This window comes from Cnephaeus nilssonii (assembly GCF_951640355.1).
Source record: "Cnephaeus nilssonii genome assembly, chromosome: 16".
In the NCBI taxonomy this organism is placed as follows: domain Eukaryota; kingdom Metazoa; phylum Chordata; class Mammalia; order Chiroptera; family Vespertilionidae; genus Cnephaeus; species Cnephaeus nilssonii.
Genome location: NC_137087.1, coordinates 44,091,186 through 44,233,844, shown reverse-complemented (window position 1 = coordinate 44,233,844; position 142,659 = coordinate 44,091,186). Strand labels below are relative to the sequence as shown.

Sequence of the window (142,659 nt, the reverse complement as noted above, 5' to 3'; positions counted from 1 at the left end):
GAGGAGAAACCATCAGGAAGGCAGAATGAACAGGACTGGAGACTGAATTGGTGTCAGGATAGGGGTGGCAGAGAGGGAAGGGCCAAGAATGAAGCCCACGACTTTGCCTTGGTCACTAGTGTGGCTGGTGGTATCATTCACCAGATGAGAAACTCAGAAGAGGAACAGGATTGGGGAGGGTGTGGGGAAAGGGCTGAGTTTGCGTTTGGACATGTTGAGTGTGAGACAAAAACATCCAAGCAGAAATGTTCAGTTGACAGTGGAATGTAAGTGGAATATAAGCGTGGGGCTGTAAATTTAGAAGTAATTGTTCATTTCTATATATTAGCCAACACATATTTATTGATTGGGCTAAGATGTAGTGGTGAGTGAGATAGCCTGTGCCCCGCCCTGTGGGGCTCACAGCCATCAATGGAGAGGTGGATTTGAAGCCCTGAGAGTGGATTACCTTCCCAGAGGGAGAAGAGAGGAAGGTGCTAGAGTGACAGCATTGCAGGGTTGGAAAAAGGCCAGCCACACAACTGGGGCTTCTTGTCTTTCTCAAACCATGGCAGGCCATCCAGTACTTTTGCTCCGTTACCTTCTTAGATATGCTTTGACTGGATGTCTCTGTAGTCCTCATTTTCCAGGTCTGCTCCCTGCCAGTGTGACCACAGACACTCACATGTGGGAGGCAGTCAGGTTCACTGTGTCTGCCCATATAGGGTAGTGGAAGACAAGTCCAACAGATTTTGGTTCTATCCGACATGTACCTTCTTCACCTTCTGACATTGTTTGGAAGAAATGGAGACTCCTTGCTATGGTCTTCAAAGCCCTTCATGATGGTCCCTGTCCATTTACCCAACTTCATCTCCAGATGCCCAGGGTCTATCTTTCCTAACTCCTGATCCCTGATCAGTCCATGTTCTCCCCATCCCCAAGCCTTACACATTCTCTTTCTTCTGTCACCATCTCCCTCTCCCATCTAGCCAGCCTAGCTCAAGTGTCTCCCTCTGTCATGGGCTTCTCTTTGGGAAGGTCTTAGCTCATATGATGACTGTCTTTTTGCTTGTCTGTTTGTACCTCTAGATAAGGATATACTTTAGGGTAGAGCATGTTTTTTTTGTTTTTGTTTTTTGTTGTTGTTGTTCACCTCTATAGCCCCCTTGCTGAGCATAGTTCTGGGCACATATTAGGTACTTAAAATAATGGTCTGTGCATTGGAAGCAGGCTGGTGTTGAGATAGTACTGGAGCTGGAGGTGGGGCTGGGTGTTGGAGTAGGGCTGGTAGGGAGGTAGTGTACAGTTGGGTGTAGGGGTAGAACTGGTTTTGGGGTAGGACTGAATATTGGAAGTGAGGCTGTTGTTGGGGTAGGTCTGATTTGTAGGTAAGTCTAGGTGTTGAGGTAGAGCTGAGTGAAAAAGGTGAAATGGGTGAGTTCTGGAGAAGTGGTTATTCAAGTAGGTTGGGTGTTTGTGGTAGGGCTGGTATTAGAGGTGGGGTTAGGTGTTGGAGGTTGGGATGGTGTTAGCATGGTGCTGAGTGCTTGGGGAAGGGTGGATGTTAGAAACGCAATGTTGAGAGGTAAGCAGGTAACTGGGTACAGGAGAAAGGGGTCTAGGTGTTGAGGGTGGACAGGTGAATGGGGAAGGGATAAGGAAGGGAGTGGCATTTGGGAGCATAGGAAGGAGCCCCCTGGGACATCTCCCGAGTTCTGACTTTTAATGCTGCTGATCCAGCTCTTCTTCAGTCACCAGCTTCTCCCCAGAAGGAGAGAAGGAGAGGAGACCCGGGGAGAAGAGCCTAAAAGGGTGAAGAAGGATTTTCATTATGAAGTTAATTAGCTTCAGAGCCGCTGCACCTTTCAGGACGAGGAATTAGAGGGATTTAATTGCTTTATCAGCCTTCCCTTTGATTTTCAGCAATCAGGCCGATTCCATTTAATTTAACTGCCACAGACGAGGAGAAAATTGATGCGCTCACCTGCCTCCGAGCAGAAAGAGAGAGAGTGGGGAAGAGGGAGAGGGAAGCCAGAGAGATTGGCAAACACAGAGTCTGCAGATTAATGAAAACCAACAGCATTTTCTCACAATTGGAGATGAAGTATGCCCTCGAGGTGTTTGGAGCTGTGTGTGTGTGTGTGTCTGTGTGAATCTGCGTGCACGACCGTGTGGGAGTGTTTGTGACTATGCATGTTTGTGTGAGTGAGACTGTGAGCGACTTGGCTGATGGAGAGGTAGGTATGTAGGAATGTTGGTATTTGGCTGTAGGTAAGTAATGGCAGAGGTGTGTGATTGACTTTTGAAGACTCCTGTACGTAGGAACAACAGCGTGAATGAGGATGACCGTGTCTGCCTGTGTAACCATGAATGCATTGACTATTGTGTGTCATCATGTAGGTAAGAATTTGGCTATCTGGGGAACTGAGCGTCTATTAGTTCATTAGTTCAGCAAATACCGAATGAACTCCTGCTAAGATCCAGACATGGTGCTTTGGGGCAAAGGTGACGAAGATGGGGTCCCTGCCCTCAAGGATTCATAGTTTAACAGAGGAAACAGATTGGTAAATAAATGTAATAGGATGATGTTGCATGGATTGCTCTGGAAGCATTGTTCTGGAAGGTCTCCCAGAAGAGGTAGCTTAAAAGAAAGTTTCCAAGTAGAAAAGGGATCGATGGAGTTATGGCATAGAAAGGGCACTACAGCCAGAGGGAACAGTATATGGAGCATAAGGGAAGCTGGGCTGCCCAGAAAGGCAGACCCAGAGCAGGAAGGACTTTAGGTCACGCTAAGAAATGTGACTTTTCCTCCTGGGTACCGAGTGGAAAGTAATCCTACTAGATTTGTGTGTTAGGAAGGCCTCTCTGACTTCTGTGTGGAGGATGGATTGGCGAAGGCAAGACCACAGGCAAGGAAACCAGTTAAAATCATTGCAAAACCCAGGGAAGAGATTGTGAAGGTCTGAGGGAAGAGGAAAGAGAACAGATTAGGTAGAATGGACAGACTTTGGGGAGGAGAATAGGGAGGAAATATTGCAAATTTATGAACATCTAGGTAGTAAGCAGTTCTATAAAGGGAGATATTGGAGAAAGAGCAAGTTGGGGAATAAGGGCCTTGAACATGTACTAGTAGTTTAAGTTGTGATAGGACCTCTAGGTTGAGGTATCTAGCAGGCAGTTGGGTGAGTCTGGAGCTCAACAGAGAGGTCTGGACTGGAGAAAAAAAAAAGAAAAGAAAAGTTACAGGAAGTAACTAATGCCACAGTAATGAATGACATTATCCAGGGAAAGTGTTGAGATCCAGAAAAGAAGAGGATCAAGGGAAAAAGCCTGGAGATCACTCATGTATATGAGATAGGAGGGAGAAAAAGAATCCAGGAAAGATGATGAAGAATCAGACAAAACAGAGGAAAACCGAGAGAAAGTTGGGAAGGAGAAGAGAACATTGGTAAGAAGTTGAGTTCAACTTTGGACATGTTAAATTTCAGGTTTACTATGGGACATTATACAGTGGTGTCCCAGGGCCAGGATTTAGAGCTCAGAGCTCTCAGCATGAGTGAAGGCTTGGAGATGTGAAAGTTTGTGGTGGAATCTGGTACAGGATGAATGGATGGATGTACCAGAAGACAATGAGGGAGTCGGGGTATATAGGGCTTTAAATACTAACCTACTAGTTAGTACTTTCATTTGAAGGCAGGAGTTATTGACTATCTTTAATGAGGAAGATGGCTTGATAAGATTTTCATTTTAGAGATAACACTTTATGTCTTAGTTTGATTTCCTCCAAATCAGAGCTTGAGACAAGGACTTGAGTGAAGGCACTTTATTTGGGAGGTGACCCCAGGATGCAGTAGTGAAGGAGTGAGAAAAGTGAAACAGAAAAGAGATATTGCCAATGTGGGCAACTAGTGCTCAATCCTTGGGTACCCTCTCAGGAATAATGTAGAATGTACTTCAGAATTGTCCCTTTAAAGCAGTGGTTCTCAAGCTTCCAAATGCCACGACCCTTTAATACAGTTCCTCATGTTGTGGTGACCCCCAACCATAAAATTATTTTCGTTGCTACTTCATAACTGTAATTTTGCTACTGTTATGAATCATAATGTAAATATCTGTGTTTTCCAATGGTCAGAAGTGAGCTATGGACAATAAAGGCATCTGCTACATTCTGGCAGCCACTTGGGAGATGGATTAGAGAGGGAGAGAGGTTGGAGGTAGAGTTAGAAGATGATTACAACATCCAAACAATCCAAGATGAAGAATGCAGGGACTGACAGAAGGAAGGGTCATTCTGGAGGCATAGAATTAATAGGACTTGAAGATCAATAGGGCATGTGGGATTTATAGCGGGCAGAATAATGTCTCTTCAATCCATATCCTAATCTTAAGAACCTGTGGATATGTTATGTTACATGAGGAAATTAAGGTTGCAGATGAAATTAAGGTTACTAAAAAGGTCCAGGAGATTATCCTGGATTATCTGGGTGAGCCCAATGTACTCACAAGGGCCTTTATAGTGAAAGAGGAGGCAGGAGGATCTCTAGGCCCTTGGTTTCTCAGGAGGTAGGCTGCAGGGACACTCTGTACTATTGTTCATGCTGTACATTGCACAGCTCTAAGGGCTTCATTCACATGGACAACAATCTGAATACTCTCCTAGAGTTGTCAGGGTCCAAGCTTGCCAACAGACCACGATGGCCTGTTTAGAGAGACAAGAAAAGACTCTCCCTTGGCCCTAACTACATATCCAGAGCCTTAGCCCTGGGTTAAATCCAGGATGCAAAAGAGGTCTCAGGAGCTAGGCCCAGACACAGTGGTGACCGGACTAGGAAGGGACGGGGCTGTCAGGCATCCAGGCCTGGACCCTGCTCTCAACCCCCATTCCTTGGGAGGAAAACTCTTCCCACTCCCCCTGACACCCCAACCCTGTTGACTGCCTTTTGATTAGAATGTGGACTCTCACTTGGAATTAACCTGATTAATGTAATGAAGGCAGGGCCGGCTCAGCACCGCCCGGTGATGAGGGGAGATGGATTGGGAGCGAAGGCGCTTGGACGGAGGCGCGGCCGTAATTGCTGTGTTTACTGCTACCAGCCTCGCTGACCCTGCTGTTTAGCCCATTAATGATGATGCACAAGCCTCACTTTCTAGAGATAATGACAGAAAATCTTGGGGGAGGGTACAGGAGGAGAGAAAGGGAACTGGGGTTCTGGGGTCCAAGGGACATGGGACTGAGGATGGGACCCTGGTGAGGGTGAAAGGATTAGGGGCCAAGGGCACAGAAGCATATGGAAAGACAGAAGGTGCAAAGGTACAAGACAAGGTATTTCTCTAGGCTAATGCCCCCTTAGGATAATTTAGGATAATTGCCTGAGTAGGGGCTGCTGCAGCTGGCAGGGCTCTTTGATTGGGTGGGAAGCCGGCACCACGGCCTCCCCAATTCTGGAGGTCTGCCTGGTGGAGGGACCTTGGAAAGAACAAAGAAAACTCAGGGAGTTGGGTAAGGGAAAACCAGGGGAATTGGACAAGCATTAGCCTGGGGTAAGGGAGGTTGCAGCAGAACCTTTGGGGACATGGTGTGGTGTGGGTATCCATATATGTACTCATGTACTCAGCACAAAGAATCAGGCATAAATCAATGGGAAAACATCACTTTGATTGATTCCTCTTTGATGCCTCAAAGAAGATGAAATGGATGTTCTTAATCTCATCTGCTGCCCCTCCATGTATTTTAGCCTCATCCATGTACATCATTCATTCACAATAGTCAAGAGTAGTCCTACTAGGCAGAAACCTCTTCTCTGGGCCTGAGTGGGCTACTCTGTGAATGAGGGGGATGGAGAAGGTGGTCAGCCCTGATGTGTGATGGAGGGTGCAACAGTGCATGTGTTCTTATTGACCCCTGCTGTCTACTCCAGAGGCTGGGTGGGTGGAGGACCCTCTCAGAACAGCCATGAGGACAGTTGGACTGTCTTCACAGCCTCAGCTGGACTTCATCAGGGTTGCCCACACCAATGTCCTGGCTTCTTAGCAGTTGGTTGGTTTTGTGGACCTGCATTAAACTCATGGGCAACAAAAACTCCCTGCTTTTTTTCACACGAGTCACTGATGAACATGGACCATCTTCCAGTGCACTGGGACAATTGATTTGCAATAGTAACACAAATTCAAGACTTCCCAGTTTATTCCTTAAATTACATTATGTTAATTTTGACCCATTATTCTAAGCTGTCTAATTTAGTCCTCTGCCATTTAATAAGTGTTATATCTTCTGATAATCTGATGAGCTTGGAGGTCATTAACAAAAAGAGTGAATTAGAAGGGCCGAGGATGGAGTCATGGGACCAAGCTCTAGAAATTTCCTTTTAGGTTTACACCCGTCTACTTTTTCCTTTAATTTCTCCATTTTGACTATGGTTCTTGGTGGAGCTATATTGGTTTGCAAAATATTCTGTATTTAGCACCCATGCACTTTAATAGCCTATTTTTTTTTTTTTTTAGCTAGAATATACATTCCACGAGGGCAAGAACCACATATCCTGTTCATCACTGAATTTCCAGTGCCCGGCTCTCTGTCTAAGTGTAGAGGGCTCAGCATAGAGTCCGTGAGAGAGTGAATTATTCCTCTGACAGCAGTGAGGATGGTAGTTGTGTTGAGTGGGGTGATTAGTACATCTAGAGAGAATGTGGGTGTGAGTGTGTGACCTTTGGAGTCATGCAAACTTGGCTCTGGATTTTGATTCAGTAATTTATTAGCTGCCTGACGGAAGGTGATTGCTTGTCATTTCAGAGCTTCAGTTTCTCATCAGTAAAATGGGCCTGATAGCTTCCCCACTCAGTTTTCGTGAGGATTAAATGCAGTGATGGTGACAAAGCCTCCTAGCCAAGGCTTGGCACTGTGCCTACGAATAGTAGCTCCTCTTCCTCCCTCCCCCTCCCTTCCTTATAGTAGAGACAGAACTCAGGGAGAAAGAGAGAAGCATGTGATGAATGCTATTTGCGCTGTAAGATAGTTCTGCACAATTACCAGAGTCAGGGATGTCAGCCCAGACTTTTTAAAAAACACCCTTTTTTCTCATTACATAACCTATGAATGTTAATTGGAGAAAAACAGGAAAATTTAGATGTGCAAAATAAAACATCACCTGTCACCCTATCACCCAGATTACCACTGCTCACATTTGGGTGTATATCCTTCCGGAATTTATTTTTATGTGCATAATCAATGTTCTTTTTACAAAAACTGTATTATATAATTCACGTTGTTTTGAAAACCTTTTTTCACTTAACAATTGTGGGGGATTTTTCATGGCAATAAATACAGCTCTATAATCTATACCAACATTGTTAATGGTTGCATAGTAGTCTCCTGTAAGGATAACTTTATTGAATAATCTCTTACTGATGGACACTTGGAATGCTTTCTGCTTTTAAAAACAATAATGCAAGGAATATCTCTGAGCATGTATCTCTACATCCCAAAGAGGCAGGAGAGAACACCAGTGCGACCTGGGAAAGTCTCTAATGAGGCCAGATTGACAAGGCCTTGCACAGACCACGGAGGGACGAAGAGTGGCCAGGGAGAGGGACACCAGATTGGCAACACACTGTGAAAAGCATCTGAAAGGTTAGAGCTTGAAAAGCGTGAAGGCCGTGAACTGCCTGACAGGGCAATGGCCCAACAACCCCATGTACTTCTATCCTATAGAGCAGCGATTTTCAACCAGTGTGCCTCAGGAATGTCTAAAACATGCAATACCTGACTATTTAGTCAGGGGCACTGACCTCTTTTCTCTTAGGCTGTCAAATTAAAAAATGACAACAGCTAACAACAATAGCCATCCGGTGTGAATGAATAAAAATTATACCAATTTTTTTTTCCAGATCGTCAAAAGGTATATTTTTTGGTGTGGTGCAGAATTGTAGAATTAGTTTATGTGTGTCATGAGATGAAAAAGGTTAAAAATCGCTGCTCTAGAGGACTCATCAACAATCACAGAGTGGGGGACTGCCGGGTACCAACACAGGAGGCTCTCAATGTATATTGTTGAGTGAGAAAAGCAAGTTACAGAAGAAAACCTTTGTCACTTGTGGATATGTGTGTTTTTTTAACTGATTTCAGAGAGAGAAAGGGAGAGGGAGGGAGGGATAGAAACATCAATGATGAAAGATCATCATTGATCGGCTGCCTCCTACCCTCTATTGGTGATTGAGTCTGCAACCTGGGCATGTGACCTGACCTGGAATGGAACCTTGACCTCCTGGTTCATGAGGCGACACAATCACTGAGCCACACTGTCCAGGCAAAACCTTTTATTTTTATTGTGGTAAAAAAAATATATATATGTATGTAACATAAATTTTGCCATTTTAGCCATGTTAATGTGGACAATTCAGTGGCATTAATTATATTCACAATGTTGTGCAGCTATCACCACTATTTCTAAAATTTTCTCATCATCCAAAACAGGCATTTTATATCCATTAAGCAATAACTTTCCATTCCCTGCTACCATAAGCTCCCAGTAAGCAATAATATATTTTGTGTCTCTATGAATTTGCCTATAAGATATTTCATACATGGAATCATATAATATTTGTATTTTTTGTGTCTGGCTTCTTTCATTTAGCATAATGTTTTCAAAATTCATCCATGTTGTAGCATGTATCCAAACTTTATTCCTTATTATAGCTGAATAATATTCCATCATATGTATATGCTACATTTTTTAATCCCTTCATCTGACAGGCATTTTAATCCTTAATGTCAGAAATCTGTTCCTTCAAATCAAACATTCTGTGTGAAAACACTAACTGGGAGCCTGTCTTTCATTATTTTTTAATTTCACAAATGGTAACAGATTGTGTCAACTCAAATCCCTCCACAAATTTCCTAAAATGTAACTAAATCCCAGTAAAATGCCAATATATGTCACAAATTATGTTAGGATGTAAAATGCTCAAAAATTGCTTCCTGGTTACCAAATAAGGAATATGGTTATAAAAAAAGTTGCTTTGTTAGCAATAAGGCCTCTGAGCATCAGCCATACTCCAGACTCATCCCCTTTGGTGACATGTTCCCAAATATCTACACATGAGTCTAACACCCTACTAATTCTATTTGAACTATACATTTGGATGTTTCCTGTACATCATTATGTTTAGAATGGCACATTGACTTTGGGCGGTGCAAATATGTATATATTTTCCTTATATAAACAACAACCAAAAAACATTATTGTGAGATACATGTGTCCCATCAAGTTTGGGTACTAAACACCTAGAGATGTTCTGCCAGGAAATTGTTAATGGGGAAAATGTTCTAAAGGATATGCCAACATAGTTAAACAAAAAGGCAAAGCATATGATTTTTTTTATGTACATATAGGTATATAAATGCACAGAAGAATATACACCAAACTAATCACAATAAAGAATGGACTAGAATTAGAAGGACTGGTCAATGAGAGCTTTAGCTTTATCCATAATATCTGCATTTTAATGAGTTTGTATTGCTTGTGTGATTAAACATAAATGAATGAATATGTAAATAAATGAAATGTTTTTAATATCCAGGACAAACTATGAGATAGAAGGTCATGTTGTGTTATTAACCAAAGATAGAGAGAAGATCTGCTACCTTTCTTTTCGTTTCTTTCCAGAGTATTGAGGAGAATGACTTAAAATCAGAAACAGGAAGAAAATATGATAAAATGGTCCAGGTCCAGATAGATGTCAAGATCATATATGATGAGATATCTGCTTGCAGTGATGTGTGGGGAATTGTGGAGGATTGGAGGAGTGCTATGAGATGGAAATGGGCAAGGACTGCATATACTTAGCGAGGAGTAGACAATGGATTTGGAAATTAAAGATTGTCAAGATTGATGTTGATTTCTGGCAAAATTCTAGAAATGATTATTACATATGGGGTCTGGCAATGCTTAGCAAGGAGAATGTGTCTGCCTTTGGTGGAAGCCATCATAAGCTCTTTAAGAATACATACCAAAAGGTAAAATATCATGCTTCTTTTGTTGATAAGGCGAGGGGAATGCTGAAGATACTATTTTTGCTTTCAACGGGGCATTAAGCAGTTTGTCAGATTACGCTTGTGGATACAATGAAGGAATATAGGCTGTATGATGGCCCTGCTTGGAGGATTCATAACTGGTGAATCATTGTACCCAAAGGGGTGTGATGATGATAGGGTTTATGTCTTGCCAGTGGGAGGTCTTTGAGCCTGTGACTCAGCCCTGGTCACGTGATGTTTTTATAAGTGGCTCAGATGAAGATGTAGGTGTCCATCTCATCACACTTCCAAATGATGCAAAGAACAGGATCACTAATAGGTTAGATGACAATTAAGATTTGAAATAATCTTGACAGGCTGGAACGATGATCATACATGAACAAATGACATTTGGAGGGAGGTGGGTGCAGAGTCCTTTAGGCAAGTTACAAAAGATCCAGAGGTGCAAACAGGGGGCTAGAGCCCTGGTTTAAGAATGAATAATTTAAAAAAGATCTAGTTTACTTGACAACCAATTCATTGTGAATCAGTTGTGTGGCACTGTCAGCAGTATGATGACTTCCTCTGCTCCCAAGCTGCTTTAGTAGATGCAGAAAGCTTGGAATAAGAAAGGTCTTCTGTCCCACTAATCTCCATATTTTGCTAGGTTCAGAGCTGAGGACCCTTTTTTAAGAGTGATGTCATTAGAAAAAGGAACACCTGCTCATTGAAAAATTTCAAATGATAGCCAACTCTCTTCTGTAAAATGGATAAGCTATTAGTATCTACCTCAAATTGTTGAGGGTTAAATGAGTATAAAGTGTTTAGAATAATACATTAAAATTTGTAAGATAAAAATAAAACTGTTTAAAAGAAAAAGTAGTTCTTTCTTTCCTAACTCCCTCCCATCCCTATATCAATCATGTGCCTCAGAGGTAGTCATATTATTAGTTGTATTTATTTCTAAATTTTTTAAGAAATATTTTAAATATATATTTTTATTGACTTCAGAGAGGAAGGGAGAGGGATAGAGAGATAGAAACATCAATGATGAGAGAGAATCATTGATTGGCTGCCTCCTGTGCGCCCCCTACTGGGGATGGAGCCAGCAACTCAGGCATGTGCTCTTGATCAGAATCAAACCCAGGATCCTTCAGTCCGTAGCCGATGCTCTATCCACTAAGCCAAACTGCTAGGGCTCTAAATATTTGAATTAAAAAATTAAAGTAATATGTTTATATGAAGCCAGTGTAGCAAAATCTTGATAATGGCTAACTCTAAGTGATTAGACTATGGAAGTTCAGTGTACTATTTTCTCTATTTTTAGGTATCTTTGAATTTTTCATTAAAAATAGTTATTTACATAGCTCAAACAGCAAACTAACAAAAGTTTATAGCTATCAGCTATTAACTCCCTATAGGCTATATTTTAAAATTATTTAGGCCCTAGCTGATTTGGCTGAGTGGATAGAGCGTCGGCCTGTGGACCAAAGGGTTCGATTCTGGTCAAGGGCACGTACCTTGGTTGCAGACTCCTCCCTGGCCGCTTGTGCAGGAGGCAACCAATAGATGTGTTTCTCTCGCATCGATATTTCCCTCTGTCTTTTCCTCTCTCTTTAAAAATCAATGGGTAGGTGGCTATAGGGGGGTAAGGACACATATGTAATACCCTAATCAATAAAAAAAAATCAATGGGAAAATATCCTCGGGTGAGGGTTAAAAAAATAAATAAATAAAACAAAATTGTTTAGCTATATCTTCTGATACTTACCTTCCTATTTCTATTGAAATATTACATTTATATTACTATATTTGGCTTTTCATATTTTAAAATTATCTATTGACTATTATGGAAAATGAAGATGGGGCTCTTTTTTTTCCTTTTACCAACACCTATATTTACTTTCTTTTTCTTAATTCTCTCAGTATACTTATATCACAAATTGTAATAAAATCAATGTTTTGTGTTTATGTAAACAAAAGTGTAATTTTAAAAAATGCTAACATTTTAATATAGTTCAGATCAGTGTGTTTAGTTCATTTCAGCTCCTTCACTGGAGGCAGGGACTCCTTCAGTTTCTCTGCCTTCTCTTCATTTTTGATGACCAAAGTCTAAAGTTGTCTGCTGCATCAGACTTTAAGCTTAACATTATCCTTATTTTTCTTGATCTGGACATATTTGACAACCTTTCTCCTGGCAGTAAACAGGAAGTCCTTGATTTCCTCAAGTTTTCAAGGCATGGCTAGCTAGGAGTGGGAAGCACGTGGCTGGCACGGCAAGCAGCAAGAAGCAAGGAAAACAAAAAAAGAACAAAAGTGTAATTTTTTTACAGCTGAGTCATGTTGTGCCTTTCATCACATTTTATTTCTTGTATAACTTTGTTGTTTTTCCTGGGGTTAATAAGTGCCTCAGTTTTATTCTACTTGCTAAGTTTTTTAGTTCATTATTACTAATTCATGTCCAAATTACCAACAGAAATATGAAACTCATTTTATTTTTGTCAAGCATATTTTGTCATCTATTGTTACTGGTGGCATCCTTTGAAGACCTGCAATGTTTTTCATTTAGACCATCACTAATACAAATGGCCCTTTGAGTAAAGTTTTTAACAAAGGCATACCCTCTGGTTAGATGGATTATGAAAAGGAACTTCCTGGACTGACAAATTACAGAATAGTGCTCTCTTTGGGAAGACCATAGTAAGTGTTTTCTTTCTGTAGGTTTAATGCAGCCATTCATCAGGATTGTGTCATGGCAAGCAGAGGGCAAGATAGATTTCGGCTCTAATATATGGCCACCAAGCTCGACACCTTTGGTCAGAAAACAACCTACACTATTGTATATAATGTACCTGTTCCTGTTCCTACTGTACTGGTTACACTGCGGATATGTTGCATGATTGTCATTATGGAATTTTTCTTCTCTATCATGTTGGAAATTCCTCTCACCCCTCTCCTGTATTAGAGCTTTTGATTACTAGGTCCCAAGTACACCTCTTTCTTGGTTTATTCATTTATTTTTTTATTCATTCATTTTGTATGTGGAACATTATTCAATAATTTTTAAAGAAAGGATGCATGAGAATTTGGGGGAATTTGGAAGCATGAAAAAGACTATTTTAGTCTCAGACTTGATATTTTAGCTGGCTATAGAATTCTAGACTTGAAGTGATTTTCCTAAGAATTTTGAAGGCATTATTCTATTATTTACTAGTTTCCATTGTTGCTATTGAGAACTTTGCTGCCCGTCTTATTTCTAAACTATTGTACTTAACCCTTATTTTCCCCCTTTCTCTCATTCTGAAAGCTTCTCTTTATCCCTTGATGTTCTATAATTTTATGATTATATGCTTTGGTGTAAGAATTTGTAAATCCATTGTGGTGGATATTTGGCAGGCCCTTTCAATATAGAAATTCATGTCCTTCATTTTGGGTACATTTATGGAATACTTTTAAAAATAATTTTCTCACCTCAATTTTCTTTTTTTCTTTTTCTGAGACTCCTATTAGTTAGATATTTATACTTTCTGTATTTATCCTTTAGAATTTAGATACTATTTTTTTCTTTCCTAGTTTCATCTCTGTAGTCATTCATTGTACTTTTTAGGTATTTTCTCAACTTTACCTTGAAAGCCTACTATTGAATATTTTTAATTATGATATTATATATATGCACATACACATATACATATATGCACATATAAATATATATTAATTTCCAGGGGTTTAAAATTATTATTATTCTCTAAATGTACCCTAAAGTACACCCTGTTTTTATTTCATGAGTATGTTTCTTTTACCTCTTTGAGGCTATTAAATTATAGGCAGTTTTAATTTTGTTTTGCTTTTCTTTTCTTCCCTGAATTGTCTTTGATTTTTTTTCAAGTCCTTTTTCTTGTGGTAGTTAATTCTGGTCTCTATCTCCCATGTTAGAGTCTTATTTTAAACCATTAACATCCTTTCTTGTCCATCAACACACAAAAAGGCAGTAAAAGACTGCTTGGAAACTTTGTGTGCATGTTTGGGCCCTGTTGATTGGTAGACATCACTGAAGAGTAATAAGATGGAGACCAAGATGTTTTGTGGGAGACCCTGGTTGCCAGAATCTGGAGGTATATATTTTTTAGGTTAGTCAGTTTCTTCAGTATCTCCAGCTTAGACAGCTGACCAATTAAAGACAGTTGTCAGCTTTCTGCAAGTCAAGATGGGGGATATGGCTATCCCCAAATTAAACTGGTTTGATTTAATAAAACAATGGTTTAAAACTTGTTATTATTGAAAAATTCAAACATAGAGAGGATAAAAATAGAGAGGATAAAAATAGAGAGGATAGTATGATAAACCCAGCTCCAAGAATTATCAATTTAAAGCCAGTCTTGTTTCAATAACTCTGCCCCCATATTATTTTATAGAAAATTCCAGACATTATATTATTTAATTTGTAAATATTTAAATTAAATAATTATAAGATAAAAGGACTTTAAATGATCATAATATAATTAGCCCATCTAAAAATGTTATAATGTGCAATTAGTGCAGTGTTTACATGTCACTGGTTACTTCATAACTTCTCCTCCTGCTCTTCCTCCTCTTTCTCTTCCTGCTCCTCCTCTTTTTTTTTTTTAACTACTTGCAAGATTCAAATATATTGCAATTAGTTGGTATATCTCTTAAGTTTCCTTTAGTCTATCCATTTTCCAACTGCTATTTCTTTTTTTGGTTAATCCTCACTTGAGGATATTTTTTTCCATTGAGTTTTAGAGAGAGTGGAAGGGAGAGGGAGAGACAGAGAGAAACATCGATGTGAGACACATTGATTGGTTGCCTCCTTCATGCACCCCGAGCAGGGCCAGGGAACCTGCAACCAAGGTACACGCCCTTGACTAGAATCAAACCCAGGACCCTTTAGTACGAGGGCCAACACTATCTACTGAGCCACACCAGCTAGGGCCCAGCTTGCTATTTTTTAAATTGAAGAAGCCAGATTATTTGCCCTCTCATTCTGGGGAAACTACACAATCAAGAGCCTAAATCAGATTTCATCTTTGTGGTTCCTCTGTTCATAGTATTGTCTGTAAAATGTTATTACATTTAGTGGCTTGATCAGATTCAGGTTGGATATTTTGGGAATATTAGCTAATAGGGTTTTTGTTTTTTGTTTTGTTTTGTATGTGTGTGTTTTGTATTTTCATCAAGAGGCACATAATGGTCTGTTGTCTCTCTTTTTTGTGAAATTAACAGCCATTGATGATCATTGCCTAGATCTATTATTCCATTAGGGGTAGCAAAATGGTGATATTTTAATTCTATCTATTTCTTCTTCATTTATTAGCTGTACGACATTTATAAAGAGAAACTTCCCTTCACTCACTGTTTGGTTTTCCTGTGATGCAGTTCTTATAAGAAAAGCAGTAGAAATGTTTGATTTTTTTTTCTCTTTATTTACCAATTTCTCAAATAATGAGTTGGTTTCTTAGCATCCTACAAATAAAATAATAAAATATTTCTCTTAAGTATAATTATGTATTCATGGATTTAAATATATTTGATGAGTTTCAATCAATTGTAGTTATTATTCTCACTGATGCTCAATTATCTCATTTTTGAGCAATAACAGCCTCTAATTGGCACCTAAGTCCTTTTGACCTGACTTTAGTAGGAGTGTTTAATAGCTTCCTTGCTTTCTCTTATGACAAGATTTCCAGACACATCTTCCATTTTCCCAAAGAGTCCTGGTTCCTTTTAGTGCAATGTGGTATTTAAAGACCACAATCCGGGGACCAGGGGTGCTTATTGTTACTGAGTTGATTAGCTTCTTGTCTTTTTCAGTGGGTAAAGCTAGAAAATAGTTTTCAAAAGATAAAATGCATTGGCTTATTACTAAGGCATCCAATTGAAATTTAGGACTACAGGGATTTTACTTATTTTCATTGATCTTCCATTTGGTTTTGTTTGTTTGTTTGCTTCTCCCACACCAAAAACTCTAAGAACATCAATGTCATTACTTATTTGCTTTATCAGTGTATGACCCACTAGGGAATGTACAAATAGTAAATTACTAGGTTTTATACTACTTGAAATAGTTTCTCTCTATGTGGTTATGATTCCAACACAATAAATATTTAGGTTCACTTATTTCATTTTGTGTCTGCCTTTTGGGGGGATTACTAACTTATTACTTAATTTTGTTGGCTTAGTATATAAAATATGTACATGGTTCTAACGTCAAATGTACAAAATAAGATATAGTCAGTGAGGTAGCTTTTATTTTGTCCTCTCCATTTTGTTTCTCCCTTCTTCAATAGATGAACATTAAAAAAAACATTTTGGTTATCTTTCCATTTTGCAGCATGTAAGCAAATAAGTATATGTATTTATATTTCCCTTTCCCTTTTTAGATAAATGGTTGCTTATTATACAAATTTTTATTCACCTTAACATTGGTCTTTTAATAACATTTATGTTTAGAAATGTTACTGGTTTATGTTGTGGCTCAACCTGCTCTCTGGTTTGCCTCTTATTATTGTGTGACATCATCGCCACACTCTGCCATTATGTGATGACATTCTTATGTCATCATTACCAAGTTAACACGATTACACTGTCAGGTTGTCCTTTGGTTGCTGGATTGCGTGCCTTGTTACAGTGTCACTGATTTACATGGTTATTTCATTACCACAATACAGCCCCACATTATTAATTAGTGCATTGACCCATCATTTCCTGGTTCATATTAGTAAATTGTCATATGGTTATCCTGTTTCTGAATTACATCATTACACTATCATTACAAGCCCTACACTATCACTTGTACCTCATGACACACTTTACTGCATTATACTATTTAGGATCATTTGTTTCAGTATTATACTATCACTCTATCACACAATTACATTGGCCCATTCTAACTAAATGCAAACTTGGAGGATAGGAGGGTGGGGGCAGGAAGGTATCTTCCAATTCTACATCCTAAGACCAATTTACTATGACTCCCAAGCTACTGCTCTGTAATTCTCTCTATTGGCCATCATGCCCAGGCATGGCAAACCCAGGCATGTGTACTCAGTATATAAAGTCATGCTCATTGTTTCTAGTCTCAAGTCAGCCTCTCTCCTTACCTCTGATAGCCCCACCAGCCACCCAGCCTCTTGGAACACAAACCTTGGAGGCAGCCATATTCACCCTATCTCTCTACCTCACCTTCAGATCCAATTGGCAGCCAAGTCCAGGTATATCACCTCAGTGAAGTTGCCAATAGTCTTTTTAGGCATTTTTGAGGTGGAGCTCACTCAGCATACCTCATTCTCCTCTGCCCCTCATGGAAGACTTCCCAAATCTTTCTGAAGGTCTCTCTCTCTCTCTCTCTCTCTCTCTCTCTCTCTCTCTCTCTCTCTCTCTCATCCTCCCTCCCTCCCTCCCTCCCTCCCTTCCTCCCTCCCTTCCTCCCTTTCTCATAACTGCACCAGTTTTCTAATGGTCTCCCTGCCTCAACCTTCCCTTCAGACACCCTGTCTGGCAGCCAGAATTAACTCGGCAAATAAAACTTTGCATCTGGCCATCGTTAGAAGCAGTCAATGAACATCCCTGCCATCAAGGGGAGGAAAAATGGCAAACTTAGCCTGGCATTCATTGCCTTGTAAAATTGGTCTCCATCTCCCTCATCCCTTTCATCCAATCAGTATCCAAGTCCTGTCAGTTCAACTTCTGGTACATATATCAAAATCCATTTTGGAAAGTGCCCTTTCTAGGTGTTTATTCCCATCCTGCCCTGATCAGCCTATGCTTCAGACAACCCTCGTATCTGCCCAGAGCATGCTTCTTCCAGACCCTTGGCTATGCTCTTCTAGGAAGCTCTCCCAGAAATCCTCCCTAGCATTCTAACCCCCAGCTCTCAGTAGCCTCTCCCTTATCTGAACTCACTTAGCTCAGCTGTTTTGGGTCCATCTGATGGGGTCACAAGTTTACTGTTTTCTGACAATTTCTTATCCCTCCAGCCACCCCGCCAGGCTCTAAGAATAAATACATGGACTCCATTCGTGTGGAACTTACCATTTTGGTGGAAGTACAGACAATGCACAGCTAGGGTGAAATGTTGATGAATGAAAAAGTTTGGGAGTTGTGAAAGCTCATTAAGGGGTTGAGGAAGGCTTCCTGGAGGGAGTGACATTTAAGATTTCAAGGATGGGTAGGAGTTAGTCAAGTGAATGGTAGGAGTTGGAAGGTAGAAAGAGTTTTTCAGGCTGAGAGAGAAACAGCGTGTGTAGAACCAAAAGAGAAGGTCAATGGGGCTGGAACTGGGAGAAGGGGAAGCATACTGGAAGTGAGGCTGGGCTGCTGGCAGAGGCTGGTGCTTTGTGCCTTCTCAATTAAGTTAAAAGTTTGGACTCTATCCCCTCAGGTCCATGGTGGTCCACCAAAGAGTGTTAAACTGAATTTTGTGGTAGGGGGGGAGGGGATACAGCAGGGTATTATTTATATTTTTAGAGATAACTTCATCTGCAAGTAAGGACCTAAATTAGGAGAGCAGGCAGAGCCACTGGCGGCCCAACCTTGGGTGATAGGGGGAAGCTGGAAGCAAGTGGCCCAGATATGTTTACAGGAGGTTGAGCCGACAGGATTTGGATTCTGATTGGTTGAGAGGGATGAAGGAGAGGGAGAGAAGTCAAGGACAACTGGCAGGATTCTGGCTTGAGCATTTGAGTGGAAGATGGTGCCGTTATCTCAGGTTAGAATCAATGGGTGGCGCCATCATGTTTTGGACTCCACACAAAGAGTCACACAAGATGGTTGAGGTTAATGATAGTGAAGGACAGGGAGTTATAGCTTCTAACCCTATCAAAGGGTCAAAGAAGGCTTCCTGGTTGGGGTAGCTAATGGCAAGGCCATGACTAAATGTGGTGTATGGTACAAGATAAGAAGTTGGGCCTAAGATTGGGATCTGGTGGGGCCTGGAAGCTGAGGGAGCAGGAGGCCTGACACTTGGAAGTGGATTCAGGGTGGCCCGCGTCCTGGGTGACTCTAGCCTTGGTTGGTGACAGACGGCTTGGTTGGGCTGGGCTGCCCTCTCCTCCTCTGATAATTAATCCCGCACGGGGGCCTCGGGCGATGACAGGGCTGTCTAGCGTGCACTTAAGCATTAAATGACCAATTTCTGTCAGACTAACTTCCCCAGCCTCTCTGTCCCCTCCTCTGCCGCCCAGCCCCCGTCTGCACCCCCTCCTTCCGCTCCCTGCACTCTGAGTTTTTCAGCAACTGATGGCTCCTGGTTCATTTCTGTGGAATTAATTGGTCCCTGAATGAATTCTGTTGACAGGGCAATTTATCATGTGTTTGGGCTGACAGTGCGGGTGTCGGGGGGTAAGGGGGGTGGGGAGATGAATGGGGGCCCTGAGACGAAGGGGGGAGGGGTCTGGGTTGGGGTGAATATTGACCATAGATGGGGGCCTGAGAGACACCAGCCCTAGGACTTAGGGGGCCATAGAGTACCCCCAATCATGGCTTCATTCTTTGCTATAGATCATTGATTCCTTAAGTTTGAGAGAAAACCCCAAATTGGAGAGGACCCACCAAACTTTGGCCTCTCCCCAACTCTTCAATCATCTCAAATGAGGGTGTCTTCACTGGGAAATTCAACATCACCCTACATTAACTCTCTGAAGGCTGGAATGGGGCCTGAAGCTCTGGGAAAGAATAAGCCTCAGTGTGTGTGTGTGTGTGTGTGTGTGTGTACACTCATGCACTCAAGGAGCGAAGGACTGATTAGTCTGGGGGGTAAGGGGGCTGGTCCCTAGGGAGTTGGGCGCTCAGCCGGCCTTGCTAACAGGGGCCTAAGGGACTAGCTAATTAGGATATTGGGATGGTTGGGCAGGTGGGGGTGTTGGGGGAGGCAGGAAATATAGTTGGCCCCAAATAGCTGCTTCCTTTGTCTTCTTCCCCTGATCCCCTAAATGCACCCTCAATGGTCCCCACTATTCTTCTCAATGCTCAAAGCCCCTACCTCTAGAAACATCTGGGCAGACACTGGGAAGAGAGATAGAAAAGACAGTACTAACTCCCTCACTCCCAAGATGGGAGAGATGACAACAAACAAATAAATCTATGCCTACTCCTTCTCTAGCTTAAAAAGCTCCCCATCCTTTTTACCATCTGATTGTACCCACCCCACCTCTATGAAACTTTCTTGAACTTCTCCTGATCACAGAGATGACTTGAGAACCTACAGAAGAATAGAATGTCAAATGGGAAGAAGCCCTAGAGGCCATCTGGTTGTGCACACGAGGAAACTGGGCACAGAGAGAGAAGGGGGCTTGTTGAAGCTTACACAGTGACCTTGAGAGCCAACTTCTGGGTTCTTCTGCTATTGGTTTGGAGATGCCTCCACACATACATGCTTTCTGTTCCACCTCTAGGTTGCATATGGGTTCTGGGAGTTCCTTGGGAGGCTGGGTCTTCTACAGGCCTCTCCTACAAAGTATTTGAGGCCATGCCTGGACACTTGGGGATGCACAGTCACAAAGGTCATACCATGAGAATGGGCCCAAGGTGCTGCTGGGGTTCATCAAGTAGGGTGGCCACATGGAGAGGGATGTAGATGAGGTGAGGGAAGGGAGAGCAGTGTAGTCTTGGAGGGCCAGAATGCTACATCCTAAGAGATGGAGCCAGCCAGGGCAAGGGGAGTTAAGGATCTTCTACTCATGTGACTTATGTGTGCGCTCCCTCCTGCTGCCTGGCAATGAGCTCCTACTTCTCTCAAAGACTTCTTTTTGAATTTCCAAGAAAAATGCTTCCAAAACTCTCTATCCTTCTTAAGGCTAGATCCAGCTCTGTTCCCCACACACTCAGCAGACAACAATTTGTCTCCTGTAATTTCTCTGAACAACCCTAGCAGTCCCCTTTTTCTCATGACCTTCTTCTCCCCAGAATAATTCTCTGGTTCCTCCCCACCAATCACCCCTATGCCTCCACCATATTATTTCAGGCCCCCTTTCATGAGTCCCTCATGTCCATCTCTGAATAGCCTCCCTTCACCCTGGCTGCCTCCCATCCTCTGCCTCAGTCAGCAGGCTTGTCCATAGACCTTAGCCTGAAAGAATCTTCCCTTGAGCTCACTAACAACATATTCTGGCCCTCCTCATGTTCCCCTCTCTCCCAAGCCTTTCAAAAGAATTATTTACACACTTCATCCTTCTATATTCTCAGGTCTTAGTCACCCCATCCTTTCAACTCCCAGCAGCCCTTCCTCCACCCTCAGAAAGAACTAGCTCTCAGGTAACCAGGTATCCTCTACTCACCAAATCCAATGGCCATTCCTTCAGTCCTACAACAAAAAGCAAAATTTGGGTTATTCTTTAAATAATTATGCTTTATGTGTCATGGACCTGGCTGTCTCTTGTCTCTTTACTTTTTTAAATTTTATTTTTCAACAAACTCAAAATTACATCAAAAGCTATACTCACGGAAATCTCATTCTTACCCAGTCCCAATCCACACTCCTCCCTCCTCAGAGGCAGCCATTTGCATTAGATTGTTGGTTATGTTTTCAATGTTTATGTATATATAAGCAAATGTAATAACATTCTTATTTTCCTTCTTTCTTGCACAATGTGTCCACTGTTCTTCAGCAAACAGAACAAAAAAATCTGTCATCATGGAGTTAACATCCTAATGGGAGAGGACAAGACCTTAAAGCAATAAAACATAACCTGTCAGGAGGTAGTGAAGAATGTGAAGAAGCAAGGGAAGGGAACAGAGAGCAATGGTGGGTGTACACTATTTTACGTAAGTTAATGAGGGAAGGACTTGTTGGAAAGGTAACACTGGAGCAGTAAGGAAGTGGGGGGCCGGTCTATCTGGATCACATAAAGTGCAAATGCCTTGGGAAGGCTTGTGCCTGGTGTAAAGCACAGAGGCCAGTGGGCTCAGAGCACAGTGAGTTGAGGAGGTAATGGGAGGTGAGTTGGGAGTGGTGGTGGGGGTCAGGGAGGACGGGAGTGGGAGGGCAGACAGCCAAAACTAGTAGGGCTTTGTAGATCAGATTTAGGATTCTGACTTTGAGGGAGAAGAGGAGCCACTGGAGGCCTCTGAGCAGAGGAGAGCCATGATCTGCTTTACAAGTTGGCAGAAGCACTCTGCTGCTGGGGGAGAACAGACTGGAATGGTGGGGTAAAGATGGAAACAGGAAGACCAATTAGGACTTCTTTTGCAAATCCAGGTGAAGGATCATAGTGGCTTGGACTGGCATGGTATAGTGCAGATTGTTAGAAGTGGTTAAATTCTGAACCTATTTTAAAGGCACAGCTGTCTGGTTTTGCTGGTGGATCAGATATGGGATGGGAAAGACAGAAGCAGTCAATGAAGCGGTCCTTGATGGAGATGAGGAAGACTGGGGAATCCCCTTAGGGTTTCCATTGGGCTTTGCTGCTAATGGTTAATGGCCTTATTCTCTCTGTACTTCCTAGTGCTGTGTCCTGAGAGAGAGGGAATCATTGAATCAGCTTGGAGTCTGTCATTGGCACAGATACGGCAGGAGGGGGTTGAGTGGGACAGCTTCCTTTCTAGCATGGTGTCCTGGCTCTCAACTATTTTAAAGCTTCATCTCCTGCCACCTGATGCTCCAGCCACATTCTATCTGGTATATTTCCATGCTTCCATGTCAATGTTCCTGCGGTTGCCTCAACCCAGGACACCTTTCATAATCTGTTTAGAACTGTCATACTTGGTGTAGCTCAACTCTGGGGGTGGGCTGGGGATAGGTCTAGCAGAATTGGGTCAGTTATGGAGAACAGGCCCTATTTGTGTTTGGGACATGTATATGGGGCTGACGTTAGAACAGGCAACTGCTCAAGGACTATAGTTTCGGGGATCCTCAGGCTGATTCCAAGCAGAAACCAACACTCCAGGAGAAACAGCATGAAAGCTCTGTACAGAGGTGGTCACTCTCAACAGTGGGACTCTCACTGTCAGATTTGGTATGACATAGAACAGAAGGTAAAGAGTTCTGGTGGGAACCGGGTAAGAGGCCCTGACTCCCAATTTGATGTGTTAGGCCAGTGGTCGGCAAACTCATTAGTCAACAGAGCCAAATATCAACAGTACAACGATTGAAATTTCTTTTGAGAGCCGAAAACCGACTTCTGCGCATGGGCCACGAAGTTTCAATCGCACTGTAGGTGTGCACCCATACGTGGTATTTTGTGGAAGAGCCACACTCAAGGGGCCAAAGAGCCGCATGTGGCTCGTGAGCCGCAGTTTGCCGACCATTGTGTTAGGCAAAGCAGACTGGGAGCACCTGGAAGCAAAGCCAGGGGCTGGGGGCCAGGCAGCCTGCTATATATGATGAGGGCAGCATTGACTGGGCCAAACCAGTGCCTTGACAGCTTCCAGGAACTTACCTGCTAGACATCAGGCAGTAGTCAGGAGTTCTGCCATGCTGGGTTTTGATGGGTTCTGAGCAGGATCTCAAAAGTGGGGTGAACATCTCCCAGGGGGTACAAGATAATCCATTTATCATAGAGAACACTAGAGCAACAGTCACCAACTGGTGGTCCGTGGACCACTGGTGGTCCGTGAGGTCCAAAAGGTTGGCGACCAGTGCATTAGAGCTCCTATGTCTATGTATTCCAATCTCACCTTTTTACTATTGTATGTCTTATAAAATTCATAACATGTTAGTCCAGTTGTATATTTGTGGAATTTATAAATAAGTAAATATTTAAATAAATATATTATACTAGAGGCCCGGTGCATGACATTAGGGAACTGGGTGGGGGGACACCTCAGCCTGGCCTGTGCCCTCTCGCAGTCTGGGACCCCTTGGGGAATGTCCAACTGCCTCGGAGGCGGGATAGGCTCCTGCCACCACTCGCCAGCCATGAGCCCGGCTTCTGGCTGAGCGGCGCTCCCCCTGGGGGAGCACACTGACCACCAGGGGGCAGCTTCTGCATTGAGTGTCTGCCCCCTGGTGGTCAGTGTGCATCATAGTGACCGGTCATTCCGCCCTAAGTCGATTTGCATATTAGCCTTTTATTATATAGGATTGGAGGTACACATTAAGAATTCTTTTTACTGATAGGATGTATGATTTAAAATAACTTTGAAGATCACCTTTCCAGGAAAATGACAGTCAAGAGGGGCAGTACCAAGCAAGGTCAGAAGGTGGGATTGTCATTTGCTGAGGTGGGGAATTGGGAGGGGGCACAGGAAGGGAGGGAGGAAGAAGGGGATAGACTTAGGGGCTTGCTGATTTGTTGGGGATCCTGCATATCCTCCTGACGTGTCACAGGGGGTGAAGCTAGGCAAATAGGCTTGGGGAAAGAAAGGCCTCTGGGATCCTGGAGGGAAGGAGGTGTCTGGGACACACTGCTCTCAGCCAAGAGGATGCCTGGCAGCTCAGAGTATCAAGCGCCTTCCACGAGGGAGGAGGCCCAGCTAAGAGCTGAGTAGGGAAGGTATCCTGGGGGCAGAGGACGAAAAGTCTCCATGGGCGAGATCAGGTGAAGGTTGCAGCCTTTCTGGGAGGGCGGGAGTTGAGGGGTTGTTGAAAGGATCAAGACCCTTCCAAGTATCTCAGATGCTGCCCGGGCAATCCTGGACAATCACCCCATCCTTCCCCCACATGGGAACAGAGACACAGGGCAGGCACAGATCCTTCGCTGCTTCCCCACGTCCGCCCTGTCCAGTCCCCTCCCCCCTGCCCCTCCGCACAAGAGCAGTAAGAATGTCCGGAAAAAGCAAGCAGTTCTCCCGCTTCCCCGCACCAGGCCCACCTAGGAACATCTAGACCCACGCGGTTCAACAGGAATGGAAGCCCACGGACCCACAGGCTCCTCCGGGGACACAACCAGACCACACCAGTCCTAATTGCTGCTGGCAAGGCCCGGGACGCCGAAAGGCACAGGGGGCGCGCGAGGCCCGGCGAGCTGGCAGGTGCTACCCGCGTCTACGCGGAGCTCAGTGACGGCAGGAAACTTGTGACAAGCGGTCTCGGTGCAGACTTTCGGGATAAAACTGCGGCTGCGCGGAGGATTGGAGAAAGGAGGCAGGACCGCAAACAATCCCCACCCTCCGCCCACGGGGAGAGGGCCTCTAAACCCTAAATCTGGGTGCGGGTGGAGAGGCAGGGCGACCATCGGCCTGGTACAGAGGTGTAACCCGAAGTTACTAAGTTTTGGAAAGCTCCTTGTCCCAAGGGCGGGTGGCTACGGAAGGGCCCCCTGGTCTGGGCCTTCGCCTGCTTTCAGCTGCCTACGAGGGTCTTGGTAAAGGGGTGGCGTGGGGGGGTGTCTTTGGGAGGATCACTGGGGGGGTTATTGGGGGTCCACCAGGGTGAGGGGAGGCCTGTCCCAGAGACAGGGAGAGACAAACCTGGAGCCATGGGGAGTGACATACAAAATTTTATTATTATTTATTTACTTATTTATTTATTATTATTTATTATTTATTTCTCATGTGCACAATAAAAAAAGAAAGAAAAAGGAAAGAATCAAAACGAACCGACGCGCTTAAAGTGGCCAGGGAGACCAGAGCTATGGGGGGGGGGGGGCTCTCTCTCCAGGGTTCGGCTGGGTCTTGGCGCTGGTGGCCGCCCCCCCACCGCCCTGGCCAGACCGCCCCCCCCCCCCCAGGACTGGAATGGGTCGAGCCTCGGAGTTCGAACCTCGGTGCCCTTGCCGCCCCGCTCAGGCCACTGGAGCCTGGCTAGGCGCCGGTTGTTCCCTTAAACCATTCTCTTTTCTCATTTTCCTTTTTTAAATAAAAAGGCTCGAAGGGGAGAGAGATCTGGGCGAGGACTCCAAGCCTTTCGTATTTGTTTAAGAATTTTTATTTATTTATTTTCACTTTTATTGACTTTGTTTCTGTTATTTCGAGTCGTCGCGATCCACGGGTGAGGAGACATGCAGGGCGCATCGCCGCTACCGAGAGAGCAACTACGGGGCGGGGCGGCCCGGGGCGCACGGGGCACAGCCTCGAGGGGACGAGCCCGGGAGTGGAGCCGCCGCCTCGGAGTCAGCCTGCAAGGGCCAGGCGGCCGGGGCTGGGCTGAGGAGAGAGGCCCAGGGGGGGACAGAGACAGAGACAACGACGGAGAGAAACGGACAGAGGAGAAAGGGATGGCGAAAGGGGAGAGATGCGCAGGAGAAAGATGAGCGAATGAAAACGTGGAATTACAGAGAAACAGCCAACAAAACAGAGGCGAGAGGAGTCCACAGGACCATGTTCGTCGTTTTGCATAGAGATTTCTTTCGTAATTTTTTTTTGTAACATAAAAAATGCACCCCCCTCCCCCAGGACGTGCTGTGCTTTAGTGGGCGTGTAGCTGTGTCCCCCCTCCCCCCCCAACCCCCCCAACCCCCCCAGCGAGCGGCGACTCTCACAGCACAGAGAGCGGGGCGTATCTACAGGCAGGGCGGGCGGGCGGGCGGGCGGACGGGCGTCGGGGACTCTACCGGGCGGGGCGGGGCGACGGGGCGGGGTTATATACAGTGGGGTTCGCCTTCACACGACACACATCATCTTTCTACAGAGCAGCAGCCTGTTGGGTTTTTGTTTTGTTCCTTGTTGCAAAGATCATCGTATTAAATAAATGTAGACTTTTTTTGCGGGTCTGTTCAGTTCCTGCCGGAGGAGGAGCTGGGGGTGGAGTGGACAGCCCCCCCCTTCCACCCCGCCGCAGCGCAGACGTCAGCTCAGACCCTGCTCCTGCCCTCGGCAGATCCAGAGTCTGTGTCGGGGGAGGGACAGGGCCCAAGGCCTGTGGAAACTGGTCCTGCGGCGCCGGAGAGCCTCCGGTGGGGTGGTGAGACGGGGGGGAGACGGAGCAGCGGTGCCGAGCGCCGTGGGACAGGGAAGGACGGGCAGGAGGGACGGCAGGGAGGGCACAGACGCTGAGGTAGGGGCAAGGTGGGGCTGAGAGTCTCCTCACTAGCAGGAGGTGCCTGGGCCCTGGGGAGCGGGCTCTAGCGGAGCAGGGGGGAGCCCAGAGCCGGGCTCCGTGGGTGCGGGCTGCTGGGGCCTGCGCGCCTTGGGTCCCAACCTTGCAGAGACCTGACGACCCCCACCTTTTTCGCTAGAGCCCAGCCCCCACGCCACTCCACCTTTCGGGGCGGGGCACACTCGGAAGGTGGGGGCAGTCCGGCTGGCGCGGGTGTAAGGGCTTCCCCCCCCCCCCCAGGGTCAGGCGGGAGGCTCTCCCTCCTCCTGCAGAAAACCAGTTTGTTCTTCGCTTCCTTCGCCCAGTCCCTCCGGCGAGGCCTCCTGGCGCGTCGGGCTGCTCCGGGGCTGGGCGGCGCGGCGGTCCGCGCTGATTGTGTGTCACAGAACGTGTCCCCGCGCGCAGCGGCGGCCCGGCCCGGGGCCCGCGTGGTGGCCGCTGGTCGGCTCGGGTTCAGCTCGAGCGAGGCCGGGGCGAGGCCGGGGCGAGCCCTCCTCGATGCACTTCGCAGTCCAGGCAGGCGGAGAGGGGCGGGGTCGCTGGGCCCAGCCGGGCCCGAGGGTCTCGCCCGGGGCTCCCCTAGTCCCGTCCGGCCTCGGACCGGGCGGCGCGAAGGGCGGCGGGTGTCCTGGGTGGGGGAGGGGCTGGGGCGGCGGCCAGGAGGCTGCGAGGCGAGTAGGTCCTCCCTCCCTCCGGGGCGGGCGGTCAGACGGGGACGATGTGGAGGCCGAAGCTGTCGGCCTGGAGCTTGATGTGGTCCCCGCGGTAACTAGTGGCGGTCATAGGCAGCGGCAGCAGCGGCAGGGGCGGAACCCCGGGGGGCGGCACTATAATAATAAGGGGAACCTGGAAGTTAACACAGGAGAAGAATGGGCTGGGTGAGAGGACAAACAGGAGAACAAAAAGAGGAAAGCAAAGCAAAGACCTCCCGGGGCTCGGGGCTGGTGGGGTCTGGGCCGGAAGACCTTGGCTGGGCTGAGGGGCTAGGAGAGCTGCATTCCCTGGGGGGAGGGGAGAGGGGAGGGACCCCATCGGCGACCACGCCGCCCGACTGCGGACCTTCCGGGGAGGCTAACGGTGGGGCAGCCGGGCCCTTTCAGCGACTAGGGAGGGAGAGGAGGGGAAGGGAGGGCGGGGGTCCGCAAGGACGCCGGGCCTCCGCGCTGCACTACGGGGCTGCCCGCCGGCACCCGCAGGTCCGGGGCTGGGAGTCGGACGCGTCGAGGAGCAGCGGGCGGCGGGCGGCGGGCGGACGCGGGGCCGCCGGCCTGCCGGGTGGCGTACTCACTTAGTAAGGCGGGGTTGCTGAATCTCCAAGCCTCGTTGTAGGCCGTGTACTGGGGGTGGCTGTACGGGTTGCCGGAGAACTCGCTCCCTGCGGGAGGGTGGGGGAGTGGGGGTCAGACACGCGCGACCCCGCGGCGGACCCGATGGTGCAGGCTGCGGGGCAGGCGAAGGCGGAGCGATCCACTGAGTCCGCGTGGGGGAGCCCTCGGTGCGTGTGGACGGGGGGCGGGGGGATGCAGAAGCACCCACGACCCTCCTCGCACACGGGATGGAGAGACCTGCGGGCGGTGCTCTCCCACGACACCTCGCGGGGGCGTCTCTGGCCACCCGAGCAGGGTTTATTCCGGGGCCAGGCACGCCTACCCCGCTGCGCTGGAGGACCGGGTCTTTGTAGCGCAGACTCTGGTTCTGGGAGCCATCGCCCCACGGGGTGGAAGCGGGGGAGGGTGGCGAAGGCAGGCCCTGGGGACACGTTGTCCCAGAAAGTCCTAAAAATGGCATCTCAGCGCTGTGCCAAAGCAAGGGGCTTGGGTTCTGCTGGGACACCCCCCCCCCCCCACCTTTCCCTCCGAGAGACCGGACTTGTGGGGCACGCAGCGGGGGAAGGAGGTGGCGGGCAGCAGGCGGACGGCCTGCCCAGCCGTGAGCGGTGAGCGGAGCGCCCCGCGGGCTCCCAGCCCGTCGAAAGCCGCTTCACTCCCTCCACGGGAGAAAGGCCAGATCTCCGGGTGTCCCCCTCGCCCTTTCTCCTGTGTGGTGACCCCAGACTGTTTACAGTGATCCCTAACCGCGGGTTAAGTAGAGGAGAAGGGGCCCCTCTCGGAGAGGGAGCTGGGGTGGGGGTGGGGGATGCAGCCACTGGAAAGCCTGTTTATTGACGAGGAGGGAAAGCATGCGTGCAGCAGGATAATGAGCTTCTGAGCTCAACTGTGACCAAGAGGAACTGAGCTATCTCCTTCCCCATCGCTAATGAAACAAGTGTAATTTCCTCATCAGCACTAGATTCTGTTTAACGACTCCCCCCTTGCCACCGCGAGCTCTCTGCGCTCCCCTCATCCCCACCGCCTTACAGACTCCCCCCTCCCTCACCCCACCTCTCCAAGACCTTCTCCAGCCTCCGCCAGCTCACTGCTGGGACCTTCCAGGAAGAGTCTCCTTGCTCTCAACACGTCTACTCCCCCTACACCACATCTGGGTGCGGCTCTCCTCACCCACACCCCTCAGCTCACCCTGCCCAGCTCCTCTAAGTCTCTTCAGCCCCCCAATCTACCACACTCGGCAGCAATGCCCTCTTAGCCATGCCCCTCCCCCAACTCTGCTTATCCAGGCTGTCCCTGGATGGACAGCCCAGGAAGGGGGGCAGTCACCCTTTTCTGCCCACCCCCCTCCCATGAGAGTTGAGCTTCAGGGACGGGGCACACAAGAAGGCAACCAGGGGAGCGGGTGCAGGCCCAGGGAGTCTCCCTCTCATTAAACAGGAGTTTTCCGGTGTTTATGCAAATAGGCGCTTCAACTCTCTTTGGCTTCAAGTCTGGCTCCCAACCTGAGGTGAGGGGCTGGGAAGAGCACAATACCCAGAGCCTAAAAGCGACCTCTGCCTCTCTGATTCACTCAGTAACCCAGCTGCGCTCAGCCAGGGGATGTCTGCACTCCGAGGAGCAAAGAGCCTGGTTCCTCTGAGGACAAGTGGGGTGCTTTAGCTTATTTCTCTGGAGCTAGCCTCTCTGGTTCCTGCCATAGCCTGTCCCCCTGCTCCTCTTTCAATCGGGGTGGGGTAGGTTCCCTCTCCCCTCTAGGGTGGGGTAGGTTCTTAACACTGGTCTTCCCTGTGGGTTGGTGTGGACCAGGGTGGCTTTGTCTGAGTGACTGACATGTCTCTGGAAATGGTTCTTGGATCCAAGTTTCCATGGAAACCAGGGCAGGCTCTTCCAAGCAGTGTCAGCTGGCTGGGGGTGGGCTGGGGCACTGAGGGTGGAGCTGAGGCTGAGTGCTCCCTGGGCACAAGCTTGGGTGGGTGGGTGGGCCCTGTGAAGGGGCCATGACATACAGGGGTGCACTCAGGGGCCCTTCTGCAGGCCCCTTCCCTAGGTTGCTTATGAAGGAGGACGAGGGACCAACTGCAGCTCTAGGGAGAGGGAGGGGTAGAATAGCAGTGGTTTGCGGGGAGGGGATGTTGGATCTCTTCCCACCCCCAGCCTCAGACTAAAGACCACTCAGCAGCTCACCCACAATTTAGTTACCCCCACATAAATTAGGCAGCTGCAGCATTGTCACCTACCAGGCACCATTCCTGCCAGGGTGGAGGTGGGGTAGCTTCCCTGGCCAGTGGGGGGCACGTGAGGGGGGTAACCAGGCAGAGTGGTGCTCGCCATGTCACGACCTGGAAAAACACAAAGGGGAAGGCGTGAGGCCTGGCAGAGAGGGGCCTGCCTCTACTCACACCAGGGTACTCCGTGGGAAGAGAGCCCTTGGAGAAGAAAGAACTGTGTGTAGACACACAGAGATGCATGTGATGAGCAGATCCGGGTGTGCCTTTACAAGTGTATAAGCTCGTTACCTAAATGTCTGTCCTATGATCAGCTGTGTATGCACCTCCACTCTGTGTAGCTCTTTCTCTGTGTGTATGTGTTTGCCTTTGCTTGTGTCTCTTTGTAGCCCGAACCCAGATGGAGAAGGGAGGGAGGATGACCTGGCTTTACTCTTTCTTCCCAGCAAGGTCTTCAGCTGTGGTCTCTCCAGTAACCAAATGGACCTCTATGATCTTGCTCATCTCTCTCTTCCCTAACACCCTATCTTTCCTTCAGGTTTGGAAGATACCCACCACCACCCACATGGGATAATGGGTCTTTCTTTTCCTCTCCAAGAGATGCTGCAGGTGCTAGGCCTGGCAGGTGTGGAGAGCAGGGGGCCAGCCAGTGAGCTATTTTGCTGTTAGTGTTTATGGCATTTAAATGACAGAAAACCATCTCTGAAGTGAATCAGAAGCTTTGGAACCAACAGTGCAAGTGGATCAGATCAAGTTCCAAAATCTGCACCACAATCCCCCCCCCCCCCCCCCCCCGCAACAACTGCTGGACATCTGTCCTGAGAGTCCTCTATTAGCTAGGGCCTGGAGAGTGGGAGGCAGGGCTTTCCTTAATGGGAAGGCAAATCAAGTCAACATTAGAAAAATACCCATGGTCCACAGACATCTCCTCTTCAACATACCTGCACCTGAGTGAGTGGCCTCCCTCCCTGCCTGTCCCCTTTACCACCATGAAGAGGTCACCACCTCTTTTTGTATTTTAGTATCCTCCAATTGCTAGTCATAATAATTTACCCTCATGCCCAGGCCGGTTTGGCTCAGTGGTGAGAGTGTCAGCCCACGACTGAAGGGTCACTGAAGGGTCTTATTCTGGTCAAGGGCAAGTACCTTGGTTTCAGGCTCAATCTCTGGCCCCTGTCAGGGCGCGTGCAGGAAGCAACCAATTGATGTGTCTCTCTTGCGTCGATGTTTTTCTCTCTCTGTCTCTCACCCTTCCAACTCTCTCTAAAAACCAATGGAAAAAAATATCCTCAGGTGAGGATTAACAACAACAAAAATGGCCCTCTCTCTTCTCCCACACTTTCATGCCCTAGACACTACTTGATGCTCTCCTGGGTCCCACTCATCCTCTCCAAATTCCCTTTATCCTCCTTTTCATCCAGTGCCCTCTCCCACTCTAGTGCCTCTGTCCAACCCTGGGAAGGCAAGATGTGGCTGGAGGAAGTTGTGGAACTTATGCATATCTGGCCCAGTTCACTTTCACTGATCCTCAGCCTCCTAATGGCTATTCCAAAGTCTGTCTGTCTGTCTGTCTGTCTGTCTGTCTGTCTGTCTCTCTCTCTCTCTCCTTGCCACTCTCACCTTGAAACTGACCTCACCCCCTACTTTTCTGAGACCTGTGAGTTTCCTCATCCCCACCTTAACATATCTGAGTGATTCACCTTTCCTACCCTCAGACTACAGAGATACAGTTCAGATTTCTGTATTTCTAGCTTCCTGCTGAACATTTTCATTAGCTGTCCCACTGTCACCTCACACTTGTCAGGAATAAAAGCTGATTCACTGTCTCCACTATCAGTTCTACCAACAACATACTTGAAGACCATGAGACCAAAAATACTGGAGTCTTTCTTGACATGGCCTTTTCCCTCCCCCTCTATATGAAGTCAGTCACCAAGTGTGCTCAGCTCCTCTTAGCAATGTCTGTCACATCTGTCCCTTCTCCATTTCCTCCACCACCTCCATAGCTCAGCTCCTAAGACCTGCCCTTGGTTTGCCACAACATTTTTCTTGCTTATATTCCCCGCCTCTACATTCCCTCTCAGGTCTCTCCCAAGTGTGGATGCTTGGCTTGTCCTCGTAAAACACTGCTCTCATCACTTCCCTTGTAAACACCATCATTGATTCCGTGTAGACTACAGTTTGAATCTAAATTCTGCCAGGCTTCCACAGCCTCCCAGGTACTCCTCCCCAGCCAGCTTTCTCAGCTCGGATTTGCACCCCTCCTGGTTTAGTTTGACTGTTTTCACTGGCATGTTGCTGTGAAACCTCTGTGCTTTTGCCATATCGTTTTCATCTTCTTACTCATAGTTTCCTTCTCCTTCCAGCTCAAACCCCTACTATTCTACCCATCAGAATTTCTCTCTCCTAAACTTATGTAGTGTCTGTGCTCCATGGATGAGTATGTCATTATATTTCATACTACACTAGCCCTGTTGTTTCGTATCATGGCTTGCTTCTTCAAGCAGATCATAATCAAACTGAGGGTCCTGTCTTCTGCGCTTTCTCGCACAGTTGAGAAATGGTAGATGCTCAATAAATACTTGATTAATTCTCCATCATTCTATGCATTTATAGCCGACAAAAACAATAGAAGGGGCTATATTGTTTTTTAATTGTTTCATATTTGTTGGTCTCCTTTGAAGAGGTAAAGGCTTGGACAGATGTAAATGTTTGAATCTGCCTTTTCTCTAAAAATAGTTTGAACAGTGGATTATGAATGTTTACAGGTTGACGAAAGATTAACAGTAAGGGACTCATATATTGTGACTCAGCTTTCTCATGCAATAGAATAATTTTTCTCTAACCTATCTATTATAGCCAATATCTTACATTGTAAAACTCAAGAATAAACAACAGCGTGGAACTATTAAACAAGAGATTGCTTTAGACTCCCAGAGAGATAGCAGAAAGAATCTGTTTTCTTTGTTGTGGGTTTTCTTTCATTGACTTCTATTGTCAATAAATGGTTTACTCTTCTGACCACTTCTCAGAGAAGTGGACCTGAAGTGGACAATGACAGCCATATCTATAAATTCCTAGAGAGATTAATAATATGCTATTTATTGGTCAAAAAAAGACCAAGACAGCCCTAGCCAGTTTGGCTCAGTGGGTAGAGCGTCGGCCTATGGACTGAAAGGTACCAGGTTTGATTCTGGTCAAGGACATATGCCTGGGTCGTGGGCTCGATCCCCAGTAGGGGGTGTGCAGGAAGCAGCTGATCAATGATTCTCTCTCATCATTGATATTTCTATCTCTCCCTCTCCTTTCCTCTCTGAAATCAATAAAAACATATTAAAAAAGAAAGAGAAAAAAAAGGACCAAGACAGAGGAGAGTTAAAGAGAATGTAAAAGATACAGAAACCCAATTCCTCTTGGTCTTGTGATCTTAATGGATACAAAGCAGCTAGGAAAAGAAGTATGCTTCTTTCTTAATAAACAGGAATTTAAATGCATCTGAATTCTGATTTTCAGCTGCATGGTTTCCACAACCTGTCACACATGAATTCCTTGTAATATGTTTTTGTCACACAATCCCGTCCTTAGCTTCAGAGGCTGGATGACTGGAAAGGTGTTTCCAGCTAACCTGGAGGTACACCTCCAGGGTTTTTTGTTTAGTTCCACTGGGTTATTTTCTTGCCAACTTTTATTTCTACTGGCTTTTTCTTTTGCCAACTTTCAACATATGGAAACTTTGGCCTGCTGAAGGTCACCCACAGAATTGTTGACTGAAAGACACATTTCTGAATTCCACTTTAAACACGGAATCTGTAAAGTGCTATTCAGACTTTTTTTTTGTTATTGTTAATCCTCACCTGAGGATATTCTTCCATTGATTTTTAGGGAGAGTGGAAGAGAGAGGGAAAGACAGAGAGAAACATCAATGTGAGAGAAGCACATTGATTGGTTGCCTCCTGCACGAGCACCAAACAGGGCCCAGGCCGGGGAGGAGCCCTAGACCGAAATCAAACCCAGGACCCTTTGGTCCGCAGGCCGATGCTCTATCCACTGAGCTAAATCGGCTAGAGCCAGACTTTTTTTTAAAGTCAAGTTGTCACTCTATTTTTTTCTCAAAATGAACTTTAAAAATTTTAAGTAACATTGGTTTATAACATTATCTAAGTTTCAGGTGTACAATATTATCATTCAATATCTTTATCTGAAGAACACAGAAACACCTATTTAAAAAGATATATGCACTTCTATGTTCATTATAGCATTATTTATAAGATACGGAAACAACCCAAGTGTTCATTGACTGATGAAGGGATAAAGAAGATGTGGTATATATACAATGGAATACTACTCAGCCATACAAAAAGATGAAATATTTCCATTTGTGACAACATGACTGGACCTCGAGGGTATTATGCTACGTAAAATAAGTCAGGCAAAGAAAGGGCAAAAATTGTATGACTTCACTCATATGTAGAATATAAACAAAAGAAGAAACAAGTGAACAAACAAAACAAAAAACAACTCATAGATACAGATAGCTTGGTGGTTATCAGACATTTCAGAATGTGAGAGAAGAAACCCGTGATGAGGAAAAACACGCAAGCTTCCTGATGCTCATCACACAGCTGTGCTGCTGCTGCTGCTGCTCCAGATTCTGGAACATCAGTATCACCACAAAGAGGTGCCTGTTCAGGATGCCTAAGCCAACAAAGGTGCAAGCTACTGCATACAAAGCACTCTCAATGGCTTCATTAGTACACAGGTGACACCTGAAGAGCAGGAAAACATTGACCACACTCTTGCCAGAGCCATATATTCTCCCGGAACACCATTGTCAATAATGGAAAACGCATACTGCAGGAAGTTTTCAAATTACTAAGACTGTCATACCATTTGCCCAGCAGCATTCTTTGAGCAAGCCTCTTTTAGTGAGAGAATATGAATGGGTAATGGAATCAGTGCATGGAAGAATCGACAGAGCACTGGGTCTTGTGTTACTACAGACAGATGGACAAATGGGAGTGGAGACAAACTCTAAACTCTAAGACAGCACAGCCACCTCCTTAAACAAGCAAAAGCTTAGAAAGAGAGAGAGGGAAAAAAAACACCCAGCTACACAGCAAAATACATCAGTTATAAAATATGTGCCCTCCAACAGGAGATAGGAAGCAGTAAAGCATTTGCTTTGCTCACTGACAATGCCAGTAACATAAAAACAGTCCCAAGAATCACAAATGGATAAAATGCCACATATTACAAGAGGATGGACATTTCACGTTGGAGACTTGCTTCCTAAGATTATAGTTTTAAAGATGGAAGAGCCTTTGAGATGATCAGTCTAACTTGCTTGTTTTAAAGTTGAGAAAATGGAGGCACGCAGAGCCAGAATGACTTTCCTCTAGCCCCAGAGCTGGTAAAGGACAGAGCCAAAGTTTGAAGCTACGTCTGTACCACACCACCTTATAACGATACCATGAAGTCAGGTACTCCCAAAAGAGCCAGAGGAAAAGAAGTCACCCAACAAGCAAAATCTCACATTGCCACGGCCATCATGAAGACGAGGCAAGAAAAAAGAGGACACAAAGGATAAAATACTGACACTGAAAGTCTGTAGCAAAGCTCCATGGGGTGGAGGAGTATTAATCTCCTTTGAGAGTTTTCTAAAAAACAAAAGAGGATCTTCAAGAAACAGTAGTAGTTGAGAATCTTAAAGTACCCAGAAGTGTTAGAAGCACTGTACTTGATGAGGATGTCTTCTCAGTTCAACTGCAGAAGTCCCTGAAGATTCTAAAGCCAATTTCTACAGCAATCACTACATCTGAATCAGACAGTGCACTTTTGTCAGACATTCCCTACCAAATGGGCCAGATCGAATCAACTGTTTTGGAGAGAATCTAAGTGAAGTTGCTCTTACAAGTACAGAGAAAAGCAAAGTGGAAGACCATTAAGAAATTGGAAAATTTCAGTCACCAGATAACTTACGCTGTTTCGTCTAAGATTCAAGGGCAGACTTATGTTTCTACTTGTACCTAGGCTAGCTAGCATTCATTGAGCACCTACTGTACGCTAGGCACTGTCCTAAATATTTTATGTGTATTATCTCATTTAATGCTCATATCAACCCATGATGTTGATCTGTTTTTAATCACCATTTTATAGACGAGAAACTGAAACTCAGAGGCGCTAAGTATTATGTTCAAGATTTCACAGCTACTGTCGAAACCGGTTTGGCTCAGTGGATAGAGCGTTGGCCTGCGGACTCAAGGGTCCCAGGTTCAATTCCGGTCAAGGGCATGTACCTTGGTTGCGGGCACATCCCCAGTAGGGGGTGTGCAAGAGGCAGCTGATCGATGTTTCTAACTCTCTATCCCTCTCTCTTCCACTCTGTAAAAAATCAATAAAATATATTTTAAAAAAAGATTTCACAGCTAGTAAATGGCAGAACCTGGACTACAGAACAAGCAGTATACGTGGGTGATTCTAGAATGACAGTCTCAAATATTGTAGACCCAGGAAATACATAGCTATTTGGTCCAGGTAAGTAACGTGGGATTATGCTGAGCAAATTCTTCCTATAACAGAACATCTTATCACTTATTGTTTCTTGCATATTTCAAGTTCTTCCATTTTCCACAGCAAGGGTTCACTGATCCTGAGGGACTCCACTGATGTGCTTCAGGGAGTCCATATAAAGTCATACATTAAATGTTTATATATAAATAATACCTAGATGGCTTTTATCATAGTCTCAAAAGAATTCATGACCCAAAGATTAATAAGCAGTATTTACAAAAGACCAAAAGAACTTCTGTTCTTTGGTGTAGGGAAGGCACTGATTTGTTTGAAGCCACTTGAACGGTCCTGCTAAACAAGATCATACAAAGAACAGCAAAATAACATGTGAAGAAGCAAAGAGGCTTATCTCAAGTAAAAAAAAAAATGTCAGCATTCAGAAGAACGAGGAAATGACAAAAAGGAAGCTGCCAAAGCAGGGGGATGCTTTGGCTCAGTGATGGCTCAGACAGCAAGACTTATTAGACATAGATTTATACAGCAAAAGTTATATTTGATGCGTTTAGAGATGCTTTTCCTCAACATCTTTCTCTGAAAATGAGCACTTTTGCTACCCACTTGACACTATGGAGGACCCTAAGGCCAGAAAGCATAACTCTTGTTTTACTAACCTATCCTCAAGTTTGCTTGCTTCTCATAAGGTAATGAAAATGAAGGCATTAGATTGCTTCAAGGTTGGTAGTCTGTGGGTGCATTTGACACAAGCATTTATACTACTTCCAAGAATACACAGTTATTAGATTTGTAATTGCTGCCTAAATATACCATACACTTACATTTACTATACCAATTATGATCACATGACCAATCCAAATTACATAATGCACTAAAGGAACAAACTTTAAGTCTGTAAAAGATGCTTTAAAAGGAAAGGGAATGCCAGGCCGCTGTGGCTCAGTGGTTGAGTGTCAACTTATGAACCAAGAGGTCATGGTTTGATTCCTGGTTAGGGAATATGCCCTGGTTGGGGGCTCAATCCCTAGTAGGGGTGTGCAGGAGGCAGCCAATCAATGATTCTCTCTCATCCTTGATGTTGCTATCTCTCTCCCTTCCTCTCTGAAGTCAATAAAAATATATTTGAAAAATAAAAGGGGAGGGAAAGAGTTTTTTAAAAAATATTTCATTTTGTTTCTTATTTCCCAGGTTTTCAAGTCCTTCCACAGGTGTGAGGTCCCCCAGCCCTAGCTAGTCTTGGCCCCACAGCTCCTCATCCTGAGGCTCGTCTTCTCTGGGTTCCAGCAGAGGGGGCTGTGCCTGCAGCTCAGAGTGGCTGCTCTCCTAGCTGATCTTACTTCCCACAGATATTTCGACCTTAATTTAGTCCCTGGTGTATCCTAGGCAGGGATGCTGCCCAGATCTGCGTGGGCTCAGTGAGGTCTTCACCTTCACAGCCGATTGGCTGGACACAAACAGGCATGCTGTCCACACCCCTTCTCCTCACAGCACATGGCCTTCATCATGGTAGTCTGCTGGCCCAGGACCCCACAAGAGGAGGCTTCCTTCTAACTCAGCTGGACTATGGATGGATCTGCAGCCTCAGCATCCTAGTATAAGGCTAGGGAGTGGGAGAATCACATTTTCCGAGGGCCGATAGGGAACTTCGTTACCTCCTAGTCTAACTCCCTCATTTTACAGCTGAAGAAACTAAGGCTCAGAGATGGGAAGGCATCCTAGCCCTTTCCTCATTTCACTTCCCCACACTGCCTTCTCTGGCTCCATTAGCAAACGAAGATTGGAGTTGGGCAGGTGCTTGCTTTCTAGAAGGCTGGGGCCCAGGCTCACTGATGGGCTCAGAGCAAGAGGCACTCTCGTGCTGGGTGGGCAGAGGTTAAGCCTGTTTGCACAGTCTCCCGATACTCCAGCTCTGCCAGTTCCTCTCTGGCTTTATTTTGTTCCCTGAGAGCACTGAATTGTCAGCTCTAATCCTTCCGAAGGCGCAGCGTTTTTCAGGCGCTCTGTGTAAGTGAAACCCTAATCCCAAGGAAAACGGCCACTTAAGCTGCCGGAGCATTAGGCTGCTCTCTGAGCCTGCCCAGGATTTCCTCCCTCCCGCCTGCCAGCCCGGCCACCACCTGGGAGGAGAGGGGAGGATTCCAGTCTGAAGGCCGGCAAAGCCCTCTCAGAAGCAACAATAGTGGCAGGGCTTGCCTCCCAAAGCTCAGGTTGAAATGTGCTGGCGTGTTTGTCCTGAGGCTACAGCTAATGTGGGGGAAGGAAGGATTCTGATCACCCTGGGGAGACAGTGGTGGTGGTGGTGGTGGTGGTGGTGGTGGTGGTGGTGGGGTCTTCCTGTCACCTTGGGGGACAGCTGGCTCTTTGAGGGAAACAAGCTTTCAGGTCTTGCCTAGGTGGCTTTGAGGCCACCAGGACATTTCTAAGCCTTTGGTCCCCATGCATACCGGTAACATTCATTGGGAAACCGCTATTTAGGCTTTCTGGTCATTTAGAAAAGGTTGGGTTGATTGACTTTACTTTTACGTAGCCAACCTTTTCTTCGTAGGAAGTGCCAAATAATGGAGCAAACAAGCTTAGTGCTGGGAGATCCCCCCTTAGGAGAACTCTCCTTTGGGACACCCCAGCATCTCTAAACATCTGCAGCAGCCTAAACATTCCCTATAATCCAGCGAATCATGAAAGCAGTGCCGTGTTTTCTACTAGGTAATCCTTTGTTGGCCTGAGTTGGCTACTATATGCACTTGAAATAAAGATCAATGGTTTCTTGAAAATAGTTTGACTCAAATTTAAACTGGCCTCTCTCCCTGATCTCTAAATGAGTTGGTGAAACTATGCTATGGAGGACCAAGCACAGTCCATTTGGCATGTTCAGCCCTTGGGTCTCATGGATGGAGGGGAAAGATGAACCGAAGAGTCAAGAAGAGAGGCCCAATGTAATGGGCTAAATTTGAACTCAGCTTAGAACACCATAGAATTACATCTTTGCTGAGATGCCTGGGAGCCCTTCATACCTCCCTATGACTCTCCTCCCCCCTGCAGCTCCATTAGCAGCCCCTCGTGCTTCTGCCCAAGGCACCCTCCTGGGAAGGGCAGCTGAATGGGAAGGCCAGTGGGCACAGGCATTGGGCATGGGATTGGAGCTGGAGACGGGGGTGGTGCAGTTTTCATACTGCTCAAATTTGACCTGACTCTCCCATCCTAGAGTAGATTAATGCCTCTTATTTTCAATATTCTTTCCCTCTAGAGGTGCATGAGATAAAGGAGGAAGAAAAAGAGCCCTGATCCAATGACTCCCTAGGCTGCAGGCCCAGGGCACCTGCATTATCTGTCAATGTCTCATTGCTATGGAAATGCCCCCATAATTAAATCAGAGATGAGGTCTGGTGGCTGGAGGTCCTTGGGGATGTGGCTGGAGGCCTCAAAGATGTTTGGAGGAAGCTAGCTTCTTTCCATTGGGCCTTTTCAGTTTAAATGAAGGGTCTAGGGCCTACGGGTGCCGAGGAGAAACCCTCTGGCTTGGTTCGGCCTCCACAGTAAAGGGCTCTCTGATTTGCCACATGGTGATGTTGCCCTAGTCCTCTCCTTTCAAGGTTGGAGAGGAACTCTGATGTCTGTGCCCTAAATTCCTCTAGCTAATCGGGCTTTGAGCTGATAGACAAGACCAGGAGACTCCCAGCCTCCTCCAAAAACATTTCTCAGCCTTTATTGCCCTCTCCTCCCCCAGGGGCTGGCCAAGGGCTGAGCTGTTTGTTTTATGGAGGGAAATGCAGTCACATTGGAAGGGGGTTGTTAACTACAGGAAAGAGGCCGTTCCTGGACTCCCTGAGTAGGAGGAGGAAGGTTTCCCAGGGCCCACACTTCTCTCTGCTAAAAGGCCACTTTGCTGACCACCCCAGATGTGGGCAAGGAGTCTGAGCTTCTTAAGGGCTCGCAACCCTTTCTCAGAAGCTGAGCTCACACTGCTCTCCCGGGCTGCCAGGCCCTGGGGGCCAGCCCTTGCTTTTCTTTGAACTTAGCCTTACTGGGCTCCCCACCTCTGCTCAAACCAGCATCTCCCTCTCCCTGCTTTGGGCAGCAACCACATCTCCTCCTGGTTCTTAGCTATGGATTCCTTCAGAGCTGCAGTCTCTCTCTGGGCATCCAGAGAAGTCTCTTCCAAACTCTTGAATAAAACTACCTTCTTCCCACCAGCGTGGGGAAGCTAACAAGGCTCCCAGGCCACTGGGGAGGAACGCACTGCCTTTGTCATTATTTCCAATGTTCAGACATTTTCCCAAAGAAAACAGAAGATTCTCTGCTGAGACTTAGCTGTCTGGAAGCTTGGTTGCTAAGCAGGGGACAGACTTTACTTGAAAGGCTACTTGAGGTTCACCCCTTTCCATGGCTCCCGAATTCCAAAAGAATAAACTATAGGTGTGGTCTCCATTTTTTTTTTATCCTTTATTACCTCCATATCTCACAATTTGCTGAGCAGCGGTGGGGAAGGGGAAGTAGGATCCAAATCTGTGATAATCACAAAACTATATTTCTCTCATGTTTTTTAAGAATATTAAATATGCTTATTTTATAGTTGCTTTGCATTGATCTATGCTCTCCAGTGCTTGGGGGTATTAATTGTCCTAATTATTGCTTCTGTGAACTTTCCTCATGAGAGTTTGTGTTGATATGAGGTGTGTAATTTTTTATAGTGAGCTCATCTTTAGTGGTGGATTTTTTTTCCCCTGTGGGAGTCCCAGGTGCCCTGGATTGGGGAATGTTTCTGCAGAAAAAGTTTGCCCTTGTTCAACCCCAGCCTCCAATGTGATACCAACAGTCAGTCTCTCACATACTGCTCTGGTTTCCCTCTATTTCTGGTACCAGAGAGTGAGGTGTGGTCATGTATTAACAATTCTTGTTATATTTTACCCAGCTGTGTTTTGGTGACTTTCACCTTCTGCTTGTGGAACTCAGTCTCACTCCTCCATTACCTCTCTGGGACTAAAATGAAGGGGTGAGAACTACATTCGCATGAAGCTTTCCCAGTGCGTGACAGTGATGCACACTACAGGCCAGTGACGCCCGCTCAGTGCAATAGCTCCGGAGACCGGTGTATTCCTCAGCTTCTAGAATGAGCGCGGAGAGCCTCCGCACAGCCCTAACTCTCTCTAGCACCATCTCATTCCATTCAGGCTCCACCTCCAGGCCAAGGACTCTCTAAAAGCTGAGAAGCATCTCCAAGGCACTTTGAGAATCCTGAAACTAGTACTCATCTTCTCCCAGATCAACATTAATGCGTGTCCCCTCATGTTCCTCTGTGGCTGCAGACCTGACCCGGCACAGGAAGGGAGGGTTCAAGGTGAGGAGGGCATGGGAAGAGGGGCTCTTTCTACCAGTGATGAGAGACTTGAAGGAATGAAGGCACTAATTCACAGCTGGAGCCAGAGTCCTCACTGAAGAGGCCCTGATCCAGAGGTCCCTGGGACTACTGAGGGGTTGATGGCGGCTCCCTGGGGGGTCCTTTGGAAGAATAAGAAGTTAGAAAAAGGGACCAGCCACAGCCAGCCAACCTGAGGAAGCCCGGGGCCAGAGTGCCCCCAACCTACTCTCTCATCTAGCTGGTCCCTTTTTTCTTATCACTTAGGAGCGACTCGGCTCCGTTCCAGATCAGCAGCCTAGAGCAGTGGGCTGGAGAGAAGAGATGCCGCTGAGCTAGAGCAGCCCAGCGGCGGAAGGGAAAGTGGGTGATAAATTTAAATAACCAGCTTGACTTGGCAGCTTGCTGAGTTGTGATGCAGTGAAATTAAAATCTCGGCAGAACTTGCAAACACTACCCAGAAAAATCGGTCTCTCTCCTTGGTTCCATGATGGAAGGTGGGGAGGGGAGGCTATCGGGCCGAGCCCCAGCCTCTGGCAGCCACCCTTGCTTGCAATGTGATTAGCTGTGTCCTGGCCCACTGGGCCCCACTCTCCCCTCCACACAATAGTCCAAGCTCCTCTCTCCTCTCAGTCCTGACCTTGTGGAACAGCTGTATCAAGTGGCTGGTGAAGTTTGAAATCAGCTTCCAGTGCCAGGAGGTGGCAGGAATATCAATAAGGTCGGCTCCTCATGTCAGGATAGGGCATTCTGGGCTGGTTTCCTCAGGACTCATCCCCGGAGGTTGCAGCTTCAGCTGCCTGTCCCCAGGGAAGATAGGCTGGGTGCCTGAGACGTGGGGAATGAAGAGGGCTCCTTGAACTGGTGCACCTAAGCCAGGCTGTAGGCACAGGATGCCCCCCTGCCCGCTCACATTGAACACACACCTGGCAAGTCACCTACCCGAAAGGGCCTCCCTTTTCTTCCTCCACCAAAGCCCTTCATAGTCACCAACAAAGTCAGCTTTTCAAGAATCTTGGGAGGGAATTTCTACAAATACACCACAGCCTCTCCCAGATCCCAGCCATGCTTGGAGCCTGGTTCTCCCAGATGCCCACATCTTTCTAGAGAACTCTGTGTCTGCTCTCTTGGCATCACTGCTCACTGCTCCCCACAAAGTCCTGGCCTGAAGGCCAATCTGCTGGACCCACTCCTGAGATGGCCCATGAAATCTCTGGGCACTGCCCTGGTTCTCACCTTGACAGTACCTTCAGCAAATTCGGTTTGTCCCCATAATAAACACATCATGAATCATTCATCTTTAATAGATTATGCAAATTAGGAGGACATAAAATCAACGAAGATCAATAACTGCAGCCGTTTAATTGCCAGTAAAAACATTTTAAGAATGAGGAGCCCTTTCTCGGGTAATGGCACCATTCATCCAAACACTGGATCTTGGCCTAAGTGTAGAAAAATCATTCCCTGCCCCCATCCCCTTCTACGTCCCCTCCCCCACACCTCCCCACACTTCTCTCTTTTTGGTAATTTCCAGTTTCTGAGCGAGTTTCCCCGTCATTACCACTGGTGAACAGCTCCGAATGTTAATGGTTCTGCTTTTGTTACTCCTCGCTTGATTGAAATGTCGCATACAGATTGAGATGTTAGTGCTAACTTGCCACCTGGGAATGTCAAGCTGGGTCTGAAATGAACTTTTCTCACACTTGGATCCAGATGGATCAGCCGGAGATGTTCCCAGGCTGGGCTGGGACTGTTCCAGGGCCATGGGGGGGTGGGGGGGGGAATGCGGGCGGGGGAGGCTCAAGGTGGAGGGACTTTTCTGCATCAGCCCCAAGTTTTTCTGCAGCAGGAGCCCTGCCCCCAAGTTCCATCTCTCCAGCCCAGGAAGCACCTGCCTTCAGGACTGTGGCCCTGGGCTCAGGGGAGCACAGCTGGGATTAGAGAAACGTCTCCTGGGCTCTCTTTCACCAGTTACCTAGGGTGGCCCCAATGGGAAGTGACACCGTAACTCTCGGCAGATCAGGAGAAAGGTGGCCTGGCCTGGGCCACATCCCTGCCTAGGGTCACAATACCCAGGAGCTCAAGAGAGCTTCCACGTTGAGCTAAGGAGAGCTCATGCCAAGTGTCAGTTGATAATAGGCTGTGCCCTGACACAGCAAAGATTGTCACTCTCAAAAGCCCGATCCAACAGTTCTCTGACACTTCCGGAACCCAACCTCTGATTGTCTAGCCACAGAGCTCAACACTGTCCAGGCCGGAAACATCGTACCAGGACACCGCTGGAGGGAAAGCTAACAACAGGGCTCTCCCAGCCTCCCAGGTGGTGGCTGGGTGGACACCTGCTGCCCATCTCAGGCCTGAGCCATACCCAGATCAGCTCCAAGTCAGAACCAGGGCCCTGTCTTACAGCGAGCGGGGCTAGGCCTGCTCCTGGTCTTGCCACGGGCTGTGATGCTGGACGCTTGCCACCCTGCTGCCAGGTCCCCAGGCCGCCTCCGCTTGCCTCGCTCGGCAGGTAACGCCTCAGTGTCTCCCAATCCCCACCGAGACCCTTCTCAATCATTCTGTCTCCCAAGGAACAAACGGCACATTGCCTTTAGTGGCTCCAGAATAATTAGGTGAATTTTAATAACACCTCAATGTGTGTCTCTCCCACTTGGGCACTTTCTGGCCTGGAAACCCTTCTGCAGTGCCAGGCGCCTTCCACAGCCGACAGCTCTGAGGCCTAGCGTTCATGGGCTGGCCCTCCACTGCGCCACATCCCGGCCTTCTTTCGCTCCAGCTGCCTCTGCTGATCCTAGCCCATGGGAGCACCCGGATTATGTGACCCTGCATTGACTGTGGCCTTGGATCAAGCCTTGGTCTCTGTGATTTCTCTGGGAAGCCGGGAAAGGGCTGAGATCATTGTGCTTTTCTATAACCCAAGAGCTGGGTGCCATGTCCCGAAGCCCTAAGCCACAGCCACCAGGCTGCCCAGTGGGAGAGGAACGCAGGTTCCCAACAACCCTGGGGACCTAAGAGCATGGAGGCTGGACCCTGGGCACTCATGCTCCCTTCTGGCCAGCCTGGCCTAGTTACTCTCTGCCTCCTCCTGCACGAGTCCCAGGAAGAGGCTTACAATGCTGGGCACCTTGATGGAGGCAAGAAAAAAGGCAAAGAGAGAGGCAAGAGGACTGGCAGAAAGAGCCAGCAGTGACTCCCTTTCCAGGCTGAAGGACGCCGAGACCCTGACCACCATTGCTTATCCGCACATCTGCACACATCCGCTAGGGAAGCACCCTGGGTTTGGGAGCCGCACTCTCTCTGCGGATATGGCAGGAGGCCCGCTTGTCCCCCGGGGCCCCAGACGCATGAGCTGAGGAGCTCCCACTGGAAGCCACACTCCCACCCTCCTGGTGGCCCTCTTACCGGTCACAACGGGGTATGTCTGCGTGCCTGACACGTTGCTGCCCAGCTCGGGGTTGGTGGATGCAGATAGACTCGACTTGACTTCATCAAGCCCAGGGGTCAGGGCTGGGAGGGAGTACTCGTTCCCCTGGGAGGAGAGAGAAAAGCGACAGCTCTCTATTGATGCACACACTCGGAGAAAGAGCTCGGTGTGCAGATGGGGAGGAGGACCAGGGAGCCCTCCCAGATGGGGTGGAAGGAGATGGCCAGGCAGAGGGAGGGAGGGTGGGAGGGGCGGGCTGGAGAATGAGGGCGAGTTTGTATGGGTGGATGCAGACCTGACTGCGAAGCTGAGGTGCAGCCTATACATTATGGGTCGTTATCCCAGCACCCTCTGTATTGCTGTAGCAGCTCTTCCTAAGAAGCCCCAAGGGTGGAGCATAGCACTGAGGATCCCCTGCTGAGAGGCAAGGGGTGTTTTAAGGTCCCCCTGGGGTGGGGAGCCTTGGGGAGGAGGGGTGGACCATGACATGATGGCAGAAGGGCCTAGTGGGGCCTCCAGCCTGGCACTGCTGGGCTGGCTGATGGGGTGCTGGCGCCCCTTTTTAAAAAAACAAACAAAGACAGCCCCACGGGCCCCTCACTCTCTGTCTGTGCACTGGGGTATGAAATTGGGGAGGGGGAGAGTCCACATGGCTAACAGAAGGGTGGGAGGGGGCCAGTCATTGACTCTGAAAGGGTGTCCTGCCCGAAACACTCGGGTAATTGCCTTTTTATTGCAGCCACCGCCAAGCCAGACCCCAGAGCTGGGCAGGCCAGGAGCCTGCACAAAGCAGGAAAAGTTGCTCTGATTAATATTACGTTAAATTAAAACTGATTTTTTGCTCTTTCGGGTCCTTTTTTTCCCTTCCGCTTCCTGGCCCCCCCCCAGAGGACCCCCTCCCCTCCCTGGCTGGACGGGATTGCCTCGTCATTTCCAATTCCTTCTCGTATTGATCTTCCTGTAGAAATCAGTTTTGTAATTAGCTGCAAATTAGGCCTTCTACTGGGGGTGAAGCTGCCCCCTGATTTATCACCAGAGTAATTCGCTGTGATCGGAGAGAAATTAAAATGAACTCAATTAGGCTTCGGATTTGCTTTATGGGCCCTGCTCCGAGTTTCAGGGGGAAAAATGACTGTGCTGGTGTTTAATAGTCTAATGAAAGTAAATAAAGGTTATTCATTGTAATACAGCCGGGGACTCGGGGAGGGTGCACCGAGCCTCCTGCCTCGGCCGGCTCCTCCTTTGTTGGTTTATGGCTCAGGGCACCTTAAAAAGACTTTTGATTTTTGTTTTATGAAGACAAACAGCTTATAGGATAAAAGGACGGGCGGGGAGAAAGGCGAGTGGCTGTGAGCTGTTGGAGTCCTAGAGCGGAACTGTGCTGTGCGGAGCCCGTGGGGCTGCGCTGGTACACGTGTGCATATGTGCTGGTGTGCATGTGTGCGCGCGCCTGTGCTGTGTGTGTGTGCATGTGCTGTGCGTGTGTGCATGTGCTGTGCGTATGTGCATCACCATGTGTGTGTGCAAGCGCAGCTGAGCGTGTGATGCTGTAGTTGTGGGCCTGGGCTGGGCTGGAGGTGTGGGAGGAATGGGGGTGTGTTCCTGTGTTTGAGCGTGGGCACTGTGGGCTACACTGAGGTGTGGGTGGAAGGGGGCTGAGGGTGCTGAGCTGGTGGGGGGAATCCTGGGAGCACTGTAGGCTGTGGGGGAGAGGGAGCCAGTGGGTGTGGTGGTGTGGGAACATGTGCCCAGGGTAAATGTGAGAAGTTAGCAGATGTGTTTGCACATTGTGTATTATGCGGGTGTGCTGTGGGCTGCGTCCTATGCTGTGTGTTCTGGGCTGTTCTGCATCTGCAGGGAGTATTGGGTCTGAGAGGTCGGCTGTCATCCTGCCTGGGGTCACACTGGACAGCTGGATTGGGGAGCAGGAGGCAGGGACAGCCAGGCAAGAAGAGTGCCTTGGGCTTGCACAGACTTTCTGTAGGAACCTTTGCGGGGAGGACAGGTTGAGGGGGAGGGGAGGATTTAGGCAAGGGACATGGCAAAAGGAAGTTCCTGAGTACTCGACACCAGAAGCAGGTAATAGCAGGGCCAGAAGGAATCTATCAGATCACACTTCCAAGCCCTTCATTCTATAGAAGGGGAAACTGCGTCTCTGAAAGGAGTAGGACTGACCCAAGGCCACACTCGCACCAGAACTCACCATTTCTAACTACCATATGCCATAATGATTTGCCCCAACTCTACTGTAATGTGCTGTGTGAGCCTGTTCACACGGCCCACACACGGTGCATCCATAAGCAGCACATGCAATGCTGGTGTGCACATGGCTGATCCCTGTGCATGTTCTCCTTTCCACTTCTGCACCCAGGAAGCGCCTTCCTCACCTGTTCTGATTTGATGTGCTCTGAGGCCTGGAAGACGTCAGGGTAGGAAGGACGCTCAAAGACCCGATCCAAAGCTTCCAGCTGCTGCTGGGTGAAGGTGTCAGCTCGCAAGTGCTTCCGCAAACTGTCCACGCCACTCTGGGAGTCTCCATTGGGGACTGAGCCCTCGGACACATCTGGGGGACACATGGACACTCGAAGCATCAGTGCAGGCCAGCTGAGGCACAGAGGAGTGCAGTGGGTAAAGCAGGGCCCCTGGCTTGGTCCCCAGGACTTTGCACTCCCGCTGGGACCCCTTACTCCCAGCTTTGGGGCTGGAGGGGCTGACCCAAGGCTGGCCATGCCTCAGAGACCTGGCTCAGGAAGCCAGAGCCTCTGAAGGAGCTGGGGAGAGACAGGAAAGTTGCCCCAGGATAGGGCGCCAGAGGACTAGACAGAGGTGGAGCCAGAGGTGGACCCTGAACTCCTAGCCCCTGGTCTGGGTCAACCTGGGGAGAAGCTGGGTGTCTGGGACCGGCATTACCCAGCCTGTGGAGAATTGAACTTGGCTCTGAGATGAATTTCAGTTCCACTGACTCCAAGGGTGGAAAATCATCAAATCTCCGAGGCTGAGTGTAACATGGAGACTGGGTGAAGTAATTAACTTCACCACAGAGGGAGGAGGGACTTGAAGCCAAGCTGAGGCATTTTGCTTGCACTGGGCCAGGACTGAGACCAGAGCAGGAGGACAGCAGGTGGCAGGTGGGCAGTAAAATGCTAACTTGGACAGACAGTGAAGACAGAGTCTGTGTGGATGCTGCTGTGTCCAGGCACCCTGCTCAGCCTCTGTCCCTGACCTGGACTCTGGCTAGGCCTCTATCAGAGGCCAGTTCCTTGGCTACCTGGTTCCTCCTGTGGGTCTCAGTGGTGCCACATTAGTGCCTGCTCCCTGGGGCTGCTGGCCAATTCTGTCCACATCCTGCCCTACCTAAACTTTCCTTTCTGCTCCCCTGCTGCCCTGCCCAGCCCTCCCATATCAGGTCCACAGGAGTTGTCAGACTGTACAGTGTGCCGAGTGCCTACTCTGCCACCTCTCCCTGAACCCCCACCCTAAACTCCCCTGGACCAAAGCTGGGTTCTCCCCAGCCATAGCTTGGCCAAAAGCAGCTGGGGAGCCTTGGGCCTGGGGCCAGCCCATGTTGTAGGCCCCAGGGTGATCCTCTGGGACTGTTATATATATCAGTTTATAGGTGATTATATGATATGATATAATCAATATTGCATTATATACAGTAACACCGTACAGTATCATTCGGGAGAACATAGAAAATATTACATATTGATTAACCTCAACCTGCAGCCGTCCTACCCTTTCTTGCTGGCCTCTCAGACAGAGCATGGGGGTCTGTTTTCTTAATGCAACCTCCTGTCATCCCTCCATTTTATTCTGGGGGGGATGGGCAAGCAAAGAAAGTGGGTGTGTTGAGGGGCAAAGAAAGAGAGAGAGGGAAAGGGTAAGGGGGAGGGAGGGAGAGGGAGAGGGAGAGAGGGAGAGAGAGAGAGAGAGAGAGAGAGAGAGAGAGAGAGAGAGAGAGAGAGAAACCAGAATCAAGTCGGTGGAGGACAAACAGACACAGAGACAGCCTCAATGGTATTTCTATGGGCCCTGTTACTATGGATACAAAACTCGGTGGTTGTGTTTTTTTGTATAAGCCTCCACAATGATTTTCTGTGAGGGTGTGGCATATTTATTTTTCCCTTTTGTGTGAGTATTCTCTGTGTAGATGCATCTCTACACATATAAACATCCACATAAATAAGTGTCTGGGTATGTGTAAGTGACAGAGTGAGAACTTTTCTGAAAAGGTGTGTGTGTGCATGTGTGATTGCATGGGGAGCAGGAGCCCACGTCCCCCATGTTCTCCTGTCCCTGTGCCATCACCCTAATTCCACCCCTTGCGGCTATTTGCATGTTTCGTTGGGTCTATTCTTCCTTGCTAGATCCTCCCATCTTTGTGGCCTGGCCGTCAGCACTGAGGGAGGCAGTCAGAGTGTCTTTGTGTTGCCATGTCACCAGTGGGCCTGGGAAGTAGAGTGTGCATTTGTCTGCGAGAGGCTGCTCACACATCATGTGCATGGTGGTGTGCATGTGTGTGGCGAGACTCATACCATGCCTCTGTGTAGATTTGTGAATATGCCTGTGTGTGGCTTGACCAAGCCCGTGTGTGTGTGTGTGTGTGTGTGTGTGTGTGTGTGTGTGTAGGGGCTGAACTGAAGCTTTGTCCTCAGGTCACTGGCTGGAGGAGTCTCTTTTCCTTCATTTATTCAGGGGCCCTTCAGATCTTGACAAATCTGTCACTCTAAATTTGCGAGAGATTATGGTGCTCTCTCCCCAGCCCGCAGAGAGGTGATATATGATATCTGCTGCCCCTATTGATTGCCTGATCTGGTGGCAGAGGCCGGCGAAATGAACTTGAAATGAACATCATGCCTCAACTCATTGTGCGTATAATACACTACTTAATCCCACATTTTTCAGCCGCTATGGAATTCAATTGATCAATCATGTTCCACTGATAGTACTGTTTTAGGGGTTATTGCTGCTCCCTCCACTCACTGACCTTTTTATTTATTTATTTTTTTGTACACTCAGGCCCTGGTGATAAGACAGGTTACAGAGGCAGCAATGGAGAGAAATGGGGAGGGAAGAGGAAGGCAGAAGGAAGCCTGTTCCAGGCAGAGGTGGCAGTGGGAGGCGGGGAGAGGGAAGGAGAAGGAAGGGGTGTGGGAGAGGAAAAGGAGGTGCTAGAGGTGCAGCACAGCAAGCTGGTGTGAAGAAAGCATTCGGAGACCCCCTAAGAGAGGCTGCTGGAGGCTCGAGGAAACTCCCCAAAGACAGAAGGAAGGTGAGGAAAGGGGGAAAGGCAGCAGTAAAGGCGAATCGTGAAGGAGCACATGGAAAGTTCTGGGCAATCAGGGAGGAGAGCCACAGGGGCAGGGAGAGGGCAGCGGCATGACTGGTGGGGGACAGGGGGCAGCCCCCCCAAATCATCCAAAGGGCCCATAGGCTCTCCCGGGCTCTCTCCAGAGAATGGGGTGGCTCCCTTCCTTCAGCTAGGGCAGGAGGAGAGGAATGAAGGTAAGCAGAGAGGGTGGGGAGGGAGTTAGGATAGGAGGTTGGGAGACGCCTGAGAAAAGGCACAAAGAGAGGAGGAGAAAGGGAGCCGAGGGCAGCGCTGGCTGGGAGGAGGGCATTTGCCAGCCGAACAAACCTTCTGGCTCTGGCTCCCCATCAGCCTGGGTATCCACTAAGGAGGGCAGCCCAGGGCCTAGGAGAGGGTAGGGGGTGGAGGAAGAAAAGGAGAAGAGCGTAGAGGAGGAGCAGAAAGGACAAGAGAACACAGAAGAGAAGACTAGGGAAGGAAGAGAAAAAGGAGCGGTTGTCTGTGCCCACCACTTGAAGGGACCCCCTCAGGAGGACGGAGGGAGGGAGCTCAGAGTGGGATTGCCCACGGGTTGTCTCAGAGGCGACAGCAGAGAGGGTGGAGCTGGGCTATGACGCTGCTGCAGCAAATTCAAGTACTGAAGCACCTTTTGGCAGAGCTGGGCTAAAAGAGAGGAGGAGGCTTCAGAGTGAGCAGGAAGGGAGAGGGTGTGAGTAATTAGATAGCATCCTTCCCCTTGTGAGCACCTGTGGGCAGGGACCATGACCGATGCATCTCTGGAGCTCCAGTGCCAGGCACGGAGCTGGGCATACTGTTGGTACTCAACGAATGACTGAATAAATGAATAAGGCTCTCCTGGGAGCATTCAAGCCAGACCCCTGGCAGAAGGTCTCTGGACTGGCTTGGCACCCTTGCAAGGCAAGCCCCTCGCCTCCCTAGCTCTCAGCGGCCCCTGGGTAGACCTATGCCCCTCTTCACTCACCCCCACTGCTTGTTGGCTTCTGGCAGCAGCGACTCTGGCCCACAGGAGGCCCTTCCTGCTCTCATCAACACCATCCTGCCCACCTACAGCTCCTCTACCCAAAGGACAGAGAACAGCGCTGTATCCCCAATTAAAAACAGAACCTAACCTTGGCGCCACCGAATTGCCATCCAAAGCAGGTAAGCGAGGTTCCTTGAGAATAGGGCCCAGATGGCCTCTGTATTGGACTCCCCACACCAAAGCCCTGGTCTCAGAGAGCAGGGTCAGCACCAAATGGGTCTATTTGCCCGTGGTGGGAGCTGGTTCCAGGGAAAGTCTTTCCTAAACGATGGGAGGAGGCCCTCAGCCGTCACCTTGATGGGATGAGAAGACCACCCCTTGCCAGGACTCCAAGAAGAGGGCTGGAGTATGGTGGCCATATGGCCTGAGCTTTCTGGAACAGTTCTGATTTCCAGTATCCTTTCCCACTCTCAGGCCATGTTTTCAGACTGAGGTTGGAAAATATGGTTGCTGCAGGTTTAGTGAGACCCCATAGACCAAGGAAGGAGCTGTGTCCTAGTTGGTCTCCATATGTTGTCCTGCTGTCCCCTGCCCAGCCACCATCCATTAGCCGTTCACAATACCGAGAGCTTATTACATGCCATTGCTGAACTCTACACAGCTCGTTTAATCCACCACCCCCCTAACAACCCTGGGAGGTAAATACTGTGGCACCTCTTTTAAAGCTAAGGAAACTGAGGCAAAGACAGTTTAAGTAGCTTATCCAAGGCCATGCAGCTGGTAAATGACAGTCAGGATTTGAATTCAGGTCTGTCTGATTCCAGAGCCTGCCCTCTACATCATTTCACTCTGCTGCTTGGGTACCAAACCCAAGAGCCCAGCTGAGGGCCACTTGGCCCCATCTGGGACACGATTTCCCTCCCAGCATCCTCACTTCTCTGCCTTGCATCCTGTCTACACTGAGGCTGAAGCCCGTAGCCTAAGCACAGACTGTGCCCAGAGTGATTAGGGGACACCTGGTCCAAAGTCCTCATTTTACAGTAATGAAAGCTAATGGGGTGGGTGGGGAGGTGAGGGAGGGAAGGTGACAAGTCCAAGGTCACACAACCAGGAAGTAGACTTGCAGGACCAGGGCCCATTCCAGGACCTTGATCCACTACACCGTGAGCACTTCCAAGGAGAGTGAGCCACCACGAGTCCCTTTTGGAACAAGGCAGATAAAAATAAATTAATTAAACAAACTGCTGAGTTAAAACTTTGACGTATATTATTCTTTCAAGGAGAACAAAGGCTCATATTGTCTTCTCCTCTAACCACTTCATATTTGCTTAGCAGTTAACAAAAAGGTTTCAAAGACCTTTAGGTTAGTTGGGTTTCCCCGACCACTCTCCAAAGTGGTGAGGATTATAATCCCTGTTTTACTGGGTAGGAAGCTGAGGCTCAGAGTACAGGAGCTGCAGATTAAATGAGTGAGGGGCTAGCTCAAGGGCATATCTGCCGGGGAGCCGGACACAGGGACGTGCTCTGTAATCAGTTGTGGACTGAACCAGTGAGCATAGTCAGCTCCCAACCTCCACGCAAACGAAGTGAACAGCAAAACCAAAAGATCGTCTTGACTGAAAGGAGAGCCACCGACCACACTCTTATCCTTTAAGTTTTCCCATATCATCCAAGCTTTGTACAACAAGCACTTGCCACTTCCAGAATCACTAATAATAATCTTTTACTCCTCAATAAGATCTGATTTCCTCGTTCACTTAGCCTTGTCACTCCCCATCTATACCTGGGCTTCCCGGAGCAGAGCTCTCTACCTCCCACCTCTCTGACCCCAGACCAGAACCCTCTCTCTGGCTAAAAATAAATAAGGTTGTCCGGTGAGGCCTCAGCAGCTTGGAGAGGGGGGCAGTCCCCAAAGGTCATGTCGCAGGGATGAAGGCTAGAGACAAGGGATAAAACAGAAGTGCTCTGTCTTCCTCGTGTGTGGACATGTCCCAAATTCCCAAAGTAGTAGTCACCGCAAGGGACAAGAGAAATTCTCATGCACTGACCAAAAGGTAGGTGGGAGTGATGGTCATAGACAGAATAGATGATGTCATTTCCTTGGTCACAAAGTGCCAAGGTTATCAAAGTCTACAAAATTAAGATGGTATGAACAGGGGTTTCCCATCAAATCCCAGGAAGTAAAAATGAGGCATTTGAAGGGACTGTTTTTAAGTATAGTAAAGAACTATACTAAGTTCAATTTTCTAAGACCAAACACAAATATCTACCTGTCAATGGGGAAATTGACAATATTGGGGTTTTCACCTATGCTCATGAAATCCATTTAACTTTACAAGGTAATTATTATTATTCTCATTTTCAGATAAGAGGCAAAATTATTTGTTTGACACTGTCAAATTTGCCTTCTTTGTCAAAGATTGTCATTATCATCATTTAGTGAGCACTAACCATGTACTAGGCAGTCGAGTGCTTTATACACATGCTCTCTAATCCTCACAGATCACTTGCAAAAGAGATATCATTAGTTCAATTTTACAGAAAAGAAAACAAGCTCAGGGAGAGTTAAAAGCATGCACAAGACTACACTGGTGACAGGAAGCAATCTTGGGGAAAGCAAGTCTTACTTCATCTGCAGACAGAAAAGGACCTGAAAAAGTGATACAGGAAGAAAAGGGGGAAATGTGGGGGAAGTGAGAACATGGGTGATGAGCTTCAGGCCTCAGGGGGTTGTGGGGAGCAGAAGGGGTCAAGGCTAGCTGTGGTTGAGGGTGGGGCTCTGAACAGACATTTGCTCCATACCATTCTGACCTATGGCCTCTGCCCCCCTCTCTGCACCTAGCTTCTCCAACACCCCTTCCCCCTCTGAGGGGTTCACCCCCAGGCTTCCCCAGTTTCCCCAGCTGCCAGTTGTTGCAGTTTCAAACTCAATTGTTCTCCTCAGTACTGAGGCAAATGGAGTCATTAATTACCTTCTATCGGCTGGGCTGAGTTCAGAATGCGATCAATATCTCCGCTTGTCATTCAGGGCAGCCCTCCTGTGCAGCCCCGGCCCCACCCCCACTGCGCAGGAGGAGAAGGTCTGGGCTGCCACCCTGACCTCCCATCTGATCGAGAACAGGGAGTGTGGGGTTTGGGACCAGGAATAGAGCTGCTTTCCAGACTGGGAGAAGAGCAGGGATAAATGGAGTGGGAAGAGGAGAGTGGGAGGGAGAAAAGAAAGGGAAGGAGTGCGAGGGAAGGAGAGGAGAAGGGCAGAAGACAGGAAAAGGGGAGGGGGGCGAGGAAGGAAGGGAGGGAGAGAGGAGGAGGGGAAGCACGGTGGGAAGGAGAAATTGATAGGAAATGGAGGCGAGGAGGAAAGCGGTGCTGCAACGTGCTGGGAGGGGCTGGATGGAGGCTGTGCTGGTGGAGACACTGCCTGTCCAAGGAGCTGAGGTGACGCACCCCATTGCCTCCCATACTTAAACTGCACAATCTGTGAGACGGCCCTGCCCAGGAACGCTAAGCCCAGCTGAAGAGCAGGGCACAAAGAAGCCCTTGGAGATCTGGCTGGAGACAAGGTTCTGGTAAGCCTTCCAGCCCTGGAAACCTTTGGCCAAAGGGTTCTCCTTGACCAAGTCCAGCTTCCAAGCACTCAGTGAGTTCATGGTAGTGTGAAAGGTGTGTGTGTGGAGTGCCTGGCCTGCCTGGCCTGGCTTCCTGTGCGTCTGGGGACACTAACTGCCTTAGTGACCCTAACTTAACACTGGACTGGTAGTAACATCTCCTGAGTTGAATTCCTAGTTTTGTCGCTCATGTGCTATAAGACCTTAGCCAAGTCCCTTGAGCTTTTCTGGATTGAGTTTCCTCAGATATACACCAGAGGGTTGCTAGCTCTCCCTCAGCAATATCAATTTCTCCGTTCTCTGTGTTCCAATAGCCCATCTATCCAAACCTCTATTGTAGAAATAATAATAACTAAAATCGATCCAGTTCCCTTTATGGTGCCAGACATTCTGCTTAACGTACATCTACTGATTTAATCCTAACAATAACAGCAGCTAACATTAAGTGCCTACTATATATTAGGCACCCATCTCAGAATTTTACATATATTAACTCATTTAATTTTTACCAAAATTTAAGCAGGGAGCTTCTATTACTATTCCCGTTTTGAAGGCACAGACATGTCTTTTTCATCTTTATAAACTTAGCATTGGGCTTGACACATAGTAGGTGATAAAAATGTTGACTGATTTGTCAAACAGAATTCCAAAAGCAAAGGTTGATAGATTATTAACTTGCCTTGTTCAACATTTCACCTTTTAGAAGGAAAACTAAGCAACAAAGGAAATTGCTACTCTGGATTCAGTATCATCATATTTCACAGCTGGAAAGTATTGAGATCATTTAATTCCATTATCTCTTAGAGATTTAAAAAAAAAAAAAAAGAGGCTCAGAAAGGTTAAGTACGTTTCCCATGTCACACAGCTGGTCATCGTTAGGCTGGGAACTGAGGCTCTCAGCCCAGAGCCCTTTCTCCTATTCCAGGTTAATTCTGATCAACAAAGAAAAACTGATAAAAGGGAAGTGATGGGGATCTGGGGAGAAAGCCACCATGTCTAGAATTAACAGCAGCAAAAGAAGGAGGCATTAGACAAAATCTGACGAGAGGAGAGCAAACTGCTAGGTGTTGAGGGAAAGAATGGTCGTGTGATCCCATGGCAAGAGGTTCTAGAAGGGAACATAATTCCATAAGGATCGGATGCTCTAACAATGAAATTCTGCCTCTGCAAGCTCAAAGAATCAACCTGACAAGAAAGAGGGAGAGTGGGGGAGGGGTGGAAAGAGAAGGACATTTTAGGAACATCATTGCTGTTGCACACGAATAAGCTTTAAAATATGATGAGCCTAGATTTTAAAAGGACATGTACACTGAATAGTGGAAGATTATGCGGCCATTAAAAAATCATGTTTTCAAAGAATATTTAATGATATGTGAAAATGGTTCTATATAATGTTAAGTGAAAATAGCAAGACAAGCTGTATATACAATATCATCCCAATTTTTATCGAAATTATATATATATAAAATTATACATGCACAGAAAAAAAAAGAATACCAAATTCCAACAGTGGTTATCTCTTGATGATGAGATTATGGGTAATTTTTTTAAAAAAATCTACCGTATCTTACAAATATTTTACAATGAGCATGTATTGCACTTACTATCAGAGAAAAGTTATTTTTTTTCTTCCTGTAAAGGACATACAACAGATGGAAGGAGGGGACCATAACCAAGGATGGATATGAGAGTAGCATGAGCCTGTCAGGAAGACAAAAGCTCCGAACAAGCTGAGACAACAAAAAAGGGTCTTGGTAGCTCTGCTTGGAGAAAGAACCAAAAGGAAGGCAGGTGCTGGGGAAGAGGAGGTAATACCGAGAGGAAAGAGAGAGAAGGCAGAACTTCTCCGCCAAAGAAAAGAATCTTCCAAATGGGACCAGCAGGCGTTGCCCAGGTCAGGAGGGGGCCAGGCAGGTACTCCTAACCATGGCCATTGAGTTAACTTTCTCAGGCCCAGATAATTCATGTAGCAGGAGTCTGGGAAGGGGGAAAGGCAGATAGAATTCTAAAATTTTTGTTGATAATTCTTGAGGAGTCACAGTGAAGCAGTGATAAAGCCTAATGCCATCCTGCCTTGCAAAAGATAAAAGGGGAGCAAGGTAAGCTTACACAAATAGCACTTCAATAAATGTAATATGGGGGTCTAGAAATCTTTTAGAAGAAATTACTATAAAATTAATTCGTGGGCATTAGAAAAGAAAACGGTGATACCCTGGAGCTTGCATGCACTCACCAAGAATAAGTTGGAGCACATTACTTATATATCAGCACTTAGATCAAATGCTACCTCCACTAAGACTTTCTCAATTCCCCTGGTTGGAAGCAACTGTCCCCTTTTTAAAAATATTCATCACAGCACTTCCTACCTCGATTAAAGCACCTATCGCATTCTGCTCTCGTAATAATACTAGAGGCCCTATGCACAAAATTCGTGCACGGGTAGGGTCCCTAGGCCTGGCTGGCGATCAGGGCCAATCTGTGGGGTGACTGACGGGGTGATTGGCTGGCCTGGCGCTGCCTGGCACTGCCTGCTCACAGGCTCTGCCCCCTGCTGCCACTGGTTGGAGCCTGCAGGCTGGGGGCAGCTCCTGCGTTGAGCATCTGCCCCCTGGTGGTCAGTGCACATCATAGTGACCAGTTGTTCCACTGTTCGGTCAATTTGCATATTAGGGTTTTATATAGATAGATGCACATCTATCTCCCTATTAGATGAAAAGCTTCTTGAGGTCAAGGACTGAGTCCTATTTGCCTCTGTAAATCAGTCCTGACATGCTTCATACATAGCAGGCATTCAATTTGTGCCCTGACTTAAGTTGGATTTGTTTTATTGATTGATTTAAAGAAATGCTCTGAATGTAGTGAACGTTAACATTTCACAAAGAATCTCCTTCCTAACTTTATGGACAAGATGAAGAAGAGTGAAATGGTTGATGGCTACTGGATCCAATAGTACCTAAAACATTCATTTGTCACAACTAGGAGGGAGATCTCCACTGGTGGGCTATATGGCTCTCCTTTATTTGAAAGGAAAATAGCTCTTTAAAAAACGACGAGGGTGATGATATACAAAACTTCCTTATGATCTTAATCGGGTGGAATTAAGAGTCCAAACCAACAAGATGAAATTCAACAGGGATAAATGGAATGCCCTATGTTTAGGTTAAAAAAAAATCAATTACACAAGTACAGAATGGGGTAGACCTGGCTTGATAGCAATTGATGTGAAAAAGATCTCGAGGTTTTAGTTGACCACGAACTCAATATGAGCTTGAGTCTGACATGCTGCTAAAAAATCGAATGCAATCTGAGGCTACATTATGGGTGTAGAATCTCCAGGTGCAGAATGGCAATGGTCCTACTGTACTTGGCATTGGCTAGACTATCTCTAGAGTTTAGTATTTATTTAAGAGAGACTTTCACTGTCAATAATGAATTCAGAAATGGGTAATTAGGATGGGTAGGGACCTCCCACAAGGACAGGGACCATATCATGTGAGAAACTGAAACCCACTCAGGGCTCAGCTCATTGTTTTTGCAGGTGCTCAGTAAATCAAATAGAAGGAATGGGAGGGAGGGTGGGAGAGCTACTCTAGGTAGTTCACTTTAAAGATGAGGAAACTGGGATTCGGAGAGAGTATGTAATTAGCCAAAGGTCCCAGAGCAAGTAAGGAGTGGAAATACATCCCATATCCAGAAATCTGAATTCTAACAGTGACAACTGTCCATGCACGTCCTATGTCCAGGCAGGGCATGTACCCTGTCAGGCAGAACTGCTGGAGGGGAGACCTGATGACCTATAAGAATCTGAGACTCTGCCTGACACCACTCCCAGTCCAGCCTCTAGCCTCCCTCCACATGGAAGGTGTCCCTGGAGCCTGTCTCCCTGAATCGTAACCACTCCCAGGCTCAAGACCCATTTCCTTCTTGCTTTTCTAGCGACTTCCCTGGATTCCTACTGAACGCTTGCCACCTGGCTCATCTTACAGTCTCATGCGTGATAGCTCTGCCTCCCCCAATAGATTGTAAGTTCCTTGAGATCCACATCCTGGTTCTTTGCTCCTCTCACACCTCCCAACACTGGGGCCCACATTGATACAAAACTCCCCAGAGAGATAAGCATACATTTCCAGGTATTTATATGCCAAAGCAAGATCACAGATTCTCCGTAATCTGAAATGGTTTGTAAGAAATTTGCCCAAGGACAGAGAGATAGCCTGAACGATCATTCAGGGACCTCGTGTTTCCTAACCAACCAAGGGAGCTATGAGAGAGCCCTAGAACCCCAGAAAATTCCACCTGAACAGTTAACTTCCCTGTTTTGAACGTTAGCCCCTCCATCCCAAGCGCCTAGTTTACCTGTAGGGAAGAAGGACATGTGCACCCACTGACAACACGACCAGCCTGAGCGTCTGGGAGGAGGGTGAGGTGAGCAAGTACAAACGGGGGAAGGCGGGGAGGCCAGAGGCAACACAATGGGAGGGAGCAAACAGGTAGCGGGGAGTGAGCACTGGGTGGGTTCGGGTGAATTCCCCAGAGTGATCAACTTTCCTGCCTGAGAGCATGCGCTGTGCCTCCCTGCTGGCCTGCTGGGCTCAGGCGCACTGGCTGCTGCTGGTGGGGAAGGAGGGCTGGCTGAGGGTCCCTCTTTGTGGGACCTGAGTCCTCCATCAGCCCTCTCTGGGCTTTCTGGAAGGGGCTGGGGCCTTCCCGCCGGGTGCTGGACTCCAGCTGGGGCCAGAACCAGTTAGAAGCCTCTCTGGAGCCAGAAGGGAAGGGGCTTTGTTAGCTCAGAGGACACGAGCAAGGCGAAAAATTACATACCAGGCCGCTCTAAGTATGCTTGTTTAGAGAAACTGCTTGCATTTATGAAGTCTTTGGTGCGGAAAGCAGGGTTGCAAATGACTGCATCAGAGCGACAGTAAAGGCCATTAATTTCCTGTTATGTTTTCCTGCGTTGGGGGCTTTATTAATTTAATTTTACACTGTCGAACAACAGCGAGAGCTGACACTGCCACACCGCCAAGGCTGGGGCTTTCTTTTTGTGTGTGTAGCAAGGCTTTGCCTGACATGCAAATCAACGCTATTACCGGAACCAATAAAGATATGTGGAGGGAAGAGGGGAGAGATAAGGAGGGGGAGGAAGGGAGGGGAAAGGAGAGAGGGGAGAAAAAGGGCAAAAGCCATTCTTGGCCAATTTCTGCTGCCCTCCATGCCTAGCATCTCCTGGCTTCCCAGACTAGCCTCCACACTCGGCAGTTTCTGCCCATCCTTCACATTCCCTTCTACTCTCCTCTTCCCTCTCCTCTGTGCCTTCAGATGACGCTACCTCTGTGGTCCTCCTCTGCCCCAGATCCTGGCAGAACCTGAGTAAGGACAGGAAGCCCCCAGGGAGAGGTGGGAGATGGAGTTCCCCCACTGCTTGTGCCCCGCAGAGGCATGTCCCGGGAGCACGGAGGCAAGAGCTCGGATGTTGCCAACCCTGCAGGCTGGAGTGAAGGCCTTTGTTACATAGACTGTCTTTCCCAGTCATTTTTCTCCTCCACACAACTTCTAAAATCAAGGACCCTGGCCTACTTACATACGGTTAGCACACACACACATGATCCCACATGCTGTGCACATGAAGAAGAGTCTAGAAAGCAGATATTCCAGCTGGCTTTCCCAACCATTTATTTCCCTTGAATTTGCAGAACAAAATACTGTCTCTCGTTGTTTCTCCTTAGGAGACTCCAGTAGCTGTCCTCAGTAGCTGCAAGGTATCTACTTGGTCTAAACCAAACTGCCAGCATCAGAAAAAGGAAGGATTCCTGGCAGACCACATTCTGATCTCTTTGACAACTGGCCTCATACTCACCACCCAAAGATCACCCACACTGCCCCTCACCCAGAGCAGCTTCCACAAGCTGGCTGCCCCAGTGGCCCACCCAAGTATCCACTCTGCCCACGTGTCTGGGTTGGCCACACTTCACTGCCAAAGGAGATGGAGGGGGGGTGGGGGTGGGGAGGGAAGAGGGAAGGGAAGGGACGCTCCTGAAGTCCCTTCTACCAAACACACTGTGCGCATCTTTCCATCCACTCTGTGAAGCCTGCTGGGGTCTAGGGAGATCTGTATGAGCCAGAGTGAGAGAGAGGGGGAGGGGGAGGGGAAAAGGGAGGGAGGGAGGGTCAGAGGGAGGGAGGGGGGAATGTGCGTGCGCGCGTGTGTGCACGTGTGTCCGTGCATCTCTCCCTCTCTTGCTGGCTTGCCCGCGCTCCTGCCTGCACTTTCTGCTTCAGGAGCTGTTTGCCAGGCTCTGGGAGGCTGTTGGACCGAATCCAGCTCTCCCTGGGAGGAAAGCATAAACTTCATAAACTACATTTACTTTAATGCAGGTTCCTGGGGCAGCTTTCCTCAGGCTTTTCTTCCCTCCTCTGTCTTGATCACATTTTATCCCAGCCCCCGTGTGCACCCAGTCCACACACACACACACACACACACACACACACACACACACACACACACGCTCGCGCACACACACTCACACACACACTTTATAGCTAGTACTCCTGAAAAAGCTGAAGCCTGGGGCGGGAGCATGGACAAGGTGTACAAGCTGTGTTGGAAGGAGAAAGCCTCGGCCTGGCCCTGGAGAGGCCCTTGTGAGATGCCCACACACTTGTCTCCGGTGGAGATGAGCACAAAGGGTACTTTGAGGCAGGCGGGCAGGCGCCTGGGGAGGGAGGTATGCTGACATTTTGAGGGGATGACCAAATTAGGAGCCTCCTGGAGGCTGGGCCACGGGGCTCCGAGGAGGGAGAAAGAGAAAGCGAGGCCGCCACGCAGGTTGAGGTTTGTGAGGCCTCCCTTGTCTGGTGCTGTCAAGGTCAGCAGGTTCGGGTTCACCGAAGGGTCAGGATGGTTTGAATTACTGGCTCCACTGCACCTCGGCTCTGAGGCTCGTGATCATCTCCCAGCCCTCCCCCAACCCTCCTTGCTTCTCCACCCCCACGGGGCAGGATGGGGAAGGTCCTGGGGAGCCTTCCAGCCACCATGGCCCTGAGGGAGGCAGGCAGGAGGGGAGTCCTTCTCTGGGCTGCGGGGCTCCTCGTGCAGCCCACAGCGGTCGGGAAGGTAGCGAGGACCCATTCCTCTGCGGGGCAGCAATCCTGGGTCTCCGAATCCAGCATACCTTCGCTCCAAATCCTTTTTCCAAGGGGTCCCCATGCCCCAGCCCTTCTCAGCTGCCTGCTGGCCTGCAAAGGAGGAGGTGCTCAGGGAGGCCAGCCGACTAGCTGCAGGGCCTGGGGGACAGCCGCAGGGCCGGGCCCCTCCCTCCTGCCCACACAGCCCATGCCTGGGGGAGCAGGGCAGCGCTGAGGCAGCGGATTTCTCATTTCTCGCTTGGTGCCCTTGCCGGGTGGGGGAAGGAGAACGAGGCCTACCTGCAGGGCGGCAGGCAGTGGCCAAGTGGAAGACTAGGGTTTGAAGACAGTCTGACAAGGTGGGTGTGCAGACACATGCCCAGGCACACACAGATGCCTTTGCTGAGAAAACTGTAACACTGTGCTACACCTCCCCACTCCCCTAACTTCCAGTGGAGGAGGGACGCACGCAGGCCCCTCTACTGCTAATCTGTACATCCTCTCCTGGGGGCTGGGGTCCACCTATTTTAACGTTTTGGCATTTTATGAAAGAAAAAAAAACTCTTTTGTGCTAAATCGCAACATACTTCCTCAAACAAGGAAATATAATTCTTTATCTACAACTGCACGAACTGGTCAGGAGCCTGAGGTGGTTAATGATTTGACTGAAGTCTCTGGTTTAAACTCAGGGGTTTATGTACAAATTCGTGCACCCGTGTCAGCTCCACACCACCCTGGCTAACCCCAGTCCTTCCCCACAGAGGAAAGTCAGCCCATGTGTGCACAGGCCCCAAGGTGCAGGCCTTAATAACACATCGACATGCCCTACACCCACCTCTGTATAATGACATGGTCAGTGTTCAACGGGCTCACGGCCAACATTGTCCAGAGTTTGGCTAAAATTTTCGATCCAACTAAGATAGAAAAATTCCCCCCTCAGCACGAACGGCCTGATTTCCCAGTTTACTGGGAAGATATAATCATAACAACAAGTATGTGCTCATAAGTGGATTTTTTTTTTTTTTGGTGTCTTAGTGCATGCGGACCTTTGAACCTTAGCTCTTTCTTAGCCTAGAGTGGACATTAGCCAGGGTTTGGATATTTGTTGGGAAATGAATACAGGGTGAGCTTTGTTAGCGCAGTTAAACTCAGGCACTTGCCTAGATGGCTGGTTACCTTCCTGTGGACTTGGTTTCTGGGCTTCCCTAGGACTTGCCTCACAAGGGGCAGTCTGTGGCCCGTGCTGGGTCGTCTAGTGCATGTGAAATCATATCATTCTGGCAATAACCCACAGAGCACCTGTCCTTGGAGAAACTCAAACTCTGCTCGGCTTCCCTCTGCCACTATCATGCTTTCTTACAGGGCCTGGCCAGGGCCCAGAGGACAGTGGAAACAAAACGAGGCTCCGTGGTTCTTTGCCCACCACGTGAGCTCACTTCAGAGCTCTGAGGGCACGCCACCCCAGGTCCACACTCCTGGGTGGGGATTCTTTAAAACCAATCAAATGGTGTGTGTGTGTGTGTGTGTGTGTGTGTGTGTGTGTGTGTATATTAGGTGGTGAACACACATAACTGTGCCCAAGTGCTGGGTTTAGGTTAAGGAATCAGTGAGACCTCGTTTTGTTTACCCATCATAGTACAACTTCATTGTGTCTTCTGGGCCCTCCTCGGCACCCTCCCAGCTCCTCAGGCTGAACCCTGGCCCACCAAAATGGTATGCGCTCAGCGAAACTTCCCCAAGCTCTTCCCTTGCAGGAATGCTCAGATCCTTCTCTGTTTCCGCCAGCCCCCTGCAGCTGGACCAAAAGGCCACAGAAGACAGACACTGTGGGCCTTGAGAGTCAGCTCTGGCTCCTGCTTCTGCCTCTAAATGCCTGCCCATGCCAGCCTACCAGGGTGTGCCCACCTGCAGACTTCCCCCATCAGCCTCCTCCAGGACTGAAGGCTGCACCCACAGTCCCAGGGCGGGCCAGCGGGGCAGTGGCGGCCTCTCCTCTTCCAGGGGGTCCTCCTTGCCTGCCTTTTCTGACACCAGCACTCTTCCCGCTGCCCCTCCAGAAGGAGAGCGGGGGAGAGAGACTGGTGACCAGGGCACGCCTGGTTTACATTAATGAGATACACCGAGTGTAATCCAGCCAGGGAGGCCGCCTACAAACGGAGGCGATCGCGAGCGCGGGCGGCCAGGAGCAGAGCTGCTCAGGTAATTGGTTTATCTATCTGGAAGCAGGGGGAGCAATCTCAGCACAGACAGACTAGCAGTAAAGTCTCTTCCTTAAGGCTATTTCCTTTGTCTTTTCAATTGCTTGCACATCCATGTGAGAGAGGGAGAGAGTGTTAAAGAGAGAGGGAGAGGGAGAAATGTTAATTTGTGAATTAATGGCTTTTCTCAGCGGAATTGTAAATTCAAATGTCACCTCACACGGTGACACCGCGGCTGGTCTGCTGAAGAAGCAATGATAAGATCCCCCACCTCCCTCGGTGCCCCTCCCTCCCCAAAGATAGCTGTGGAGTGGAACATGCTACTTTTAATTTGCAATAACAACACAACAGAGGTATGCAGTAATGACTGCCTTCTTTACCCTCCTCCTGGCTTCCTTCCCCCCAGTCCAGTTGGCTCCCCACTTCCTCCCTCCTTTTGCTCTTCTGAAACATCCCCTCACCCCACCCTGGCTGTCCCCCACCGCACCCCAGCCCGGGCCTGATCACATGGGGGGGGGGTGCCTTTGGAATTGACGATGCTACAACCCTCTCTTCTCCTTCAATAATCAGGGAATTAATGACCCTGAAGTTAAAGTGAGGCTGATACCGAGGCCCTGCCCAGCGTTGGGAAAAAGCCTTCATTGTTTTCAAGCAGGAGGCGGGCAGCAGTGAGGGAGATTCATGGATGGAGATTGAATATGCAATTTTCTTTCACCTTGCCAAGAGCTGCCCCTGGGCTGTGCCTGGCCTAAATTTTTCCTTTTACCATCTCTGCCTTATCCGGCCCTCCCACCTCCCTTCCATTCTTTCCAGAAAATTACCTTCAAAATTGATTTCCACTTTTACAAACAAATATAATGGGAACACAGGAAAAAACTTGGGCCGTGATGAATTAGGGCTGTCAGGTGCTTCCAGGTCTCCTTTGCTTTTGTTTTACTACCCGATCTGCTCTTTGTTTTTCCAAGGGCTGGAAAAAGTGCCCCCCGTCCACTGACGGCCTGATCCTCCAGGCCACTGGGGTCTCAGCCCCCACGCCCAGCAGTGGCCCGTGGAAAAAGTGATCCCTGAGATCCTGTTAGCCTCTTGGTTTCCCAGCGGACGCTTGAGCCACTTCCTCCTTTTCTGCTCACTGGCCCTTAGGAACCCACTCTATTATTGGTCTCTAACCGCCACCCCCAGCTATTTCCCCTGACCCCCACACCATGTTCCCTCTGGCCCCCATACCTCTTAAAGTCCAGACCAGATGCAAACCTCCACCTCCTCTAATGTGGGCAGGATCAGTGTATACCTCGACTAGAGCAAATGAGAGACAGACAGACACTGAGAGATCCCGAAAGACAGGCAGATAGAAGAGGGGGCAAGACCCCGAGATTGGGAGACCAGGCTCTTCTTCAAAGGGTATGAGGGTGCTGAGTGACAACTCCCATATAGCTTGAGGGTATAAGGGCTCCCCGCCTGTCTCCCTTGCCTTGAGTCCTAGGCCACCCCTGGAGGCGGGTTCAATGCAGCCCATCCATCTGCCGACAGAATGCAGGGTAATGCCAGTGGGGCCCTGTGCCTCAAGACCGTGGGCACTAACACACTCAGGCCTGGCTTGAGTTCTCCCTGTTCACTAGCACTTGTAGGCAGGCAGCTGCTCACGTCGGATCATCTCTTCAAATATATCCACTACCTAGAAGGCTGCGTGCCTGCCCAATGCCTGGCGTTCTATATCCCCTTTCACCCAAAGGTCTCAGAATGCTGGAGAACACACACATACACTTCCATAAATTATGTAAAAACTTACATATATGTTCATAAACAAAGTAAACTTAGACATGGGAGCGGAAATGCACAGCAGTGAATAGAGGGAGGGGTGCCTCCCTGGTAGGAAAGAAGGGGGGTCCTATATTCATTTACATACAACTGAAATGTCTTTGGATGCTAAGAGAGGACATGGGACCCAACTAGGTAACTGCAGACCCCAATGAGTAAGCAGAGGTAGACAAACGTTCCCCCATCACACATGGGGAGCTGACATCTTTCCCCCACTGCCCTAGCTCCCCTCCTTAATAGGGCCACACCTAGACTAGGGAAGCTCTGCCCAAGTAAGTCTCTTCCTGACATGACTTCATTTTCTCTCAAAACGTAAACCTGCCAATTAATTAGGTCTTCCCCCCTCAGAAACACAGTGACCCATCTTCCAAGATGGATCGGCTCAGCATTCTATATCCATGACCTCGTGTAGTCCTTTCCACAGTCCCTGTGAAGTGAATGCTGTTACCGTCTCCCCTTTGTAGAGGAGAAGACTAAGCTGATGAAGGTTAAGTGACTTGACCAAGGCTGTGCCTGAGTCCAGAGCTCACACCTTTCCAACTTGGTCACACCGCCCATTCATGCTGCCCTTCAGGGACTGCCTGCTGGCCCCCATCCCAAGTCCTCCTTCCTGGGGGTGGGGGTGGGGGGTCTGCAGCCTTCCCCTGCCTAAATCCAGGGCTCCTACACAGGGTGGGTGCTGCTCGTTTCCACAGCTTCATTTCCTCCTTTGCTCCAAGTCTAACCTGAGCCACACACTTGGGGACCTCTAGGAGGGAAACTAACTAAGGAAATAAACTGCTTCTTCCAGTCACGGTTCCATCCAAAGCAGAAGGGAGCTATAAAGGCAGTGACAGGACTCGGCTGTTTGCAGCCGTGCAACCTGCCCTGCCTGCAAATGCACAACTGCACCGGTTTGGCACCACTCAACTGCACAACTCATTGTGCACCTAATTAATGGAATGCAAAGTCACAGCCCCCTGCAATCCCACACGTCAAAGGATGAGACCAACACACCTCCCCGCCCACAGATTAACAGCCTCAGACCATATGACTGCATTTGGATTTTTGGACTGGTTATGCAATTGCTCTGTGTTTCAGCAACACCAATGGACAGCCACACTTTGGGCCATGGCTGAAAGCAACTGGGTGGAGGCAAAGGCCGTTGGCTCTTCAGCCTGAAAAAATATAAGAGTCTCTTTATCCTCCAGCCACATAAGCCAAGACAAGCCACATTCAGGGAAGCAGCATCCTTCAAAGGACCCTAATATGCTCTGCCATAATTGTAGCCAAAAAGAGGTAAAGCTTTTACAGGTACACAACACAGGGTTTTACCTTCCCCGACAGTCTTCTGGGGGCTTTGTGACATAACTTACTCATCTATCACTAGCCTGTCTACCTGTCTGATTCTGGGATCTCCTGGATTCTTGGGGTTTAGGGGGGGTCAAAGCTCCTTGACTAGCGTATTTCTCAAAGGAAAGTCTGGGGATTCTTCCACCCTTCCGAAGGCCCAGGCCTGAGAAGGCGTCTCAGGCGGACTCACAGTCACTGTCAGTTTCTTTTTCCCCAGAGTCACAGCTGATCGACCCTTTACTAATATCCCCACAGATATGATTGCTGCAGATACTAATAACGCTGTCCATATTCCAAGTGCCAGTGCCAATAATGCTCTGGGTATTATCACTGTGAACACCAATAACCACTGCTGAGATTGTCTCCAATCACGCCAGCACACGCTGCAGTGATTGTCCTCGCTAATGCCCAACACCATGACATTGTTAGAGCTGAAGAATAGGCTGAACTGTACCCACAGGCAGGAGCGGGAGTGGCTTCCTTGAGGACAGAGAGGCTCCCAGCTTGCCCTCAGAGTATGACACACTCCTAGGGAGATGCCACAATAAGAGGGGCCAAAAATAAAAAAGGCCATCCTGGCAGGGCATCGGGGTTCTCCTGGAGGGAGATGTGTCTGTCCACTCCCTCAGTCCCTTGACACGCATACCTGTTCCCATCCCAGTGCCCCTCAGCTCCTCAAGCCCGTTTTCCCTTTTGCCTGCAGTGCTGGCCCCGTAGCTAAAGGACACACCTGGGTGTCTGTGCAGCCCAGGCCGGAGGCTGCCTCCTGCTACCGGCCTGCCAGCTGCTGTGCTACCTTGGCCTGACTGCAGAGTTGGGCTACATCATCTTGACACATAATTATCTCCCCTATTCTTAATCATCTGAGCTGCTCACTAATGCAAACTGGGCCTGGCTGCTTAGAGGCACCAAGAGTGGGGGAGGGGGGAGTACAGGCTGTGGAAGGTCTGTCTTTGCTCTCTCTTTTCCTCTCTTCCCTTCTGGGTCCGATAGGTCAAGTGTATGTGGTGTGGGGACGAGGGGTCAGAGAGAACTGGCCTCCCTGATAGGCTCTACCAGGGAAAGGACAGCTCTATCTGATCTGTGGTTGGTCGATAGGAGGGAGAGTCAGGGCAACAGAACCCTTCCACACCCCCCACACCCCCAAAAAAGCAGTAGGGCCTCTGATCCTTCCTGCCACCCAGCTAGGCCCAGGTAGTGAGTGTTTAAGCAGGACACTTGGAGACGCCCCTGTCCCTCACCTAGAGTTCAACTGCTTCCTGATGTCTCCCCACTGCCGCCACTGTCACCCCCTGGAGGATGATCTTCCCAAACCCAGCCCTGTCCCTTTCCCTTCCTGCTCAGACACTTTCGGTGGCTACTCATGCCTGCAGAAAAAGTCCAAACGCCTCATATGATCTGGTCTTGACCTGATCTGCGACCCTAACCCATTTACTGAGCCTGATTTCCCATGACTTCCCCTCCCGCCCTTTCATTCCAGCCAAAGTGGCCCTGCACTTTCTCATCACAGAACCTTCTGGTCACAAGGCTGGGTCCAGCAGAGAATTTCACACCACCATTGCCTTTGAACATGCCCCTCGCCCATTCCTCAGGGCCCTCCTCACAGACCAGCCCTCCCTGGGGTTTGTTCTCTCCCCACTCTGAGCTCCCATGGCCCGCAGCCCAGGCCTCCACCACAACACGGATATCTGATGGGCCTTTCTGCTCTCTGGGCTCACGTGTTTTCCATGCCCCACTAGACGGTAAGCTCCTTAAGGACAAGAATCATATCTTGTTCTGCTTTGAGACCCTATAGCACCAAGCCTTTCTTGTGATTGACGCACAGGAAGGGTTCACTGAATTGAATTGACTTGAAACAATGAACGTGACCAATTGCTCAGAAAGGAGAGCACTCTGTTCTGGACCAACCAGACCCAAGCTGGGGTGGCCACAGCCTCATGCCAGTGCCTCCCTACCCCTGGCCTCTTTCCATGGCCCGTAGGAGCCCAGGAAGCAAAAAGCATGCTTGTGTCCCACCACAGGGCAATGGGAGAGAGAGGGGAGGGGGTCTGTGGCCTACCCTGGCTTCCTGAACATCTCTCACTCTAAAAAATGCAGGGCAGTGATTAAAGGAGAAACCCCTTAGGGTTTGGGGCAGCATCTTCCAAACACTCAGGGTATCAGGAAGCTTGGCTAAGGCCTGAATGTGGGAAACCCTCAGGGAGAATTGGAATTAAGGACCTTTCACAGAGCCTCCCCCTGCCCATCAGGGGCCGTGGCCAAAACAACCACAATGAAATTTAGTGAGTAGCAAAGGCCGTGGCAGCCAAATGTGTTTGGATATTTGGGAAGAAGGAGAAATAGAGCCAGACAAGCTGTTTCCCTGTGAAACGAGGCCATTAGGGCTTCTGGAAGGAAGCCAGCACCAGGTCATCACTGTCTTGCCAGACCCAGGCCTCTCCTACACTCTGCCCCTTCTACTGGAGGCCAGGGCTCTCATACTCTTTTCCTGGGGCCCAGGGAATCTCAGCATTGTCCCTTTTCTCTGTTCCTTACCCTCTAAAGCTGCCCCAATTCAAGGGCTCATCTAGGCTTAGGATGACTATATGACTTATTGTCTAAACAGGACATTTTGAAAGAAAAAGGAGATGCTGACTGGCCAAGATGCAGAGATAAAAGGTATAAATTGGGACCATCTGGACTAATGGAATATATGGCCACCCCCTTTATGCTCATCTCTAGAGGATTCTGCCTATTTCATGGTATCTTTAAAATCATACCCTTAAAATACCCTTAAAATCATACACCCTCCCTAAACCAGAAGGCTACAGCCTCCCCAGCAGGGACCATGAGTTTGGGGCTAGACGCAGGTTCCAGGCACTGGTGTCCCTGTTTGCCAGGGCCTGCCAGCCCTGCACCCTGGCCATGCATCATAAGAGAACCAGATGGTCACCAAGGGACCTCTAATGTCATCCATATGAAAAACACCTTCTCCCACGCTCATGGCCACCACTCTCTCCTCTTACTCCTTTCCCCTCTCCTCTTGCTCTTTATTTCCCTCTCTACCTCCATGCTTAACAGCTGGCTGCACCATGAGGTATTACAGGGAATGAGGGAAGGCCAGAGAGAAGCCAGAGTGGTGTCTCCTCCCATGGGGGAGCACAGAGAGGAACCCATGTCCAGCTCCCTGACTGATTTTAATGGGGCCAGTGTCCATGTGTCACAGAGAAAGGACACTAGGATCAGCTGTATGTGACACCACTCCCCTCTCTCCTGATGGGTTGGGATCAGGTGAGGACAAGGCAAATTGGCCTTTTATCCTCAGGTCAGAGACCAGATGTCCCCCAGCCTCCAAAATCTTCCCAAGGTACATGGTTCATGCTTCTCTTCCTGGAATCCCACAGAGATATTGGGGGTGAGTCCCAGAGGAAGCTGAGCAGTCAAGGCTGCTGAGCAGATGGTGAAGCTGATGGCCCCACCAGCAGCCTGCCTCCCTCTCTCCAGGAGCCAGCAGGGCAGTGGGGGGACCTGGGCTTTGCCACTAAAACTGATCTCATAGCAGAGCAGCTGCGAGGCTGGGCCGAAACCGGAGCTCTGAGTCCAAGGACAAAGCATGCACAGGGAAGCCAAGCCTCTTCCCTCCTCCCTACCTTCATCACGTTTCCTCTTCTCGCCATTGGAGCGAGGGATCCCCAGGATCCCATTGATGGAGTAGGATCCCACTGGATCATTGGAGGCGCTGGAAACAGGAGGGGAGGCCGTACTGGGAACTGGATGAGAATAAGGAGGAAATGCCATCAGGAAAGCAGTTGTGATAGCAGGCCAAAGCCCCAAGGCTGGGGGCAGAGAGAAGCAGAGAAAATAAGGAGGGATGGGGAGCTCATATTCCCCTTCTTCCTCTGAGGTTTAAGAGAGAAGGCATTGCTACACACAGAGCAGGCTATTCACTTCTGTCCAGCCCTGGACTGAGTGGTGACCAGTCAACCCAAGCTTTCTCTGCAGACCTATAGAGGTCACTGGTGCCCTGAACTCACTCCCCTGAAGATGAATGGAAACCCAAAGCTGACTCAACCTAAAAAGTGACTCAGCAGTCTTGTAGTGAGCACAGCTCCTAGGAGGCCTCCTTGCACAGCTCATTCAATCCCTGGGGCCGGAAAACCCTAAACAAACTGCATTTCACTGCCTCTTAGTCTCCTGGGCTGAGTCTTTACCAATCCTGATTTAGAGTCTATGGCTTTCTAAGATCTGTCTCTGAATCCCTAGGAGATACAAGAATGGTCCTGATATTCTCCAGGAGTGCATAGCTCTTCTCTCCCAGTTGCTTCTGGTCTTGAAATCACTTGAGAAGTTCCTCATTCCCCGCTCCAGGCACAGACTAGTGAACACATTCACTCTGTAATGATCTACTCAGGTACAGCCCAGCCCAACCCTTCTTCCTAGCACACGCTGTAATACAGGCCTAGTAAACAACAGACCCTGCCAACTCCAGGAGGGCTGGGACCTGCCATTCTACTTCCTGCTGGTCAAGAGAGCAGGGGACAGCTGCCAAGAGGGGCAACAGGAAAAGTTTGATCACATCCCAGCTCCTTAATACCTGGTACCAAGCACCCTTGGGCCAAAGGGAAGACTGTATGATTTGGGGGTGGTAGGAATGTTAGCAGGTGTTTTGGTATGGCCTGGGTCATGTCTCTGGAATCCCATGAGCAAGGATCCATAAATAAGGAGGTTGGAGAGAGGCAAAGAGTTACCAAGTGGATGACAGAGAGAAAGAGATCAAAAGAGACAGGCTATGAAGAGGGAGGGAAAGAGACAGAGGAACAAACCCAGAGCCTCACATACAGAGATGAGGAAAGAGAAAGAGAAAGAGGAAGAGGAAGAGGAAGAGGAAGAGGAAGAGAAAGAAAGAGAAAGGGGGGCGTGGAGAGGAAAGAAGAAGGGAGAGAAGGGAAGAGAAGAGAATGATAATTTTAGAAATTAAAAACAAAACAAAAATGGAGTAAGATAGTAGATATGAAAAAAAGAGCGACAAGTAGGAATACAGGATCAGATAAAAACAAAAGATGGAGAAGGAGGAAGGGGAGGAGAAGCTATGCTAAAGGGGAAATATTAATAGGGAGGAAGGGGAGGAAAGAGATAGATATGGAGAGAGGGGTAGGGATCCCAGTGAGCTAGTGTCTCTCAAGGAGACCCCTGAGCCTCTAGGAGCTCAGAGAGAGTGCAAATTGGAAAAAAAAAATAGTTCTGGGACACAGCTGCATATCCAGCTTTCTCAGGTGGGGCCCTGATCCCGCCCCCTCCCCCCGCCCCCTGCCCCGAGCTTCCCTGGGCCCTCTTACCAATGGTGTGGCCAGGGGCAGTCACTCCGGTCCCAGCCCCATCCGGTGTTGGGTGAAAAGGCTGCTGAACTTTGGTCCGGATGATCCTGCAACAGCATCACAACAGCATCACACATCACATGCCCCTCCTTCCCCAGCAACTCTAGCCCAGACCTGCAGAGACCAGCTCCTCAGCTCCTTCCTCGCTCATCTGCTCCCTGCACCCCTGCCCTCGCTGACTGCTACAAGGCATGCTTTCCTTCCTGTTTGCTCTGTGGATTAGCCAATCAGCTGCGCGCAGCTCTGGGTGGAGGCCGTCTGCCTCTGTCCTGCCATGTGTGCATCATCAGAATTGCAGCTTGATTTTTGGTAGCAGGTATTGGGGCAGCAGAGTGAGTAGAGCACAGCACCCTTCCCCTTTGTGGGGGTGGGGACTCCCCCTTCCCCTTTCCTAATCACATACACATCTCTTCCTGGGAGCAGGACTCCCTAGAGCTGAAGATCATTTTGGAGCTGGCTTTCCTATTGGGGCTGTACCACACAACTCCAGAGTTGAGGGAGGGGGCGAAACTTCCCCATTTACTGAGCCAAGGAGAAGTAACCAGGCAAGGGCTACATTACAGGTAACCCTTTTGTCCCCAGGATTCCAACACAGCGCATGGTCCCTTTGCCAGATGTCAGGCCCTGAACAACTTCTCACGTACTACTCTGTCCCTGTCCAGCTCGCTGGCCTGATGGCCTCCTTTTCTGAGGTCCTACTTGGATCAGAGCTTCTTTACCAGGCTAGTTGAAAAGCCTGGTGCCCCCCACTGTGCACTCTGGGGTGAGTCAAACAACCCAGGACAGGGGATGAGCTGGCTTGTCAGTGATCCAAGGACCAAGGGCTATGTGATACAGAAGGCCAACCTTGGGGCCAGAACTGAGGAATGCTCTCGTCCATTCACTGGCCAAATTGAGTGCCCTGGGAAGCACTTTTTCCAACAGTGTTGCTCCTCCCTGCAGAAATATGTGTGATCCAAGTTCACTTCAACCAGCAGGTAAGTCGTAAGCCATGAGTGCATCCTCTAACCAGCTTTTACTGAGCACTGCCAGGCAACAGAAATAAGGCCCTTGCCTGAAAGTGCTGGATATAAAGTTAGGGAAGGAAGACACACACTCAAAGAAAGCTGAGTAACTCCAAGGGGGCCAAGCTGTAAGTGCCAAAAGGAATCATCCCCCTTGCGGGCAGGGTAATCAGGAGAGAAGTCACTGAGGAGGTGAAACTTTATGTAGCGCTTCAAAGCAGAGTAGGGCTAAACATACAGATACATAGAGGAACCAGAGGCACGGAGGATGGTGCACAGGGCACTGGGCTACATGGCAGGAGCCCCAAGCCCTGCTTCTGACATAGCTTTGGGCTCATCATTCTACTTCTCTGGGCTCCAGGGTTTTTTTGTTTGTTTGTTTTTAGCCTAAAAAGCTTAGACCACAGCAAGCATGTCAAACTTGTGGCCATCAGGCCGCATGCCTCGTATATATTGAGTCATGCAACCTGCCGGCTGCGAGTTTGACATGCTTGGCCTACAGGATCTCTAAGGTCTCTTTCTCCATTAAAAAACATGATTCTAAGATGAACAAAGAAGCAGAGGGTGAAACATTATAATCAGGTGTTGGAGGGGGGTAGAATCAAAGCATGGGAGCCCATGAACCTGATGTTTTAGGGCCGTGGTCGGCAAACTGCGGCTCGCGAGCCACATGCGGCTCTTCGACCCCTTGAGTGTGGCTCTTCCACAAAATACCACGGCCTGGGCGAGTCTATTTTGAAGAAGTGGCGTTAGAAGAAGTTTAAGTTTAAAAAATTCGGCTCTCAAAAGAAATTTCAATCATTGTACTGTTGATATTTGGCTCTGTTGACTAATGAGTTTGCTGACCACTGTTTTAGGGGCTCATGCCCAGACCAGTCAGCCAGAACAGGGGAGGTATGTAAGGGAGGAGAGGAAATAAGACTGCAAACTTGGAAGTGATGAGAATTGTGATTTCCCACTTACTGAGCATCTATTATGTGCCAATATTATGTGCAATTCATACCACTTATATACACCAGTGTTAAATCTCACAACCTCCAAGGTGTATACTATTATCCTCAATTTGCAGATTGAAAACCAAAGCTGGCAGAGGTTAAGAAGCTTGCTGGAGATTACACTGCCAGTTAGGGCAGAGTTAGAATTCAGTCTCAAAAGTGTATGCTTTTGGCACACTTTCCCCAATAAATGGGAACCAGGTTTAGAGGGTCTCAGGCCCACGAGCGATTTCTAAACTCGAGGGGGCACATACAAACTGGTTCTGGTAAAGCAGTGTAGAGGCAGGAGGCGATGAGGGGCTGATCTCAGGAAAGAAAGGGAAGAATTTGCAAGATATTGTGAAGGCAAAATGGCCAGGATTTGGCAATTAACTGGAGTCTATCATAGCTCTAGAGACCCAAGTCTGGTAACTGAAAAGCTGGTGGTTTGTACCACTGTCAGGAAGAGGGATGCATGTGGGGATGTTGGTCCTAGACATGCAGCATCAGGAGGGGGAGGAGTTTCTAGGTGGACACGCCCACACCCAGCTGGCATAGCAGATATGGATTTAGAAGGTTGTCAAGGAGAGGAGTGTTGAGAGGTTCAAGAGGCCTGAGGAGTGGACACCACTTTCAGAGACTGGGAAAAGGAACCTGGCCTTGCCAAGGGGTCAAAGCTGGCCACACAGGAAAGGGCAGAACCAGGATCCGCAGTTTCACCGAACTCAACGGAGAAGAATGTTTCCATAAAGAACATAACCCACAGTGTCAACAGTGACATGAGGATTGGAGGGAATTGGGAATAAGAAGGGGCACAGATTTAGGGATTTTACTGACTACTAGTGACCCTGGGGAGAGCAATATAAACAAAGGGAAGGAGCCAGCCAGAAAGAGGTTAGGAAGTGCATAGGAGGAAAGGAGAGAAAAGTGTGGAAGCCAGGGGCGGTGACCTGAGTGGAGGGAAGGCTTTTTAAGGTAGTGGAGGCCTGGATAAGTCTTTAGGCTGAGGAGGAAAAACCTGTGAAGAGGGAGCGATTGAAGTTGGCTAAGAGGTTGTGAATGCTGGTGAGAGCAAGGCAAAACAAGAGGAGAATGGAATGGAGAACATAGGGGAGGAATTAGGGAGAGATGGCATGTTTCGAGGGAGTCAAATGCTTTGAAAAGGAGCTTTTTCTCTCAGCAGAGCAAGAAGGCAAGGTCATCTCCCAAGAGTTGGGAGGTGGGGGACGTGTTTGGAGCATAATCACAATGGGAAAGACTGGAGTAGCTAAGGGCAGTGTAGACTGGTCTACAGGAAAGGCTAGAAAGAGGTGGAACAGTTCAGAGCAGCTGCTTCTAATTCATTGCAGCAACAGCTTCTGGGATCTCATTGACCTGTGGGTGGCTCTGGCTTGAGGGCTGATGGGCTCTGGACTAAGGAAGCCTCAGAGCTGGGGCTGGATGAGACAGATAACGGCTGGCCTTGTGGAGTTTCTGTCTTTGTTATCCAGTGCCTCTGACCCCTGGGGCACAGGTGCAGACTTAGCTGAGGCAGCAAGTGATGGAAAGCTCTACTCCATGACAGTGGCTCGGTGGTGCCTGGGAGAGGAGCTGGGCAGGTTGCCTGCTGTGAGTTACTCACTAATACTCTTGGTGTCCACCCATACCCTCTGGGCTGTGGGCATTTGCAAGATCCAGAGCTGATCTCAGGGAATTTAAGAACTGGGATTGTGGAAACCTGATGGTCAGCCGTTGCTCTCCTGCATCTCATACACAACCCAACAACTCACAGAAATATCACGAGGGGTTAAAAGGGTGGAGAAAAGCAGTTGCCTTGGGTGACTGCTTGATACTATTTCCCCCAGTTCCTCCTCCTCTTCCTTCAATTCTTTTTCATTCTTGGCCCTACAGACAGCCAGACACCTCTATGGCCTCCAGGGTCCCAGGCAGGTTTGGCCTGGAAAGTCAAGCAAGTCCAGCATATGGGTCTTTGGAGGGTGCAGTCGGGAGCCCTGGAGAGCACATCTCTATAGTTGGGGGACTGGGAGATGCTATTTCATGTTTCCGGAAAGACTGTCCTGTCAGGGTGCCTGCTCCCTGCTTCTTTTTCCAGCATGCTTTTTTTTCCACAGGGGTGTTCTTTCTCCACTAACTTTCCTGGAACCTCCAGGGCTCTGTCGGGGCCCAGCGTGGGGACTTCAGGCAGTTAGCGTCTCCCACACTCACAGGAGTATGACTAGAGCAAAGGGAGAAAGGGCTCAGTCGGAGTCCCAGCTCTTGTTACTTACTGCCTTTGAAACCCTTGCAGTTTCTTATTCCCTCACCTGTGTAATAAAATAATAGTACTATTTACTTCCTAGGACTATAGTGAGGATTAAAGGTGATAACTCATGTAAAACAATTAGTATGATGCTTGGCTCAACAAGTGCTAGCTATAATAACAACAACCAATAGTAGTAGTATTCCCATGGGTGACCCCTAGGCCTGGCTGTTTCCTATTTAGGGGCTGAGCCAGGTGCAGGCAGGAGGCCTCCCAGCCCAACATGCCCCAGTCTGGTCAATGCAGCTGCTACAGAGACACTGAGAAGATAGGAAACAGCAGCAGCAGGTGCCATAGCCTGACCCAAAAACAGGTTGCATCAGAGAAGACAGACTGGGGACCCCTGCCTGGGGGTGGATCTGTAGACAATACGAGCGAGCAGCAGCTTCTTCTGGACCCAAGAGATACCAGGTTGAGCTTTACAGTAAAGGATGACAAGGCAGGTGGAATCACTCCGTCCTGGGTAAATTCCCAGGAAGCCTTCAGCTCCCACCAGGAGGAGAGGGAACCAGTCTAGGGGCTCTGTGAGTTAGAATGAAGGCATGTAACCAGCCGCCTAGTAATAGTTTGTTAAACTCATGAAGAAACCCAGAAGCCCTCAACATTCTAAGAAAGCAGTGGGGACATTCTTAATCCTTCTCTGGCTCTACACCCTCTTCGTCCTCCTTCTCTCATCCTTTCTTCTGTGTTTCACTCTTTCTCTGCCCTTCTCTCTGTCTCTCTTCTTGTCTGTCTGTCTGTCTGTCTGTCTGTCTGTCTCCTTGCACCCTGAAGTCCCAGTGTGGCTGTGTGAGTTTATTGATTTCTGGGAGCTGGGGGAAAGTGGGAGGCAGGGCTGGGGTGCAGACTCAGGGATGGAAATAGAAGGCTATAAATTATTTGTGACAGGAAAGCAATAGTGGCAGAGTGCTGAGCACAAGTCCTGTGTCACTATTAGATTCCTTTTAGCCCGATGACACTGTAAAAAAGGTTAAGTGTCTGCTGGAATCGTACACCTGGGGGGCCGGGGCAGCCTGGGAGCAGAACAAGCCACTGAGAGCAGGTATATCAATTCTCCAGGCCAATAATATTCCTCTCATTGATCGCCACGCAAAGTTCAAAAATCTCATTACAGCCAGGCAGACCGGGAACTTTTTACAAATCAATAGAATGATATAATGTATGTATACTTAGTACAAATGTATCTATTCATCTATCCATCCATCCACGGTCCGCCTCAGGGTTTCCAAGTTAACCTACCCATCATATTATGTTATGTTATGTATGATATTATATTGCATTATATTATATGATAATAAATGGTGTGCAAAAACTCCCCGAGGTAGAGACAAGAAGAGGTCCTATTAGCATTGAAGTGACCTCAGCTCACCTTGGAGGGAGTTAGGTGGCAGTGTTTCCAGGACTAGGCTGGCTGGGATTTCCAAGAGCAGTGTGCTTCCTTAGTGGAGGTCCCAGTAATAAAAAAAATTGCACTAAATATTTTCCATTTGCCAGGCAATGGTCTAAGTGCTTCAAACAAATGGTTCACTTAATCCTCACAACAAGCCATTTTACAGATCAGACATATTATAACTTGGCCAAGGTCAACCGTTTAATAAATGGCAAATCCAAGGTTTGAATTCAGGGAGACTAACCCAGGGCCGATACTCTTATCTGCCAAGCATACTGCCTCCAGGAGACAGATACCCAAAAGTCCCAAATCCAAACTCCTAAATTCTAGTCCTCTTGTTTTGTTGTGTTCTGTGAAACAAAGGTAAGAAGCTCCCTGAGCTTCAGCATTCCCCTCTATAGAATGGGAGTCATAACACCTGCTCACCAGCTGCTGACAATGTCCTTCGAGCGCCTCCCCATATAACCCTGTCCAGCTGCCTGGGACAGACTGCCTTCTCCACTTTGGAATCACTTCCAAGTGGAACGGCAGACTAGCCCCAGGCTTAGTCATATCACTGGATTGCTCCAAGGGTCTTTGGAGCAAGATGTCAGGTATCTTCATTCATGTGTCATAAACAAGTGTAAATCACTTTAAATTGTTCTGGGGTAAATAGCTCACTCACTTTAGAGTTTTTGCAGGAAATGTTTCCCTGGCACGAGGAAAATCTTTCCTGGTTTGGTAAAGGAAAGGAACTCCAGTGCAGAGAATGTTTCAGACTAGCTGGCCCCACTGCACACGGGGCCACAAGAGTGGTAGGAGGGACCTCTACCAGTGACTTCATAGGTATTATTATAGGCTGGACCATTCTGGAGGACAAAACAATATTTGCTTCAGCAAAGGATATTTTGCCCAATGAATGCAGGTAATTGTTTCAACTCAGGCCTTTTGAGAGCTGCCAACATCAGGCATTTGTCCCTGGCTCAGCCCCAAGGCAAGTCAGAGCAACGCAGGTAGCTGGAGAGTTTTCAAGGCAGAACCTCAGGTGAGGTATCATAGATCATCTAGGAAAATTTCACCTCCCCCAAAAATGGTTTCTACCTCTCCCTACTCCTGAGAACTCTAAGGAACTGGAATCTCCCCTCTGTACATCCCAGGAACTGAAAAGGTGAAATTTACTACCTCCACCCCACAGAGGAAATAGCATCCATCCTGCCCACCCCACCGGCAGCCCCGAAGTGCTGCACATAAACTCTTTCCTGAGGCTTCTGCTTTGCAATTTGTGCAGAGTTTAGAGCTGTCTGCCCGCACCCACTCACATGCCCTGTGGGTTTCAGCTTGGACAACTGACCATATGTCAGGCAGGGTTCTATGCGTGAGAATGGTTACGGATGCGGGGGAAGCCATGGGCAGAACCTTCTATTCTGCCTGTAGGAGGATGTAACTGGAATACACAGGTTCCAAGGTTAGCAGGGTTCCCCCCAAATGAACCAAGAGCTTCTGCCTCATGTTGCTTCTCAGAAGTCAAAACTGAGCTCCAAGAGATGAGAGTCCAACTATAAAGCTTGCAGAGGGGTTTCCTCAAACTACTGTCCTTGCACTGCCTGCATTAGCTTTCCCTGGGGCGTGTGCTAAATGCAAACCCTGGGTAACGTCAGACCTCCTGATTAGAATTTCTGATGGTGGTCAGGCCCAGGAACCTGTATTTAAGCAAATTCTCCAAATTATTCTTAAGCTCTCTAACATTTGAGAAGACGACCTTCCACCAGAGGGTGAGAAAACCATCCTTGTGGTTAGCAGGGAAGCCTGGAGAGAGCAGGGAGAAAGTCTTAGTGAGTGAAGAATACTTAGGGTCTTGACTCACATACTCCAGCAATCGACATTTCTCCCCATCTGCTAATCCCGACTCCAAATGACACAGTAGCCAAAATTCAAGAAGCTCTCAGTTCCTCTGTGGAAACTAAACTATAGGTTAGAAATAAAAATAATTTCAAAATGGTTTTTGGTACATTCCAGGATGAGAGATTCCCAGTGAATTCTTTAGATACTGGGCATATTTTCTGAATCAACGTCGCCTTCTAAGACTGGCACGGAGGGCGATAATCCTTCCACCACGTGTCCCCGGGAGCCCAGGCCAGATACGATTTACTGGGCTAGATGGGCCATGGGGCTGGCCCAAGGGGGCCATAGGGATGGTTTAGATGATGAATGGTAAGCATATGGATTGATTTAACTTCAAGATAGGCATAGGTTTAAAAATTAAGGGGCAATGTGTTTAACTAACCATTTGGAAACCAGTCTGCAGTGCATGCCAAGCCCAGAGCCGTGACCAGACTAGCTCCTCTAGTCACTGGCCGTGCCCTCATCTGTGAGGGCTTCCAGGCTAGGGGTAGGGTTAGCCTGCTGCCTATCACACACATTCCTGCTGGCCCTGGGAAGCTCCAGAGGCTAGAAGACTGCCTGATAGGATGAAGGGTGCTCCTGTAGACTCATTGCTGGGACTAATCCTCCTTGTCCCTCCACCCGAATGCCTCCCCGCTCCAAGCAGAAGGAAGCCTGGAGGAAGTGCCTTTGAGCAGGAGCAGGGGTGGGGCCGCCTAGCGACGGCCTGGCCTCCCAGCCTCCAGCCCCACCCCCTCTCACCTAGTTAACTCCAGCATTCAAAAACAATGCATGGTTTCTCTCTCTGCCCACCTAAAAGAATGTGATGTGGCTAACCCCTATAATTGCTTCCTATTAGCTACAGGATAAACTCAAAATTCCTCAGCCTTGCCTTCAAAATCTCCCCTAATCTGGCTTTCTAATCTATTTCTCTGTTCCCCTCTTCCAGTCAGGGTCTAGTATAGAGCTGAAACCTTGTTTTCTTGCTTACTCCATTCACATTGGATCCTCCCCTAGATTGTGAGCTCTATAAGGGCAGTTGTCATGCTTAGATTTCTCACCACTGTACTTCTATCACGTAGCAGCAGTGCCTGGAATAATGTGAATATTTAAAGGTTATTTGTTTAGTAACAAATAAATGTTACTATTAATAATAACAATAATATAATATTAAGGGATATAGTGAGCTAATACATGTTTATTATGTACCAGGCAGTGAGCTAAGCACTTACATGGATTATTTAATTTATTTCTCTTTTCTATTAATGTGGGAGTTGAGGTTCAGAGAGGTTATGCAACTTGCCCAAGGTTACACAGCTGTTAAGTAGCGAACCTAGGATTTAAACCTGGGAGTCTGACTCCAGACTCCATGCTGCTAACCGCTGGGTAGAATAAGTCAATCATATCAAGAACAGATGGAGAATCCATGAGAGGCTGGGGCTGAATAGAAGAGCTGCATATAATAATAAGAAAGATAATAACCATCATTTATTTCATATTCACTATATGACAGGCATTGTACCAAATGCTCTTTCTCATTCAAATCCTAACTACAACTCTATCAAATAGGCATGCTCTCTATTATACCAAGGAGACAACAGAGAGGTTAAGCAACTTGCCCAAGTTCATGTGCTTAATAGCACTGGAGCCAGACTTTGGGCCTGTGACTCCAATATCTGTAGGCTGAACCATATTGCATCTTCTGGAAATAGTAGTTCTTTGTGTTTATTACCTATTTGGGAATGAACAAGTTTCCCCTTCAGTCTTTTCACATCCGTGATCTGGACACCTGAGCAAATGTATATGTAGATAATTAACAGAATTTGTATGTAGCCATGATTCTAAAGATGCTGACCCTCTCCTCCACACATGCCATAGTTGTATTTGATAAGCATCATACCTGCATTACAAAAGAACCATAATTTTAGGTTAAGTGGTCTGGTGGCCATGTATTTTATATGCCCTGGTAGATTTGGTGTGTAGATTTTCCAAATTCTCTGTATCTATCTAGCTTTCAAATCATGTACATAATTATGTGGAGATAATGCATAAGATGTGTTTCTCAGTTTCTATGTTTCTAGAAACTATTCCTATGATTAGTGTGCCTTTATATTCATGTCTGCTCTAATGCATTGATCCAAGATTTATGATACTGGATGCATTCATCGAAACCAACTTCATGAATTTCTGCCCAGTTATGCTTATTTCTGTCAAATATGTAAGCCACAATCACACATGACTCCATACTCATCACTGTTCCCTTCCCAGGGTGTCTGAGACGCTCACATCACAATCGTGTTGTTATATTGGTCCGTGCACAGTATTGATGGGCATGAATGTGCATTTGTATACCTGTGTGTCTTTCTATCTATGGCCAGGATGGGGTGGGGGTAGAGTGATGTGGAAATGAGAGACTTATTAAATGCCAAGTAGATATGCAATAAATTTCATTGATTTTATAAACTCCAACTTGTCTTCAGTCTCCTTCCATTCTTTATCCTGGGGGCATTGCAACAAAAACCTATTTTAAATACCTTTACTTCCCCCACTCCCTCCCCAAAAAAGTGTCAATATTTTATTTGGATTTTTAACTTCGCTCCATAACAGTTGTTTGACCTCCTGACTCGTGCGAGTCACATAAATTCTGGGACTTTATTCAGGAGCCATGTTCCTGCTATTGAATAAGCAATTTGGGAGGGTGAATTAATGACTTGTGCTGTTGCTGGAAAGTCCCTGAAGAAATATTAAAATTGCTTGCAGACTGAATCGATACTCAGTGAACACCCAGCAAGAGGGCTTCGGTTCTGGAATGACCACAGAAGGCAGGGCTTGGTGGAAGAAGGGGAATTCCGGCACCCAGCTGGGCGAGCCCCCTCCTTGCCCACCCCCACCTTCCCCTCCATCCCTGGAGCTCTGTCATTTTCAGTAACAGCCAAGTCTGATTAAACCCCAACCAGGACAAAGCTGATTTGTCCTCTCTTGCAAAGCAGGCTCCGGGGACAGTTTACTCTCTTATGAGCAACGAGAGCCTGAAGGCATGTTGGAGGTGATGGTCTGGACACATCCACCTGCTGGAGAAGCAGGAGGGCACTGCTTTCTGGCAGGCTGTGCTATGCTTGGGGATCAGGAGAGCACTGGCTTTGGGGAGGCTGGGGCTGTGACCATTTTGTGCCGGGTACACAGAAGGGTTGGGTGTCGCATTGCTGCCTCCATCTCTTTGTGTGTTTGACCAGTGCTATCACTCAGATGGCCATATGATTTCAGCCTTTGTGTATAAGTGTGCCCGTGGGATGGAAAGTTGGAATTGTGTTGTGTTATGGTGTATTGCATTGTGCCATTGGCAGCTGGCTTAAGGTTTGTTACTTGGTGTTTTGTGGTATTGTATTGAGGTGACTGCACTTTATGTAACACTGAGTTAGAGGAATTTAAGTATTGTTTGGTGGCAATGTCCATGTTTCTGCTTTGAATTATTGTGTTCGTTGATCATATCAGCATCCTTTTTTTTTTTTCTTCCATAATGTATGTCTCAGAGATTAGGTTAATGGGTGTCTCCTTGGTGATGTGAGTTGAGTAATGATGTTGGATCTGGGTGGTGGTGTATAATTTGGTAATTGCTTTCTCCGTGTGGTTGTGGGTGAGAGAGCCCATCCTTTAGCTTTTTAAAGCTTCTGGCTTTGTCAGAAGGAAGATTCTAGAAATGCAGAACAAATCTCTTCTTGACCAAATGCACAGTTCTATTCTTCTTGGAAGCAAACTCCCCCTGCTCGATGGAACAGTTCTGACCTTACCCCACTGGCACAGGTCCTGATGCCACTCTCCCTACATCTGCCTAATTTGGGAGTTGAAGCCCTAGGCCAAACCCTATGCCTGTCAATAGTCAAGATCCCTGATGGGGCTAGAGGAGGCTAGATGGGAGAAAACTCCCCAGTTCCAATGGGAATAACAACAAAAACTCTGGTTCCAAGAATCCCGTTTGCTCCACTCTGTAGCTCTGGCCACCAACAACTTCTTCCTCCCCAATATCCCCAGATGATATAGCTCAGCACTGACAAAACCACACACACACCATGGAAGAGAACAGGAAAAAGTGCTAGGCATGTCTTTCTACTAAGGCTCAGGGTCTCTGTTCGGAACTTGTAAGTAAATGCATGAATACATTGCTGGGCATGAGATGCAAAATATACAGAGCTCCCCAAAAGATTACACATGCCTGCATTTCCTTTGATCAAAAGTTGATATGAAGTATGAATTAGTGCATAAGCACATGTGTCTCAGAGCCAGTTCTACATGGGTTCAAGTCCTAGTTCTGTTACTTAAGCCTGTGGCCTGAACAAGTTACTTAACTTCTCTGTATTCTTCATCTATAAACAACCAATTAATACATGCAATGTGCTTATAACAATTCCTATTGCAGTGAGAAGTTGTTAGCTATTATTATTCTTATGAATATAAGAACTCACCAAGTAAAGCATCCATAAGCTTGTCCTATGCATGTGTAAACATGTACACATGTAGGCTAATATACACAAAATCCTATGATAAATCAAGATGTTTGTGTGATTTAAGCAAAACTACAAAAACTAATAGTCAGTTAGGGACAGTCAGGTGGGGGCAGAAGGTAGTTCTCTTCTTGGCCTTCTGGTCCATTTGGACAGTGGCAGGGACTGGGGGTTGACAGAGTTCGCCACTGCCTATCTTCAGACAGAGGGCTGCATCCAGCCCCATGAGGATGAATAGGCAGAAAGGAAAATGGCCCGATTACATTTTACACTTATTTTTAAAAATGCAAGTTCTCAGATTTCAAATTTAGCTCACTTAAAATATTTATTTTTGAATTGAAAAAATCAGGACCTCTACCAGCTAACAGGTATAAGTGAGGAATAGTGGAATCTAGGTGCTAAATTTGGGAACTAAGGAAGGACTCAGATAAGTGAATGTTAAGACATTTGGATGTGGATCTTAAAGAAGGCCATTGAGCTGAACTTGGCTACTCAACTAGGCCAAAGGGGCAGGGAGAATTTAGGGCCTCAGACTTATCTCATGGGTTTCTCATAAAGCTGGGGAGGCCAGAAAACATCATCATGAGTTTGGGAAACTCTGGTTTTCATCTTTGCTCTCATTGGGTACAGAGTAAAATGGAGAATTTTCAGATGTGCAGTTACTTTGAGCTAACTCTTAATTTTTTTTAAATCTTTTCTCCCTCAGCAATGGAAATAGTTGCAATGATTATCAACCCCCTACCCCATGCTTCCCTGGAATATATAGATATGTGAGACAATTTGGTAGACAGATTTGGTTTGAATTTGTCAAACAAAATCTCACTTCTTCCTCTTCTCTTACCTCATCCTTTATCTTATCTCTATTTTCTCTCCTCTCTTCCCCTCCTCTTCCTGATTTCCTCCCTTTCTCTTCCCTCTATGATATTTAAGAATCAGAGGAATCCTTCAAACCTATCAAGTAAGGAATTTTTTTTCCATTACCGCTTCATTTTATCAAAAATTCCTGCAAAATGCAAAGCTCCACAACACATGAAAATGCCATGAAGCCCAGAAAATGCCAACCTTCAACTCCTCAAGCAATAGTAGACTCATCACAGAGAAGGAATGTGCAGTCATACAAACATGCGATGTTTACACACACACACACACACACACACACACACACACACACACACACACACACACTCGCGCGCGCGCACGCAGGCAGGGCTCTCAAAATGGACAAAGGGGAAAATTATGTAACTAATTCTGTTCAATGGTTAGATAACTGAGTTATAGAGTTGTTTGTTTGTTTTTCCTGGATGTACACAGAGCAGGCCCCCTTCCTAAATCCAGCGGGGCTCATAGCGGCCCACAATTCTCACTGGCATTCATATACACAATTCTGTCCACACAGTATCCTTTTGGCTCCCCAAGCATTTTTATTTTTAAAAATTTCAGTGTTTGTGCACACTAAAGCCAGAACTCATACACGTTGACATATACACATAACAAGAATATATACTTGATGACTGCTGTTGCCATAATAATAACTAGCATTTACTGAGCACTTGCCGTCTCCAGGTGCAATGCCAAGCAGGTTTATGTGGACTAACCCATATAATCCTCATGAGAACCTATAAAAGAGCTATATAATTATCCCCATGTCAGATGAGTGAGGAAACTGAGGTCCAGAGAGGATATGGGGTTTACCTCTAAGCATGCAGCTAGTGAGTAAGGAAGCTAGATTCAAACTCTGGCAATCTCTCTCCAGAGCCTGCTTACCTACATTTTCTATACCACATAGGTTTATGTGAATTGCCTCACACATAGAAGGTGCTTAGCAAAGGTTTTCTGAATGGGTGAATGAAAGAATAAATGAATAAAAGACAGTATCTACTAAGATCCCAGATAGTCTCTTTCAATATGGCAAAGTGGATTCCCTTATGGAAGCCAGGCCTAATCGACAGCTTAGGTGTATTTGGACAAAGTGATTTGCCTTCCCAACCAACTTTCAGGTGACAGTGTCCATCAGCTGTGCTTGTTCAAATACTAAATGCTCTAAGCTCCAGCTCTCCACTGACTTTCAGGCCAAGCCCAGTCCCCCTTCAAATCAGAAATGAGACTCAAATGCATCAAAGATGCTTTCTAACCACAACACTTTTTTTCCTAGAGTGTTTTCCTCTGCAAACAGGTGTTTCCCAATGAAACAAAACACCAATGAAATGCAAATAGGTGTTAATTCTGTGCCTGGATAAAAACTAAGAATTTCAATCAATTACTTATACATCTCCAAATCACACTTGACATTATATCAACAACATTTATTATATGACTGATTAAAGGTTTTGGTTTTCATCCATATGTTTGGGAGTTAACCTGTTCATCAACAAGTGCTCATGGTTTTCCAAGAGACATAAGTGAACAGTAAAGAGAGAAAAAACACACAACAGAATAAAATAGACTAAAGAGGACAGGGTAGCAGCTATTCGACAAAACTAGTCAAGCAGACTCCATTCTGGGAATGGGTTGCTGCCTTGGAGATCCATTAGGACACGGATCCAGCTCACAAGAGACTCGTGTGCTTAAAGACCTTTAAAAACCTTATAAGGCTGTATCCTTGACTGTTTACGGAATTGGACCCAATCAGATCCCAGCACGACGGAGCTGATGGATCAGTCCCAGCATCTGGTATAGGCAGCCCACGACTGACACGGCTTCATCCCTACCGTCTTCAATTCACATAAACATGTAGGCACTCTGATGCCTCCATGCCTGTGCGCTTAGTGTCTCTACGTATCAACAGTCCAAGCTGCAGATTTTGCAAAGCTGGGCGTAAATCTGGTTTGTGACTTTGTACAGGTACCTCTGTTTGTGATTTAGTGCTGTGCCTTTTATCATCTCTCCTGCTTCCATTTTCTTTTCCCTCTCTACTGTTTAATGCTATTTACAGCTTCCTTAGCCATAGAGCAGCACAGCGATCCTTCAGTGTCTCTACTGATATACCCAAATGATTTTCCTTACCCAGGTTTTCTCTCCACTCGACTTAATTTATGTTTTAGTAAATAGGACCTTTAGATCGCTCCATTCAATAGTAGTCAGGGTTATCACTTTTATCAAAGGGACCGTGGCACTAAAGGATCTTTGCAAGGGACATTTGTTTATTCTTGTGAGAGACCGGCTCTCCCTGTGTGCAGGAAGGCTGTGTGCGTGTGGGCGTGCATGCACAGCGTTCTCAGCTTGTGCCACTATGCTCCATTGCCCTGTGTCAATGCCACTTGGCGCTGGCAGGAAGAGCCCGGTGAAACGATAATATGGACAGAAGCTGACCCTCAAACTGCTGGAGATAAGTCCAGGCCCCGGGCCCTCCCTGCTGATGACCACTCAGTTCTTTGAGGACCAGGCCCATTATATCTGGCCTGGCTGCTTCCTCCAATATCTCTTCCTCCCATGCTCACCCTTCATCCCAGAGCTGCAGATGAAACTGTGATGACATTGCTCACAAGCGAGGTTTTGGGGGTTTCTTCTCCCAGAAGAGTGACTTGGAGTATAGCAAACCAAGACAATGCCTCCCTATATTTCTGGGTCATCTACTGCCTTTTTTTTTCTTTCTCCTCAATTCTTTCCACTCTATTTGACCTTGAACTCTGGCCTCTCCCTTCACACTGGAATGTGTCCCAAGGGGTACAGCACCTCCAAAGAAGCAGTTACCTGGCCTGACAAGGCTGGAGACTAGTAGCCAGAGGGGCTAGCCCATCACTCAACTCCTGGAAATAAATCCCATTGTATTTGCATTTTAATTTTCCACATAAACAAAGGCCCAGAGTACTCGCTTGGGCAGCATCACTGGATGAATTTAATTAGAAATGAAAAGTTTATAGGACCCTCTTTAATGCGATTAATGCTCAGTTAACATTTATCACATTCGTATGCTGGAATCGCCTTTTATAAGCAGCCACTGTCCATGAAATGAATTTCTCTCAACTTTTTTTGCACCCACCCTGGGAGGTCATCTCCTAAGTAGTCTGTGCTGCCCTCCAGGCTGTCTCCAGGAGCCAGGAATTAGCTGGTCCTCAGAGCCAAGTTCAGGGGAAGTGAGAACAAGGAAAGAGGTGCATGCATAAGCTCAGGGGTGGGAGGACAGGGGGCATAAGAGTGAGGTGAACACTCTTTCTAGGAGGAGCTGGACCTGAACCAAGGCAGTACCCTCTGCAAATAGTTGAGTGCTCTGCCCAGCAGACTGGCTTAAAGGCGTCAGAATCTCTCCAATAATAACAATAACTCAATGATAATAATAATAATAATAATAATAATCCTCTTCCTAATACACACACCCAGTGTATTTCTGTGAACAAAAATCAGGTTTCTGCTAAGGTTGGTCAGTGTCAATTATATCTGGCTCTCACTTTTCTTCTCCTGTCTTCGGCCATCTCTCTTCTACCCTTTTCCCCTGTCTCGTCCGTTATACTGTTCCTTCCAGTCCCATGGTGACTGGGGAAGGAACCGAAGTCTCCACCCCAGGGAATACTTCCTTTTCTCTGGCTCTCCCAGAGGCCAGACAGCTACAGTCAATGGGCAGGCCGCCTGCCCCAGTGTCAGCTCCTTAGGGAGGCAGAGCGGAGTGGGGGAACATGAAACCTCTATTGGTCCCCAGAGGAATGATGGCCTTCCCTATCTTATCAAATTCTCTTCAATCTTCAATTAGAGTCTACTGAGATTGGCCTCCTAACCCAAACCAGCTAATCAGAGTGATGATGAGGAGGACAGAGAGGAAGGAAAACATACAGGATGGGGGGAGGGAAAGGAGGTATCCTCACTGCAGATGATAAAAAGCGATAAATAGCTTGGTCTTTGTCCCCACCTACATGCACACTCCCTTTGAGGACCTCAGCAAACACAAACAAGTAGTCGCTACCTGTTTTCCTAGTGGCGTGTTACTCACATACACCACCCTGGCATCACACACAACTCTACACCCTCGCCTCTAGCACAATAAATGCATGTGTGCATACTCAGAATAAACATGTCAGGATCCTCTGTGTACCTGACAGAACCCCCACTCATCAACCCAGCAGGACAACTGCCATCCATTCAACCCCACACTCTCCCAATCACATTTACTAACCCCCCAAACAGCAGGCCGTCCAAGTGATGACCAAGACTTTCGTCCTGGGACCAAACAACCCCTTCAACTGGAAACCCTCTGAATGGTGAGCCATTAGCTCACTATTCAGGGCGGACTGTTCAACAGGACTGACTCCTTTTAAAAGCTCCCTGTAATGCCAGGGCCATTTAGATGGCTTCCCCGGGCACGAATGCCATGCTCAGCTAGATGCCAGGAGCCCACACACTCTTTCCAAAACAGAGCTACGCAGAGGCCTCCAACACATAGTCACCAACTTCTCCTGGTATGATACACAAGGCAGACACCATCTTGTCCTCTTGAATTAGTTCGAGAGGTCACAGGATAAGGGGCTCTCCTCCCTAACCATCTCTGTGACCTGTTAAGCTGGATACTGTCACATAAGGCTCCAGACTTCCTTCGGCTTCCTTCATCAGCCCAGCAAAGACCCTGGGGCCCGGAGGAAGCAGCGGGACCAGGGAAAGCTGCTCCAGAGCTCACATTTGCTCACTCTAGGGCCTCTGTTGATCTCCCTTCCTGCTCTCCTCCCCTCTGAACCCTTCCTCTTTCTTGACCTTATGGAGCCTACAAGGTGGGTACAGTTTCCTTTTCAGCCTGTTGCCCAGTCTCACAGACTTTCTCCTTCCAGGAGCTGCCAAGAGCTGCCAGGAGCTGCCAGGAGCTGCCGGTCATGTCCTCTGGCTTCCTCTGTTCCTGGATGGCTGCAGAGGGAGCTCACTGCAGACAGACGCTCAGGCAGAGCTGACGGCAGGCAGAGGAGGAAGTCCAGAGCAAAGTGGCCAGAGGCTCCTGGGTGGAAGGGGCTCTAATGTGGAACACCCATGAGGCCAGGACCTCCCTTCCTCTTGGCCTCTCTCCCACCCACCCTCCTTCCAGGGACCAGGCCGGAGCATCGCACTGCAGCAGCCCCACAGCCCCTACCGGCCTGCCCCGCAGTGTGCTGCCCGATGCAGGCAGCCATGAGCTCCAGGTCTTGTGACTTTGCCCTCCCATGCCACTTCCTTTGCTCTGCCTGCTTTCTCCTCCAGGGCTGGCCTCCTCTTTCCTCCTTTACCACCTCTGAGCCTCCTCAGTTCCCTTCAACCTGGCCAACCAGCCACCCAGAGCTCTGGCTCCCGCCCACCACCTCCAAGACCTTGCAGGGCTACCAGAGGCCCTTGGCTCAGATGCACAGATCTAGCTCTCCTTTTTAAGCTTCTGTCGCTCCCTGCTCTGCACCCTCACCATACCCTCCATTCCCAAACACACCTGTCCAGGCTGGCCCAGGTCTGAGACCTCTCCCTTTTCCCTCCCAGCTTCATCTCCTCTTCCAGTCTGCAGTCTTACTTTTGTCCATCCCTTCCCATCCACACCTTGCCTTCTTCTCCCCCAGCTAGACAGAGTACACACCCTTCCACGCCTCCCTTCCTCGGGGGCTCTGGACCAGGAGCTCAGGAAATGGCACATTTCCCTGCACCTGTACTGAGGTTACTGCTCTGGTCTGAAGCAGCGAGATAAGTTATGTCCAGTTCCGCAGACCAGGGGCTGCAGACCGCTGGCCCATGAACTGAACCAGGCCTGGCGATGTGTTTTATTTGGCCAGCACAAAGTTTTAAAAAAACCTATCTTCTGCCTCTAGACTGGGCCTGTGCACTCCAGCTTCCATTTGTCCCACTCTCACCACCTCGGTCTCATCTTCTGTGGCCCTTCCCACTGACCTTTCCTGCCATGGGCCCTGGAGGCATTTGCGCTCCTGACCCCTACAGCCACCCGGCATCTCCATCACTGCCCTCCACTAACACATTTCTTGCCAATCTGCACTTTGGGGCACTACTTTTCTCCCCCCATATCCCGAGAATAGACCTGACCTCTCTAGAATGCCAAGGACTCTTCGTTTCTCTCTCTCTCTCTCTCTCTCTCTCTCTCTCTCTCTCTCTCACACACACACACACACACACACACGAGAAATACAAAATATCTCCTTATCATATTAGCTCTTAAAACCCAAAAGAAAGAGTCCAGTGGTTTTTTGAGGATGAGCTACAAGAAGAACCTGGCTCTCCTGTCTCCCTCCCTCCCTCCTTGAGAGTTTCCAGGTCTACATGGGGCCTTGCTCCTTCTCCTCCAGTGCCGGGTCATTCTCCTCTTGTTTCTCACACTCCCAAAGCCTCCACTATGCACAGCCCTCCCCAGGAGGCCCCAGGGATCTGCCTCAGCCATTACGCCCCACCTGCTCTCCAAGCCTTCTCCAGTCACAGCTATGCATTTCTCACACATAGTTTCTCCTTATTTCCCTGGCACGTGGATTACTGGGGAAGGGTTTAGAGGCTGGAACTGGGACCTGGCCCTTGGGAGAGCTCTGCCAATGACTGTCCCAGTGCTGCTGCCATGCCTGCTGCTGGAGCCCCTACAGCCTTGGTGGGTCACTGCACCGCACCTCTGCAGGAAAGGGACCCACCGGGAAGAACATCCTTTGGCTGCTTACCCAGTTGGTCCCTAACTAGTCCTGCCAACTGGACTGGGACTCAAGTGTCTAAGTGAAGATGGACAGCTGACCACACAGCTCTCCATCACAAGGGTGGCATCACTGTAGCAAATCCCCTCTTCGTGGAGGCTAGCTGGACTATGGAGTGTTACAGCGCAAAACTAAGGAAAATTTGGCCCCAATTTGCCCCAATTCTATAATGAAGAATCTTTGGCCCAGCCCTAATCACCCGGTGGCCCTATGACTGCCTCCCTAGTTGACCTGATAGGCCCACGGACCCAAGGACAAGGTGTCCAGCCTTTATGACTGAGGGTCACATCCAATGGGCCTTCTTCCTTTTCCTCCTCTTTGCCTCAGAACGCTTTCACCAAAGAGCAGATACCGGTTGGTGTACGCACCCCGCCCCCCTTCAAGAGATCAACCTCTATGCCTAGAAACCATTATGAATACATTCAAAAGGCACCTTTACAGCACCAAAACAAATAACCTGTCAACAGGAGGAAACATCTCAACCCTGTAGTTGACTGGTAGACAGATAAAGCCAAGGTGATTTAAGTTCCCACCTGTTTAATATTTAACTAGCTGTTTGTGCATTGGTTGTGAGACACTGTTTCTCACTCCTCAGATCTGTCAGGGTACCTTCTCTCTCCTCTAGACTCACCCACATAACTGGATGAGCTGCACTGTCCATAGCTGTAACTGCTTCCCTGCAAGGATCTCAACTCTGGACATCTAGTGTAAACGGGAAGGAAGGAGGTACAGGCCAGATTAGCACCCTTTACTGCATTCTTTTAAAGAGCAGGAAGAGCCTAGCTGGCATGGCTCAGTGGTTGAGCATTGACCTATGAACCGGGAGATCATGGGTTCAATTCCTGGTCAGGGCACATGCCCGGTTGTGGGCTCAATCCCCAGTGTAGGGCATGCAGGAGGCAGCCAATCAATGATTCTCTCTCATCACTGATATTTCTCTCTCTCTCTCTCTTCCCTCTGAAGTCAATAAAAATATATTTAAAAAAATAAAGAGCAGGAAGTGAAAATAATTCTTTCCAGTATTCTCAGTTTCCTTTTACTATAAGAACTCAAACTTCCAACTCTAGGTAGCAACAAAGAGGGGCTAAGCACAGGCCTGAGCAGCAAGAGGCAAAGTTGCAGCATAGCTAGAATTTAAAATCTAGGAAGCTGGGAGCAGACAATAGTGCCCCTGGCTTAAGGTGTTCCTTTATCAGTCCTGCTGAGAAGACTGAGAAGCAGGACTTACGTTCCATGTGAGCTCATAAGAAACGGACTCTTCAGAGTACAAGCTCTTGGTGCTGGGGGGTGGATGGGTTGCTTTATCTTCTGTACCGGTTACTACTATCACTACTCTTTCTCTGGAAGCTGTACCTAGTCCACAAGCACGTATCATCACATAAACAACCACGTGATCCCATGTGTATAAGAACAAGCCCCTTTCCCAACTGTTCCCTTCCACCCCAACTTCCAACAGTGCCTTTCATTTCCTGATCTACTTTGCACAACAATCTTCCCCTTGTGCCAATATACTCACAAAGCCAATGCTCTCCCCTGCCACACCCCACTCTCTACCCAATACTCCTGCACCCTGTTTCCTTTCTACGGAGGCTGCTCCTGCCTGGCCCCATCTCCACTTGGCTAATTCCCCCTGTGGCCCCTGTATTGAACTGTTGTGTTGTCCATTTCCCTGTGACAGGGCTCTGGTTACAGAGTTATTGATTGGTTTTCATGCAGACAGATGGGCCCTTCCCGAGCTCCCATCGAAATCCCTGCATGTATGGGCTGATTGTTGCCTCTCAGAGTGTAGGATTGCACTGGAGACCACCCTCTATGCAACCTCCATGGCCCAGGCTGTGGACGGTAATAAATGGAAGCAGCCTGAGCGATAATAAAAGCAATTGAATGGGTTACCTGTGCAGACACAAGATTTATGCCTCTTCATTTTGATGTGATTGTTTTATTGAGTTCTCAGAATAGTTGGGACACTATTTATTTATTTATTTATTTAGGGGTTTCCCTTTCTTTTCTTCTTTGCATCACCCTCCAAAATCCACTTGGAGCTTTCACAACCCTTCCTGTCTGCCTCTTCCTAAGAGTTGCCAGCTGAGGTAAGAACTCAGGGCAACCAGCCATTGCTCTCACCTGAAAGTCACTTTGTGGCCTGAACGCCCACTCTGAGCCAGCCACCAGGGAAACAGACCAATATGACTGCTGGCCAAGAAGTCTGAAATAACTAAGAGAACAAAAATGGCTTTTTAGAAGGACAATGCCAGTTCATTTTAAGGAATAAGAGGACCAATAGTCATCACTGTAACATGTGATACTCTAATGATGGGTGATCTCAGCAACAGGAGACCCTCTCTGGGGAGGGTCAGGCGAGCCAGGCTTCTCAGACAGAAACTGACATGTGTGCTTGCTATTTGTGACCCATTCTGGTAGGCCAGGGGCCAAGAAGGCAAGTTCTCTGTCCTTATTTTTCTCATTCCTTTGTGGGAAAGTCTTCTCCTTAGCCCATCAACTTGCCTTGGCTCTTTGCCATGAGACCAACAACCCTGACCACCAAACAGCTGCAAGGGTATGAAGATGTGGCAGCAAAAGCTGCACCTCTTGCCTGGCTTCGTGCCAAACCAGGTCCAAGAGTCAAACGTGCAATGTTCTAGAAACCTGAGTTTCAGAGAGAGAGACACAAACCCTAGCCCTGAACATGTCCTCAGCATTCCCTTGGCTAGGATGAGTGGCCCCCAGCTTATTTAGAAAGGTCTCTGAATGGACAGCTGGTAGACCACTGTCACCCCACTGCCAGAGCTCCGATGAAGACCTGTGAATGATATAGCACCGGGTCTATAGCCTTCTTGAAGCCAGTGTTGCCCCTGCTAAGAGAATGAATGGACTCACTTAGGGCCAAACAGGCTAAGAGAGAGTGTGGGTAGCAGGTGATCAGTGAAAAAAATGGACCCTGGAAGAGTCCATTCCAAAGACCTAGGGGCAGGAGTGCCCTGGTCCCAAAGAGTGTAGGGCTGAAAAAGTTAGGAGAGTGATGGCCTCCTGGTCAGCTCCTTCTAAGAGATTGCCCTCAGGGGATCTTCAGTAACCCTAGGCTCTACTTGGAGTTTGTGCCTGTTCTTTCAAAGGAGCTGTACGTATTCTCTGCCTAGAGCAGCAGCCAAATCAGAAGGCTTTGGTGCACAATCAGGAAAATCCTTCCTGCCTAGTCAATTGTGATGTAACTAGGGGACTTTTTCCCCTTTCAGCGGCATGGATCTCCCTCCATCTCTTCCCCTCTCCAGGCCACTTCCCACCCCAGGTTTTAATCTCAAGTCACCTGCTGATAAACACCCACCCCCTACGGTGGCAGTATACAAGCTGAAGAACTGGCAACTCCATGCTCAGTGATCAGTCACCCAATATTGAGAACGATTCATATGCTAAGAAATGATTCACATACTAAACAATTCATCAACTCTCCAGAATTTTGACAGTGGTTTCTGGGGGTGGAGGTGGGGGCCGGGGTGGGAGGCCTCCTTGACCTTCTCCATTGGCTACGAGAAGTATTTCTGTGAGGACTTGCCAATGGAGAACGTGGGTTAGCTGTCCAAACTTTTATCACGACAGGATCAGAGAAAGTCAGAACCATTTTTGAAAGCATGAGAAGCAATTTAGTTTATAACCATAGCAGCATATTTCAAGTGCGGCGACAGCATCTGTTTTGAGGAGAAGAATATGAAAAACCTTACGATTTGGCTCAGGTGGGTGAGCATGTGTGGACTTCCTTTCTTGCCAACCACGGGCACATGCACACCCTTACTCATAATGGTTATAAAGTACCCAACACACGTTGGCATCTCACCAACAGTAAAGCTCTCAACTCAAGCAATACCTGTTCCCCAAGACACTGCACTTTCCGCACAGGGGGAAATCTCCAGGCTCTTTCCATAGAGACTGAGAATTGGCAAAGGCCCTGACATCACCAGACCAGCAGAAACACCTGCCTTTCTCAGGCTTTAGGGTGAAACAACACATCTCAGATAACTTTTTCCCCTTCAGAACAAAGCACCTACAGGGCTGAAGCTAAAGGCATGGGGCCCAGATGCATCCCTCCAGCCCCTACTCAGCAGCACACTGGGAAGCTCCCAGAATTCTTTCCAAAATATTAATCAGGATAGGATTCTGTCCCAAAACAAAACCGAGAATATCCCTCACAGCTCCTTGTTGGCGAAGCAAGCGGGAAGCCTAACTGCAGAGCCAGAGCTTCCCCGTTCCTCTCCTCCCACTCTGACTCCATCTACAGCAACACCTGCCCACAGATGGCTATTTCTCCACACCCAAAGGCAGCCTCCATGCCCCTCAGATGATAGGGCTCCATACTGAGCAGATTCTGCAGCTGTCAGAGCTGTCAAGCTGAGGCTGTTCTTTCTCACACTCTCATTTCAACCAAGACTCACTTCTCTACTTTCTCCCGATTCTGACAGATGCACCTTAAGGCCTTTGGAGCTTGATCCTAGGGTCACCTGTCCCTTGTTTTCCATGGCTCTTCAGGATGAGAGCATCCCCAAACTTTTACCTAAGCCAGCTTCCAAAAACATCTTAGTCAGCGAGGAGTGTATTTTGGGGTGAGGGGGCAAGGGATGCTAGATAAGGGGTGCTGCCCCCACGCCTGCCTTGATTGCTCCAATCCTCCGCCCATCAAGGGAAACAAACCGCCTTAACCTTACATTTTGGATTTCTCAAAAGCAAATCCTATCACTGACGGCGGCATTTCTCTCCAATGTTCTCCAGAACACCAGCACCCAGACCCAGCACCCACTGCTCCTCAGCAGGGCTACCCTCCTCTCAAGACCCCAGTTCCAACTCACTCCAAGGACCAGCAACCAGCCAAGAGACTAAATGTCCAGATGGCTTGGAAAACAATGCTTTGTCTCCTTTCCTTCCCTAGCCACTACTCCTGCCTCAGCCCCAGCCTTCTCCTCTGGCTTTTAAATGCAAAAGACTCATTCCTCTCTGGAACCACCCAGCATCTTTCCCCAGCTTCTTCGGAAGGTGTCTGAATGTCAAACTGCTATGCTTTCAATACCTAGCTGAGCCAGGCCCAGGGAGCTTGAGGGTTTTCGGAGGGTGTATAATTAGCTGATCAGTATTATGTTACCCTGTTCATAACTGAATAACCATTTTAATACAGATGGCACACACTGGGATAATTTCTGGGGTCGCCTTGCAGTACGTTACAGCATGAGTGTGGCAGAGGGAATCTTCTTTAGCCAAGGTACATTCTACCGGCTAATTTTACCTGCTGTTTTCAGGATGATTTGGGATAATTCCATATCATTTACAAATTATTTTTAAAAACCACCTTGATATGTGATGCCAGTTTCTAAATTATTGGATAGTGCCTTTATCACCCTGAAAATAAGCCTATGAAAAGTGCAAAGAATAACAAGGGTATGAAACCCTTAAACCCTCATCTCATCTGGGGATTTGCCTTAAAATGGGGGGCATGGGTTGAAAGGCTGGCCAAGGTCATCTGGAACATGTACAGGGCCCCTGTAAATTCCAGGTTGTACAGTTCTGTGATGTTGAAGCCATCCTATGTCCAACTACTGCTTATGTGTGCCGTACCCACCACAGATAGACACATTTGCACACTAGCTGGGTGCACATACATGGATTGAGTATGCACATGCTACAGTGGCTTGGAGATTGGGAGACTAACTAACTTCTGCTATTATATGTCAAGCTGATTCGAGCCTGTGTCATCCCCATATACCTGAGCCTGTCAACAGTGCACTCTTAGGCCTGGACACAGGCACTCCAGGTGGTTAGAGGCATCTCCTCAGGTTCAGGCTCAGAATCCAGAGTTCTCCCTCCCTGACTGATCTCCCACTCCTTGTCCACCTTCTCTAGTCCCTGCCAATTGCTGGCGAGTGGTTGGCATCTGCTCCGAAGGCCTGGACACTCCTGCTTGTAGGCCGGAAATTTGTGCGAAGCTGGCTAGCAAGGCCTGGGCTCCGGGGAGGCAAGCTTTGTGGGAGTTGGCAGGGAGGATGGGGGAGCCAGGACAGGCTGCTGTCCCTGGGGAAGGGAGTATGCCTTTAGAAAGGGAAGTCTGTTTGGAGGCGATGAATAGACACTGGTCATTTTAAAGGCTTTGGCTGTGGGCTGTGATTGTCTCTAGATACCGAGGCGAGTAATCTTGGAGTCTTAATTACCACAAACACTTGGATTCATTTCCAGGACGCCAGCGGGAGAAGCCTGGCAGGGAATACTCAGCCCTAAGCTGGAGACAGCTCAGTCTGTCTGTCTATCTCTCTGCCTCCTTAGGTCCCCTCTCTCAGCCCAAAACACTTAGGGGCTGGGAGTAGGGAGGAAGGGCAGAGGCTGAAGAAAGAACCAAGATCCCAAGATGGAGTGCTGGGGTGCACTGGTGGGCAGGAGGTGGGAGCTGGAGTCCTGCTCTGCCGCCCAGGGTGGCTTGCTCACCTGTTGATGGAAGAGACGCTGGGCACTGTGTCATTGTCGCAGATGCCCTCGGCCAGCAGCCGGTCGCGGATTTCCCAGGCGAACATAGTTGGGTTCTGTCGCTTGTATTCAGCAATCTTATCCACCACTTTGGGCGTTGCCACTTTGGGCTTGGAACCGCCTATCACTCCAGGCTTGATACTGCCAGTCTCGTAGTACCTGCGCCGGGAAGGCCGGCGGGTCAGCGAGAATCAGTAGTGGCAGGGGCAGGGGGGCTGTAGGTTCCAGAGACGCTGAGCCACTCTCCTGCCCAGAGCAGCCGGCACAGGGGGAAAGGCCCAGCATGGCTGAGAGGGCGCTTGGCTAGGGTGGGGGACTCACGGAGGGAGGATGAGAGGGTGGACAAGGGGACACTCCCTCCAGGGAGGGAGCCCGAATAGGCGCCCCTGGGAGTGAAAGTCCAACCTTTCATTTGGGAAGAGCTTCCGGGCCCCCAGGGCAGACCAGGGCTAAGGCACCATCTCCAGCCCTTTCCCACCTAGAGCGAGCCCCTGTGGGAACCAAGACCCTCCTTCCACTTCCCCAGGGCTTATTTTTCTCCTCCTGGGGGTCCGTTTTCCCTCCTCCCCCTATTCCTCCAGTCCCCCAGTCCATATAACTCTGCTAGAAGAGGCATCCCGGTCCCTCTTCTTGAAGATGGGAATCAGGTTGCCTCCCCTCCAGGCCCCTGGAGCCGGGCAGGCGCTGGATGACCCTGCTCCACCCTCGCTCCTGGGGCTGCAGCCGCCACCTGAGCGCCTTCTCCAAAAGGGGCAGCTCTCCAGATACCCCCAGTTGGGGCATTTCCCTCTCCCGCTGGCATCCCCAACTTTTAGCCAAGTCCCCGGGCCGGAGACCCAGGGCCGAAGGGGGAAGGAGGCAGGGCGTCTCCCTGGGGCAGCTCCGAGGCCCTCACCTGCCCAGGATTTTGCTGACGCAGCCGTGGCTGACCCGCAGCTGCCGGGAGATGTCACAGGGCCGCACACCTTGGTGGGCGAGCTCCACGATGCGCTGCCTCACCACGTCTGGCAGCGGCCGGCCGTTCACAAACACCCCCCCAAGCTGGTTCACACCCCCGTGCCCTGCTGGGGAGAGACAAGAAAAAACACAACACCCCACATACAGCAGGGACCGGCCATTAGTCAGGGTCCTCGGCCCAGGACTTGCGAAAGGAGCGGGCAGGGCAGAGGGGCATGTTCCGGGAGTCTGGGGAGAATGGGGGCCCGCAAGACCAGGACGCGGGGGGTTGGGGATTGGGACCGCGGGCTGGGGGAGATGCGGAGGTGCAGATGTCTGCTGGGTGGAGGGCTGGGGAAGGACGGGCTCAGAGACCAGTGAGACAGACACAAGGGAGAAAGCGAGCGAAGGGATGGAGATGCCGGGCAAGAGACAGGAGGGGAGAAGGGGAAACACGGCGGAGGGGGAGGTCATGCCGGCGGGAAAGAATGAGGAAGAAAGGAAGGGCCAGACAGAGGACGGAACCTGCGTGGAGCGGGATCCCCGCCTGAGCCGCAGGCAAGCTGGGGTGGTCGGTGTGTGCGGGGCGCTGTGCTCGGAGGCAGGTGCTTTGGGAGGTCTGAGTCCCGGTGACTCTCTACATGAGGGCTCTGAACACAGGGACACCCCTAAGTCCCTGGCACCCCCCTTTTGCTCTTTACCTTGTCCCTAGTATTTATTTTTAATCGGATTGGAGTTTTCCTACCTCTGTCTCTGTGTTTTTGTTTTCTGGTGTGTTTTTTTTAATCGAGTTTTCCTTCCCTTTATATTTTCTATCCTCTCGTCTCCCTGCTGTCTAAAGTTCAAAGAAAGCCAGTGGAGGAGGGAAGGCTGAAAAGCAGGGGCCGAGCTGGCCGCGCTCAGACAGGGCGGCAGCGGTGAGCGGCGTGTCCGGGAAGCGGCCGGGGAGAGCGCAGGCTGCTAAGGCTCGGCCGCGGCCGCTGCGCCAGGCTCGGGGCCCGCCGCCTCGCCCGGGTGGCCCGGTACAGGTCGCCCCGGCGAGCTGAGGGCTCCCGGAGCACCCGGCGCAGCCAGCCTGGGCCAGCTCGCCTCCTTCTGACCGCTCAGCCCCGGCAGCCCACCGGACACCACCGCGCGGCAGGGCGGCCGCTCGCCTGGCGAGGAGCAGGGCGCTGACTCTCCGACCGAACTCCTGCTGGGGCTGCCCACCTCGGAGCCCAGGTGCTTCCGGATGCCAGGCCCGAGGGCGCTGACCGCCGGCGCCCCCTTCTCCCTGGCCTAACGCAGTCTGGGAACCCTGCGCCCTGAGCGATCCGGCCGCAGCCGCATCGCTGATCAATCCAAGCCCAGAGACTTCAAGCGCCCGGCTGGGCCGGACCCTGCGGTCCACCTGCCGCCCTGCCGGACCAGCCTCGGGCGACTTTCTTTCGGAGAAAGCGGGGACGTCTGCGTCCCGCTCCGTTCTTTCCCGGCCCCTTCTGGGGGCATCCAGAGCTCCGGCGCAAAGCCCCTGGGAGAGGTCTCCGATCGGGAGGCTGGGGGAGGCCGGGACCTCTATTTTACCCTCTCCTCCGCCGGCCTCCCTACCTCTAGCCCCACTCCTCACCCCTCCCCGCCCTCCACACCTCAACCATCAATAATTTAGGCCCCGGGAGAACTCGCGTTACCGGTCTGAAAAGGCGGCAGCTGCGGGCAGATTAAAGATGAATAATTCAGCCTTCCCGGGCTCTGGGCCCGGCCCCTCATCCCCAATCTACGGGGTGGGGATGGAAGGGGACCCGGCGGGAGTCCAGGTCCGGGGGTCGGAGCCGGCGCTGAGTCGGGCCTGGAATGCGCCACCGGCTCCGGCTGCGGCTGCGGCTGTTTGCGGGCCAGTCCGCCGCCCGCGCCGCCGCCGTCTCTCCCTTCCTTCGATCACCTTCGGCTCGCCTTGCTCCCCTTCAGGTTTCAAAGTGCCCCCCCGCGGGCGGCCGGGATTCGGCGGGTCCCCTCGGAACGGCCGGAGAGGAGAGCGGGGGCAGAGGCTGCGGCGAGAGGCGGGCGCGCTGGGCGAAGCCCGGCTTCACTCCCTCAGGAAAGGAGCCTGGGCGTCTGGCTTGGCTCGCGGAGACCCGCCGCAGCTCCGGGCTCCGGGCTCGGATTTCCTGTGCTTGGATATTATTTAGGAAAATGTACTTTATCCAAGGGGTATTTTTTAAAGCTCCCCCCCCCGCGCCCCCTGTAATGCTAAATGTGTGCTTAGAGGAAAAACTCAGCTCTTCCTCTGGGCTCTCTTATTCAAAACATCTATCAAGCTAGTTCTAAAAAGTTTCCCTGTGAAAAAGTTACAAATCATCCTTAATTATTAACCTACGAGGAGATGTTTTTATTTAGGATCCATTTATCTTTTTTAAAAGCCTGAAAAAAATCTCTGAATTGTTTTCCGAGCTAAAGACACATGACATGAATTAAATTCAAATTTAATTAAAATCATTCCCTTTTCTTAATTTTTTGTTGTTGTTATTTCTTTGCTCCTCGCCTCTTTTTGGGGGTCACACCCTTTCTGTCTTCTCTTTTATTCGCTTGCCCATGTTTTGATTTCGCTCTCCTTTCTCCTCCGCGTTGGCATTTGCCTTCCTTTTGTTCTTTCTCCCATATTTTCTCCCTCTTTGCCTACACCCTGGCCGGGTCACCGGCTGAACCGTCCTCACCGGGGAGGGTGAGGTGGGCGAGCAGCCTCCGGAACTAGAAGCACAACCTTGCCCTGCGGGGCGCCTCCTGGAAGGCTCCTGCACTCCGCGGCTCGGCTCGGGCGGACTTCCATTTCTCTTTGGAACCCCTCTTTGTTTTTGGAGCATCTCCCCGGGTGGGGCGGAGAAAGATGACCCCACACCCTGCCAGGCTCAGACCCCCAACTCAAGGAGAAGAGAAGGGGAAAGAGAGGAGGGAGACAGGAAAGAAAAGGAAGGAAGGATTTCAAACCAGCCGGTAAGGAGCCTTGGCTGGGCTGGCGGCTCGGAGATACTGGGAGCTGAGGGTCAGAAGGGGGCACCCCACCCCCATACTCTTCTGCCTGATTGTCCTGACACGGAGGCTGCTGATGCTCCAAGTCTCATCCTGGACAACCACATTGTGAGTTGGAGAAAGGTAGAGATGAGGGGAGGGAGCAGAGGGAGGCAAAGGGAGGAAGAGACAGAAGATAAGAGAAAACAACACAAACCCTGAAAACAGCCAGCGCATTAGTCAGTCCCCCAGCCCAGGGTAAGAGGGCGGCTAGGGAATTGGGGTTTCTGGTGTGGATGGGGTGTAGACCCACGACTTAACAAGGAGCAGGTGGAAGGAAGGGAGGAAGGAAGGAAGGAAGGAAGGAAGGAAGGAAGGAAGGAAGGAAGGAAGGAAGGAAGTGGGCACTGGGGAAAGTAGGAAGGCAGGCAGAGGGAGAAGTATGGGTGACAGGAGGCAGAAGGAGAGAAACGGAAGGCTTTAGAAACCCTGGGAAATGAGAGAGGAAGAACGGAAGGGGAGACTGGGAGAAGCCCGCGTGGCCTCCAGGATGGGACAGGAGCACCAGGGGCCAGGGCCGCGCCAGGATGGAACCAGGTTGGGACGGGGAGCCCCGAGCTGCGCTGGGACAGGAGCCGGGCGCCGGTACTCACGGTGCATCGCCGAGAAGGGGTCTGCTTTGCAGTGCATATCCATGGGGAGGCAGAGGAGCGGGAGGAGCGCGGCGGCCGCCGCCGTTTCGCCTCTCAAACTCCACTTCAGGACTTGAGGAGAAAAGGGAGGGATGGTTGGGGGTGGGGGTGAGCGGGCGCCCAGCTGCGGCGGGGCGCACGGGGGCGGGGGACGCCGCGCCGATCTCCCCGCGGGGACTCCTCCCTGGCCGGCTGGAACTGACAACCGCAGTGGCCGCAACTTCCCACCGTCGGGGCTCGGGGCCGGTGGGTCAGCAGAACGGCCCCGAGGCGGCGGGCCGGGCCGAGGGGATTTGGGGGCGCATGGCGCGCGCGGCCGCTGCGGCCAGGGCTGAAGCTGGGAGGGGGAGGCGGCTCGCTCAGCTCCCCTGGAACCCGGTCATCCGAGAGGCAGCAGTCGGAGAGGGCGAGGAGTTGGGGCGGCCTGAGGGCGCCGGGCGGGGAGTCGGGCCGCTCCAAGTGCCGGTGAGTTGGAGAAGTTGGCAGAGAAGTAGCAATCCTCGGGATGTCCGAGCGGGCGCCTTCGGGAGGGGAGAGCGCGAGCTGGGCCCCCGCCCCCGGAAAAGGCCGGCGCGCGCCGAGGCGGCCGGAGGGCCGGGCGGGAGGGAAGGAGCCGGGTGGCGCCGGCAGCTCTGGGCTGGCCCCAGGTGGGTTGCGGCTGCGAGGAGACTCGGCCTGAGACTGGAGCCTGGGCTCCCGGTGTGTCTCTCTCTAAAAGCTGCAAAGTCCCCTCCAGACCCCCTCCCCCTCCCCGCGCTGGGAGATGGATGACTTGTCAGACAAAGGCAATAGATTCCACCACTCTGTGATTCGCTAGCGCCGGAGCCTCGAGCTTCGGCGAGGAGGGCCCCGCGCCTGTCACTCCGGTGCCGGCGAGGGGAGGGCAGGAGAGGGGGGAACGGGAGGAAGGAGGGAGCAGCGGGCGAAGGAAGACGGAGGGAGGGGAGCGGGCCAGGGGGAGGGGGAAGGGGAGCCCGGGATTAAAACTACGCCGAGAAACGAAACTCGCCGATAAGATAAACGTTAGATAAGGATAAAGAGCGGCCAGTGTAATGAATATTCAGGCACCGACAGAGCCACGGGGCGCTCGGAAGCCTGGCTGGAAGTCCCAACTCACCCAGCCCTGCCCTCCGCCGGCCGGTGCCCGCGTGGGCCGCGCCGCCCCGAGCCGGGTCCGCATCCCTAATCTTCACCCCCCCCCCCCCCCCTACTCTCCGCTCCGAGTTCCCTTCCGTTCCTTCCTGGTTCTTCCTTCCTCCCTCTGGTCCTTCCCTTTCGCCTTTCCCTCCTGAGGTACCTCCCCACCCACGCACCCCCCAGTTCTCATTCCGGGGCAAAGTGCCCGGCACTTAGTCCTCTCGCATCCCACGCGCGGCTGCGCGTAGGGCTTCCCTCATCACCTTGCCCATGGGGTCTGGGCACCCAGAGCGCTCGGTTTAGAACCGAGGCGGACACCTAAGACAAGGACCCGCCTGCTTCAGCGGGACCCAGCGGACCGTGGGAGAGCCGGGGATTCGGCTCCTGGGACCTGGGGTGGCCCCTAAGGAGGGCTTGGGGAGGGAGGCGGTGCGGGGCTACTGGTCGCTGGCGGCAGAGAACGCAGGAGAGCGAAGCTGGCTCTCCCCGGCTGCGGAGAAGAGGCTGCGAACACGGTGGAGCGCCGCCCGCTGCCAGACCCGCGGATCCGGAGCTGGCACAGGGGGCGCATCGCGCTCGGCCCGGCCGCTCCCGCCGGAGCCGCCGGCCCGGCCGCCGCAGCCCTCGTCCGCACTCGCTCCCTCGCTCGCTCGGGTCCGCTCGCTTGCACGCTACCAGGCAGGCGAAGCCCTTTGTCTCCTAACTGGTTAAGTACAGAATATCCAGGAGATCTTTATGAAATATTTTCCCTCGTCTCATAAATCATCTTGGCACTTCAGCTGATGTTTTAACTCTCTCTCCCTCCTTCACTCCCTCCCCCCGCTTCCCTGGGTCTGTGAAAGGGCGGCTCGGGGAAGCCCGCGCTGCGCTCCAGCCCCCCGGACCCAGGGCTCCCCTGGCCCCTGCCTGCAGAACGGGCTGTCCCGCTGGCAGGCGGAGCCCAGGCGGCCGCCAACAGAGGGGCTACACTCACCCGTCTCAGCCACGAGGAAACGCCTACTGGGCCTCTTGCACCCAGGTTTGGGGGGGGCGCCCTTAATTCTCTCACGGGGCTAGGGCCAGGCGCAGCCTGACGTGTTTCTGAGCCTCCACTCATTAGGGGACCGGGTCTGCTGGGATCCTAGTATTTACCCTACTTCCTAGATCCTCCTGAGCCCGATCCCCTAAATCCACCTGCGAAGTAACTTCTGAGAGGAAAAACCCCTCTCCACCTGCCTCCTCCCTCGCAGCCCCCAACCCCACTTCCCTCCGGTGGCCGAGCGGATTACCTAGGGCGGGAGGTTGAAGACGCAGGGTCCAGCCCTGAAGGTCAGTCTCTTCCTCTGGAGACCTGCAGATGGCGCTCTCGGGTTTGCTTTGGTCTCCAAACCCCACGAACACGCACTAACTTCGTGTGGGTGGTGAAAAAGGAAAACCAGAGTTCTTGCAGTCTAAAGGGAAAGGCCTGGAAGAACAGGCTCTTAGGTGGTGTTAGTTGGTACAGGCTGGGCTTTCTCAGGGAGGTAATTAACCCAGAATTGGGGTTTTGGGGAGCATCGAGGAAAGGTCCTTATTGAAAGGAGCTCAGAACTCAGGGAGCCCCTCTCTCCCATCTCCCTGTGTTGGTCCAGGAAGTTGTCTTTGAGAGGCTGAACTACTGGAGGAGCAAGACTGCGGGCAGAACCACACATAGATTCAGGTTTTTTCTAGAACCAGCTGGACACATCCCTACGTTACACGTATGTTGAAGTGTGTGTGGGTGCAGACAACAGGCATTTGCAAGAGGCACTTTCACCTTTTGTACAGAAGGGGACTTAGCGCACCAAGTATGCTGGAAGTTGTTCTCACACACATGTGCCCCCTAAGAAGTGAAGACCTTTCCATGACAGTCCAATTCCCAGGCAGCCCCTGAGATTCCAGAGTCCCACCCACCTCACCTCAGCCCCTTCTGGGACCATTTCTCCGTCCAGCACTACACTAGTTGGTCAGCCTCCCGCAGGCCAAGCCCTGGCAGCTTCCTCCTTAGCTCCAGCCCTTCCAGGGTCTAGGAAGTCAAAGAGCCCTGCTCCCTAGTGAGTTTAGCCAAGGCTCTGCCTTCTCCTCGGTCTCCAGGCTGAAGGGCTGGCCTCTCCCGCGGACGCTCCCTTTCCTGTCCTTCCCTTTCTTCTTCTACAGAGCCTGGTAGAGAAGAAAAAAACAAGAAAGGGAAGAAGAAAGAAGAGGAAAGAGAAAAGGAAAGGGAAAGAAAGAAAACAACCCAACCCCAAACACAACCGGGGCTCCGATCTGTCAGGGTTGGTTGCTTTTCCGTCTGCCTCTAAATGAACCTTTTCTCTCTGGTGTTTTCAAAGCGGCCCATCCACCCCCCAACCTAGGGGCATTTACACTTCAAACAAGGCGCCCGCCTCCCTGCGGAAATTTAAAGGCAAATAAACTTTTGGGGAGTTGCTCTGATACCCATCTCGGGATTTGCTTCATTAGCCGCCTCTGTGCATCTGATCTGCCCAATAAATCTTCCTCGTGGATCTCCATTCCTCTGCCTTCTCCACTCCCTTCCCTGCCAGGCTTGCCTGGCGCCCAGAGCCCCCACCCTTGCTGCCTTCCTCCAGCAAAGCTGCCTGAGTGTCGGGTTGTCTGGTGCCTGCTCTGCTAGGGTGTAGGTGTCAGGAGACAGTAGTCCCCCTCGAGCTCCTTTCTCCGCCCTACTATGTACAAACACACAGACCCCCAAGCCAAACCCACCGCCCAACTAGCACCCCCAACTCCCAACTGGGTTTCTGGGCAGATTGTGCATGAAGGGATGGGCTCACGGAAACCCTGTCTGTTGCCCCAGTTGCACCGATTCTTTGGAGATCCTTCTGCTCATTTTCCAGTTTCCCAGTCCCAGACCCAGGGCTTTCCAGCCGGGAGAGGAAAAGCAGAGGTGTGGCTGCCTCCCCTCCGCAGGATGGGCCCTGAACCGTGTGGCCCAGGCACCCCAGCTCCAGAAGTTTGGGAAGGCGGCTTGGTGGGGGGGGGACTGGGGGTGCGGGAGCCCCCCAGAGGTGCCCCAGCCTGCTGGCCTGGGCCTGCCTTCCTCCTTCCACTCCTGAGGCCTCCTGGGGAGTAGCGAGGGGAGCCAGGGCCCGGCCTCTCAGGGAGGGGATTAGAAATTCCGAAATTAAATGTATCTCCCTAGGAAATGCTTCCCACAGCGAGGACCAAATTAAATGCATTAAAGTTCAGGGGGGAACGAAGCTGTTTAGAACCGATGGGGGGAAAACTAGTCCGAAGGGAAGAGAAGCAGCGAGGGGGAGGGAAGATAAAAGGGTAGTGCAGAGCAGCAGCTCCGCAGCTGAGCTCCTTTCCTGAATTATTCCCAGTTTGGGAAGTCATCACCTCCACAAAAAAGAAAAGAAAAAAAGTTCGTCTAACAACCCAAGTCCCGGGCGGCCGGCGCGGCCCACTCGCCCCAAGGGTCCCGGCGCACCCCGGGGCGCACACTTGGGAGATCAGATTCCAGGCAGTGGGCGCACGCATCCGGCCCCCTCTCCAGCTCGGCCTGACCAGCTCCTGCCCGGCCCTTTCCCCTCCTCCTCCCCATTCTCTCCCCACCCCTCCCCCTTCCTAGCCCTCTGGTCACGTTGGAGGATTTTTTTTTTTTTGGAAGAGCTTCTGGTACAATATGGAGCACCATGGGCTGCAATTTCACACTCCACGGCACATTCCCCCTAAAGCTACTTTTTTTTTTCATCTAAGACCCCCTAATTTCTGCTTCCTCGCTCCCTCCCTTGCTCCCTCCCTCCCTCCTGCTCTCACTTTTCTTTTCCTGCTTTTGTTCCCGATATTTGGGCTCCCTGCGTGAAGCCCGGGGGGGCCAGAGTCCAGGCCGCCCCGCCCTCTCGGTCTGTTGGTCCTGTGGCGGCTGGCGCACGTGCTGCGCCTTTATCCTCCCCGGACCCTCCCCCTTTAACCGGCTCCTTCTTACTAGAGGTCCTAGCGACCTGCCCGGCCCTTCTCAGCCCCTTTGAAGGGAAACGACAATGCAAGCCACTTGGCCACCAAAGCCGCCTCTTAGTGGCACGGGCCTGCCAGGTGGCTGCCGCTGGTGGGCCACCCGACTGGGGAGCAGAAAAAAAATAGTCAAGACAGGTCTAAACTAGGAGTGGAGGGTTCTGCCCAACAGAGAACAAGCTGGCTGGGGGGGGGGGGGGGGGGCGGGGACGGGATTTGCACAGTGAGGCCCTGGTCAAACCTGGACACAGTCTGTCCCTTCACACACACCCACACCCAGACACCCCTGGACCTCTGAACTGCTAAAGGGACCACTCACCCCAGAGCCCATGGGAAGGAGCAGCAGCCACCGCCTGCACAGTCCTTTTGCCCCTCTGGGCCTCAGTCTTTTTGCCTGTGAAATAGGGATAATGACACCTGTCCTGCCTACTCTATGGATCTAGCCAACAGGAAAGCATTTAAAAAGCCAAGCATTTCCATAGTAGATGAAGGAAGAAGTGCCTGGCTCTCCGAACCCTTAACCTGGCACGAAGAGGGAAGGGAGGGCCCTGGGCATTTGGGCAAGGCAGGGGATGGCGTTTTCCAGACAACTCCTGTCCTATAAAGGTAACCAGAAGATCCCTCACGGCCTCCCTTCCGGGGTTCCTCCCTTTCAGGATTTTTTCCTGTCCAATAACCACCCCACACCCCGTACATGTTTCCCACTCTGCTCTCTCTCTCTCCTGCCATTCCTCCATGACCGCTTCTTCCCGCACTAGCGCAGCTGCTGGAGGATCAGTTCAACACCCCCACCCCCACCTCCGCCCCAACAGCCGGGTTAATTGTGGCCTCTGGCGCGGTCCCCTTTGGGCCAATCTGCCAAACCCGTCGGGAGGAGCTGGCCCATTGGCGGAAATTTGGGGAAGGAAATCCCGTCCAGTCCGGTTCCAAACAAAGAAAGTTGGTCCTCCCAGGACCTGCAGTCAACCTGCCAAAGCCAGAGCGAAGATGAGATGGTTGAGATGGTGCGGGGAGGCCTGGCCAAGGGGAGGCGTGGAAGGGGGAGAGGGGCGGGGAAGAAAAGGATGCGAAAGGGGTGCTGAGGGAATGGAGAAGGCACCTGTCTCTGGAAGGCCTGCAGAAGCTAATTTGGGAAAAGTCGAGGTTCCCGCCCGGCCAAGTACCCCTTCCCCAGGTTCCTCCCCAAGCCGGGGTGAGAGCGTCCAAGGGAGGCTGAGTGTCGGTGCCCAAGTAATGATTAACCCTCTTCTCAGTCAGGCCCTGAGCCCTCAGCCGAACCTGGCTGCGGTGTGGGGAGACAGTGCCGGCGGGACCCGGCAAGTCCACGTTGGGAAGTAAGGGGGCCCGCGGTAGCAAGGGGCAGCCGGAGGGGAACTCGGTGCTAAGCAGGGGGAGCGCAACTCCAGAGGCCGAGCTGGTCAGAGGAAGCGAAACAGCCACGGCCCGAGTACGAGGAAAGGAAGGGGCCACAGGCGGGCGAGGGCGCGGGGCTCGGCTGCGCCCGGGAGCAGTTGCAGAGGGGCGGGAGAAGCCCGGCGGGCTGAGTTGTCCCGGAGTTGGGAGCAAGCACCAAATCTACTCTCGGATCCATCCGCGGCGCCCGCCCTCCCTTTCTCCTCTGCCAGCAGCGGTGCGGGCGTGAGGAGCAGGCGGAGAACGCGCCAGAGCCGGGAGCGGGTAAGGAAGGGGAGACCCGCCTACGGCCCCGGGAAGCGAAGGGCAGGCCCGCCCAGGCGGGTGCGGGCTGCTGGGCGTCGCGAAGGGGCTGCAGACAAAGGACCGGAGCGGAGGGGTGAGGGAGAACCGGGGGCGAGAGGGGCTGGTGAGACAGGGAGGGAACCGAGGAAAAGAGGGCTCTCCCCGGGGGACCGGCCGAGGTTAGTCCGCTCCTGCAGCCTCCGCCCACTCTAGCTGGAGCCCAGGTCCGGGGGGCTCACTCCTGCTGGGGTTCGGGCCGGTGGGTCTGTGGCCTGGGGTCGGGGCAGGAAGTGTTGCTGTGGTTGGTGTGTGTGTGTGTGTGTGTGTGTGTGTGTGTGTGTGTGTGTGAGAGAGAGAGAGAGAGAGAGAGAGAGAGAGAGAGAGAGAGAGAGAGAACGCAAAAGCGCGCGCCGCGTTAGGCAGGCGGGAGGCTGGGGAAAGTCCTTCGCTGTGGGCTCAGACCCCTGCCCCAGCGGCTGCAGCCTCCGCCCTCCACCCTTTGCGGGGCAGAGCCGTCCCCCTCACCCCCCCCCCCCCCAACTTGAAACAATAGGGCTGAACCGAATCTCTCAGGAGTCAGGGCACCGGCCCTTTCTGGGGAAAGTGCTTTGGTTTGAGGCGGTGAGGGTTATCCGCATCCAGGAATATATAACTTTTCGGTCACTGTTCCTGGGGGGAAAAAAAGATGCAAAGTAAACTCAGACAGAATAATGCCCGGGTCCTAGCAGTTCAATCCGCCACGGTTGGCCGTCTGGCCGGGCGAGGAGGTCTAGACCCGCGGCTAACGAATGTATCGGAAGAATCTGACTAATGTAGGGAGGAAGCCTCTTTCAATTTCTAAATCAATTGAGGAGAATTTCTTGTGTCTCCTTGGTGAGGGGATCGTGAGAGTGTGTGTTTGGGTGTTGTAAGGGTGTGTAAAAAGTGTGTGTCAGGGGCGTGGAGAAGGGTGTCTAGGCAGACAGCTGTGTCCCAGGCGGGGCTGAGTTAGGCGCTCAGGACCCATATCCAGCACCTCCCCCTCCTCCCTCTGCCCTGGGCTGCGCGGCTGCTCCGAGGCCAAGGCCTCGCAGCCTCATCCGGAGGGGCCGCCAATCAATCCTGCAGGTCAACACAGCAATTAATAACGGGGTGAGGAGGCCTGGCGAAAGAGGGCGGGGAGGCGTCAGGCTGCGTCTCCCCCAGGCTGGGAGAGCCCGGCGGCGGGACCGGGGAGTGGGAGGGGTCTCGGAGGGCAGCACGAACCCTGGGAACACACTGCGGGCCAGGAAGTGGGCGCAGGGCTCCGGGAGAGAGAGGCAGGGGGCCGTGACAGGGAGCCCGAGAGCCAGCTGGGACAGGCCAAAGGAGTAAAAGGAAGGACAAGAAGTAAAGGTCTTGTGTTTATGGTTCTGGGGGTTTGGGTGGTCTGACCATAGTTGATCTAGATGCTGATTCTCTCCCCGACTCCTTGCCCTCCCCCCCTTTTCTGATGGATTTCGCTGGTCTGGAACAGGCTCAGCGACACTAAATAAAACCCGCATCCTTCGCAAACCCGGCTGCGGCGGTTGCGCCAGGGCGTCTGCGGCAGCAAGCGCTCGCACGCGTGTGTCATTGTCATTTTGAACGAGCTGGATGGAGCCAAAAGGGACGCGGAGGCCGTCAGGGCGACGCGAGGCCCCGGGGCAGCTGTGCCCCAGCCAGACTTGTGTGTGAAAGAGGTGAGGGCAGAGGAGAGGGAGGGGGCAGTGAACAGAGAAAGAGAGAAGGCGGCTCGGAGGGCGGGCGACTCCAGAGTTCGGCGGGGCCTCCTCAGTGGGGACAGCGGCTTCCTTCTCTCCTCAGGCCCAGCTCCTCAGCTCCTCCCCACCGTCCCCAAACCGCGACTGGCGGGAAGGCGATCCTCCCACCCTTAAAAGCGGGGAAAAGAGCGAAGGGGAAGGGAGTGCAATGCGCAGCTAGTCTTCCTGGCCGCTCTGTCTGGCAAGCCGGGAGAGCCGCTACTGGGTAAGCGCCCTGGTCCGCTCTGGAGTGTCCCGAGCGCCAGGAAACTTGAGATGAGGGCCCTGACCAGCGGTCAAGGATGCCCCCCCCCTTTCCCACCGCTCTGGCTTCTTGAGGCGCTGTAGAGAAGCTCTGTCTTCGGGGAGTGGGAAGCAGGTCCAGTCACCCCAGGCCTGCAAGGCGGGGAGAGCTGCCTTTCAAAGGGGAAAATGGAAAAGTGGGAGTGTCAGACGACTGAGCAGACCGGACAGGGCGAGAAGGAGGAATAGGGGCAGGGGACAAAACAGATCCAGATAGAGTGAGGGCGAGAGAAGCCCTGTGCAGTAGAGGAAGAGAGGGGGAGAGAGGTTCCCAGAAAGGCCCAGCCATTAGATCTGTCCTTGGGCTGCATATTTATACGGTCGAGGGGGTGCACAGATGGGATCTCAATTGAATTCCATCTTCAACACCATCAGAGATTGATTTTGTACTCGCTTTTAATTTTGCCATAATTAATTAGATCATTACAACTGTTTGCTATTGATCTCCCTACTTAAACCTCTGGTGCAGAGGGTGGCCCAGGGCCCTAAAAGCCCAGGAGGCCACAGTTGACACTCCTGGGGGCCCAGGTTCCATTCCCAAGGGGGACTGGAAACAACCCGGGGACTGTGGGCCAAGAATCTAGAGGAAGGGGGATGCTGAGGGTGGGAACTGCATTATCAGCTGAAAGAACAGAACCTGAGTTGGGGCGGGGGTGTGAGGGGAAGGAGAAGATTTGAGAAAAGGGAGGAGTGAGGCTAGAGTTAGTCTTTGACCTCCGGGGAATTGTTTGGAAAACTCTTGGAAACCTGATCCAACCTCCTCCTCTGCCCGCCTCCAATCTAAAACTAAACTTGGGTCCCTAGCGTCTCACCCTGAACTACACCAGTGCCCCGAGTAGGCAGACAGAGCTGAGTTGTCAGGAGAGGGAGAGGAAGGGAAAAAGAGAGAGAGAGAGAAGCCCTCCACAACCTTCACTTTTTGGGTAAGCAGCTTCACATTCTCCCCACCTGGGTCCCCTGGGGCCCGCCATCTTTCCCCTGGTCCCAGGCCTCCTTGAATTTTTTATTTGGGGGGAGGGCAGCGCCTTCTCTCCACACGTGTTAGGCACACACACCAGTGCTTACACTTTGGCTCCTACTCAGATACTCAAAACCTTCACACACGTGCACACTGACATGCACACAGCAAGTCCCCATCCACTAGCACACATGCACACGTACCCATAAGCAGTTCCCACTAGAAACTAAGGCCTTCCCAGTGCTCCCAACTTGGAGAAAGTTGTGCAAAATATTTCCACCGAGGGAAAGTGGAAAGATAAAGTCCTAAATGCGCAACGGAAAGGAAATGCCAGGTTCTGTAAAGAGACCAGGAGAAGTTGTAACTCACTTTTTCTGGACGGAAAGTTTTAAGTAGATCTAGAGAACAGTGGGCGGGAAAGCCCAGGAGGCCCCAGTGGTGGGAAGACGCCACAGAGCCCAGTCCCCAGCCCTTCCAGAGGCCCACCAGGCAAGCACAGAGAGAGGGGGAAGTGGAGTCCGCCCCTGGCGTGGCCGCCCCCATCCCTCTCAGTCACCCCCCTGGCCTGCGGCGCTGACGGGTCTCCTGGCTCTCACCTGCCCGGCCAGAGCGCTGTTCCATGCTCTGCTCCCCGCCGCCGCTGTCTGGGCCCGGGTCTCGCTTCTCCGAACCTCCTCGCCCCGACAGCGCGTCTCTCCTTTGCCGCCGCCGCCGCCCGAGAGCTGGGCGCAGCCACCCAAGACTGAGCGGCTCAGATAGCCCGGCTGCCTGCCGCTTCGGCGGTGCGCTCCGCTCCTGCCCGCGCTCACACACCCGGCCGCGCGGAGGCACAGCCACGCGCGGGGGAGCCCCCCGGCTCTCCGCCCCCGCACACGCGCGCACACGCCCCCAGGCCCCAAGCCAGCCTCAGGCAAGCGACTCCCGCGCTGCCAGAGGCACCCAAAGACCAATTCCCCAGCCTACACGCCGGCACTCTCTCACCCCACCCCTTCTTCACTGTGACAAGCGCTCCCCGTCGGTCTCCAGCCTCAAACGCAGGGGCGGCTATAATTCTCTCATGCGCTCCCCACTTTTGTGAAGTCCCCTTCCGGGTGACTCACAGCATTGGCCCCGTCTGATTTTCTCCTTCATCAGGCTCCACAGCCTGCCACACACACCGGGGTCTCAGCCTCAGTTTCCAAGATTCCTACCCACACACCCCAACTTTCTCCTCCACACAGGACCTCCTCCCTGGAGGGAGGTCCTGTCACCAATACATTGTGGAACTGCTCCCTACGTCCCTCAGAAGCTCTCCTTCTCTGCATCAAAACAACAACTCAGAATAAAAGGAAAAATCCTGTTGTCCTTGCCGTAAGGAGATGATGCGGCCCCGGGGAGAGGGGAAATGACCAGAGCCCTCCCAAACTCCGGCTGCAATCACGTGACCACCCACTTGAGCCACACCGTTCCACAGTGTTCTGGTTCTCTCAGCCTATTTCGTGGACCCTCAGGTGCACAGCCTGTCCAAACACACTCAGGCTCTTTCATGCCTGAACAAAGGATCACTTCAGCTAAGTTTCCCTTCAGCTTTTGCCCACATCCTGCCCTTTCTATCTGGAATTTACCCCTTTCACACCTTTGTCACAAATTCTCCTTGAAACCTCTCATACACCACGTTCTCATGTGCACTCTCTTGTACTCCTGCTACTTAAACACTCAGGCACCTTTCAAGCACCATTGCTCCCACTCCTACCCGCCATGTACCCCTTTCTCATTTGCCCCACTTTATACCCCTTCCCACTTACCCTGGCCTCCTGCTCTCACACAGCCTTGCTCACACATGCTGAGTAACATGGAAAGGCTGTCCAAAAAACGTGCTGGGTACGCCCCAAGGTAGGGTAGGAACTGGAAGTTTTTTACTGGGAGTCCCATCCACTTCAGCTGAAGTTCTTCTAGAAAAATTATACAGCTAGGAACAGGAAGCTGGAGGGGCACAAGACCCCAGAGGCAAAACCTATGTCATTGTTTCCCAACTTAAATTTTTAAAATCTTCCTACAGATACATGCATTTCTATTCTTTCAGGCAAATCATGGCCAAATTACCACCTTACCATTATTTGCGATTTAAAACATCAGACTTTGCCAGTGTTTCATTTTTCTTTTTCAAACAGTGATTTTTCCAAAATAATTTTTTTGCCTTTTTTTATACATAGAACGACTCCCAAGGACAAGGATGAGAGAGCAATAAGCATAAATGATACCCTAGTCACACACACACACAAATCACACTCTCGTGTGGTTACTCCATGACACACATGTGAGATGTTCACACACATAATCTCCCTGTCACTTATTCAGAATCGCACCCGGTCACACACAAGGGCCATGACCTGCTGACTCATACCTTTACCATTTAGCTTTTGTGCCTTTGTGAACCCCTTCTCTAAAATAGTGGTAATAATCCTTGTCCTTTTTACAGGTTTCTCACAAGATAACTTTGTGTGGAAGTGATTTATAAAATGTAAAGTGTGACCACAGACACTTTCATTGCTCTTGCTCCTATGTTATCAGAGACAGGAACTGAGACCCAAAGTTCCTCTCTCTCTCTCACACACACACACACACACACACACACACACACACACTGGGGAGCCAGGAGTTCAGTGTCCCTACCTGCTCCTGAGCCAGCTCGTCACAGTTACCTGAACACAGGGCCCAGGGTTGGGGCAGTGCCAGGGCTGGGGCCTAGGCCCAGGGAAAAGAAGCTGAGGCCATTGTGCTAAGCAGCCTGTCGCATACCAGAAGGACCAAGAGGAGGAAGGAGGTTACTTAGCTCTTGGCTCTGATACTCTTGGAGTGCTGGAGACTACGGAAGCCTGCAAAGTACTGCCAGTCAAAGGGCTCAGCTCCATACCTCAGCCTCCTCCCTCAGGCTCTGCTTCTCTTTGTCCTAAGCTCTCACCCCGGTCCCACACAGTCTCTTGGGCCCTTTTGCTCATTGCCCGCCCCATTGATTGAGAGTCTCTCTCAGGTTCTCCAAGGAGTCCCAGGAAAAATGATCCGCCAGCCTATTGATTCTTCATTAGAATTACATTTTCACGTGTGCTAAATTGGTTTTAAAAGCTTTTTCTGTTGTTATTGTCTTGTCAGACCCTGAGGTCCAGGGCAAACCAAGTTTAAATGTTGTGGCTTCTTAGGGGGGAAAAAAATTACCCGGGCCAGATCTGTAATTACTTGCTTTCCTGCCTTATTGTTGTCATGATGACAATTGTGATTTGGTTTAAGTATCTTTGGGAAAAGGGCTCAGGAGGAGGCTGCTCAGGTCAGGCTGGGGCTGGCTGGCGAGGTGAGTTTGCGTGGAGGGGCCTCAGGTCCCTGGAGGAAGGGTACCAGAGCAGTTTCCTTCCCTTGAAAATCAAACTTAACACTTGAACCTGTATTCATTGCTCCTGGGACAAGAGAAAAGGTAAAAGTTTTAAGAATCATTTCTTCTTCGCCTTTTCCAGATTGACTAGAGGAGGAACACACCACACAACCCCACTTACTCTAGTTCCCTCCCCTTTCTCCTAAATAGCTGGGAGGACATGTCCGCGTTCACAAGGTGCTGAGGGAGCTGTGGCAGCCTCCTGCTTTATGGCAGGGGGAAGCCCAGTCACAGGGCGCTTTTAATTACTACACCTTGCACTGGGGGAAGAATGAACCCAAATGAGGGGGAAGGAGTGGGGAACAGAGAGGTAGAGACCCACTGGCAGGAGAGAGGGAGAAGAAAAGGGAGAGGAAGGAGAGAGAGAGAGAGAGAGAGAGAGAGAGAGAGAGAGAGAGAGAGAGAGAGAACGAACAAACCAGGGACAGTGTGAGAAGCAGAGGACAGAGAAGAATGAAAAGGAAGAAGGAAGGAAGGAAGGAAGGAAGGAAGGAAGGAAGGAAGGAAGGAAGGAAGGAAGGAAGGAAGGAAGGAAGGGGGAAAGAGGGAGGGAGGGAGGGAAGAAGGAAGGGAGAAGGAGGGAGGGAGGGAGGGAGGGAGGAAAAAGAGGACAGATTGAGAAAAGGAACTGTACAGAGGAAGGGGAAAGAGGAAGACAGAGAGAAAGAGAGGGAAAGAGACCAAGGCAGGCAGAAGAGCAAGCCCCGGGGAGCTGGCAGCCCCCTGCCCCCCCCCTCCTCCTGGCCTGGCAGCTGGCAGGCAGTGCTGGGGAGTGGGCGTCGGGCGGCGGCGGCGCCCAGGCAGGAAAGCCGAATGTCTCCGTGATGTGTTTATCCCCTAATCAGTTCATTAGTTATAAACAACATGACATTAGAAGTTAGGAGGCAGTTGATATTAATTTTTATTTAACTAGTTGATGTTTAATCCGTCACGCCAGGCTGGGTAGCAGCGAGAAAGATCTTCCTGACACAAAACCAGTTAGAACTTCATAAGGCGCAATCAGTGTCCCCGCATTGAAACAAACAAGAGAGACAGAGACAGAGAGACAGGGAGAGTCAGAGACAGAGGCAGCCCCGCCTGAGACGGAGCCAGAAAGGCAGGCGGGGAGAGCGCACAGCGGGTGAGGGCTGGGGGAGAACCCACGAGAACGTCGGGGCGCAGAGAGGGTGGCTCGGCTGGGGAGGGCAGCCCTGAACCGGGGCTGCGAGCCCGAAACAAGTGAAGGGCCGGGCCGGGCCGGGCGCCCCGGGAAGGCCCGGCCGGGGCAGCTGCGGGGCCAGGGCCCAGCCCAGCCTCGTTGCCACCATTAGCGCCTTCCGCGGTGGGCCGCGCGGGGTGGCCAGCAGCCAGGCGGACCCCCAGGGGCTAAGGTCCCCGCGAGGCGAGGCCCGTCCTTGTGGAGTTGTCCTCTCCCGGGTCCGGAGGCTGCGAAGCCCTTCCCGTCCTGCTCTAGGAGGAGCCGGCTGGACGGGAGAGGAAAGGAGAAAAGGCGAGAAATGCGTGACCAGCGGCTCAGGCTTAAAGTTTGCAGCGGTCACACGACAGAGCAGGGTGTGCGTGGGCATGTGTGTTGGGGGGGGGGGCCTCGGTGTTGGCGAAGAGGGAGGACGTGGGGGGCAGTGTGGGAATTCTGCCGGCGGGAAAGACCTTCCCCCGAGTTCGCCACCGCCCCGCGGCGTCCCCGGGGGCTGGGCTCCGAGTGGGGACCAGGCTGTCTCGATGGCGGGCTCCTGGGTGGCCGTGCGGGGCCGCGGGTCGGAGGTCCCCCGGGTTTGCCCGGGTTAGCGGCTCCCTCAACCCCGCCCCCCAGCACGAGCGCTCGGCTTTTTCCACCTTCAGGCCGGGCACCCGCCGGGCACTGGCTTGGTCACGGCTTCCTGCGCCGGCCCGGGGGGGGGGGGTCGGGGGGGGTCGGGGCTGTAGTTTTCCGCGTTCGCGGACACTGTGGAGAGGGACGGAGGCATCTCTCCCGCGCGCAGACTCCAGCCCAGCGTCTCACTATGTGCATGTTAATCTGCCTCCACCGCAAAAAGGAAATCGCTGAAATTCCGGAGAAAATTGCCTCTCGCCAGCGGTTAATAGTTAACTTGGACAGGAAAGTTCCCAGGGAAAGAAAGGCGAAAGCCGGGGCGAGAGGCTCGGGAGGCGGCCCTGGCCGCGGCCTCTCCCCTGGCCCCGCGCGCTCGGCCCGGCCCGGCCCCGCGCGCCGCCCCTCCTCCAGCGGCGCGGCCCCCACCCCGTAATTAGCATCGTTTAGTTCACAAAACCCTTCCTGGGAGAAATCTGTTCCCTCGTTCCGGGGCTCGGGTTCAGCACCTGATTCCGCCGGGCGAGGCGAATAAATCACGGCGGCGGCGGCGGGGGAGCCGGACCGAGCCCGCCAGACTGGGGCCGCCCGGAGAACGAACAAGTGAGAATGAGGCGGCGGGGCCAGGAGAAATGATTCAGGGAAATGGTGTAACCCTAGCCCCGGGACAGCGAAGGGCCCTGGAAGAAAGACCCAGAGGACGAGAGGAACCCAGAGGCAGAGAAGGGGCCAAAATAGAAGAGAGGGGGATAGAGGAAAAGCGGGACAGAAGAGAGGCAGAGAGAGAATGAGAAAGAAGAGCGAACGAAAAGAAAGGGAAAATGAGGAGGGGAAAGAGAAGTCCCAGAAAAAAAGAGGAGGGTTAAGGGAGATTAAGGAAGGGACAAAAGAATAAAGAAAATAAAAGAAAACCAAAAGAGCAAATGCTTTTGTTTATCCACAAAAACTCCCCCGCCGGGCTCGGCAGGGAAAGCGCGCCCCGCGGCGGCCAGGGCTCGCGCGCAAGGGCCGCAGACCCGGGAGGCCCGGGGCGGCTCCGGGCGGGAGCGCAACCTGCTCCGAGCTTTCAGCCGGTCCGGCGCAGAACCGGATTCCGAGTTGAAGTTCCAGGGTGCGGGGCGCATAGGGGTATCTGCCCTGAAAGGAATGGTGTTTGTGTGGGGAGTGTCATCCTGGATCCAGGTCTGGGAAGGGGATGAGTAGATAGAAAACGCACGGCTCTCCCTGGGGCATGCACCGGGTACCTGGGACTTCCTGCTCTGGACCGAAGGGAGATGGGGACCCAGGGAGGACGTGCTTTGGCGTCCCTGGTACAAACCACCCGGCAGCTAGGACTCCCCACCCGTCACCTTCCTCCGTTACAGGGCCTTGGGGGACTCCCCGCACCCCACCCTCCACCCCCCGGAAATCCCCTTAGTGCTGGCTGGCGCGCGGGGCCGAAGCTGCGAGAAAAAAAGTAACGCAGCGAGAACTGCCCAGCGGAGGGCGCATTTCCTGAACTGCCTCTTAGCGCCGACAGAGGCCGGGCGCAGATCCCGCTGGGTCTAGGGGTCGGGGCCCCTCCTTGGCTGCCCAGGCCGGTGACTGGGGAGGAGGAAAGGGGGAAAGGAAGGAAGAAGGGAAGGAAGTGGGGGAGGGGAGCGGGCGGTGCAGAAGAGAGGCAGAGAGGACGGAAATATGGAAACTCGGACCTGAGGGAAAGGAAGGAGCCAGGGTGGTAACCAACGTCTCCCCTCTGATCTGACGAAGTCAAAGGCGCCCCTAGGACGCCAGGCTGGACTCTGAGACCCCAACAAAGCCCTTTGGAAGCTTCTGTGCGTGTGGGACCCACGCTGAGGAGAGGAAGGCTTCCTTACCCGCCAAACAGCCCCTGGAACGACAAATGCCCCAAAATTTTCCAATCTTGGGGACAGATGGGGCGATGAACAACCCACTCCTTTTCTCCTCCTCCTTCCTTCCCCTTCCTGCCTTGTCCATGGGCCAGGTCAGCTACAGAGCTGGAATAGAGGAGGGGGAAAGGGGAAAGACCTCCAGGTAGGAGGCGCATCAATTCCTACACCCCCGTCCCCCCCCCCACACACACACACACATACACAGGATGAAACTGCTACCCAGATCAGAATTCTTTGGGTTGAGGAAATTGGGAAGACAGTGACCAGGCTGGACCAGCTTCGAGGACACCAGTGTCAGTCAATAAACCTGAGTCAACTGTGATGGACACTGTGGTCATAGCAGCAAATCAGACACTCGCCCTGCTTTCAGTGATGGCAGAGAGCTACAAACAGAAGAACTCTGCAAGATACCCGCTGGAAGGGTGACTGGGACCCAGGGAAACACATTGGGGGAGTCAGAGGATGCTTCAGAAAGGGAATGGGGTCTTGCAAGATGATTGATGTACACTAAATGCAGGGGATAGCTGGGTGAAATATTCCCAGGCAGAAGGAGGTAAGGAGCAAAGGCATGAGCTTCAAGAGGGCCACAGCTCACCTGGTTGGGGAACCGCAAAGGGTTCTGTGGAGCCAGTGTGGGGGTTTGGGGTAAGGCACAGGAAGTAAGGCTAGGAGGCGGCAAGGGCTAGATCTAGGAGCACTGTTAACTGAGGAGTTTGGATTTGCTCCTTTAGGCCATGAGATGCCACTGAAGAATTTTAAGCAGGGAAGAGAGAAGATCTGATTTGGACGGGAAAGACCACTCTGGAGGTGTGGGCAGTGCACTGGAGGCAGACAGAGCAGCAGAGACTGGGAAGAGTCTCAGCAAGAGGAGATAGGAGGCCTTGAAATGAGAAGTCTGAGGGAGATGGAGAAGAGAGGGTGAAAGCGAGAGGTGAAGGCAGGGTGGTCAGGAGTGGGTCACAAATTGTGTGTGTTGTCGGATGAGATGATAAATTAAGGTCCGTCTAGGCTTCTGGGGAACTTTAGTCTCAGCCCTGACCCTCCCTTCACCCTCACTGCCCTCCCTTGGAAAGCCCTCCCCCACTCCTGTAGAGGTTACAAAAGTGGAAACCCACATATGTCTGGAGGCAACACTTTCTCCCCTTGTAAAGGCAGCCTCACAGGGCAATGTACACCACAGAAGGGGATAACTTCTCACTAACCCCAAGAGAGAGAAAGCAGCACCCCAAGAGTGAAAATGGAGCCAGGTTGTCCTGAGGTAGATGGCACCATTCTCAGATCTAACATGGACCAGTTATGCGACCTTAGGCACTGTGCCTAAGTGTCATCTGTAAAATGGGGACAAGAATATCTGCCTTATGGTTTATATAACTCATATATAACTTATACAACTGTAAGTTGTACCATACAGATCCCCATGAGGAGGTACCCTGAGAAAGGGGTATATTGCCCTGGCCAGTGTGGCTCAGTTGGTTGAGCGTTGTTCCATGCACCGAAAGGTCACTGGTTTGATTCCTGGTGAGGGTACATGCTCAAGTTTCAGGTTCAGTCCCAGGGGGGAGGGGGGACAGGATATGTATGGGAAGCAACCAATCAAAGTTTCTCTCTCTCCCTCTCCCTTCCCCTCTCAAATCAATAAAAACGTATTTAAAAAAAATAAGGGGTATATTAACACATGACATATAGATGTTTGGCCACATTAGTTAATTCCCCATTCCCACTCCAGGCCCAGACCTCTGCATACACTGATTGAGCATTGTCTCCTGAGCAGGCAGCGGGTGTCAGTGGTACAAATAGCAATAATATAGAGATGCTCTGGAGAAGTCAATCCAGAGGGAAAGCCAGGTGCCCAGCTGAGCAATGTTAAGAACAGCAACAAAACAGCTAACAAGTCTGAGGGCTTACTGTCTGTCAGCACATATGTTAATTCTATAATCCTCACCTATTATTAACCCCATCTTAAAGATGAGAAAAGTGAGGCACAGAGTTCTAATATCTTGTCCACACACAGCCAGTGGGTGGCAAAGGTAGGATCTGTACCCAGATACTACCTTCATAACCCACACTCTTAGGACACGCTATACTAGATATTCCTAGTGCCCAAAAGGAAGTCACAGGGAGAAGAGACACCGGCTGTGGCTTGGAGGTCGGGTGGGTCTGAAGGGACTCGGTCCTTCATCATCATCAATTTGGTAAAACTCAGGAGCCCTCCTCCCCTCTGTCTTCCAGATTCTCACACCAGTCTCCTTTCACCACCTCCATGCTCTCCCCTCTTCTTGTCGGCCCAGAGTCTCTGAATCTGGAAACAGCTGGATCCTGTGACCAGCCAGCCAACTCTGTAAGGCTGCAGGCCCACTCGCCCTCCCCAGCCCTGCAGGAAGCTCAGAGCCCTACCCTGGGAGCCGTCCTTTGTGTCGGGATACTCTGAGTTTTTCCAGCCAGGCCTTGTCCCTCTCTGTGGGCATCTGGCTTTTCCCTCTTCCAGGCCTGCAGCCTCAATATGGGGAGATTCCCTTCATGCCTCGCAACAGCTAGGCTCCGTTTCTGTGAGGCCTTGGTGGATCCTGATCTTCATTCAGCACCAGCCACAGACAAGAGTTCCCTGGACTGGTGCTGATGCCACACATGCAGGTTTAGCCTCAGTTGTCCCATACCGATCCCCGTGAGCTGGGCCAGGGGACCCTGAGAACTGCAGAGGAGCACAGAGGGCCCTACTGATAAGCCACCATCTCTTCAAGCTCCACTGAGTCCACAGGACAGGCAGTTCTCAGAACTGACCTCACTGTGCCCGGACAGCTGCCTCCCCCTACATGCTGGAACCACCCTACAGCCCCCCCTCCACTTCTCTAGCCCACAGAGGTCTTTCTTTCCCCGCCTTGAGCAGGAATTATCTTTGCCATAAGACAGAAGTTGAAGAAGACCTAGGAATAATGTAGGTCTGTGGAGGCTCTGTGCCCTCCTTTAACCCATCCAGGTAGACAGGGCAAGAATGAATATGTGTGAATGGGGGAGGGGGGAGGGGTCTAGGCCTATATTTGGAGGGATTTCACTTTGGACTTTTACCAGTTCCACACAGAATGGCCTCTTCTACGTGACCTGTGCGTTCTTTAAAATAGTCACTGTAGCCAGGCAGATATTCCTAAAGTGCCAGCACCATGGAGCACAACCATTTCACTTCTTTGAGGTGACTGCCTTCCTGGTTTGCAGCCTAGTCTTTTGAAAACCTTCCTTCAAAATGGACAGGGTGTTAGGCAGTCCGCCAGGCCATTGAGACAAGACACTAGGATGAAGGTGACTGGAGGGATATAAATTAGTGTTCTCTCTTGCTACCCCCTTTTTTTCCTTCCCCCTCCTCCTCCCCCCAACACACCTCAAGGAAAGAAGTGGTTGGAAGAGGTGGTGGCGGTGGTGGTACTGTTGCCTGCAGCATCCCTGAAGCAGATGTATCCCCTCCCAAGGACAAGTTACTCTAAAAATTTCCCCACCTGAGCAGTGGGAGGCTCATCCCTTCCGTATGGGGAGATTAGAGCATTCGAGCGCCCAGCACCGCGCCTGGCACACAATAGAGATCCCCCCAAATGTAATTGTTAATATCGTATGCCTTTAAAGGAGCTCGCACTTCTTCCTTCGTCAGTCAGGGGTTCAAGGCCCTCCTCAACACCTGTGGGAGCTGGGAGCTGGGCGGGGTACTTCCCCCGGCACAACACCCTCTGGGTTGTGGGGTTTCAGACCCACTTGTCTCTCTGGCACAGAGCCAGCGCAAGGGCCAGGCCAGGGTCTCTGAATCTGGAAATAGCTGGATCCTGCGACCAGCCAGCCAACGCTGTAAGGCTGCAGGGCCACTCGCCCTCCCCAGCCCTGCAGGAAGCTCAGAGCCCTACCCTGGGAGCCGTCCTTTGTATCGGGGTACTCTGAGGGTCGGATTGGGGGTGGGGTGGGGTGGGGGTGAGGGGTGAAGAAAGTGCGTGAGAAGGCTTGGGCCCCCACATCTTGAGTCCATAGCGAGCCTGGCCGCCGCCGCCGCCACGGAGCCCTCTGGGCTTGGAACTGCCCGGCCGGCCTGGGAGTATTCCGCGCTCAGAGCAAGCTTGCCCGCGGCCCGCCCCGCCCACCGAGCGCAGGCACTCGATTAATAATCATAAACCCCCCGCTCACCCTCCTCTTAAAATTAATAACTCTGTAATTAGAGTCATTTCAGAAGCCTCCTGAGCCGCCGAGGCCGGCCGGGCCGCCCGGCCGCTCGCGCCGTGGGCAGGAGGGAGGAGGAGGCCGGCGCGGGCCGGGCATCTGCAGGTACAGAATGAGAATTAAAATCGCTCTCAACAATCCAATACACTTTTTATCAGCCATCTATCTGAGAGCCGAGCCCATTCATCATCCGAGGCATTCTCCCTGAAAACAAGACCCATTCAGATTTTATACAAATTATCATATTTATCATCGTCTCCAACTCCGGAGTAACATCTCCGCAAAGTGTCTGCCATCTCCCCGGGGAGCCGCGCAGCTCGGAGCGCCCCAGCGCCCACCCGGCGAGGCAATTCCTCCGCCGAGCCCCCTCCCCTCGCCCCTTCTCCCTCCACCACACCCCCATCGCCCCAGCCAGCCTCTGGCCTCTGAACCACTGTCTCTGCTTCCCCCCACCACTCTCTCTGTTTCTTTCTCTCTCTCTCTCTCTCTCTCTCTCTCTCTCTCTCTCTCTCTCTCTCTCTCTCCTCCCCCCCCCCATCCCACTCTGGTTTTTAGGGCCTGGTCAGGTCTTCCCTCTCTGTCTCTCCATCTCCATACCTGTCTTTCTGGGTCTTTGCTTTCTTCCCTCCCAGCACCCCCATTTCCCGGCCATAATCAAGAAGCAAGAAGAGCTGTTTGTGACAGGAGGGCTTGCTCCCACCCTCCTGGACTTAGGAAGTGTTCCACGGTGGGGCTCCACGTGGATTCCAGGGGTCAGCTCAGGCCCACATCCAAGAGTCTGAGGAAATGAAGCAGGGCCATACTAGGCACATGTTCATGCCCACCACACAGTACAATCACACACACACACACACCACTCATAACACACACATAGCCACACACCCAACTCATAACACACACACACACACACACACACACACACACACACAGCCACCAATACACTCACAGCTACCTACCACACACAGCTCCCAACACACACAGTCCTCAAAATATACCCCATACACACAGCCTCCTAATCATACTAATGTAGCCATCTCTCTATACATAGCCCCCCTTATACCACACAGCCCCCTACTGCATACATAGCTTCCTACCACACACAGTGCCCCCAATCCATGCAAATGCACATAGGTACGCAGGCACAGGAAGACACATGCTGCAAACCTGCGGGTGTGCAGATACACACTGTTCTCTCATGTCCTCTTACCTAGACTCTCAGCCCCCCTCATCTCTCTCCCCTCTCTCTCAGCACATGCATACACTTCAGGCTGGAACAGGTCAGGCACCACAACCTCTGGAATAACTTCTGGCTTAAGTGGGGGGATGTGCCTGTAGCCAACAAGATCTCAGCTTGCTCTGCACTGACCCCCCGGGGTTAATGAGGTCTCCCCACTCCAGGCCCATAGACCCTGAGATGTTTTAGAAGGGAGGTTATTCAGGTTCTAAGGAGGGAGACCACAAAAAGTGACAGCAGGAATATTCAGAACACAGGCTTCTGACTCAAAAAGCAATAGGTGGGCGACTGCTTCCTTTCTAGGCCTCAGTCCTGGGGTGACCCTGCTGACCTCCCTTAGGGAAGCCAAGCTCCAGGGTTATATTAAAGTCCCCTAGCTTACCCTCAGTTTCTTACCAAAAGCCTGCCTCAATGAGTTGCTGTGAAGGAGCCTGTGGCTATGTCTCCTGTGGGCTGTTGGTTGGCTGATTCATTCATCCCTCGGTCACTAATTCAACAATGCCTTCTCTGTGTCCGCTCTCTGCTTGACATGGGAAGTACAGTGGTGGGCAAGAGATGCCCAGTCTCTGTCTCCATGGGTTTCGGTCTAGAGCACTGCTGATCTGTAGTATGCTCTGTGATGGTGAATGTTCTCTCTCTGCACTGTTCAATGTAGCAGCCACTAGCCACATGTGGCAACTGAGCACTCAAAATGTAGCAAATGTGACTGAGGAACTGAATTTTCATTTTATTTATTCATTTAAACCTAAGTTCATTTGGCTTGATTATTTCATTGTAGCTAATGGCTACTATGTTGGCCAGCACAGTTCTTGCAAGCAGATTAGTCTTAATTTTGTTCATTGGGGCAGGGTATATGTGAAGGAATTCCCTCCCTTCTTCCAGAGCTGTGGGGTTTCAGACCCACTTGTCTGTGAGTGTGTGTGTGTGTGCGAGGGGGGGGGGGGCTGTGAGCATGGCTTCTCTTCCTGTTTGGACCATTAGTTCCCTACATGATATAAGAATGCAACCCACCCACATGTGTGTGAACCAAACAGGCTCCTTCTAAAAACTGTAGATGAGTAATTCCCCGTGAAAGAGGAACAACAGCATTTCCTGAGTATTTGCTTGGCTACCAGACACTATTTGCATATGCTATATCATAAGTCTTACCAGGGGTTTATGAATACAGAGGGCACACGCGAAGAGTTGGGAAGACAACAGGAAGTGGGTTCTGGGGCAACTCGAGAGGGCAAGGCCTGTGACTGTCATGCATAAGTGGGGACCAGTGATCTCAAGTTGTCTGACTTTTTTAAATCCACATCTGAGGCTATGTTTGTTGATTTTAGAGAGAGGAAGGGAGGAAGAGAGAGAGAGAGAGAGAGAGAGAGAGAGAGAGAAACAGCAATTGGTTGTCTCCTGTACATGCCCTGACCAGGGATCGAACCTGCAACCTAGGCATGTGCCCTGACTGGGAATCAAATCTGAAACCTTTTGATGTACGGGACTATGCTTCAACCAACTGAGCCAGGGCACAGTTGTCTGATTTTTTAAAAGCAATCAGGAATCTTGGCTTTTGTTGGAAATTCATTGGAAATTATTTTTTAAAAATTTTATTTTAATCCTAACTGTTCAGATGAACAAATGATGATGTGCAAGGATAGTCACTGCAGCTTTGTTTGCAGATTAGAAGTGATCTGAATGTCCACTAGTAGGAGCCTGGTTAAATGACTTATGGCACATCTAGTCAATAGAATACTAGGCAGCCTTAATCAAGAATGAAATGAATCTTCATTTATAGATATGGAAAGATCTCCAAGGTGAATTAAGTGAAAAAAATAAGCATGGAACAATGTGTAAGAGAGAACTCCACAATCCCAAGAATGCTCTATCACACCTCTCTGGGGCCTGCCATGAGTGTCCACTGACCTGTATCGTGTGGACCTATGTGCATGTTTATCCAAACACATCTACACAGCCCCAGAGCAGATGCCCTCGGGGGACAGACTTCCTGTGTCCTCTTCCAAGGTGAGAAGACATGGATATCTCCTTGTTAGCAATGGGCCTTCAGATTCCTTGTGACCTGCCCTTTCTATTAAACCCCTGCACTGCCCATGACTGAGAACAACCAGAGTTGCTTCTTTTCTCCAAGTAAATGTGAGAAAAGGCCCCAGGGCCCCAGGCGTTAACAATACCAAATGACTGTATAGCATGTTCTCTTTCGAGTGAGGAAAGCAGGAAAAGATTAGTGTTCCCTTTTTGTGGATGAAGAAACTGAGATTCACACATCACACACATATGTGCGTGCATATGCACATACTTGTAAGAATTAAAAATATATTGTGGTGCAAACTAACACACTTATTCCATTGTTTCATAGCAATGTCACCAAAGTCCCTGGCCCCATCTAGGAACCATGACGGGGGAGCCTTATGCAGGGGCCCCAAGCTGGAGATAAGACAGCAAAAGAAGCTGAGAGGTAAGGGGAGAACCATGGCATTTGAACAAGAACTCCCCCTATCGGTGGCTAATATTATGGCTGAATGTGATCAAGGGTCTGATGTAGCTCTCTGTGCATAAGGACCTGTACACTCCACAGGCTCTCAAGGCATCAACTTGCCACACAAGTTTCCCTACCCCACAACAACCTTGTCTTCCTGCCAAGTCTGGGCCAAAAAGCAAGTGAACCTGAAGATTCAAAGATTGTCAATCTGCCCCCAATTCCCTCAGCCACAGGCCTAAATCCCTAGTATGAGTTCCAGCGTGTGATTAAGGAAGAAGCAGGCAGATATTGAGGGAGTATCCTCAGCCCCCCCTAATGTGTCCATACTAATATTGGCAAATCACAGGCTCTGGCAAAATCCAGAATCATGGAGGTCGCAGGGTAGCCGGAGATAGCCTTAGTTGGGGATGGCAAATCTGGCGACAGACTGACCAACTAGGCCTCCCCTAGGGCCTCAAGCATCACCTTGAGGAATTTATTTAACGCACATTCATAAGGTACTTGCTCTATACTTGGCATTGTTGCTAGCACTCTACAAGTGTGTTAATTTCCTACTGCTGCTTTAACAAATTATCACACACTTAGTGGTTTAAAACGTCACATTTATTATCTTACATTTCTTGAATTCAGAAGTCTGACACTCTGGGTTGGCAGGGCTGTGCTCTTTCTGGAGGCTCTAGGGGACAATCGGTTTCCTTGCCTTTTCCAGTTCCTAGAAGACACCCTCATACTTTGGCTCATGGCTGTATCACTCCAACCTCTGCTTCTGTCCTCACATGTCCTTCTTTGACCCTGATACTCCTGGTCCTTCTTATAAGGACCTTAGTTATGGCTGTCTGCTTGGATAACCCAGGATCATCTTCTCATCTCAAGATCTTTCACAAAATCACATCTTCAAAGTCCCTTTTGCCATGTAAGGTAACATATTCATAGGTTTTGCAGATATGGAATTTTTTTTGGGGGGAGGCATCATTATTCTGCCACAACAAGTATTATTAACTCATCTAATCCTAATAACAATGCTATGAAGTAGGTGCTATTACTAATCCCATTTTTTCTGGTGTGGAAGCTAAAGCAGCCAGAGGTTAAGTTTGTCCAAGATCATACATTTAGTCATGACAAAACTATCATTCAATCTCCAGCAGCCTGTCTCCAGAGTCTGTGCTCTTAACCACCACACTACAAGTATTTGGGGCCTGACAGAAACAGATGTTCTGTGTCTGCATCTTCAGACACAAACACTCTACATGCTCAGACATCTCACATAATTTCTGCGTATTTTCATACACATATAACACAACACACAAATATATTTCACATATATGTGTGTGTATATATATTCAGTTCACACACACACACACAAAATACCTGGACACACACATTCACAAACATCCACTCTGCTCACATACACTCACATTACACACATGTACACATACAATGCTCTGAGCACACACATACATGTACACTATCCCAGAGCCTATGCATAAATACATATTCTGCACACATAGCAGATATATTATACTTTCTGTGCTCACAACCTGTGTTCACAACCACCTAATGCCCTGTGATATATGCACCTTGTTTATGCATGCACACAGAACCATGTAAACACATATCCTCTAAATAAACAAATCTTGCAAAAAGATATGTAATATGCTTGTAATGTCGTACGTATTCTGTACATGAATATACCATGCACACACATATACTCACAAATACCTATGCTATCTAGGCACATATCTTACCCACATATAGATTCTATGTATATACACATACACCCTACACAGAGACTCACTTGGCATCCATACATGGTATAAATACACACTTTGCATCCCAAAGCTCTGTGCCTTGCATACACATTTACATTCCATGCAGATGTTCTCAAGAACATACATACAGAGACCCTAGGTACACACATTCCATGCAGATGTTCTCAAGAACATACATACAGAGACCCTAGGTACACACATACTCACACATACCCTAGGTCCAAGCACACTCACACATATCGCACTCTGAATGCATACTTTCACACACACACACACACACACACACACACACACAATCTTTTTAAAATACATTTTATATGCATAACCTGCAGTTACAGAGATGTATATCCTATTCAGCAGGATGAAATACACACTGAATTGTCAGCTTTAATTAGCCCTTCACACACAAAATAACCACACAACTGTACAGCCCCAGCCGAGATTTTGAGGTGCTTCCTTAGGCAATTCCCTCCAACACTCACTGGAGGTTCTCCCCATTTTCCTGGGGGGGAGGCTGAGGCTAGGGCGGGGCGGGGCTAACCCTGGCTAGCCCCGCCCACCGCCCGCCGGCACCCTCCCCCCCTCCCCCACTGCCTCGGTGTGATCAGCCCCCGGCTCGTATCCCTCAGCTCCAACAGAAAGTAGTTCCAATACCATGTTTGTTAACTAGGTTATCTAGGCTGTGGAAGATTTTAATGTTGAATTTTATAGCTTTACCACGCTCTGCCGTCCTTGTGAATATTGTAATATTGCATTTTTTACAAGTTACTCTTCTGTTAATGTTCCAGCTAGTAACTTTTATAATCCTCCTCAATGAAATTTTTTTGTATTCTTCCGCACCGTTAACCCCAATGGCGGCGCCTCGGCCCCTGGCAGGAGGCAGAGACGAGATGAATTCCTCTTTAATCAGAAATAATAATAATAAAAACACACACGCGGCTCTGCGGTCTCTCACTTCGGCTTCCCTGACCGCCGCCGCCTCCTCTCTGGCCCGCCTGTGGGCCCTGCGGCCGAGGCCCGGGGCTGCAGCAGACGGTGCAGAGCGGGCTGCGGGCCGCTGCCCCCGTCTCCGACCCTCCCCGACACTGCGGCTCCCTCCAACCCCAGCCACCCTCCCAGGCTTCCATCCCTCTTACTGCCTTGCGTCTGGCTGGCTGGCTGGGCCTCTTCGGCTGCCCCTGCGATCACTCTTCTCCCTCTTTGGGCCTCTGTCCTCTCTTTCTCAGGCTCCTCTCGGTTCCTGCCTCTCTTCTGGATCTCGTCCTCCGTCTAGGTTTCCTCTCAAGCGACTGTTCTCTTTTCCACCTTTTTTATCTCCCGCGTTTCCAGTCTCTACATCCTGCCCTTCTTTTTTCTTCTCAGAAAACCAGAAGCCCTTTGGGCCGGAGTGGGGAGCCCCGGTGAGGGGTGGACCCTGCTTAGTGAGATGACGCTTTGGACTAGGTTGGGGCTGGGTTGGGATTGGGGGTACATTTGGACCACTAGGGAAGGGGAGTTTCAGGGTTATGGTGTCTGTGGCCATACAGACAGAAGGGGTCCACAGAGGGGAAGGGGAAGGATGTCCAAAATTTGGGGGTGAAGGCTAAGTCAGAGGAGCCTAGACCCTGGGCTTGGTGGAGGGGGCTTGTGTGTGCATGCTCAGGTGCGCGGGGTGAAGGGCCTATCTCCACTGATAATGGCACAAGGAAGTGTGATCTGTGGCCACAGCAGACAACGTGAGCTCTTTCATTCCGTCAACAAATATTTATTGAACATCCACTATGTGCCAGGCCCAGTGCTAGACCCAGGATGAAATACACACTGAATTGTCAGGAGTGAAACACAGTCTGGTCTCATGGAACGTATGGACAGATGCTAATCAAATAACCAGTCTTTGCACACTGGGATCACTGCTAAGGATTTTTGAACTGGGGGAAGAGTATATCCCTGTGGCTTTCAGGAATCCTATGGGGGCTGAGGGAGCAAATTGGATGCAGGACCTGATAAAGTCTCCACCTTCCTCCTCATGCTCCAAGAAGTGGGAGGGACTTCTGCCCCAATTTTGCAGAGGGAATAACTCCCCAAGTGGTAAGGTGAGTTTTTTATCAGTTGGTTGTTTAAGACTCCATCCGGTCAGATTTCCCTAGAGTCTTCCAGATCTGACTACTAAAGTACTCTCCTCTCTCATCATACAGAGGGGATAGCGGTCCTACACGTGAGAACAGAGGTACCCAACATCTGGAAATCAATCCGAGCCCTAGTGCAGCTGAACATCTGGAGCGCTAATCGAAGGAGCCACCAGCGGCCTCTCCTCCCCACCCCCACCCCCAGTTGGGGTAGGGCGGGAAGGGGACGAAGGGGTAGGACTGCTCATCTATGGGGCACTCGATGCTTGTGTCTTTGTGCCTCCCAGTCTGGACGCGGCTGAGAATCTGCCTCAAAGCGATGCTGAGTGCTGCCCCGCCGTGCCGGGCCAGTGCCCCCGCGTGCACCCCCACCAGGTCCGCTAGGAAGGGTTAATGGTCCTGCGCCCCACTCCCACCTCCACTGCGGGTCAGGAGCGAGCAAGTGAGGGGGAAATTGTTAAATGACTACCAGGGAAAGGGAGAGGGGGAGGGACCAGAGGGGGAGGGGTGGGGACAGGCGGGGCCCGGGCGCCCGGCGCGCCTGTGCGGAGCGCGGAGGCTGCGAGCGCCCGCGACAGTAAAACATCTGTAATGTGCCATTCGCCGCTGCTCGCTGATTGCTCATGGATTAAAGATTAAAATCTCGGCTTTGGCAGATGGGGAGAGAGAGGAAACTCTTACGAGCACGTTTTGCATCTGCATTTCATTCTGCTCCGCTCCCCGCGCCACGCCTGGTGGCGCCCCTCCTACCCCGCCCACCCCGCTCCCGGCTCCCCCAGCGTGGCCGGGCTGGGCCGTAACTCTCCCGCCACCGGCTCTTTTCTCACCCTCCTGCCGCTCCGAACCCTAGGCACCTGGTCCCCCTCGTCTCGTTTTCAGCTGGGGGTTCTCGCTTCTGACCCATTGCTGGTCACTCTCCCGCTCCCACCAGACTCCAGACAGGACACCATGAACCTCTCTAGCAAAGGGGTACCCTCCATTCCTCGGGCTGGGTACCACATGCCCACCATGCTAGGCTGCCTACCCCTGGCGAGTACTGAGGCAGGGGAGTGGATGCAATCTTGGTACTCCTGGTTCTTGGAGGTGGTGCAAAGGTATTGTGGTGTGGCCAGGTGGGCTTACCTGGGCGGATGTGTCCACTCCGTGCTTTTCACACTGAGCTGCTGTGGAGGCGGGGGGGCGGGGTGGGGCAGGAGAAGGGACTGGGTTCTGGAGGACTCTTGGGAGCTCGTAGGGCCAGGAGGGATACTCCTGGAAATGGGTCTGTTCTGGCTTTTAGACAATCCCTGTAAAGTAGCCTGGCGCTGGGCCACTGAGGAGTCGAAAGGCATGCGCATGTATTTGGGGAACTGGGGGCAGATCCACTGGCTTCCTCATCTTCCTGGCCTCCCAGAATGTGTCCTTGGCATCAGACTTTGTTGGTGGGGGGAGGTCCAAGCACAGAGAACTAGAGACAAAAGACTGTCAGAAAGACAGACAGGTGTTAGGGAACCAGAAAAGGGAACAAAAGGCTGCAGAGTAGTGAGGCAGATGTGAGCACCTGCACCTGGGGCGGGGCGGGGCGGGGGGGGGGCAGAAGGCTGGGGAAGTGGTAGGAGGGGGCCCTGCCTGGGTTCTCAGGCTCCAACTGGGAGGAGGAGGTTGGTTCAGGGTGAACAGAAGAAAAGCTGAAGAAGGATGAACGAGAGGAGGGTCGGTGTGGCAGATGTAATTAATTACTGCGTATTAAAATGTTTGTTTACTGAGATGAACAGCGGCCGGAGGTCTGATGGTAATTAATTCACAGCATTTCCCAGCCCTCTTGGAGCCCAAACCCCTCCTGGGAGGTCTGGGGGTGGGTGGGGCTGGGGAAGGTGCTGGCTATTGCCCTCCTCTCACCAGGGGTTGGAGCCCAGATTACTGGCACCAGAGGGAACCTCGGACAGCACACACATGGGGAAACCATGGCCAGAGAAGATTTGTGATTAGTGATTTGCTCAAGGCCACCAGCTAGGCAGTGACGGAGCCAAGGCTGTAGCCCCTGCTTTCTTGTTCACGGAAATGTTTTTAAGACCAAAGGAACACTGGGGTGGTGGTGCTCTTGGGCAGAGATGATATAGCAGAGAAGGCATAAAGGGGAATTAGAGCCAAAGTAAGGAGCTGAGAAGAAGGCAACAGACTTAGGGCCCATCACGAAGAGGGGACCAGAAACTCCCTCACCCTGGAGAGGTGGGGGTGGGGCAGCATGGTTATCAGAAAGCAGCTCCTCCCCACCACACCATCCTGGGCCATGACCAGGGAGGCAGAAGCAGTTAGTATCCCCAGCCCTAGAGACTGACAGTCTGGCAAGCTCTGTCACTCCCAGCCTTGTGACCTTAGAGAAATAATGTCACCTCTGTGAGCCTCTGTTTCTGTATAAAGTGGACACCTCCCACTCAGGGTAGCTGGGAGGAATGTATTGGTTGTTAGTACTTTCACAGAGGAAACAGGCAGCAGGCACTTACGCCCTGTGGCTGCCTCTACTCCCACCTCCTCTTCACTCACACAGGTCCCACTCAACAGTGAAGACACAAGCCATACTCACATTCTCCAGCTCATTCCTCAAGGAGCCAGCGGAGGGAATGCCAGGCAGATAGGGGTGGGGAATGCATGATGCATTGAAGATCTGCTCCTGTTTTGTAGGCCCTCACAGGGTTCACAGCTAGGGTGAGAATCAAAAGTGAAGGAATATCACTTCAGTGAGGGGTGCAATCAGGGGATAGGATTGCCAGTGGACGGCCTGGCCTTAGGCTGGCGGCTCCAGGAGGGGAAGTTTCCTGGGGAATCTGGACCCCAGACTAGGCCACAAAGGATGGGCAGGAGTGAGGGAGGAGCCGAGGAAGGGAAAGACTCTGTGGGCATGGTCAGCAGTCCGCTGGTGGAAGCAGGAAGGGCCCAGACACAGCCTCGGGGGCCCACAGGGATCCCATATAGGCCTCTTTCTGGGGGGCTTCATAGGGGATCCCTCATTTTCTCTTTCAGGCCCTTTTTCCATACCAAACCTGGGACCGAAGTCAGGTGGTAGAGCATGCAAATTTCCCCTCATTTCTCACAGCTAAGAAGTGGAGTAGGAGCCTTGGGGAGAGGGATAGGAGAGGCTGATAGCCAGGAGGAGGTTACCTGGAGGTGAGCAGAAAAACAGCTGCGGAAGGATGAATCAGGGCATTGGAGGTGAATGAGGCGTTCGCTCCCTGATGGGTGTGGGCTGGTGGAAGGTTGCGAGCAGGAGGCCATGACTAGCATTTGTCTGGGGCTGAGAAGGACATGCTGAGTTTGTGGTTACAGGACGGCCACCAGTGCTTGTAGGAGCCTGTGGTTGTGAATGAGTATGTTCTTGGTTGTGTGGTCATGTCTACAAGGATAGGCTTACAGGTGTGTAAATACATGTGTGAATGTGTGTGGATGTGTGGCAGCGTGGCAGCATGCCCCAAAGTGTTTGAGGGTCCGTGTGTGAGGAAATGCTGAGAGACTACTTTTGTACATCTGGGCCTTTCTCCTAAGGCCAGCCCCCCCCCCCCCCCCCCCGCCCCCACACACATGCTTTACCCCTGTAGGTGAAGTGGGAGGAGGATCAGGGCCCCTGGAGGTGAGGGGTCATTCCTCAGCCTGATCTGACACCCCAGCTCATCCACAGTGCACTAGCCTCCCTCCCTGTGGCCGAGTTAGTGACAGGGCCTGGAGTCTGGGTGGGCGTTTCCAATCGCAGCCCCTGTCCTGGATTGGCTTTTTAAAACTTTGGGGGGAAATCACACAAGATATGTTTATTGAAAACAAACAAACATGCAAAGACAAAAAAAAAAAAATCCCCTAAACAAACAAACAAAAGCCCAGGAGACACAGATAAGCAAAATGAAGAAAGGAAAACCACCTATGAATTCACACCCAGGAGAGCTCCCAGTACAAGTTGGTATGTTTCTTTCCAGTCTTTTTTTCTATGGGAACACGGTGACAACGGAAGCCGTGTCCTGCAAACAACCCCTTTGGCTGCTGTCTGCTTCCCCCTGCCATCACTGACAGCTGCCCTGTGCCTCGCCGGGTGTCCCTCTTGTCCCCACTCCCCCTCAACTCAGCTCCTCCTCCTCCCCTCTCCCGTCCTGGGACACACCGGAGGGCTGGGCAGCGACTTGTTGGGCTGGATCGCGGGGGCCAGGGCACACACTGGGGCTGGGCCTGCAGCGGGCCTGTGAGCCGGAGCAGGGGAGGAGCGGCGGGAGGGACCGGAGCGGAGGGGGGCGGAGCAGAGCTGTCGCTTCCCATCAGGCGGAGGATCGTCCCCGGCACGCGCACGCCCTGCGGCGTTTCTGTGTCAGGGAGTTTTGCCGGCGCCGTGACCCGTGCGAGGCGGGTCGGGCTGCGCTCGGGGAGCGGCCAAGAGTGACCAAGGCGGCCGGCCGCATCATCACCACCTGGCTGGGTCACTGCTTCCCGCTCCCCCCCGGAGAGCTGCGGGGCGGGGGAGGGGCTGGAGGTGGGGAGGGGGCGGGCTTCTCCTGGTGACACTGCCCTTCCGCCCCCCTTGGGGAAGGTCTAGAGCTAGAAGCGGGAGAAATCACCATGGGCCTCAGTGTCTCCCCTTTGAAAGGGAGGGGCGCTCTTTCCTGGTCCTGAATTGAGGCTGTTCTGTTCCCCGAGAAGCGCTGTGTGGAGAATGCAAAGCTGGGGGGTGGGCGAGTCTCTCAAAGAGGCCTGGAGAGGCCTTGCCAGGCCCAGGATTGGCCCCAGAGCCAGAGCCGCTCAAACAGGACGGGAACCTGGAGTCTCAGTGGAGTGAGGCCAGGGACCTGGAAGGCTGGGGGTGGGTGTCTATGTAAATAAGGGGGGTGTGGGTAGTTGAGTTGCCTAAGAGGGGCTGCAGGGAGGGAGGGGTAGGCTCCTGACCTCTTTCCCCCTACCCCCTGGTCCCATCTGAAGTCAGGGGCTCCCATCTTGGGCAATTAATGATTTTGACAGGCCCCACCCGCACACCATCGGGGCCTTTGTGTCTGCCAGACCGATGGCCCCTCTCCTGGGCCCACCCATCAGTCACCCTGAGCTCCAGCTGTTCCCAGCCTTTGGAGCAACCTCAGCCGTCACTACTACAAATTGACTCTCAACAGCCGCTCCGAGACCCCTTTTCTCCCATTGTCTCAGGACAAATGGCCCTTCCCCTGCACGCGGCCCCACAGGCCCAGCCCAGGCGGCTCTGGGAAGCGGAGGAGAGCCCCTGAGCTCTTCCAGGAAGCCCCCCTCCTCTGAACCCAGGGCTGGGCCCGCAGACAGTCCCTACTGCCCGGTTCAGGCCTAGACAGACACACTGTGTCCTTTCCTCACTCAGATTTGGGACTGAAACGCCTCCTTTTTCTCCCACAGCCCCTGGAGCTGGAAAAGTCTCTCTCTGTACTAGTTGACCGAGGCTGAATGGAGAGGTAAAAAACGGAGAGAGGGGAGGATTGGTGGGGGAAGCACGGGAACTGGGAGCCAGGGTTCCCAGGAGCCACCATGGCCAAGCACAGAGCCAAGACAATTACATGCCTAGTTTTGCTGATTGCATTAGAATCATTAGAATGAGGGATCTGAAAAATTGTACATTAAGGGTAGAATTAGAAAGGGCTTTAGAGACTGGCACAGGCATCCCCAAAGTGAATCTGACACAATTAGCTCAAATTGTGTTACACAAACAGACACTTTCACATATCATGTCAATGACCTTCTCACCACACCACCCCCATCCTCCTTTTCCTTCTTTTTCTCTCCCTTCTCCTCACTCCCCCTCTTTTACTCTCTCCCTCTCCCACGCTCCACCTTGCTCCTCCGGCTCTTACTTGCCTAGGTTGTACAAATGAGGAAGCCTGAGAAGATACAGTGGGTGGGGTCTTTGGCCTTGGGGATGGGAGGCAGGGAGACCAAGTCATCCCCCATGGCACCCACCCTTAGTCAAAATGCCCATCCTGGCATCTGTGCCAACATCTGTGCCAGGGCAGCAGGAGAGTTAAAATGGTCTGCTTTGGGTTGGGTCTGTCTACTAATGTCTGTACGAGAGGAGGTCTGAATGTCAGAGTCCGGATGAGTCTATGGCTGCCAGTGTGTGTGTGTGTGTGTGTGTGTGTGTGTGTGTGTGTGTGTCCCTGCTGAGTCTTCATTGAGCTGGTAGCTAGTCTTCCTCCGGTGGACTGGTCAGATTTGTGGGGAAGGGAGCTAGAGTGCCTCTCTTCTGCGCTCAAGAATCAGTGGGCGAGGCCCTGGATTGCCTTCGGGTGGGCTCAGAAGTGGCGAGACTGGGGTGCCGAGGGGAGACTGTTGCCGCACTGGTGAATGGGCTATCTGGCTAGGGGAATGGTGGAGAAAGGACGGGGCGTGAGTGGGGGTGGAAAATGGAATTGCCAGTCTGGAATGAATGAATGGTGGAGTTTCTCTTTTGTAACCGGGAATAATTAAGATAGATGTGCGGATGGATTAGCTGTCCTGCAAGGTCAGGAGCGCATTGCCGGATCACTCTATTATTTCGCTGCGCCACAGCTACCCGACTAACGCCTTTTTCATGATATTTTGAACATCCGCACAGAAAAAAAACCAAGTGAGTGCACGAGAGATACAAATGGATCGTTTGGTGGAGAAATCCGTCTTCGTCACCGCCGCCAGCCTGGGATTAATGCGATTGAAGGCTCCTCCAGGCTCCGCCAGGGAGACAGGCTCAGGAAAGCAAGAGAAATTGGTTCGTACCCCTGGGAGCACGATTGATGGGCCCGGCCTGCCAGGCTGGGCTGGGCCACCATGTTCTCAGGCTGGGCTGGGGGCAGGGAATGGGTCTGGGGCCTGGCCTTGGCCTGGGTGGGGCCCTGCCCTGAGGGAGAGACCTGGATGGGACTGGAACCTGCAGGAGTTTGCTTTGGAGGCTGTGATGGTGAGGAAGATCACAGGCTCTGATGCCCCAGGCCGGCTGAGAGACTTTAGGGGAAGAACAGGATTGGAGAGGCACCATCCCCAGTGACACCCTTCTTTCATGAGCGGCCGAGGGAGCCTGCTAAAGTCTATTAATTTGTAGGATCTGCCCTGGCCCGGTGGCTCCGTTGATTGGAGCCGTTGGTTGGAGTGTAGTCCTGGTTGCGGTTAGGTCCGGTAGGGGCGCATGAAGGAGTCAACCAATGAATGCATAGGTAGGTGGAGCAGCAAATCGATGTTTCTCCCCCTCTCTAAAAGTCAATAAAATAAGAAAGTAGGAACTGAAGAGAGGGTCTGGACGAGGGTGATGTGGCTCACTTATTCTCAAAGCAAATATTTTCTGAGCCCGAACCATGTGCCAGGCACTGTGCTAGGCATGATAAACACAGTACGGTTCCTGTCCTCATGGCGCTTGTAGTCTAACTGGGGAGGCAAACACTGAACAAGTCATGCCCACCACGTGATATGAGCTTGTGATGGAGAAGCCACAGCACGGGAACAGGACCTCAACTAAGAGATTAGGGAGGTCCTCCTTCAGGAGTGGCGTGAAGCTGAGTCTTGAAGGATAGTTAGGAGCTACCGAGATAGGAAAGGGGGGTGATTCCCATTTCTAGGCAGAGGGGACAGACTATCTGAAGTTAGGAGGCTGATGGAGAACTCTTCACCTACTTGATGGAGGAGACAGAATCTACCGTCAGAGAGGGGACATGCCTTTTCCAAGGTTACACAACTCGCAGATGGCAGAGCTGGGGCTAGAACAAAAGCCTTTTCCTTGAACTTCAAGTGACTGCAGGATCCTACTTGTCTGGTGGAGAAGACGAAGTCTTCGGTCTCTGAAAATGGTTGATATGTGAGCCTCACTTGGGAGGCTATACTAGTAGAAAGAGGGAGCAGGGCTCACCCATGTACCAAGACTTTCACATACATGAAGTAAAGATGAGCTCAGTGGGATGATCAGAGAAAACTTGGAATTTTTAATCTTTTTTTTTTTTTTTTTTTTGCTTTTTAAAAAACTTATTAAATGTATGGGTATGTCAAAAATTTAAACATTATACATGGGTATACAGTGAAAATTAAGTCCCTTCTCCCCCTTCACTTTCAATCTCTATATTCTTCTTTCCAGAAGCAAATACTGGTATCATTTTTGTCTATAGAAATATTGTACACACATATAGAAATATTCTCTATATTCACAAATGATAGCAAACTATACACATTTTTTAGTTAACAAATTACTTTAGAGATTATTCCAGAGTAATGCATGAAGACATCCCTTATTCTTATAGTGTAGTATTTTTTTAAAATATATTTTTATTGATTTCAGAGAGGAAGGGAGAGGGAGAGAGAGCTTGAAACATCAATGATGAGAGAGAATCATTGATTGGCTTACAGTGTAGTATTTTATTGTGAGGATGTATTGCTACTTATTAAACCAGATTGATGGACATTTAGGTTGAAAGTGGTCTTCTATTACTAGAAAAAATGCCAAAGTGAAGTGGAATGATTGGGTTAAAGGGAATGTGTCAGAGGGAGTTTGGGCTTTGGGCTTGAAGGGAGAGAGCAGTGATGTAAGGGGAGTAAGCGATGGAGAGGGAGAAGGGCCGGGAGGGACAGTGAGCACAGCAGAGAGAGCCAGGGGCTCTTGAGTCAGCGAGGCTGGAGTCTTAGGTCCCAATCTGGGCTCTGTTCTAGTTCTGAGTTCTTTACTAGTTCTAGGTGCCCTTGAGCAAGTTATTGAATTTATCTGAAACTTTTTTTTTGTAATTTGAGAACAATATGAACCTCATTAATTTGTTGTAAAGTTTAAAAATTTTCCATGCTTATGTATGGAAAATGGGTGGATTTATGGGTGGGACATAATAAGTAGGTTTACAGTTGTGAGCACACAAAACAGAGTTTATTATTATATGATTATTTATTAACTAGAAGCCCGATGCACGAAGATTCATGCTGGAATGGGCTTTCCTTTCCCTGGCTGCTGGCACCGCCTTTCCAATCCACCCCAGCCCCTTTCCACTCAGGCCCCAGAGCCACCTCTTTCCGCTCTGGGCCCTCCTTTCCACGCTGCCAGAGGCCCTGAGAACCGTGGGTAGGGCGATGACGCAAGCATCCCACCCCCATCACTCGGCGGCTTAGTATGCAAATTAACCGCCATCTTTGTTTGGTTAATTTGCATACCACTCCGGATTGGCTGGTGGTGTAGCAGAGGTACGGTCAATTTTACATGTTTGTCTATTATTAGGTAAGATTATTGTATTATTTTTCATATGAACAACTGTAAATCTACTTTTACCCCATATGGTATAGTAAAATCAGCAATTATCATTGGGAAGTGATATTTGAAATGTTTCTCTTTTTTCTTTTATATTTTGCATTATCTGTGTTATCTAAAATTTCTACAATGTGCATGCACTATTTTCATAATCAGAAAGAAATAATACAAACTACAGATACTCTTGGTCAGGGCAGGGGGAATGATGGAGGTAGAAGCCACTGAAAGCCAAAATATTGGTCAATTTTACTTGGTCGAGACTACCAGCAGTGGGTTGAATTTACAGAAGAACAGAGTTGGCACGAGAGCATATCAGGTGGAGGGATATGAGTCAACAAAGGGTGGAGACAAGAAAGCATCTGTGGGAAAAGCAGTTTAGCTAAAGCAGAGTCCTTGTACTCCTTTCATTCATTCATCCCTTCAACAAACATTTATTGAGCACAAATTCTGGACCAGGAACTGTGCTCTGTCCTGGGGACATGATGGTGATCAGAAACA

At 50.4% G+C, this 142,659-nt stretch overlaps 1 protein-coding gene and 1 long non-coding RNA gene across 20 annotated transcripts; one reads left to right on the top strand and one right to left on the bottom strand.

The window, feature by feature from the left end:
• Positions 1-25,283: 25,283 nt before the first annotated feature.
• On the bottom strand, positions 25,284-116,648 carry PAX2 (paired box 2). 18 transcript variants are annotated; one of them, XM_079793886.1, is made up of 12 exons: positions 114,673-116,648; positions 104,210-104,320; positions 100,534-100,702; positions 99,600-99,797; positions 73,463-73,548; positions 71,777-71,896; positions 66,225-66,293; positions 48,167-48,342; positions 45,758-45,884; positions 30,484-30,585; positions 28,207-28,293; positions 25,286-27,764 (listed from the first exon to the last, which is right to left on the bottom strand). In XM_079793886.1, the coding sequence occupies exons 1-12, from the start codon at positions 114,695-114,697 to the stop codon at positions 27,688-27,690; spliced, it is 1,347 nt and encodes a 448-aa protein (XP_079650012.1). In that variant the 5' UTR covers positions 114,698-116,648; the 3' UTR covers positions 25,286-27,687. The 18 variants fall into 18 exon arrangements, with proteins under 18 accessions (XP_079650008.1, XP_079650007.1, XP_079650005.1 ...); XM_079793884.1 differs by having other exon boundaries at positions 25,286-27,745; XM_079793870.1 differs by having other exon boundaries at positions 100,534-100,699.
• LOC307112826 lies at positions 110,115-139,641 on the top strand. 2 transcript variants are annotated; one of them, XR_013814757.1, is made up of 4 exons: positions 110,115-111,034; positions 128,957-129,055; positions 138,321-138,376; positions 139,513-139,641. It is a non-coding gene; the product is annotated as an uncharacterized lncRNA (long non-coding RNA). The 2 variants fall into 2 exon arrangements; XR_013814758.1 differs by lacking the exons at positions 138,321-138,376; positions 139,513-139,641 and adding an exon at positions 133,023-134,046.
• The last annotated feature ends 3,018 nt before the right edge of the window (positions 139,642-142,659 follow it).

Bases quoted from the DNA above. Each gene is read 5' to 3' on its own strand.
- PAX2 (XM_079793869.1), bottom strand. From the start codon at position 101,048: ATGACCTCCCCCTCCGCCGTGTTTCCCCTTCTCCCCTCCTGTCTCTTG. The intron at 71,897-73,462 runs GTAAGAGGGCCC...ATTCTCATCCAG, and splicing joins TGCCCCTGGCCACACCATTG to TTCCCAGTACGGCCTCCCCT. The intron at 28,294-30,483 runs GTAGGTGACAAT...ACCCTCCCGCAG, and splicing joins CCTGGCAGGAATGGTGCCTG to GGAGCGAGTTCTCCGGCAAC.